Source organism: Dunckerocampus dactyliophorus, chromosome 3 (assembly GCF_027744805.1).
Source record: "Dunckerocampus dactyliophorus isolate RoL2022-P2 chromosome 3, RoL_Ddac_1.1, whole genome shotgun sequence".
Lineage (NCBI taxonomy): Eukaryota > Metazoa > Chordata > Actinopteri > Syngnathiformes > Syngnathidae > Dunckerocampus > Dunckerocampus dactyliophorus.
This window is the reverse complement of record NC_072821.1, coordinates 2,859,204-3,003,382: the sequence shown is the minus strand read 5'-3', so window position 1 is coordinate 3,003,382 and position 144,179 is coordinate 2,859,204. Positions and strand designations below refer to the sequence as shown.

Here is a 144,179-nt window from a genome sequence, read left to right as displayed (position 1 = left end):
GAGTGAAATGCGTGTGAGTCGCTTGATAATTTCTTGTGTCCAACATCCAAGGTTGATCATTAAGAGTGTTTAAACAAGAGCGAAATGTGAGAAAATGTTAATGCCTGTCTGAGAAAACGTATAAAGTGTATGGTGAGGGGTTCTACAGCCTTAAAACATACAGTATATCATCATTGTACAAATATTTAATTGCCTACTTTGCGGATTTCACTTACTGTGGGCTATAAACAAGGGAACGCTATATTGACATGATTCACTATGGGATCAATCAACTTGCTGGCAGTGTACACTACCAGTCAAAAGTTTGGACACACTTTCTCATTCAATAGCATGAGGAAGTGTGTCCAAACTTTTGACTGGTAGTGAACAAAGCAAAATACACAAATATCAGTCCGTTTTCCAATCACAACAGAGGTGTCATTTAGGTCCCCCGCCACCAGGCATGACCTGGACCCAAACCGGTGCCCCGGAGGAGACACGCTATTGATCGTCAGGGCAGAGAAAGCCAGCCGCCATTAAAGCCACGGCAGTGCAACTGTACATCGGCATCGATCGGCAGCCGCCCCCGTCGTATTATTAGCGGAGTAGGGCTCCATCCGGTATACTCTCTTATGTCTGTTAATGGATGGCAAGTGGTGGGGTGGGGGCCGGGGGGCCGTTCTTGCTTCCCACGCTGACCCCGACACACACTGACAGCCAGACGGGTTACATCTAACACAATTATGATTGATATTATTAGATTACGCTGTGCACGACAGGGATGCGGTGCTGAGGTGGGCACTCTCTGTGAATGTCAAGATGCATGTGCATGCAGAAGGATAAGCGTGCACGTGGGGGCTTTCGACCCTCACCTCATTTGGAGGCCACACCACTGATTCACTTCATTACATTCATTTTTGTGCCACCTTTTCCACACAAACACAATCCATTGTGACAGGAAACAATGGAGATGGATATCATCCTTGGCTGTCACCATAAGTAACATCTTAACATGCGGAAATGGAAAAGCAATGTTAACTTTAATGAGGAATGATGACGGCGTATCGAAAATGATCTTTTCAGTTTATGATCAATTTAAGACCAAAGAAGTGAACTGCAGTTGATAGCACAACATAAAAATGCTCTAGTTTGTTTGTTTTATTATGGTTTTTTGCAGTAAATTAATCCGCCTAGCGGTACTTGTTTGAAGCTACTGTTTATTTCACAGCATATTTTTTCAAGTATAACTACTGTGCAGTACAGTGGAAGCCTCCAGTGGTGTTCTTTTTGGATTTATTCATTTTACAGGCGGAAAAAAAAGGTGCAATTTTATGACAGTCAAGTCACAGTATTAGGTAAATATCCGCACATTTACTGAAATTAAATCGTAATATTTCCAGAAAAAAGTTTGAGTATAAAGTCATAAAAAAGAAAAAAAAAACAATGTCAAATATTCAGAGAATTAAGTTATTCATTTTATAAAAGTAAAGTTCAGTTACCTGCAAGAATAAAATGGCAATATTATTCTTAAAAGTCATAATTTTACGATAAAAAAGTCACATGATTACATAAATAGCTGCAGATTTACCAAAATTAAATGGTAATATTTCCAGAAAAAAGTTTGAGAATAAATTAGTAAAAAAACACTTTAAAATATTCAGAGAATAAAGTAATTAATTTTATAAAAGCAAAGTTCACTTACTTGTGAGGATAAAATTGCAATATTTGAAAAAGTCATCATTTTACAATAAAAAAGTCACAATATTATGGGAACTCCTGCAGATTTACCGAAATTAAATTGTTACATTTCCAGAAAAACCTTTATGAGAATAAAGTCCTAAGAAATGTAAAATATTCAGAGAATAAAAGTTAGTTCCCTGCTTCTTTTTACACTTAATAAAGGTTTTATGACGGTGACAGTTTGAGACTGGAACAGGACAACTTGTATTTCCATGACTTCCTCTGGGTAAAAACATCCTGCTATGGATTTTATTGGACTTTAGAGGTTCCACTTTATGCGACAGATAAAAATCTGGACTCTAGTCTTGAATTAGTGTATGTAAAAAGATGTTTTTGACAACAGAAACTGTGTTAATCTTACGTCTCGACTTCCTTGCGAACACCGGAAAGAAGGAACCGATGTGTGAATAAACACCTCACAGGTACGCTATTATTAGATGAAGTTTTTCTGCGCATTTGTAGTTACAGTTTGGCGTGCACACATGGAGGCGCCCATTGTGGCCTTTGGTGAGCCCATCAATGACCAGCATACGGCTCTTAATCCATTTCTTTATGTTATTATTATGTGGTGCCCTCTAATCTCATTAGCGTGGACAACTATAATGCGATTTAGGCATTGTTTATTATTCAATTACAGGACATATCTGCCCGGCTCGCATGCAACGCTTGCCCTCAAAGCGCTTCTTTTATGGCTCAGAACTTTCTGCTCCTCTGTGGAGATCATTGTGACGGCCAATTAGATTAGCGTGACGGGAGAAGCAGCTCCTTATGAGGCTTAAACTGTAACGACAGGGCCCGTTAAAATTCATTTTCCACTCTGCTGGGACTTACAGTTATTATCGTCGTGCGCCACGCATGCTTCTGTTCATTTTTCAAGGGTGGAGGGAGAGTGGGGGGGGGGTGAAAAACATAAATCTCTCAAATTGGTTCCTGTCTCATCTTGTTAAGATGACGGCGATTTATGGTCGGGCGCTAACTGCGGCCCGTTCTCGCCGGCGTCCGCTTTAGGGAAATTTTTCATTCTCCGATTGTCACAGCAATTGCAGCAAATTGGATTAAATCTGCATCTGTGCGCAGTTACTTTTTAATGTCCAATTCATTAGCAAAACTAACATTCTTATTACAGGTCTAATGTTAGTGTAGTAGCAAATATGCTAAATACTCTAATATGCACTTTCAATTACAGTCGGCCACCCACTCATGCACTAATGAACTAGTGTGTGTGGGCTGGAGCTCGGTAAATATTATGTCTGCGTTGCTGAGAGCAAATGACTGTTTGTGCAAGCAGACCTGGAGGCGACTTCTCGCTGCAATTTTAGTCCTGATTGCACGACGGTGTATTAGGGCCACGTTGGGAAAAAAAAATTATAATCTGAGATTTCAAGAATAAGTTGTACATTTATGAGAAAAAAGCCTTACATTTAGAAGAAAAAAAACGTTGTAAAGATCCGAGAGAAAAAAAAGTCGTAATATTACGAGAATAAAGTCGTAGATTTACGAGAAAAAAGTCGTCAATTTAGGAGAGTCAAGTCGTTGATTTAAGAGAAAACAAAGTCTTACATTAATGAGGAAAGAAAGAAAGTCACAAGTTTAGGAGAATAAAGTCGTACATTTGAGAAAAAACTCGTAAGGATAGGACAATAAAGTCCTAATATTACAAGCAAAAAGTTGTAATATTACGAGAATGCAGAAGTAAAATTGAGAAAAAAGTCGTATGTTTAGGAGAATAAAGTCGTAAATTTACGAGAAAAAAAGTCATAATACGACAAAAAAAGACGTACATTTATGTGAAAAAAAGCTGTAATATAACGAGAGTATAGTCGTAAATTTACGAGAAAAAACTTGTAATATTACGAGTAAAAAGTCGTACATTTAGGAGAATAAGGTCGTAAATTTAAGAGAAAAAAGGTTGTAATATTATGAGAATAAAGTCATAAATTTAGGAGAATAAAGTTGCACTGCTGCGTCTGACGGAAGGTAGAGCATAGCTTTCTTCTTGCTTCAGGCAAGCTTTTATTCATAACGATTAGATTAGCACGTCTAGCCCTTCTCACTTCCGCCTTCTTTACCGCCATTAACTCAAAAAAGGAACTGCCCTCCAAGCATAATTACCCCCCCCCCCAATCAAAGCTACTGTATTTTTCAGAAGACAACCCCTTCAGTAGCGGCCGTTTTAGACGATTTTGACTGATCTTTCAAGGCACACAGATTATTGTGTTCCATGGCTACAGTATATAAACATGGAACCTACCAAAACAAACATTAGACTCCCGTCTTTCGTCAGAAACAAAAAAGTTTGTTTCTACTTTTTTCCTTTCTTTAGTAATCAGCAGTAGAACATACTGTAGGTAAGTTTAAGGAATTAATCAGTTCCCGACTAAAAAACCTGCTTTTTGTGAGAAGATACATTTCCAGCATAACTTTCACTTTGACACAATTATTTTTTGCTTTTGTGACAGTTTTGTGACAAAAAAGTGAAGAGCTATGTGTTTGCACGCGTGTGTGCGTGTGCATGCGTTAAAATGTCCCTACAATGCATATGTAACCTTCTGCACGCGACACTCCTCCTAGTTGGATTTACATTCTTCTCTGCTGAATGGCATCACAAATGGATCAGTGGTACTGTGTAGTGATTGACGTGTAGACCACCCAATGACTTTAAGACTGGAAAGACAACCTTTGACTTGTACAGTCAAACGGTGCAGGAAGGCAGAAGTTACAGCTTTAAGAAATGATTTTAAAATCATACTCCAGACTCTTTTTTCCGTGCAAAAGAGGGTGTTGGTCACACTACGTAAAAATGATAGAAATGAACATTTTACGAGGTGGATGTCAGGTAAACGCGCCCTTGGGCCAATCTGGTAGCACCTGCAGTTCTACTGAGTGGCGTTAAAAGCACTTTAATGCAACTAAAAGAGCTTTAACAACATACCTGATGTAAAAACACACACACAAAGTGTGTCAGCACTAAAAAGCAGGGTGTGTGTTACTGTCATAATGGCCTCTCCTCGTCTGCCATATTTGATTTCATTTTTGTAGACATGTATGGGCAACATATGGCACATATTAGATTACTGCTATATTGTCTTTTGGCAGTATCGTCTTTCTCATTGGTGGACATATGCTCTCTCTTTCTGCTCTTATCGCACCAGCCCTTGGAGCTGAAGCTCACTAGCAGCAATTAGCATTCAGCGCCTAGTGTGAACAAGATGCTCTTTGTTGCAAATGCGACAACAGAACGACAACAAGGTGACTGGGAACGCGCTGGCAACTTGGCAAGCACAGTTGGAACCCGTGCAGTCTTTTGAAAAAGCTGCTTTTACAGCTTTAGCCTTAACACATACAGTACATTATTTATTAGTAGTATTTCGTTTATTTATTTATAATTCATTATTTTTTGTATGATTATTATTATGGTTATTATTCAGTCTCTGTCACGACACCATTGTTACCCCCACACCAGAAGTGAAAACAGTACGATCCAGTTGTCGTACACATCATTCGGCAGTCATTCCTAACAGTACAATTTTGTTTTTCCAAAGTTTTCCAAATATTTCAATTTTCTTCTCGTAAATTGCATTTTCTTTCAATATTATGACTTTTTTTTCCCATATTTTAGCTTTATCCTAGCAATATAATAACTATTTAGCGTACCAACCTAATTTTCCAAAAATTGCAACTTTGTTTAGTTTGTTTCTCCTAATATGTCAATTTTAAAAAATGTTTTTTATTTAAATTTTTAATGAATCATTTTCTTTATGTTTCTATTATTTTTTTAACAAAATATCGCAATTTTATTCTCAATTTTTAGAATGTCCCACAGGGCCATAAATGTTTGTTTGGCAAACATATTCCATCTATTTGTTGCTTGAGTCAAGACACCAACCGTGTCCCGGGTTGCATAATCAAGGGTCCAAGTCATTCTACGTCAAACAGGAAGTAGCAAGCAAACATGCGATCGGACAAACACAGCTCTCCATGATTTTCTCTTCAAGTTTGTTTGATGTTTTTATTTCTTGTTGTCGTTAGAGCTTCACAATGCAACTGTTAACTATGCCACAGACTAAAAAGAAAAAAAAAAATCACCATCCACGTCCTTCTACGTGAACCAGGAAGTGGCCTGCTAATATGCGGACAATCAAACACAAACGCAATATTCCACCATTTATTTGGTGAACAGAGGTTGTAGCTTTCAGCATTTGTAGACATACACAGTCTAGATATTTGGTCTAAGACCTGATACTGAGTGATGTCACTCTTGCTCTCCCACAGTCCAGTGAAGCAGTAAAAAGCAGCGGACTCGTGCTTTGCAGGAGGAGGAAAGCTGACATCATGTCATACGGACAAGCTTCCTGGCTTTTAACGATGTAAAAACCGCACCACAGCAGTTCTACTGTGCAGTTTTTGTGCATCTCATCGGGAGTGGGAAGTCCACGCTGAGGTGGGGAAAAATAGCGACGGAACTCTTCGGATGAACGCATCAGCGGAGCAATGCAAGTTGCCTTCTGCTTTGTGTCATAATATTTGCTAACTTTGATACTGTATCGTAACCGCCACATTTAATCATAAAGGTTAGCGCTTATTTACTCAACTGCAGAGAGTACAAGGCGTCTCTTAGGGGTAAGCTATACATGAGAAGGAAGAACTTCATTCAATCATTCATTCATTTTCTATGCCGCTTGTACTCATTAGGGTGGCGGGGGTAATGCTGGAGCCTATCCCAGCCAACACGGGGTACACTCTGGACTGGTCGCCAGCCAGAATGAAGAGCTTTATTTTTTTAATAATAAAATATTTTGGGCATTTTTCTTCACATAAATAAAACAAAATTGCAATATGTATTACAACATCTAAACAGCAGCATTTATCGGAGGCATGGTGTTCATCTGTCGAAGCGTATGACGCACACCGTGGCGTCCAGTGGAGCGACGGCCGCCAGGAAATCGGGGCAGCTGTGAAACCACATCTCTAGGAGCTAACTGACCCATTAAAAGCTATTTTTGTTTTTTAAGCTGAATTTTATTTAGCTGCACGTTTTGGAGCAATACTAAAGAAATTGTTCAGTACATTATTTTTAGTGCAAAATAAAGAGAATTATCAAAGCCATGCCCTCTGACTTAAAAGGCAGCAGCTATAGCATTACATCACCAGGAACTGACAGGTGAGGAGCACTCGTCTCTTTGGTTTCTCTCCTGCCTCGGGCTGACTATGCACCACAGCAGCGATGCACATCCTTTGCGCATTTGCAGAGAATGCGCCCCCTTTGGCCCCCCTCATGGATCGTGGGGCCCTACGCACAGAGCGTGTTCTGCATGTAGGAAAGGGCGGCCCTTGACAAAACAAAGATGTCTGGAAAGTTTGAAGAAGTTTTCTTAAAGCACTAAAACAAAAACTAGAAACCACCGTCTTCCATTCTTATTGTTGATATTAGCTATCTTGGCCATCTTGGGTGTAACATCAGTCAAAATTCACAGGGTTATTGTTTTAATACAGCAAAAGAAGCCCGGAGAGTTGGTTGAACCAAAAAATAGCTAGAACTGTGACGGATAGTAGTAGTTTTTTTGTTGCTTGAGTGCCGAATAGAAACAATATAGCCTTTTCACCTCATTGAGGCAACATCTTTTTCTGAAATTGAACTCGCTGCATCATGCGTCTTTAGTCTGATGTATTTTGCCTTCATTATTTCTTCTGTGTGCGGCGCCCGGAATGACTCATGTGATGACAGACACGTTGAATGTCTCTATCATCATCTAAATTGTATTATAAAACCTCTTCAATGCAGCTTGAAGGCGGCCATTGTGGCACGTAATTGAACATATCAGCTCTTGGAGAGCTAATAGCAACTACTTTTGTCATGTAACGATTGTACAATGACAAATTGATGATTGCGTTTGGCCTCGTCGACCAACCCCCTCCCCTCCCTCGGCTTATTATCAGTAAGTTGTAATATAAATATGCAAATCTACCGCTTGAACTTTACAATCCTGCACGGAAGCTATTCATCTCCTCAGGAGCGTTCATTTACAAGCAACGAGGCCCTCATGCATCACGCGGTGTCATTTTGAAAGCAAATATTAATCAATTTAGCGTTAGAGCGGCTTTTGAGATAGTAACTAAAGCCAGTTTACAGCTCAGTCAACTTGCATGAAGCCGTAACTTGGCAGTCCTACCAAGCACTTTAAATTACTCCCATAGACCTAAACTGCATCCATTACAGTTCGTACCGTAACTTTACAGTATATCATAAATGCTCCCAATAACACCTTTATTCTATGACCTATGAAGTCCAGATGTGTTTTTTTTTCGTTTTTTATCATTATTAGAGCCCTCGAGACATGACATAACACCCCGATAGTTACCTTTACACTCCTATTATATTTTGTTTACACTACATTCCTAATGCGCAGGCTACGGGATTACTGCAGGGACACAAGAGGTGGCCACAGCTTTTAGCACAACATGCGTCCAGTTTATTTATACTAAACCTAAGAAAGTGTTTCAAACGGAGTGGGGAAGAAGGACAAAGTAAGAAGCAAAAAACGTACCAATTCCACACGGAATGGGAGGAGAACTTTTTTCCACTCTATCATTTCGGACATGCCACGGCTGACTACATGCAGTGTGAAGGTAATGTGATGTCATGTCATGTCTCATCGATGTTTTGTGTCATCGCTAATGCCTCGTGACCACAATACTACACATGGCTTGTCTTTCTATATTTTTGACTAATTCATTTTTGAAAAAAACGCTAGAGTGGGGAGAGATGTAGCGAGGGACTGATACTTTTTCATAAATGACCGTGTGGTCAGCGAGCACTCGGTTTTACGAGTCCAGACAACGGAAAAGTCTTCTTTGTGGTGTCTTGGGGGTTTGAAACATGCGCTACTGGCACCGGCTGCACTTAAGTGTAACAGAGATGACCCAAATGTAAATTTAAGCAAGTCGTGGCTCGCAGTTGGTTGGAGCATTTCAGTCGCGAGGGTTGACTTCCTGCAACACGCAATCAACTTGGACAGTGTGCACTTAAAGGTAAAACTAAGAGCTGGTCCACACGGCAATGTTTTCAATGAGGTCCAATTGTTGAAAACCAAATACCAAATAGTGTTCCCTCGTTACATCGCAGTTCACCTTTTGCCTATTCTTTGTTACGCAGATGCAATTCTGCATATTTTTTTTTAACAGCGTATGAACGTGCAGTGTGTTCTGTGTCCTTGTGGTGTATTAGAGCCATCTGTTGGTGCTCTGTTGTATGTGTCTGTTATTGTATTTACTACTGCTACCAGTAGAGGGTGTCTATACTCATGTGAGAGTTAGATGTCTCCCCGGCTAAATATAGAGCCACAACAGTCCTCATTGGCTAAGCGAGAACCCACCCACTGTGTTCTGCGATCTCATTGGCTGTAGACCATTGTCAATTAATCTCCTTCGTGCAGCGCTGCCGTGTTTCCTGTTTGCTAGCGCTATGGCGCCATTATGGAATACTGTAATTGAATCTTCGGTTCATGGAGGACTAAAATACTACAACAGGAGCAATATGTTTTAACAAGGATACAAAAACTCTACAGCCAAAAGGCGCCGGGACGAGGCACGTCAGAGGAGCGAATACGGTGAGTCACTTAATTTCTTGTGTCCAAGAGATTGATCATTAAAATTCAAACCAAATTTGAACTTTGAGAGTGTTGAAACAAGAGAGAAATGTGAGAAAATGTTGAAGCCTGTATTGTGAGGGGTTTTACAGCCTTAAAACATATAGAATAATCGCAAACAAGTAAAGTTGTCTACTTCAAGGATTTCACTTATTGCGGAGATGAGTGCTTCTGATAGTGTTTAGGCCAGCAGAGAAGGCTTTGCTGGCCCTGACAGCACACCACTGCTTTTTGCATATGCTCTTTGCTGCGCTGCATTTGGTCCCATGACAAAAATACCTGTGTGAACGCTAAATGAAACGCACCAAACTGTGCACCAAGTATCTGTTTTAAATTGTTGGTCCACAGCCTTTTGAACGCAGCCTTAATAAGAAACACAACAGCATTGGATTTGATGCTTGAGCCTCTCAGCATTGTCACAATGCACTGCAAATATTGCAGTTCCCTGTAATACATTGCACAGGACTCATTGTCGGTGGTCAGCAAGCTTCTCTGATGGATGATGACAAATAATCTTGCTAGCGTGTTGCTTTACAGGCAGTGAGATGATGATAACAGCCACTAAACTTCTCATAATCCTACCAAAAAAACTGGCACAAGTCACGTCTGAGTCATGCAAACGTCTCTCTTTTTTCTTTCCAGCTTGCACGGCTAATGTTAACGTTCATACAAGTCAGAGCTCATCAAGCCCCCCACCCGCATCCGTGACTATTCAGTGGCGCAGGAAGCTGCGGCGGACATTCTCGCTCGGGTGTAATGGGCTGGAATAATACTTGCGATATCCTGCTATATTGCCGTCATAACATCATAACGCAGCACAAAAGAGCTTGCGATCTCACGTCCTGTTTTTCTACGCTGCTAGACTGATGTACTCAGCCACTGGGTGAGAGTGGCCACAGCTGGACATTAAAGCAACAGTCAGTAATAATTGTACCTCTAGTAGTAACTATAGTTACAGTTAGCGTATATCTTATTATGTATCCAGTCATTTCTAAATTCCAGACAGGCAACGACAATTTGATACCACAGAGGGACATATTTTTTATTGAAGAAAATGTAATTGACAGCTGGACAGGAACACAGCCAAACATTTTGTCAGCACTCAAAGAATTTGTCAGATATTAAAATGAGAGAAAATAAAGGGGTGAAGTTAGGGGCCGTGACTAAAGTGCAATGTACAGTATTTTTGCATTTATTTATTACATTTATCCTAAATAGAGTGCAATATTGTTTAAGTGGATAATATCTGATGTGTTCAGTATATAGCTAATTATAATATTTTTTTTCCTAATTGCACATTTTATTTATGTATTTTTTTTAAACGTATTTCTACTCGTATTGATATCTGTGTTTTTTTAAATATTTTTTTTAATTTCTGATTTTTTTTCTCTCCATTTTTATAACAAACATTCTGTATTTTTTGTGTTTTACAATGCCTCTGACTTATAATAATACAATTATTTATACAGACTTTATCCACTTTTAGCATTTTTTTTTTTTACTACTTCTCCACAAAAGCAAGTGGAGCATTTCATTTTTTTGTTGTTTGTTTGTCCCTGTTCCTGTTCCGCTACAGTACATAAATATAGGTTAAAAAAAAGTAACTTAGTTAAGCATGTTGGAAAAGTAATCTCCAATGGTAATAATAATTTGAGTGTAAAATAGGTCAAAAGCTTTGAGATAGTGCCGCCAAGAGACATGGCATTCTACTACTATAAGTGGCACAACCAGACCAACAATTCAGAAAAAACAAAAAGTAAAAATGCAACATACAGCCCTCATGGCAGCCTCCCCCGCCCCCTACCGCCCAATCTCCCCGAGGACCGCCTCCCCGCTCAGTGGCGTCAGACAGTGCAGACAAACGATGATAAAGTGATCCTCGCATGACTTTGACAGCCATGACAGGCACCAGCAGCAGCAATAACGCCAGTCAAAGGGGCCGTGTACTTCATCTGTGAGAACGCAGTCAAACTAAAGAGCCAACGCTCGCCCCCGCCACCTTCATTATTTCCAAGAGGGAGTTAATGAATAAAAGAATGCTCTTAGGTGGTCTCCGGCCCAAAAACACTGATTATTACAGATGGAAGACAAATTAAAAAGGAAATAAGTAAGGAGGGAGGCTGTTGACTTCCACACTGGGGGATCAGCATGGGGGCTTCAAATTGAATGTGACATTTTATTTAGCCATTAATCTTTATTTTATGTGCTGTTAAGTGTACGCTTATGAGACTGATAATGAGACAATCATTAGTGAATGGGCTATTGACTGTTTTAGCCCCCAAAATTAAATATAGATTTTTTTCTTTGAACATACAGTCAAACCTTGGTTTTGTACGCCACTTTTCGGCGAAGTCTTTTGCCGAAATGTTTTCATACAGTATTACAGTGTAACAAACTAGTCCGTTTGCCCTGTACTGTATATATCGTTTTGCAAAATTGAGTGTCCAAACAAAGCACCCTACATCTTGCTGACTCCCAGTCCATGCATTTTTTATTTAGCCTGACTGCTAAATAACTCCAGAAAGTTGCAAACCTAACCCTAACAGACACAAAATCCGGTACACATGACAGGAGGCACGAAAATCATCAAAGAACCTATGTTGTAAAATGCTTCATTACTCAGCCATTTCGGCTCCCAGGGGCCATTTTTGGGGGATTTGTGCTATTTCCAGGTGTCGTACTTCAAAACGCCCGAGCAAATGTATTCTGGTAGACGTGTTCATTGTGACAGGGTGCACAGAAACCCCAAAAATTAACCTATGCCGAAGGACACACAGGTATTTGCCCATTTTGGGGGGATTTGGGCCATTTCCAGGGGTGGTGCTCAAATACTCGCCACATTTTGAGAGTACATGTATCCCGGCGACACTCGATTTACATGAAATGTGGTGCACATTCACCATGACAGGATGCACGAAAGCCCAGAAGAGAACCTACACTGTAGGACACGCAGGTATTCGTCCATTTTGGGAGAATTTGGGCCCTTTCCAGGGGTGCTGCTCAAAAACTCACCATATTTTGTGAGTACATTCCTGAGAAGACACCCTATTTACAGCACATGAAATTTGGTACACTTTCATCACAACAGACAGGATGCACAAAAACCCCAAAGAGAACCTATGCCATAGGACACACAGGTATGTGGTCATTTTTTTTAGGAGCAGGTGCCATCTCTGGGGGATTTGGACCATTTCCAGCTCACCAAATGTACATGTATCCCGGCAAAGACACCCGACTTACATGAAATTTGGTACATGTTCATTATGACAGGATGCCTATGCTTTGGGGCACAGGTGTGTAAACGTCGGCCCGAGGGCCACATCAGGCACGCCAAATGTCTTAATCCAGCCCACCAAGCATTTCCAAATTAATTCTCTTTTTTTTCTAAACTTTAACACCAAAACTGTAGCTGGCAGCATGACTTGCAGTGCTACAGTGACACGCTCAGAAAATAGTCAGATGCAATTTGTAGCTCTTACAAAAACGCGATCCAAACAACACAACACGTGACACACAATGTAACCTACCTACTGTGCCATGTGGGCATACAAATAAACGTCTATGCACAACAAAACTACACCCATATATTCCCATCGCAAGGCATGCCGGGTGGCTTGTGGCACTCTCTCTCTCCCAACATGTGGCCGTGTTTGTTGCATTTTCGCTTGATTGCAAAACATGTTGAGGAGGTCATCGGGGAAGTAAACAAGGAGAGACGTTCACATACTCCTGAGATCCAATGTTTTATCACTCATAGTTCATATTGTTGTTGCCACAGCACTACCTAGCATGCCTTGCGGGCACCTGTATGCATCTACAAGTTGAAGTTAGATGCTATGTTTAGCACTTAGTTGTTGTTTATCACCCACGTAGTAGCAGTAGCTGATTTATGTGATGCGCTAACTGGCTGTGTTATGTTGTTGCACCGTGAGTTAGTATGTCATTCTGTTTGATGACCACCTGTATATTGACGGCCCCTGGGCCAAATTTTTTTAACCCATTGCTGTAGGATGACGCGAAGGTTGTTGGCCTTTTGGGGGGATTTTTGCCATTTACAATTTTTTGTTATATTTTTGTTTAAAAAAAATAAAATAAAAAATTCTAAAAACATTTCCTGGACAGTTTGACTATGGAATTGATGAATTTCTTTTTCCATTATTTTCCAAGAGAGAACAATTGTCGGTTTGGACAGATTGCGCTTGATTTTCAAGGCTCCACTGTAAATTGCAAACATTGTTTAGTCGTTTGTAGCCACAGATTTTGTTTTCCTGCACCTCAAGAGAGGAAATCTCAACAAGGGCGGTGGGAGAAGGCATCCATTTGTCACGTAATCACAGTCATATAGTGCAGCATCCCGCGTTTCTGAACATATTCCTCGCTTTGACTGCTTGCGGAACGCCAGCCCGCACCGTCATTTCCGAGGTGTCACTTGTGTTATTGACCCCTTGCACACCTGGCATCTCTTTGCAAATCAATACAGTCAAGAGGAAGCTGACAGGGGCAGGCGCAGCATATAATAATAAATGACAATCGGCCATCAGCGAGGCCCAGAGTGTCGCTGACAACTACTGTCGGCCGCAGTCGTTCTAGTGTGACACCCGGCTGTTTTCTTCAAAGTGGGATTCATTTGGCCGAGAGCGACTGTCTGGCACAGATGCTGATATTACAAGGCTGACTTGTAAGCACCTAGCCCCCCCCCTTCGCTGTGCTGACAGAGGTATTACAGTTGTATCTTTTTATTGTTGTTGTCCTTCAAAAAAAAAACGATATATTTTGAAAGCAATTTTCCTCTTAATGCAGCAAATTGTTCAGAGAAAATTGTATCTGCCACGGCTTGGAAATGATTGGCTGTGTCTTTTGTTTGCTGGAAAGACAAGAATGGAAAGGATTTCATACGCTGGATGGAATGGAGTTGTTTGGAGGACTGGGGGGGGGCGAGGGGGACAAGGCAGTGCATATTAAACGATGTGTTGTGAACAATGAGTGTGAAATTTCACACGTTCCGGATGATGAAAATGGCTGCCGTCGTGCCAGGTGGACGGGAAATAGAAATGTGATGCGTTTTTCTTGAAGTGCAAAGAGGTTGAGGGGTGGAGGAAGGAAGATGTTTTTGTTGTTATGTGTCTACGTACTGTATGTGGATCTATATTAGCCCTTCCTCATTTATAGAGGTTAATTAGTTTGTGTTAAATGAATTTCCGCGATATAGAATTCAATGTTAATCAGTGGAATATTTTCATAGTTAGAGCATAGAAAATCTGTTTGTGACTTTTTAAATACAGTTTGTAACATTATTAGAGCCCTGTAGACATGAAATAACACCCCTACAGTCACCTTTACACTCCTGTTATTCTTTGCTTATCCCACATTGCAACTCTTATGCTGCAGGGACTCGAGACGGTCGCTACTTAGCAAGCTAGCAAGCTAACCAGTTAGCCTGAAATGTATTCCTTCTAAACTTAAGAAGCCAAAAACTTACCACTTCTACTCGGAATGGGAGGAGAACTTTTTTCACTCTATCATGTCAGACATGCCGTGGCTGGTGTTAAGGTAATGTAACGTGAGGTAATGTCTCATCAATGTTTTGTGTCATTACTGCCGCCGAGTGATCAGAATACTACAGATCACTTGTATTTCAATACGTTTTGACTAACATAATGAATTTCTGAAAAAACGCAAAATAGCGAGGGAGCGATAATCCAACCGCGATTCTGCGATGGACGACTGTATACATACACCGTAATTTCCAGTGTATAAGCCGCTACTTATTTCTTAAACTTTGAACCCTGCGGCTTATACAGGGGTGCGGCTCATTTATGGCAAAGTTTTAATCTCGTGACATCTCCTTTACTTCAGAACTACTCCTAATCGTTTTAAATACTGTGCCGCTCGAGAGTCAGTGAGTAAACGGTAGCTCTTTTTTGGCAGGATCACGAGGTATCAGTGCACTTACGACAAGCTTGTCAACCCATTGCAAATCGCAGGAGATCATCACTCGATATAACAGTCTGACTCACGGTGTCGTCTTACAAAGAACGCTAAACTAATCACACAGCAACTTAACACTCAAAGGGTATACCTAAGTATACAGACAAGTACCAACACGAGTATAAAATGAAAAAAAATATATATTTTAAAGTATTCTCATGATGCATGGTGTCCAAGCAAAGCATTCATTGGTGCCTGCCGGGGCGCTGCAATGATGTCAGCCTCCCTCTGGTGGACAGAGGCAGCATTGCAGCGCCTCGGCAGCAATAAGCAATGAAATGCTTTGCTGAGACGAAATGCATTATGGGATGAAGTTTAAAACTAATCCAGCCACTTGGATGCCCTTTGGGCATGTAAGAAAAGCCAAATGGCTGGGCTATGGGACTTCTAGCGTTAAAATAGCTGCTGTTTTATTTAAAAACTTGCATTGGTACTTGTCTTGTATATTTCTTACCTAGCATTTGAGTGTTAAGTTACAGTGTTACAGTGTGATGATTTTAGACTTCTTTGTAAGATGACACTGTGAGTCAGACTTTTATATTATGTAATGACCTCCTGCAATTTCCAAAGGGTTGACAAGCTCGCCATGAGTTTTTTCATAGCTCATGATTGGCTCCTGTCAAACGAAGAGCTGCATGGTCCTCACTGACTTGTGCGCACCACAATATGCCATTTTATGATGTGGACATGTGCATCTTACAGTCCGGTGTGGCTTATCTACGCACAAATCAGTTCTTCTCTCAAAATGTAGCGGGTGCGGTTTGAAACACCGGTGCGTCTTGTATACCGGAAATTACGGTATGTTGATTATCTCAAGTTAATTAAGAAAAAAAGGTTTATGTTTTTTAAGTGCGCAGGAGTAGGGGGTACGTGGCTTCAGGTCAAATGTCTGAAGGGGTATACGACTGTAAAAAATTGGGGAACCACTGGTGTGTAACATACACCTGCTCATACCATAAACTCCACCACCACCATGGGCTACTCCAACCACAACACAGGTTCTTGCATGGCCATTTTGACCACAATCTATAGTGCGTGATTAGATTTAATTAAAAAAAAGACAGGCTTCACCACAAGTCTTAAAAAACAGCTTTGCCTACATACGTCAACCAGCTCCACATTTACATTCGTATTAGCCAATACAGTAGACAACACAAGAGTAAATAAGCCACTTAGGACATAAATAAGACTCATGCTCGTGTGTGTTGTTGTTAATGTGTTTCCTAGGGGACCTGAGAGAGAAGTGAATAGAAAGTGACGTTGGGGGTTCAGAGTTGAGTTTCAGCTTTGCGTGGGCAACGGCCACAAAAGTACCCTGTGTTTTTATAAGGAATTTTTATTAGGGGTTATTGTTCCTGTGGTGAGACAATTCAAACCTGCCATAAAAGCCTCAATCACATCTGGTACTTGTGTGTCTCACCCAGCATTAGCAGCAGTAACATTACGGACACCTGGTGACCAGTGTAGAATACTTCAGGTACATTCCATCTACATCTTTTGAATGCCTTATATGTGTATTTTAGTCCATTCAGTCATTCTTATGCTTGCAAATGCATTAAGGCAAAAGTACATGACATTTGCTGAAATATGCATGTTATTGGAATAATAATAGGCCGTATTCTACCACAAAACAGCATGATATATGAATTCATTCAATACCAAAAACATAGTTATACATTTCTATAAACCCGAATGCCCGATCCTAACAACATGTATACGTTTTTTACGGTTGTTTGGCGCCAGAGGCTAAAAAAGGTGCTGATGCAACTCCTCACCAACGGATTACGCTTGAGAGCAATTTTACGCCATAAAAACGGCCACTAGGTGGCAGAGGTGCATTTGATAAAAGCTCAGCAGAGGAAGGAGAAACACACATGACAGGAAGAGGAAGCCCTTGTATAAAGGAAGCTGTTACATTGCCTACGGCATGGGAAAAAAATGACGCATTGTAGGGAATTTTTAACGCATGCACACGCGCACACGCGTGCACACACAGAGTTCCGTTCCAGATGTGAAAATTGTAAAGAGTTCATGGTGTTATATTTGTAAATAAATTGTTATTTTGATGTAAAAAAAATTATAATCAATGTTTGTTTTGTTAACGTTGCTATAGTTGCTAAGATATTTGAGCTGTCAAAAAAGCTAAAAAATATTTGTGTCAAAGTGAGTGCTTGAAATGTATCTTTTCACAAAAAGCTGTTTTTCTCCCTTTTTTAGTTGGGAACTGATATTTCCCTGAAACTTACCTATGTTCTACTGCTGATTACTTAAGAACAAAAAAAGGTAGAAACAAACTGTTTTTTTCTGATGAAAGACGAGTGTCTAATCTTTCTTTTGGTAGGTTCCATGTTTATATAGCCATAGGACACAATATTCTGTGTGCCGGGAAAAATCAGTCAAAATCGTCTAAAATGGCCGGTACTGAAGGGGTTGAATTTTGAAAAATGGCTGGGACTGAATAAGTTTAACCACAAATTTCAAAGTGGTGAGGGACAACTGTTTCCTAAAAGCAAACGTAGTTTAGTTTCAAGAAAAACAAAATTTTATTATCTGGGACGCAAAACTGTATTTGCTCCAGTTTAGCTAACAGACAGCTACCACGATAGCGGCCTGCTAATTACAGCTGCTGCTAATTGGCCAGACATGTGCCTCACTAGTATGGACATAATGAATTATGAAAGTAAAGCTGTTTGCTCGCCCCCTCATCTGTTACTTGTTATTGTTTCCTCCAAACATGACATTGATTGAATTTACAACCGATCAATTGCAAACGATTGTGACATTCAGATATGACCTTAAAGCCGGGGGCCGCTCAACAACTATGATCAGGATTAAACTTTTCTTAATGAGGTGATCTCTCTTCACTCGGGGCGGGAGCAGTCAGTAAAAATTAGATCAATGATTGCGCTTTAACTTGATTACCTTAGCTCCTGCTAATTTGTGTAATTAATAACCAGCTCAAAGAGCGGTTTATTAATAACAATCTACGTCTCGATGGAGCGGCGCGCGGTGGGCCATCCGTCCTGCAGGTCGTGTCATAATCAATGGTGGCCAACACGCATGCTAATTAGCGCAGTTATTAATTGTTACAGTCGTACATGAATGCTACACGCTGTCAGCCCCTTTGTGCCGCCATGTAGAGCAATCAGCGCATTGAAAATGGCAAATCTAATTAGGCATTCAGCAAGCAGGCTGGGAATCCAAATGAGACGGTATCAGGGCCTGACAGCTGGCAGCCGAGGCGCCGTTCACACTGGGCGGGGGAACAAAACCGGCATTATCCCGGCGGGCCCGGCGACAACAGGAAAAGACATGTATCGCAAACTAATAAATACATTCACAGCGGCGGCCTGCCATATAGCACAATGGCCCAATGAAACGCCTGCTTCAGGCCTTTGTTGGGCCTACCAGGGCAGCTCATGCATTCAGACAGCAGGCAGTTCCCTCGCCGTCCAGTAGGAGGAGTCACTACTAACAAAATACAGTACTGTGCAGTAGGCATCAAGTTATGCAATTGCGTGGTTGTGGGTGTCCAATGAAAAGCACATATCTCCCAAAAATTTGCCTTTTTTCCCCAGCCAAAAAACTACGTTCGGACAACAACAAAAAATGAGGGATACAGTTTTGATCGCATTTTTTTTTTAGTGCATGCTATCAATTAAAATCAACGGTCTTTGCATATTTATTTATTCCATATATATTTTTAGTGAAATAGTTGTTGCTGTCCAATGAAAAGCACGAATTTTCTAAAGATTTTTTTATGCAAAAATAATAAAATAAAAATGGGGGGATATATTATTGATTGCATTGTTGTTTTATGACAGGCTAGCAATGATACATGCTGTTTGCATAATTTTTTTTCCACATATAAATTAATTAAATTATGTAATTTCTGGAAATCATAAAAATGTTGTGTATAAAACAAATTAAATACATGTTTTTCCTTGTACTTTTCTTATACAGTATTTCGTGCTATCAATGAATGACATTGTTAAGTTTGTTTTCTTAGGTGGACAATGCAAGTACAACTGCACACTCACAAATGCATAAACTAAAGCACATTTTTAATGAGGAGTTACCCATTGTTGTGTTTCTGCGTGTGTTTGGTACCTTTAGCGACTCCTGAGGTTGAAAATGCTGGAAACAGGTCTGGATATCCATATGTAAAGCAGTCGGCAGCTATGCGGTGAGCACCTGTAAATAATGCAGTGTCAAAGGTGGCAGTCAAAAGGGAATAAAGGGCAAACAGGTGGATGAACAAAAACCCAAACACACCCTCCTCCACCCAATGTCAACCTCATCACCATGTTAACACCACAGGTGCTGAGCCCCAGCGTGCTAGGGGGGAGACGGGAGCCCCGGGGGTCATACTTAGAGTCGTGATGGTCAATAAAAGCACTTTGCACCTTAAGTGAAAGATACAACTTTCAAATATTGTACACACATTGCGCGCCATGCAATTTCTGCACACCTGGCTGCGAGGAGCAACAACATCTGGCGACTGGTGCTTCCAAAAGGCAGTTAATTTGTCAGGCAAGTGGTCAGGGGCCTCCGCACGAGGAAGAACTTGTGTGTTAATGACGGTAAAGTTTGCTGCGGCGTCTGGTATCGGCGTGCGTTTCACTTCATAGTTTGAGTCATCTTTTGAAATGGGACATTGGAAAGTTGGGAATATAGCTCACTAGACACCCAACACAAGGGCCATATTTAAAGATACTTGTTATTGTTAAAAAAAAACCCAGACTGTTTATTATGATGTGGTGCAGCTCTACAACAATAACAAACAAATTCCCACACTGCCAATCAAAAGTGAGCATTCAGATATTAGTAACGACAGAATTGTTTTATTGTGCAGGTGTGCCTAATAAAGTGCCCTGTGAAAGTAGCATATAAGACGCCATGCCACCTCACGAGATGGTGTTTACTACGATCACACAGTCGTGTATTTCCCTGTAAAGCCTGTTTACGTTCATGGCGTAGATGTGAGAACGGCTGCAGTGAAACCTAGCAGGGGCGGGGGGCTGTTAAAGGAGGACATAACAGTCCTCTGTCAAGCGAATAAACACAAAAGAGCAGAGCAGACGTCTTAAAAGTAAGTCAGCAACCAATGAAAAGTGTTCAAGTAAATGGCTTCATGGGAGCTGGATGGAAAAGAAAACATGGACAACATGTGAAGTAGTGAAGTTGATAGTGGAACTTGTAAGGTGGAACAGAATCACCGCTAAATCCAAAAGGGCCAATTTTGTTCACATAAAAAGTTTGTATTTTATTTTTATCATCAGCGGTCGACTGTAGTTCTTGGATAACCAACAGTTGTGCCACAGGTCTCCATGTATTATTTTTAGGATTATTGTTTTACATGCATAAAACAGTTCAAAATGCTTATAAATGACCAATGAAAAGGATAAATTAACGTTTAAGGTTACGTTTACCTCCACCGAAGACAAGTTTGTTGACAAAGACACAATGTGGCAGCGAGATCAACACGGTGTTTTGTATTAGTTATTTCTTGAATTCAATCATGTTTTCCACCATATTTGAAATGCTGGTACTTGCAACTTTCTTTGACTCCATTTTAGGTTACAACAAAAGAAAAGCAGTGACCTGAGGTGAGAACCACATCGTGTCTTTGGCAACAAACACTGAATGTGAGTGTTACGTTCCAAGACACCCAGAAAGCTCCCAAATGGCTGTGTTAGATTCTCTAAAGCCTATACTTAATGCCTTTCACTCTTATAAAACATATTTTTAAATGTATAGGAACTTGTTTTTTTACACTGGTCTCATCCAGCTCTATTTAATTGCTAACAAACAAAAAACCCTCCATCTTCTTCCTCTGTGCTTGTGTTAAAATGCAGTGTACAGATGCTGTACATTTATTTTGCCACCTACTGGTAACATGTTTATTAGCACTTATCATTATAATGGTGGGGGGGGTGGTGAGTTTCAGGGGGTACAATGAACTTGGAAACTGTTAAAGTTGTTTTTCAGCACATTTTATTAATTAATCTAGTTTGATATTAAAGGTGATACTAAGGTGCCAGCAACTCATACAGTACACGAGCCTCTATATATATATTTGGATGCTCTCTGAACTGAGGTACACTGACATCTCACAGTTCAAACTCTTTATAAGTTTATTGCAACTTCTGGAATTTATTTTCCTGAAAAAAATTCTGACTTTTGGAGGTTCCCCAGTAGTCTTCTTGTGCGTTGTCAGGAGGGGGAGGGGTGGGGGTGTTAAGGTGTTTGATGGACAGTGTCTGTACAGACTGTTTATCATAAATAGAGCCTTAGCCCAGAGAGGTCCATCTGCTTTGATTTTATTTAGCAATTCCCCTCCAGGGGCCCGGTGCTGGAGCGAGAATAACAATACTCGGGCCCATCTGTTCGGGCAGAAGCAGCCCCGGCTAAATTACGGCACGCTACGAACGGCGGGCATATGCTGTGGCATAAAGCTACAAGAGGGCATTGTGTGCCAGCTGTTGTGTTGACAAATACTTATCTGGCACTTCTGAAGTCAGCTCGCTAAGCTGCTCGCCAGTCTTGAAAACGGGCCGAGGTGTGGATGGAACAGGCTTCCTGCGAGGGTGTGCGGTGTCGAGGGGGGAGAGTGGATGCATAATACATGCTAATTTAACAGAGGGGATCACTTTGTAAGAGATTGTCTGTGGGGATTTGGGTCACTGGATGTAGAATTAATCTGACTCAAGCCAAGCAAGTGATCACAACAGACTATTGTAAGAATGATGAAATGCGCTCCTATTGTTGATTAGCTGCATTACGCACACCGAAACAGACCTTTGAGGCCGCTTTTAAAAAAGCACCAAAGTGGTATATTGAATTATGGTTGATTGGCTTAAAACTCATCTTTTGTTGCCGGAAATCACCACTTGCTTTCCCTTGGGAATGACGAGCAATCCAACAGTGATGCAGGGACGGCTTGTTCACGTAACAACGCTGCCGCGCTTTTCCCCAACGGCTGAATGTGAGAACTGCAATTGAAAACAACGCTCGTGCTTAACATCTCTCATCCTGTAAGAATAACAATCATATTGTTCTTGTGTGTTTACAAGTCAGAGGATGATCCCTGCTGAACAGTCTATGACCCTGCTGATCCTATTAGCCATGATCTTGACAAACACACTTGTTTATGTACATGTTCCTTGTCATCACTCGTGTTCACTACTCTAAACAACCTTATTGAGTTGTTTGTTCTCAAGGCGCAATACTATAAATGAAAGGCGGATATACTTTAGATTAGTTGGTGTACAGCTTGAATAGCAGTAAACACAACTGCCTAAATAGCTGGCAACAAAAGTGAGTAACAACATAATTGCGTCTTGCCTAGTCAGGCATGGTTGTGGTTGAATCATGGCCTTGGCCTGCACGAGTACTCCTGGCACTGTGGGGAGCTGCGGTTCCATCCATCCATCCATCTTATCAGAACTCAGGTCGCGGAGGCCTAAGCAGGGAAGCCCAGACTTCCCTCTTCCCGGCCACTTCGTCCAGCTACTCCCGGCAGATCCCGAGGCGTTCCCAGGCCAGTTGAGAGATATAGTCTCTCCAACCTGTCCTGGGTCTTGCCCGAGGTCTCCTACTGGTCTCCTACTAGGCACCTCCAGGGAGGCATCCGGGAGGCATACTGACCAGATGCCTGAGCCACATCATCTGGCTCCTCTCATTGTGGAAGAGCAGCGGTTCTTCGAGTTTCTCTGGAAAGACGGTGCTTCCCACTTTATCTCTTAGGGAGAGCCCAGCCACCCTAATCATTTCATCCACTTGCACCCACGATCTTGTCCTTTTGGTCACTACGGAGAAGCTGCGGTTCGGTGAGAGGAAACATGAATCCCCACAAGTACTGTGACATTGTTAAGCAGAGCATGATCCCCTCCCTTTTTCTTCTTGAGTTGAATGCGGCACAACAGCATGCTGCAGATCATGCAGTCTTCCCACATCAATTTTTTCTCCAGCAAATTTTAATTGTCAGTGGTGACAAAAATAGTACAGCTGTCATGACACAATGAAAAAAAAAAATTTATGCCAATATATTGCAATCTACTAATATAATTTCTATTGTTACTCTTCTGCACTCGTGTGTATGCTGCCCTGCCTCCATCTACCGTGACAAAGATACTGTATCCCTCTATTAATGTTGTTGTTCTATGGAACAAATGCGCCAAGGTGCTGAAACCCATGCACAGAGTGAATCCGCTCCCTCGTTTGGAGGCGAGAGTCAAGGAAAACAGACACGCATGCACATGGCAATGTACGATGGCCAGCAAAAAGATCCAGTTCATTTTCTTTTGTGATTAATGAATTTATTTATTATCGTCCAAGGCCTGGTGCCTACAAAATCTTGTCACGTTTTAATCTTGCGAGATCCCGTGACACATCTAAAATATGGTGACCTTTTCTGCTCTTTTGCCGAGGTAATTGTCTTCACAAGCATGGCGGTAGCAACATCATGGTCTGGGGCCGCACGAGTGCTGCTGGCACTGGGGAGCTGCAGTTCAGGCAAACTAGAATACCAATGTACTACTGTAATGTGACAATGGGAAGCAGAGCATGACCCCCTCCTTTGGGAAACTAGGCCGGGTGGCAGTTTTCCAACATGATAAAAAGGAGCCCAAGCACACCTCCAGGACGATCACGTGCCTTGCTGAGGAAGCTGAACGTGGTGGAGTGTCAAGTATGTCCCCTCCACACCTGAACCCAAGTGAGCACCTGTGGGGGCATCCTCAAGCAGAAGGAAAGTGGGTGAGCACAAGGAGTGTTACATCCACCAGCTCCACCAGTGATGTCATCATGAAGGAGTGGAAGAGGATTCCAGTAACAACCTGTGCAGCTCTGGTGAATTTCATGGCCAAGAGGATTAATTAAGTCTTGCAAGGCCCAGCCAGAACCCAGACCCTAAAATCTTTTAAAAATAATGCGGGTGAAAAAGATGCTCTCCCAATTTGGCGCACTCCTGTTAGGATGAAACAGTCAAATAGTGCCAAGTGAAAGCTTCTAAGCTTCTACTTTTTTATCCTTATAATACAACACAACACAAACTCACCTTGTGTGTCACCGGTGTGTTCGTCACCTTCTGACCAAATAAAGCCACCTGAAAATCACAACTCAAAGCACTTCATTACTGCACAATCCACCGTTAATATCAAAACTGAGCATATTGTTAAACTAATACCTCAACTAGAGGAAGGGAAAAGCAAAATCTCACCTGACGCCGCATGACCTCAGATGCTACACGTCTGCCATGACGACAACACGCTTGTCGCTCTGTTGTGCCCTTCCAAAACGGCATTTTATTTCATTAAACATGTACAACAAACAAGACTTGACATCAAGTTCCACCTGTTACATTTGTGCACACTGGACATATTTTGACAGAGAAACATACAAAAAAAAAAAAAAACCTTGTCTGGTTCTGGAGACGTCTCCTGAAGGCGGGACATACGGTCGCAGTCTCCTCCTGTGCAGGAACAGTGCAAACAAACCACCCATGGAGCGAAAGGTTGACTCATCTAGAAAAGGTACTTTGCATACACACATTACATAAGACGCACTTGCATCTGCATTTCATCTCACTCCCAAGCATTTAAAACTGAGCTTCAAGGTTACCAGCCTTGTCTCCATCATCAAGTCAGTAGTTGCTATGAAGATTTGATGATTTTGCATCAACAGAGATTGACAGTAACCTGACAGTATCATCATCAACCCTGTATTTATTTCCTTAAAAAGGGACACACAAGTTTTCATGATTAGATTAAAATAAATAATAATATTCAATCACATCTGTTTGTTTTTTGTTAAATCTGCTGCATGTCACATCTTCAAGAAAGGCTGGCGAGTCGACGCCGACTCCCGAGGCTTCGTAAACATAAAATCTCACTTCCTTTTTTTTTTTTTTTTTTAAGTCCTCGAGACACAGACGAATACTGTATGTTATGAAGCTGAAACATCTCCGATAGCCCAGCTCCACGCTGAGCCAAATGCTGGCGCCAAGCAGCGGGCATTGCACAGAACTTGTCCCGTCGCTATCGCAAAAGAGCAAAATATATATTCTGTAACACAAAAAGAACATTTCCCGATTGGTAATTTCGCTGTGACTGTAGGGATGGGGTGTGTGCAGCTACATTGGTTACTGATGATCCAGACCGGGTCACACAGAGCAGAAGGAACACGAGTGTGACATGGAGAGCTACTGAGAGTCTTCCGCTATAATGAGGTGTTATGAAGAGCTCCCATCCTAGCAGGCTTCCTTTATCCTCCCACATGCGTGGCTTGTTCGACATTAGGAAAAAAAAAAATGCTTCTTGAACCCGCTCAGCTGAGAGACAAAGAGAAGCTACATGGGACTAGAACACAACACTTCAACGAAAAAGCACAGTGCAAATAAGCCCGCCACCCCTCCCTCCAACATCCATCGAGTGGAGAGGGTTTACTCAGGCAGGAAGCCTTTCTTATTCTAGTTTGTTTTGTTTTTTTTCAAATTGCTGGGAAGTCTCCTGCACCTGAGGAAGGGGTCACGTTGTGGACGTCAGGGCTTGAGGAAGAGGATGACGACAAAGAGGAGGTGGCGGCGTGTGGGGTGGGGGCGGCTACTTGTACAGGCTCATGGTGGGGCTCTGGTACATGCACATGTAGGCGTCGCACAGCAGCCTTCGGGCTTGGCCTTGGATGCTCTTGGGATCGAGAGTGTGCAGCTCCTCGGGCGTCATCTTCAAGTAGGCCTCCACCTCGGGACACGGAGACACCTGCGGAATGTTGAAGCCGTTCTGGCCTCCTGTACAACCACAAATATTAGGAAAAAACAACACCTCAGTTAAGACCCATTACTTGTTTTGTAGGGTGTAAAAGATGTATGACAGGCACCTCGTTTGCTGCTCTGACGTAAATACACTCATGATGGCGCTTGGGTATTAAACACCAACAATGCAGACAACACTTTGCTCTGCAAGTCTATGACCTTAATACATTGTGAACTAGATTAAAAATTCAACCCGTTATCATACAATATATGACATTTTATTATACTGTCATACAGCCATGTTTGTGTTTATTAGTTTGTGATCTTTTGAGTAATTTTCATTATCCATTTAAAAGGTGTTTTTATATATTTTTTTAAATGTAATAATTTAATTAAGCACTAAAGTTAATAAATAAATGATTATAAAGTAAACATACTTCATATATTGGAGGCCATAAATATATTAAAACAATTATGGAACATTTTATTACATTTTTAAGTATTTATCAATTCTGTAACTTAAAAAGGAAATTGTGTCACAACGTATTTTGAATTTAAAAAAACACATGAACATAAGAAAAGCAGTTTACCACTTATTTTGTCAAATAAAAAAATGGCACCTTATACTTCATAAAATCTTCCTATTATTATGAATTATTATTATTATTAATTAAATTATTATTCTTTAATCGGATTCTTTATATTTCATTTATCATCAGTATTTCAGAACAATTTAAAGTACTGTTTTTTTTGTTTATAGTATTATTTAGTTCTGTGTTAGTTCACCTTTATGGGTGTTTTGTTTTGGTTTGTTTTACCATTTATTTTTATACTTTGGACTATTCTACCAAAAAGTGCAGCATTTTTCACCAATAAAGCGTCTTATTATTAGCAGCTTCCCTTGATGCATTAAAACAAAAGTGTGCTTCCAAAAAAAAAAAAAAAAAAAAAACACAGGATGACTCTCACCGTCACGGTCAGCCATGCTGTCAAAGAAGAGCCAGGCGGAGTCGGCGTTGCCATACTTGACGAAGGCCACGTAGTGACTTGTTTCAATGCACAGCACGGCGAACAGCTCCATCGTCTGGCGGGGGAACGTGCCCTGGCGCCCCGCACCCTCCTGCAGCTCCTTGGGGACGCAGAGCTTGCCGTGCCGGTGGCTTTTTCTTCTCGGGTGGAGGTGGACCTGAACCAAGCACAAGTGCGTGAACAAACCGACGTCTTTTGATAGGTAATAGTGTAAATATATAAAAATGCAGGTATGTGTGAAGAAATGAAGAGAGCTGTAAGTCACTCCTACAATAGAGCGACTGCATTCCCACACTCTCACTTGTTTGGATTTGGCGCCACCTCCTGTAAAGAAGAGAGAGTGCATGTTTCTGTGTCGTTTACCTGCGTATTGCACTTTTCACAGAACTGTTTAATCTTGCCCGCGGTGATGTCGCCGTCCTCGTAGCAATCTCGGCACTCGTAGAGAGCCAGGCCTCCGCAGATTCGGCATTCCCTGGGAGCTAGGTGGTATATTTAAAAAAAAAAAAAAAAAAAAAAAAAAAAAAACATTTTTATTGTTGAAGATGCGTAGGCTTTGTTTCACTTGAGCTGCAGTGACAACTCTACAGAGTTTCAAGACAAAGAGCAACAAACAGCAAGACGGGCATTGATCGGCGAGAACGCATTGCACTAAAAAAAAAAAAAATAATAAAAAATAAAAAATCGTTCGGCGGCGACTCACTGTCTTCCAGAAGATCTGTGATGTCTAACTCCAGCGAGGGGAAAATCTTGTTGAACATTTTGAAGTCCTTGCCAAAGCGCGGCATCTGGATGATAAGGCAGGAGGGAGCCTAAGGGGTGGGGAGGAAAAAAACAGCTTATTATCTTCTTCCACAGAGCAACAATCAGCAACACAGGACGTGCAGGCTGGAGTGTGTGTGAAGGAAAAGGGGGTTGGCTGGCGCTATACGGGGGGGGTCACGATTACACACGGATGACCGATTTGTCTCATTCCTTGTTTGAAGCTGGTATATGATCACACCCGTGGCTTTACACCTGGGATGTGTCATGTGGGATTGTAAAGGACAGTCCTTGATATTTCAAGTTTACTTGTTGGAAAACATTGTAGTTGCTTACGATCACAAGGAATTAACACTAGAAATGCTACATCATAGACAACCACCATGTATGCTGCTGGACAGATTGGGGATTTTGTCATGCATTTCAAATTTACGGTAGATTAAGTGATAAATAAAATCACAGTTGACATACAATAGTGGCAAATGTTGTGGAATTTAGAAAAAGACTCAGGAAGTCACTGTCACTAGGGCTGCAAAAAAAAAAAATGGAAAGAAATCACTCTAATCGATTGAATTTCTAAATGACGATGTGTTTATTTTTCTGAATGTGCTGCATTGCAAACATGGTCATTTTACTCAAGGGCCCACACTAGACTTCCTCGTTGCTCTCCCCGTCCCCCCGCAAACCTCGTCGGCCATGGCGTGGTGGCCCCGATTGCTCTCTTACCCACAGACGGCCGATAACCCGCCAGGCTTGCTGGCTTTCATTTATCAACTCGCGGGAGGAGCGTTTGCAATAAGTGACTTTTTTTCCTACTTGTCTGTATCATGTTCATGAATAATGAATATCCTATGTTATTTTCTCTCGTTCCATTCATTTCTATCAAGAAAGCCCCCTGTCAAATACCCTCCCGGGACATCCCATGAGGAACGGCAGAAGGACCACTGGAAGTTTCTTTAAAGCAGAAAAAGACAATGAGGAGTCTAAGAATACTAATATAAACGAGCCTAAAACAAGTGATTTCCTTAAAACGTGAGAACATGACCCTAAACACAGTGTGCATGTGCAAAAAAGCTTGTCCCATGGAATCCCTGTCTGAATTCTAAGTAAGAATTTTTTTTTTTATAATTATGATTATTATTAATATTATTATTATTATGGGCCGCACAGTGGCCTATGGGTTAGCATGTTGGCCACAGTCAGGAGATCGTGAAGATCTGGGAGTCTCTGTGTGCGTGGGTTTTCTCCGGATATTTCGGCTTCCTCCCAGTCCAGCAATATGCGCGTTAGATTAATTGGCAACTCTAAATTGTCCATAGGTATGAATGTGAGTGTTTGTGTATATGTGCCCTGTGATTGGCTGGCAACCAGTCGAGGGTGTACCCTGCCTCTCACCCAAAGTCAGCTGGGAAAGGCTCCAGCATACCCCTGCAACCCAAGTGAGGATAAGCAGCATAGAAATTGGATGATTATTATTAATAATAAATTATTATTCAAACCATTATATTTTACTTTTATATTTTATATTCTTTATACTCATATTACTTTATTATTCATATTAGTTGTAATGGTATCATTTTTATTGCATTTGTATTGCATAATAGTCAAATGTATTAGAATAACAAGGTTTTTAATATTAATATAAATATTTTTATAATATTGCTATTAAGTAAACAAATTATAATGCTGTGAAAATATTACTTATTATTATTATTAGTAGTATTATTATTATTATTATTAGGTATATAATTATTGTACTATGTGATGTATTCCAACGTAACTTGTATGTGTGTTCAAATTAAATTAAATTATTACCATAGTTTCTTCCTACACTTGTATGGCCACTGACCATGGTACACTGAATTTCCAATGTCCATCTACTCAACAGGTTTTGTTGTATTATGTATCATTTCCTCATCAAAATGTCTCAAGATTTAAAAATGAGATACCATTTTTGTCTCGTGTTGTGATCTCAAGTACTGTTACATTACACACTGAATGTGAACATGTGCCAATTAAGCGCGAGCTGCGTACGCCCTCTTGTGGTCTGACTGCGGACACGCTTTATGATACGTACGATGAAGGTATTATTTACAATGTGAATGTTACACATAAAATGGTTTCTTATATTTTGCACATTACCACACACCGATGAAGCTAAAACACTCCAGTGTAGCCATGTATGAGGCAGCACCTAATCATTTACTTTATATGCATCCTAAATAATCCTACAAATAAAGTGTTTGCATTTCAATGTGACCATATTTAATTTGTTTTTCCCTACTGAAATCAAGACCTTTGCTAAGTGATTACTACAGGACAGTGACGTATTACTTGTGTGTGCATACGCTATCTACCCAAAGGTTACCTAGTACCTGTACCTAGAGGACAGTGGTGCATATTAGTGCACGGACACAAAAGCTGCACCAAGGTTACCTATCCAAGGCTGTTGGTGGTAAGTGATGTAATAATAAAACTGGTTGCGGTGCACTACTCTGGGGAATTCTTCCCACTCAACCAACCATGGTTACACAAGTCGGGAGGGTTACATAAGGTTTAACCAACTCGGCCAAAAACAAGAAGATTCACCTCAGCAAACTTTAGGTCGCTGTTGATGAAAGACCACTCCAGAAGCTGCTGGATGGTGGGAACACCGACCTTGTCTTTCTTGTCCATGAAGATCTGGTAAAAGTAACAGTCCTGCACCTTTTGTCCTGCTGACCTGCACAGTTAAAGCATTGTTATTACTTCTACACGTGGTATGAGCTGCTATTGCAGTAATGCTGTTTGGATCTACGACCACTAGATGGAGCCTTGCCTTAGCTTGAGTAAAGGGTCCACCCTCAGTATATGGTGGAAAAGGATGTTGAGGAACTCCTCCGGATCTGTAGGACACCATGTCATTTGGTGAGCAAGGCGACAGACAAAAATGTGTATTCTATTTGACAAAACACTACCTTTTTCTTCAGAGGTGAACCCAGATGCAGCTTCCACCTTCTCCAGGATCCTCCTCAGTTTCATCACTTTGGTGGCACACACATAGCCATGTCTGCATGAAAACAAAGTGTCAGGATAGTTTAACGTGCTAGAGTAGCATGCAATATGGAACAAATGGAAAACATCTGCAGTAATTTTGCAAGAATAGAGTAAAAATTTTAACAAAAAAAGCTGTAATCTAATATTAGATCAGAATAACATAATTTTAGCAGCATAAAGTTGAGATATTACAAGGAAGACTTTTTATTGAAATATTATGAAAAACAAAAAGTTATCATTTTTGGAAAAAGGTAGAATGTTAAGAGAATAAAGTCAACATATTATGGGAATAAAGTCATAATCACGAGATGAAAATTTACAAGAAGTTAAAATAGTTGGAAAATTAAATTTAAAAATTAGCCGAAATATAAAAAAAAACAGCTGTCATTTTTGAGAATGAAGTCATAACAGGAGGAAAAATTGTCATTTTAGAAGCACAGAGTTGAATTATTAAAGAAAAAATATTTTTTTAAGTCATAATATTACGAGAAATAAACCAAACAAAATAAAGTTGTTTTTATAAAATTAGGTTGGGGTAAAAAGTTGTAATATTGTGCAGAATAAAGTCAAAATAATATGGGAATAAAGTCATAATATTACGAGAAGAAAATTTATGAAGATTATTTAAGAAAGTTGAAATATTTGGAAAATATAAAATTTAAAAAAAATCAGCAAAAATGGGAAGAAAAGAGCAAAGAGTGAAGTTCATACTAATAATAGGCTTTTTCCACCTACGTCACAAAGCTGAGATGCAGGCTATTTTTCTAGAGCTTCTTTGCATATCTACATGTGTTCCTTTACAAAGTATCACTGGCCCTTGCATCCTTTCATTCTTCAGCATGCGGCCCTCGGCGGAAAACGTTTGGACACCCCTGCGTTATGTTCTGCATCACGTCCTAAAGTTGCACAGTTTGGAATGCAGCACGTTTCCCACGAGACTCACATGCGCAAGGGATTGACTATCTCAGTGCGTAACAGTTCTTGGGTCTCTCTGTAGTACTCTACGTCTGTCTTGGAGCGTGGCCTCAGCAGAACCGTGTCCAGAACGGAGCTGAAGGAAAAGAGACTGCAGGACAAAAAAAAAGTTATCAAAAGTTATCATTGTTGGTGATTACTAATATCATCCACACTTCACAGAGGACAAGCGTTGTAAAAACAGGCTTCTCTACACATCTTAAAATTCAACATGGAGCTGTGCCAACGATCCTTCGGCCAGCTACAGATGTGGGAGCTGTAAGTTTCATCATTTGGTTTGTAACCTAGAATGTTGATGCTGTAAAAATGTGAGTGTAATGTATAGCGCACACACTTAGATATGCTAGCGTTGCTAATATTTGTATCCTCCTTATGTTACATTGTTTTATATGACATATGGCACCTATTATGTTCAACAAGCTACAGTGTAAAAAGTGGTCAAGGTGCAAAATAACGGTTCTTGGAGACACACGTGCTGTGGACAAACACAGATTATTAGCATTAAAGCTAAAGATGCACAAACTGGCGTGTTCCCAGTAGGGCCTCCTATAAGAACCTTTAAAGCATCTAAATTCCTGCATCAAGGCCACATTTAACTCAATTGTTGGAGAATAGTATGATATGTGACCTTTAACAAAATCATCTGCTTGAAAAGCTAAAGCTTAGGTATTAATCATTATATTACTTCAGTCAAATATTAGAAACTTAGAACAATAGGCTTCCTGTGGTTCTATTCGATCCCATTGCTTTAAAAAAACCCTTTGGCGGTGTTGCCAGTCCTGCCCTGTAACAACAGCCAGCGGTCAAAGTCAAAGCAGTTTACTAACAAGGCTCTGCCTCAGGGCAGCAGTGTTCAATGAGGAAATGCCCCATCTCCAATCAATACCACTGAAATCCAAAGAATTCAATTAAGAGTTGCTGTAAAATACCAGAAGAGGGTTGAATCCAGGTAGCAGGAGTTGTAGTGGCCCTGGATGCCTTTCTTTTTCCCCACCATGACGTCCAAACCATCGCTTTCTGTGCGGGGTGGCGTGTTCTCGTGTACGATCTCGCTCAAGTAGCCCCCAAAAGCTGCATGAAGAGACACAAAGGCTTCAATCACTGTATGCGTTTTAGTATGAAAAAGTCCTGACAGGACTTGTCTTTGGACCACAGAGTAGTTGTAGGCTCAAGACCCTCAGTAGATGAAAATATGGACATTGGGATTCTGCATGGGGAGTCCAATTGAGTGGCACACTCACCAATGGAGTTGCAGCGTTCAATGGGGTTGGAGGAGTGGTGGAGTGAGGGGAAGCGGGAGTCGGGCCGGCAACACTTGAGCTTCACAAACAGGGCTTTTTTCGGCGGGCAGTTGAAGTAGCGCGTACCTTTGAAGGTGCCATCAGTGCAACCTTGGCATTCTTCATCCTGGACAAGTACTCCAAGTGTTTAGCCAAGTATCCACAATATATGCCATGTTACAGTTTCTGTATGGCAGGGGTGTCAACTCGTGCCATGGAGGGCCGAGACACTGCAGGTTTTCTTTCCAGCCAGTCACTAAAGCAGGTGATTTTAATGATCAACACCTTCGATTTGAGGGAAGGAGCTCATCAATTAAACCACCTGCTGAAGAAACTGGTTGGAGAGAAAACCTGCAGCATCTCGGCCCTCCAGGGCACAAGTTTGACACATGTGCTGTATGGTCTCACCAGCTCCAGCCCAGCCAAAGGCTCCAACAGGCCAGGAGGCAGACCCACCCAGCGGATGACGCCACACAAAGGGGGGTTCTCCTTCACCTCCACCAGAGAGCCCACCTCCAGACCCGGCTGCCCTCGAGGCGGCGTCGAAGGCCGCGGTGAGGGAGGGGCGGCGGGAGACGGGGGCTCGGCCTGCTCTCCCATCACCGACTGGACGGACAGGGAGAGCGGCCCCTGACTCATGTTGTCAATGGGCCCACTCTTGCGGTTCAGGCTGAAGGGCAGAGAGTGGAACTTGTTGTCGCTGGACAACGAGGCGGGCGGTGGGGCCCTCGAGGGCGGAGAGGACTGGTTGAAGTCAGGGGGGGTTTCAGTAAGTGACTTCGCTGGGTCCTCCCCAACTGAAGGACAGAAACAAGGAGCATAATGTACCAATGTGGACAAGCTTGCAATACAATAGACAAGAAATAGATGTAACAGACAGATGGGAAGCCTTGTTTTACTACCATTTACTGTCTGATGTGAAGCATTAACATCATCTTTAAAGCCATTTGAAGAATGACGGCAAAACCACACAATGGCAGCTGTTTTTTTATGTCAGGACATACTGTAAATACTCAAATAATAAGAAATTATAGCTGGATGTTGATTTATCTAAGTGGCAAACAGGACGGGGCATTAACAAATGTGAAAATTCATAATATGTACTGTATTACGTACTGTATATAACAACCTCATTTTAATCCGGAGTGCATGAGAAAGCACAAAGGAAAACCTAGTTTTCTTTGACTACATAGTTATTTTTGAACAAGTATATTGCACACCACAGCAGCAACAGAACCAATGTTGTAATAGCAGTAAGAAACAAACTGCTCAGCCAGCATTAATAGCACTGATTAATCGTAAAGAACAGTACGACAAGTGTGGCACACGCTAACGTTTTAAAGTGCATGCAGAGGTAGATAAAGTTGCTGGATGCTGACTACTCATGATACTTCAAATGCAGCTACAGTCGTCCCTCGCTACATTACGGTTCGAATATCGCACGCTCACTCTATCGCATTTTTTTCAAAAAATTATTTAATAAATCACCGCTGTTTCATGGTTGACAATGGCCTATTGTTAGTAAAAAAAAATTTGAAGTACAAGTTGTATGTAATATTCTGTCCACTAAGAGTCAGTAATGACACAAATCATTGACATGATTACTTAACACTGCATGTCGTCAGCCATGGCATGTCCGACATGATGAAGTGGAAAAAAGTTATCCTCCTATTTTGTGTGGAAGTGGTAAGTTTTTGGCTTCTTACTTTGCCTTTCTTCCCCACTCCAATCGAAAACCTTTTTTAAGTTTGCAATAAATAAACCGAAGGCCAACTAGTTAGCTCGCTAGCATGCTTTGCAGCCGTGGCCATCTCGTGTCCCTGCAGTGATCCCATAACCTGCGCATTAGCAATGTGGTGTAAACAAAGACGAATAGGAGTATAGGTGACTATAGGGGTGTTATTTCATGTCTACATAGCTCTAATAATGGTAAAAATCTTATTTAGAAATTCATAAACAGAATTTCTATGCTCTTAACTAGCTAATTCTAATCCCATTTATTACTATTAAATCCTAGTTTGCAAAAATTCACTCACCGCAGTCAGGTCGTGATAAATGAGGTACGACTGTACTAACATCTTCCAATGTTTGTAAAAATGACATTATAACAGCTGTTAACTATTGCCGGTGTTTTTAATTAGAGACTCCACGGTTACTTGCTGTTGTAGAACAAGCATTGGGAGCATTTACAGTATGCAGAACTCACCAAAAACAGTCATTTTGCTGATTTATTTGAATAGATTACGTACATGAAACCCCAGATTTATCCCGATTATCAGAAAGGAACACCACAAAGACGTCAAATTTAAATAAAAGAACATCGCTGTTCTCCATCATGTAACAGACGGTTCATACCAAGTCAATTAAGTCATTTTGATTCATAATCCAAGTCAGTGCCTTGAAAAAGTCACCACTTCATTTGTGAGTCACTGCTGACTGGTCTGCATCGTAACGTCAACAAGAATTGATGCAAAAGCTATTCTGAACTATCCGTGAACTCTTAAAATAAAACTGTTTCCACATTGGTGACAGAAATAATATATATTTTTTTAAGTTATTCACTTAAGTTATTCACTTCATGATATAATGACACACGGAGTGGAATGTCATAAATACAGTATATGGGGGCAAAAAACAACTATTTACATCCCAACAACAATGGAAATACTGAAACAAAAAGACTTTTATTAAGGCTAGCATGCAAATCACTTAAAGTCGCCCAAATGTGTTCATTTGCAGCATCAATAAAAGCCTTTAGTCAACACCGGTTACACCATGCAAATGGGATGTGACGCCACAAATGGTGATGAGGGACGAGGCTGCTGGGAAGGTCTCTACGTGGCAAGCTACTGTGACAAACCGAGCATCAAAGTTCATGACCCGTTAATATTGGGAAAGAAAAACACCAGCCCGAATAAATCATTCAGAATGAATTAAGAAATCTGACATATGAGATCATGTGCTCGTTGGAAACAGGAGCCTGCCAGCGAGATGGCGGACGGACGTCCCACGAGTGGCCGCATGTTACCTTCGTCAATGTACCATGTGCTTTTGGATTTGGACTGGACTGGGGGGTCAATAGAGCTGCCATTTAAAGTATAGTAAAACTCAGACTTGCTTCTACTGCTGCACTGATGAGCTAACCCTGGAAATAACACACAAGAGTACACGCATAATAAATTGAAAGGTGCGCGTGTCTTTGTGTGTGTGTGTGTGTGTGTGTGTGTGTGTGTGTTGCACAAGTGTACATTATTGTGCGTGTGCGTGTGTATTGTGACATTGTGTTTGCGACAACAAATGATTAGGAGAAAAAAAAACACATGATCATTAATCATCAAGAACACACAAAACAAGGAAGCGGCATCCTTATCATGTGTACATTAAATCAGTGGTTCTCAACTGGTTTGGCCTCGGCACTCAGTGAAAGGCAGCAACCCAAATTGCAAAATTGTTTTCAGCTCAAAACTTCTCAGATATCTTATATTTAAAAAGGGACTGTTTGCAACGCAACGTCATGGCACGCTCTTCCCCAGCAGATTATCTCCAGCTGTGTGTTGGCCGGACGGCATGTTAAATCCCCACTCGATGCCCTTTCCCTCCCGCTCAAGCTTGGCAAAGTCGCCCATGAACCATGCACGTACCCCACGGCGGCATAGCAAGCAAATAGTACAGACACGGACAAGTGCATAGGCTTGTGACCCACCGAGAATGTCTCCGCGGCCCACGTTTGGGTCCTGACCCACCAGTTGAGAATCAATGCATTAAATCATTGTAGATGCAGCAGCAACTTCTCATACAGTGGAACCTCTGAAATTGAATGGTTGTACGACTGGAAATTTACACCTAAGGAAATATTTCTACATATGCGACTTCATGTGAGACGTAAGAAGTCTAAGAGTGTGTTTTACTAAACTGCACATTTTGCTTTTTGTGCCTTTAATGCAACTTACTCCAAAAGATGGAACTTAGGTCATGGATGGCGTCGCACACAAGACAGCGTAGCTCACAAGAGTTCTGTTCCACGGGCATCCAAGGATTAAGTCTGCGCCTTTTGGTTTTTATGGCGTTTTTGCAACATTTATTCCAAAACATGGCTTTTATGCCATGGTCATGTCACACATGAGACTACAGTGTAAGAGTTCAGTTCTGCGAACATCATGCAATGAACTGCATGTTTTGCTTTTTCTTTGGGGGTTTTGTGACTTTCTTGCAACATTTGATGGATCTTAGTTCATGGATGACCTCGTGCAAGACCTGCAGGTGCATCACAACTGTGAGCAGGATAAGCAGTAAAAGGCGAACAGGCTAACACTTCAGATAGTTGTTGAATGTAATGTGTATCAATGTGTGAGGCTCTCCTGTGACCCAAATCCCTTTTGCACTGCACCTGTGTCTTACTGTTTTACTTAAACATTGACAGTGATTAACATCATCTCTTAGAGCAGGGGTGTCAAACTCGTGCCATGGAGACCCGAGACACTGCAGGTTTTCTTTCCAGCCAGTCACTAAAGCAGGTGATTTTAATGATCAACACCTTCAGTTTGAGAGAAGGAGCTCATCAATTAAATCACCTGCTGAAGAAACTGGTTGGAGAGAAAACCTGCAGCGTCTCGGCCCTCCAGGGCACGAGTTTGACACATGTGTCTTAGAGGTTCCACTGTATTTTGATTTAGTAGCTTAGGATGATTTAAAAAGGAGCTTTCCACTAATTTGATTGCTATAGCTTCATATTGCAACTTGTTCTGCTCAGGAATGTGGACTTTATGTTTGTGTATATTTGCAAAGTTACAACCAGAGGCCAGATGGCAAAAAAGCCCTTTCAAGGAAAACAAAATGGACCAAACCAAACGATGTGTGTGTCTTTGCAGTACCTTTGCTCTTTGGTTTGCTTTGGCCAGAGGATGACTTGTCGTTGCTGTTGCTTCTGGGAGCAAAACTGTGCTTTTGCAGCCTTTGGTCCTGCATGGAATATTCTGTGCAGCCCAAAACAAACACCATCAATTTTAGGGGCACCTATGACGTTTAGCTAACAAGTTGTACAGATGAATAGAGTTGAACCTCCATTTTTGCCACTAATTAGTTCGAAAAGGTCAGGTGAAATGCATGAAAACCGAGGTTTCTGTGTGATTCAGTAATGTATCATGAGATCAGGAGCTTGGTGAACCTGCTTACCGGTAACTTGCTTGTTGGACTCGCAGGCGCGTTATGTTCAATAAGTACATTTAGCCTATTCAGCCTCTCAGGTATGTTCTTTATGCTATTGTGTGTCTGAATAACTGTGCTATGTTAACAAACGGGACACCTGTTCAGCCTGTTGTTATGTGTGCTATTGTTAGTTGAATAATTTGCCCTTCCAGATTACATGTCTGTTTTTGGGAATTTTGCGAAATAATAAATGGACTTACAGTACGGAAAATACTGTAATCCATTCAAGACAAAAATATGAACGAAAAATTGATTTTATGCAGAAGAATTATAGTTGTTACATGCAGAAAACAATGTGGAATAAGTGTAAGTGTCAAGTGACATGGATGGACGGTTTCCTTACTGCCAGTGCAACTAAGCTGAATGATTTTACTTACAGGAGGTTCTTTGTCTTATTTTTAAGTGCAAGTTATGTACAAGGTGTTGTGTAATGTTCTTGTGTGGAGCAGAGAAAGAATTTAGAGAGGGATTTAAAAGTAGCTCTACACGGTGGCAACTGGCAAGGCTTACTTTTATGCAGCCTGTCTACTTATCGACTGAAGACAAGAGACGTAAACCATCAACGGTTATGTCAGCTTTCTAAATTTCCTTGCGAGGCGTCAGTACAGCACACAAACACATCAATATGCCAACGTGATGAACAAAGAGACCGAGTATTTCGCCTCGAAAAACAAGAGAGGCGTCAACACAAAAGGCTCCCTGTTCAACACAAACTCAGAAGAACCGCTCCAAGGACGGTAACAGACACGTTCAAGAAAGGCGGCAAAAAAGGGGTTGGCTCACCTGGCATTACGTCACAGATGGGGACAAGTCGAGTGTGCTCCAAACTGGCAAAGTTACACAGCAGCTTCCCATCAAACATTCCGTCCCACTCGCCGATAGGATTGTCCTGTAAGAGTCGGAGCCATTAGAACTGAGGAACCCTCGCAGGTGACTTTATCCAACACGCTTGAGCTCGATTCTCTGCACAGTGATAACCCAGTTGCTCATCTTCCCCAACGTGAACAGCCCCTCTGATTCAGATCCTCCTTAGAGCGCGCTAATCTCTCTGCAAGTACAAGCAGGCTATTCTTCCCCTCTAGTTGCAATCCAGGATGGCGCTCCAACGGTGTGAGGCCACCAATGCGAGGCTGGGCGCAGAGGGAGGCAGAGCAGTGGGCTCCAATTAACTGCCTGCTGGACCCTCGCCACTGAGCTGGGTCATACCACTCGGAGACTTCACCTCACTACCCGCGTGACCGCCTCTTCGCCTTTGTGTGGGCGGATGCGATGCACAGCGTGGGCCGTCACTCGCTCGCTGCTGCTGCCGCCGCCGCTAACAATCGGCAGTCAAATGCCTCCGTTACGTGCTCCAATCTCCCTGCGACCACAACACCACTCCCGACCTGACAACAGTAGTCATAGATACCAGCTGACATGCTTATCCTTGGCAACAAGAATATATTACACTTAACACTTAAATGAACGGCCATATAAACACACACACACACACACACACACACAAATGAGAGGCAATGACAGAAAAGTTGATATATTACAGCTCCAGCCAAAGAACTCATTCATAACCTCACAACTGACGTAGAAAAAAGAAAAAGCCAAAGAATTCAGGGAAAAAAACGGGAAAAATGAAATCCAAAAACTTCAACCTACTACTCTGACCTTTGACCCCTGCCTCCTGGAACATCTTGGGTAAATTGTGACAATTAACATCATACACACATGTATGTAGGTATGTACTGTATATGTATATATGCAATACAATAAACCTATTGACTTTATGTATTACTTTTCATCAACAGGCAGCCAGGGACATTCACTTATGCAACTGCAGAAAGTGCTTGGTATCTGCTTGGGGTTTACTAGAGGGAAGTAAGTGTAGAATACAGTGGTGTGAAAAAGTGTTTGCACCCTTCCTGATGGTGATCCCCAAGACCATTGGGAAAATACACTGTGGTCTGACGAGACAAAAGTTGAACTTTTTGGAAGGTGTGCCCCCCCCCCCTTACATCTGGCATAAAAGTAACGCCGCATTTCAAAAAAAGAACATCATACCAACAGTAAAACATAGTGGAGGTAGTGTGATGGTCTGGGGCTGTTTTGCTGCTTGAGGACCTGGAAGACTTGTTGTGATAAATGGAACCATGAATTCTGCTGTCTACCAAAAACTCCAAAAAGCAACTTGGGTCCTGCAGCAGGACAATGATCCAAAACACAACAGCAAGTCCGCCTCTGAATGGCTGAAGACTTTGGAGTGGCCTAGTCCAAGTCCTGACCTGAAGCCTATTGAGAGGCTGTGGCATGACCTTGAAAAGGCGCTTCATGCTGGAAAACCCTCCAAGGTGGCTGAATGACAACAATTCTGCATAGATGAGTGGGCCAAAATTCCTGCACAGCGCTGGAAGAGACTCATTGCAAGTTATCACAAATGCTTGATTGCAGTTGTTGCTGCCAAGGGTGGCCCAACCAGTTTTTAGGTTTAGGGGGCAATCACTTTTTCACACAGGGCCCCATAATAATAAATACTGAACAATTGTATGAAATCACCTGCCATAAAAAATTAGAAAAATATTTTGAAATCTTTCAAAAAAACTGTTTCAAACTAAACACTCCTTCCTCCACAAATAATCTTAAAAAAAGTGTGAGCCCTTTCAGACTTCCGCACACACCCACCAGCGACCTCATGGCCACGCTCTCCACACCTATGGAGACAGCCACATAAACCTGTTTCCTACAGTATGGCTTCCCCTGGCGTTCTGGACAGCAGGTAAATAACTAACATTTGAAATGTAAATCAAGAAATAGCTATTATTACATGTTTTTCTGCAAGTCGAGGGGTTTGTGAAATAGTACATTTTATAATTTATACATATGACAATAATAACTATATTATAGAATTACAAGTAACATTTTGTTTAAAAAGAACCTACAAAGTGGTGTGTTAACTAATACAGAAATATTTTAAAAAGAGTTATGTTAATAGCAGTTGCAGTATAAACCAGTCATTGGGTGTCAGTCAAATAAATTTGTTCAGCACTGTAAATAAATATAATGACAAAAATATTTGTATACATATTATATTACGGGATCTTCATCTGCTGCTTTACAGGTGCCATGTGTGCTGTGAGGTATGGCGGTATTGACATATGTTGCATTTTTGCAGAGGAAGAAATTTGAGGCGCGGCAGTTTTGTCCAAGTGAACCTGGTGATTAACTGCGGCACGCTGGTCAATGAGAGCAGAGGCCACTATTTGAAAAAATACACCAGTTAATTAGCATCTAGAAATTTAAAGAAAAAGAAGTTCTTACCATGTCAACACCCACGTAGTAGCCCAGGCTCTCGTTACCCGGCAGCAAGTCGCAAAAAATGATGGTGCCCCTCTCGGGTCCCTCTCTGGTCTGCACTAGGACCCTGGAGTTGATCTCCAGTGGAGGGTAGTCCTGGTCCTCTTCCACCAGATTGACGTGGTCCACCTCCAGCTCTCCAAGGTCATCGTCGTCGTCATCCTCCCACAGTTCTAGCTTGTCCAGTGCCACAAACACGCCGCACTCGTCCTCGCAGCGGAAAAGCTGGCGACCCTGGAAGGAGCCCTCCGTGAAGCCCTGGCCGCGACCCTCCTCCTGGGGAGAAGACAGTGGAGGGAAATGTCAAGACAAGTGGAGACCAGAGAGCTGAGATGAAGTGAATGGGTGTTAATCGGTCCTTTATTATAGTACTTTTCAATAAACTGAAATAAGTCTCAGAGGTCCCATGACAGTGCGTTGTCCAAAATGATGCTGAAATTAGTTTAAAAGTGCTTTTAGTGTGTTTGTTCACACAGTCGCTAACAGAGTGCGGGCCTCCAAGAAGCACCACTGTGCACTTTATCCATATTTTAAATATACTCAGTAACTCTGCACTTGTCCAACGTACTAGATGCCATGTCATGGGGTGAGACAGGAAGATGCAAATGTTAGAAACACTAGCATAGCTGTGTGAGCTACAGTACTAACATTACACTCACATTTTCACAGCATCATCGTGCTATCGTGTTATCGTGGTAGCTTATTTGCTGAAGAAAAACAAAAATTATGCCAGTCAGCTGCCACGTCTGCAGTTGACTGACGGCTAGTTGACGGAGCTCTACGTTTTATTTTAAGATGTGCAGCAAAGCCTTTTTCCCCCCCAAAGCTGTCCTTCATAAAGCGGTGGCCTTCTTCTTGAATTTGCGTAAATTGGCACTTCAAGCCGACTTACACGACGGGACACATTGGTCAGAATTTGGCAAGAAGCATAAAGCTGTCGCCCAAGAACATCGGCCGAGATGTTTATATTCGAGCTGCAGCCTGAAAGCTCAGCCCACTCAGAAGGGCTACGGCTGAGCGCTGTAGAATAAAAACAACATTGTGCTGAAATAAGCAAACCTTTGTGTGTTGCCTCTGTGGACATGGCACAGGGCAAATGGCATGTTTGACAGTTTGCTGCAGTCGTGTCATGGAAATGTTTTCACTCCTGCCAGTCAAAACACTACAGCTTTTTGTCTGCCATTTCTAAAAACATCAAAACCTGCAGCTGTTTTGTGATAGAAACTTAAAAATGAATTTTTGAAAGAATAATTTAAAGAGTACTATCACACTAACTTGTAAATTCTAGTTCTGTTTTGTCCATGTAGAACACTTATAATAAGTTTCAATAGAAAATAACGGCTGTGATAATAATGCTCAGTTTTAATGGGGACTGCTACAACCATGTTTATTATTGTGGCCGTAGTTTGCAGTCTTGTAGAACTGCATCGCAGCATACATCGTAGTAAAAGCAGCTGAATAAAAGAATACGCATTGCCAAGTGCACTTAGACTTGAATGCAAACCTAAACTCTCCAATTAACATCCCTATTCAGTTCACCGCAGAGTCTTCTATAGGGCTACCAAGGCAAATAACTGCCAGGGTGTCTAACTAGCATCAGGTCAAAAAACAGTAACATTAACAGCTATGGCTAGGCCTGTCACGATAACAAATTTTGCTGGTCGATAATTGTGCCACAAATTATCGTCAATCATTGATAATATCGACAGCGTCTTTTGAGACCATTTTTTTTCATTAATTATAGTCATGAGACATATAATTAACATTTGAAACACTAGATGGTAGTCAAGTATGGTGTAACTGTGGGAGCCACATTAGCTTGACATAGAAGTTTCCTGTATGCACGTCGTTGGCTGAGTTGCAAGCGGTCGACAGTAAGACTTTCGAGACCAACCCTGTTGTTCTTACTGTTTCACGGAAACATCACAATTGTATGGTATAAAATCTATGCCATATGCCGACCAAACGCCTCGGTAAGCCTTGGGACGAAGGCTCCGCTGCCCGAGGCACCTCCATCGGTAGTTTTTTTTTTCCCAGTTGAGAAAAAGCCGTGTCGGCCGTCGGTGTTCATGCGCTCACCCTGTTCATTCTGCTTATAAGCGAAATATAAAAACAAAAACAACTGCTTTGTTCGCCTTAGAATCCATCACTTCTGTCCCTTCATTCATGTTAGCGTACGCTTTCTCACAAGGCTAATTTGCTGCTAGCACTCTATATCCGCTCACTAGTAGCCCCGCTTCCACACAGAGGCTGAATGAGAGGACCGTTCACTCGCTCCGTTCATTCCAGTATAGAACCAACGCGCACAGACAGATGCAGAGTGAACGCCCTTGTCATCCAGCTTGGGTGGCACAGAGAAACAAGCAGATGAAACGCACACGCATACATGCACGTCAATTTATCGAGGGCTGCATAATTATAGACTTTTTTTTAGCGTTCGATTAATGGATTATCGTGACGGGCCTAGACTGTGGTTGTTCACGAGACGCAAGTAGCTGCATTTCAAGTATCATGAGTGGTCAGCATCTTTAGCTACCTGAGCATGTGCTTTTAATACGCCTTACAACTCCTACAACATCGGTTCTATTGCTGCTTTGTTGTGCAATATACCCGTTGATAAATGTTTGTTGTAACAACCTTTGATTGCACACTGGACTATCAGACGCAAAACATGGCATAACGGTAAATATGACAATTATGATCATTACATTTTGAAATGGGACAATATCAAAGCTTACCGATCAACCCTATACCATCATCCCAAACAAATATCTGGTACTCTCTGCAAGTGAGTAAATACCCCTGCCCGCTACCGCTACTGGATCTCATTTGCAACTGTGCACAGGAAAAACTCAAAAACTCACATTATTTCTCATAAATGATTTGAAACTGAGCAACACGCGTACCACAGCAACGCACGACGGGAAAAAACAGCAGTTCTCACCAGCAACTCCACTCCAAAGAGGATTCCAGAGAGGGCTCTGTCAGGGAGCAGCGAGCCCTTGAAGCGGACCACCCCTGGCAGCGGTTCATCTCCAGAGCGCAGCTGGACGCGCACCTTGGAGCCGCAGTCGATGTCACGCACACGCTCCAGCCGGGACTTGTTGCACAGCAGGGTGTACCGCTCCTCGCAGTTGGTGATGGGGAAGAGCAGCTCAGCCAGCTTCTCGTCTATTTCCAGGACGTCCCGCTCGTCCAGGCTCTGCACCACGTTGGTCTGGTCCAGAATGCGCAGGCTCTTCTTGCCCTTGCATGGCGGTAGCGTGCGGCCCAGGCTGTTGCGCTCCTGGCACGCCTGGCCGAGGCTGCCGCGCGGGATCCTCACGATCTTCTGGTGAGGCTTCTCAGCCGTGCAGTCCTTCACCACCATGTAGAAACGCCAGTCCTCCCTGAAGCCCCCGCTGGGCTTCTCCTGGCTCCACAGGACAGAGCTCATGCCTGCATGCTAGGCAGGAGGGGCAACATCACAGCAAGCTCGACTGGAGTCTGCCATGCAGAAAAAGAGCGCATTCAATTAGATTCAGCTTAAAAACAGGCATGGCATCTGTAAAGCGGACGTTCACTGTGCCGCTTGGTTGTTACTACCTTTACTATGACTGACACAACAGTGTGTTGCAGCAGACTCCCTACAACAATGCACATCACCTGCTGAATAAATATGGCATCTGTAAAGCTGACATTCAGAAAAATGAAAATAGATTCCATATGATTGTTCTCAAAATGGTTTGGAAGACTTATGGTTTGCGACTTATGGGGGTCAGAGTTTGGGGTTTGTTGACGTATTCATCAGAAAAATAATAGCACCTGCAACACAGTAGGAGTGCACGTTGTGACAAAATGTCACCCTTTTGTGTGCTCCGCTTAGTAGAAGTGTTAGCTTACACCAGTGCTTCGTGCAAGGCTGGGAGGACTTTAAATATTAGTGCCCACCTGCCAACATGTATGAATGTATCGTACAATTTGACTCTTGAATACGCTTGTTTGCTTCACTGCTCTCCATTTTGTTGCATTTTGCCGGTTTCAATTTCGAGTTGAGTCTGTACAGTAGAGATAAATAAACAGATATTATCAGTTTCTCAATAGTATTTAAATCAGGGGGGAGCGAAAGCATTTCTGTCCCCCAGTGAGGGCATGACAGAAGTTGAGAACCACTGGCTTACACAATTATGTACTCGTAAAAAAAAAAAATCAAGACGCCCCATGGGTTTAGGGTCATGTATATAATAACATATTATATGTGATATTATTACTATAGCGTAGCAAAGTACTCTCTGTTGGGGGGGGGGGCCTTTATTGCCTAAGGAAACTTCTCATTACTACTCTGCTAATTTGCATAATCTAAAAATAGACTGAGCAGGGTGCGACTCATGGGCTTCCCCTTATGACACTTCACATATGAAAGAGACATATCCGCCTTTCGTTTAGGCCAATCCCTTTGACAGATACTTTCATATAAAGAATAAAACAGTACGTAACTGAAGTAAACAGCAGCTTCACGGCCTCATTTACTGCACATTAACATGAAGTTGAGTGAGCTTCATTTCCACTTGACCTGGCTGCGAGCTAGCTAGGCTAGCTAGCTCGATGAGCTGATATGACTGCAATGTCGTGTCTTCGTTACGATGACAACCACAGTGCTCCTCCACCCTTAACTGCATCAGTGGGTTTAAACTAAACTGCATTGTGTCATAAAATCAAAGCTGTCCGTCAGGCCCCGTTGACAGGAGCACGTCACAAGCTAGCTGCTAGCTAACGTTAGCCTGCTAGCAAGCCCTCACCCATTGGTCATTTTCGCCTCATTGGTGAACGACGTATTGAACAGCTTACCTTTTATTCTGCGTTAGTTCAGATGTGATAGGTGACTTGCCCTTTTAAATATCCACCCAGGGTGAAAACAAGCTGGAACGCCGCCTTGGTCACCGCTGTGATGATCTGTCTTAGCGGTGAGCTAGCTAGACAGCTAGCTATCCAACCGGCTGGGTACGTATCAGGCTAAAATTAGCCAAACTGACAGCCACGGCAGAGGACCGCCACTTTCTATAAAATAACGACATTTAGAGAAAGACATATGTAGTCAACTCATACAGTGTTACGTTGCAGCTCTGAGAAAGCTACATTATTTACAGACAGCGACCTCACGTAACTTCATGTGACTACGTCATGAATTCCCCGGCCTGCCATTGGGTACTCGTTTTCTTTTCGGATGCTGATTGGCTGGCGTTGTTCCCACTAGTCAGTGGGGTTTTCCCATGAAAGGGTCAAACATGTAGTTAGGTTACACTGCAGCTTCCCAATAGGCTGTGTTGAAGGTTGGAATAAGGCTATATTTTAACCCAATTATATTTTAACCTAGAGTGATACTATGATTCTAATGGTATTATCCTTTCTAAATAGAATAGCATCTTTTACTCCTTTTTTCAGAATTCAATTTAGAGTACAATGTGTTGTGTTGTGGCTGCATTGTACCACTTGAATGCATTGATATTAATGGTATGGTAAAAGCGGTATTAATACCAATACATTGAATGACAACTTTGCAATAATGGTAATGTATGGTGCGTAACACAACCTCTGCAGTGAAAGGGTCTTTTTTGCGTTGATGATGATGTATGGTATGCAGGCCCATTATCATCTCATTGCAAAAGAAAGGCAATACACATGTGAGTGCAGTTTAAATAGCATTTGTTCACAAATTTTAAAAAAAAGTAAAGTTTATGTGAACCGTTTTAATAAAACTTTTTTAAAAATCAGAAGATCAGTCTTGATTCACGTTGTGCCATCTCTGCTACTTCCTCCACACTCAGATTGTTGTTTCTCAACCTGCAATAGGAAGCACGCGTATTAGCAAAACCCACCAAAGCACACATTTACTGTAGAGCTCCACTCACCATACTGACTTGACACGCGTGTTATGTTCCAGGGCTTGAACCAAACACTCCACTCCTTGTCTGGTGATGCAGTTTTCTGTCAACCTTGTACAGGGAACACAATAAGGGGAAGGAGAAGAAGGGGTGAAGCAACACTGCGAGCACTTGGGCGAGGAAGTGAGCAAAGGCTTACTTACCAGAGCTCCTCCAGCGACGTGTCACTCTTGATCATTTTAGCCAGGGCACACGCTCCAGCACTTCCCACGCCATTCTTCACCAAGCTACAGGACGAATGTGGAAAAAACGGAACTTCATCAACATTGAAAAAGGGTGACATTCTCCGCAACCTAATAGAGGTTCTTGACCACGCTGTTAAATAAATTTCACCTCTCCTTACGTGTTTGTTACTCTCCAATTATGAGAAGGAATACGACTTATACACCAGTAGAAGGTTAACAAAATGTATTGTAAATACGTCAGACAGAATAGAATCACATTACAGGATCCCGGGCTAAAAAATGTGTCTTCCTATGTCCTCCTGCGGCCTCCTGACCAGAAGAAGAGAGACTTTGGCGCCCCGCGCGCTGACGCTCCCAGGCGACTGACGCATGATCTTGTGCCAAAATACCTTATCTGGAACATTCCTTGTGAGTGCGTGTGTGTCACTAACAGCTGAGAGTCGTGTTTTTTCTGACGTCGTCTTCCTTCAGCAATTTTTCTGAACAAAACAGGACAGGCACATACAGAACATCCTAATTTGGTCCTACTTACTACGGGTACCTGGCTATGGGTATATCAGTTCAGTTAGCTGCTTATGTGAATGTACTTTATCTTATGTGTTTTCTATAATCTACTTGCAATAAATGTCCATCTACTCAGCTCACAAGTTAAAAAAAACAATATTACCCTACAGTTACCATATTTGGAATCTCAACTACTGCTGGAAACACGCAAAATTTGAACGCGATCCAATTTAAGTACGAGCTATGATGTTAGATTTGTGTTTATATTGCATCTAACCTGTGTAATACACTTGAATTCCGATTGGTCCACAATTACAACATTGGTTCTGTTGCTGCTGTGTTGTGCAATATGTTCATAAACGACCAGTTCGCATTAAGGGCTGGATATGTTACCTGAGCCATGTTAGAGTTTTGCTGCCCTCTAGGGCGCCGGCAATGGCCTCTGCACCTGCATCACCAATATGATTGCCCCAAAGCCTGAACAAAAATTAACATGTGAAACAGGGGTGTCCAAACTTTTTCCACCGAGGGCCACAAAGTGAAAGATGAAATGATGAAGTAGTAGTAGAAGTAATGCATATTTCAAGAAAAAAGTGCATCTCAGCTTTGTGCTACACTGTAGGTGAAAAGTAGGAATTATTATTAGTATTAGTATTCTTAGTATTAGTGTTAGTATTAGTAGGAACTTCGGGCTTTACTCTTTTTTTCCCACTTTTACTGCTGTTTTTTTTTAATTTTCCAAATATTTCAATTTTCTTCTTACATATTCTTCGCAAATTTTTGTCTCATAATATTTTGACTTTATTGCAATAGTAATATAACTTTTTCCCCAACCCAATTTTCCAAAATGTTTATTCTTGTTAGAATATAACTTTTTTCTCTTAACAGTTTGACTTTATTCTCGGAAAATTACAGATGTTTTTTTAATTTTTACACTTTTTAGAATGTGCCGCGGACCAATAAAAAAAAAAAAAAAACAGCTGGGCACTTTGGATGCGTCTGATGTAAAACAATGCATTTATAAATTGTAAAAAGCTATGCAGAAAAACCTCTATCTTACCCTAAAAACTTCAGTGAGTGGTTGGATTGCAGCCCCCTCGCCAGCTGTTTCGCTCCCTCCGACGTGATGTTATTGTTGCCAAGCCTGACACACAAAGTAGATTAAGAAGTTCATTGTTTGCATTACTGGGACCACAAACTGTAAACAACGGTGCTGACCTCAAAGAAAGGAAATTCTGCTTGGTCCTCAAAAGGTGAGAAAAGTGTTGCATACAAGCGTCGGTTAGCTTGTTGTTGAAGAGCCTGAAGAGAAACACACAGCGATGAATGAAACAATATAACAAATAATAAATATAATTGGGTATATGACAATACAGTGGAACCTCAAATATCGAACACACAAACATGGAAACAGACCACGGTTTTCGGGTAAAACATGCCTCATGTATTTATACAGGATTATATCTTTGCATGGTTTGGTTTTTCTTTACCTTTTTGCTCAAACACTGGCTTTTGAAGCTTCAACAAGGACAGCTTTGTAAAAACAGGCTTTGCTACACATCTTCAAATTCAACCTGGAGCTCTGCCAGCTATCCCTCAATCAGCTCCAGATGTGGGAGCAGATGTTTGATCATACTGTTTTTCTTCAGCGAATAGGCTAAGCCAGCATGATGCTGCCATTAAAATGTGAGTGTAATGTTAGCACTGTAGGCCACAGACGGTGGTGTAAAAAAGTGTTGCCCCCTTCCTGATTCCTGATGTTTGTCACACTTAAATGTTTCAGATCATCAAACAAATTTAAATAAAGCAGCAAAACAGCCCCAGACCATCACACTGCCACCGCCATATTTTACTGTTGGTATGATGCTCTTTTTCTGAAATGCTGCGTTACTTTTACGCCATATGTAATGGGACACACACCTTCCAAAAATTTCAATTTTTGTCTCCTCAACCCACGGAATATATTCCCAAAGGTCTTGGGGATCATCAAGATGTTTTCTATCAAAATTGAGACAAGCCTTAATGTTCTTTTGTTCAGCAGTGGTTTTGGTCTTGGAACTCTGCTATGCAGGCCGTTTTTTTTTCTTCCTTAAACATAAAAAGTTTCATTGGAAAACTGAATTTTATGTTCAGTTGTGTTATCATGAACTAATATTTAAATTTGTTTGATGATCTCAGGAAGGGGGCAAACACCACTGTAGCTATGGTAGTGTTGCTAGTGTTTGTGCCCTGCTGTCGTATGTGATATGTGGCATCTATTACGGTGGACAGGTGCAGAGTTACAGTTTCATTTTGGTCCATAAACACTGGACTCGCACTAGAACTAGCATCAGCACGCACAGCGGATGAATATGCGCGGCACGCTGCAAGGATGCAGTGTTTACTCGTCGTCTGTCCCTTATTGCAAGCTACACGGAGTGAATATTTGCACTTCATTATGTCTCCCAAGCGTAAGGCAGCCTCTTCTGGTGGAAATGCGCCGGGGAAAAGAAAAGTCGTCACCATAGAAGTGAAAATGAACATCACAGCAGTGAGAAAGGCTAAACACCCACCAGTATCGGCATTTTTGGTATGAAACATTATGACTATCATGACTATCACAACCATCATTAAGGATAAAGATGCTATGCTATCCTACAGCATATTAATCTGCTCGTATGAAAGGGACAGTAATAAATAAGCAGCACAGTGGTCTCACTTTTATTTGTTCTTCTGCCGCTTCCTCCTCCCAATACGCCACAGGGAAAAAAGCTAAGGAGCTGTTCTCCTTTTGGATCACTGCTTTAATCCTTGTTTAGAATCTTTGTATTGCTGTATTTTATATGTCCTTTCTGAGTCACGGCTTTTTGTTTTGATTTACATTCCAAAAATAGAATTTAACAACTAGGAAAAACAACAGCAAAAATGCAAAAATCTGCAGTAATTTTACAAGAATAAAGTCAAATGATTAACAGAAAAAAGTCGTATTCTAACAAGAAGACACGTCGCAGTTTTATGACAATAAACTTGAATTATGAGGAAAAAAATTTAAATGAGTAAATTTAGGAAAATTAATGAAAAAAAGGGGAAAAAAAAAAACAAAGACTGAAGTTCATACAAATACCCTTTTTCCCTGACAGTATATCACAATGCTGAGATGCAGTTTTTTCTTGAGATATACTGTGTATACTTTCTTATTATTTCAGATTTCCACGTGTCGTTTTACAAAATATCTAATAATTTAGGTAGAATTTAGGTGTAACATGCGGCTTACACCAAACTTGACTCACATCACAGTCCAGGAACGGAACTCAAGGACCACCTGCAGCGCTTCAGTAGCAAAGCACTACAGCGTGTTCCCAGTGGGGCTTACTAAAAGTACATTTAAAACTGTTCAAATCTCAGAATCAAGGCTAGATTTTGGACAAGACGCTTCCAATACACTCGTCGGACCTTTAAAATGGAGGAAAAATACCATAACAGCTAAGGGATACATTTCCGATCGTAAAGACGAGTTTTCGACCTTTGAGGTTCCACTGTAGTGTTTATCATATTTTCAAGGCTTACGCAATTTTCTCGAATCTGTCACACTGGAGTCCCTTTGCAATCAGTTTGCGAATGCCCTCATCTGTGATGTTATTATTTCTGAGGCTATTAAAGGGTGGAAATCATAGAAAAATCCATATTTAACCATGATGAGATGAGAGGACAATGGAAGAATGGAACGCTTACTAGAGAGAATTACAAATATGCAGGCAGGGAAGGAGCTGCTCCACACCCACGTCGCCTACAGAGTTGTTGTCCAGCTGGATGCCCACAGGATTCCTCAGATGCTGAAGCACGTAGGCCAGAGCCGTGCACTCTACGGGTCCGATGTTGCAGTAGGTCAACTTCAGGTGGTCCACCTCCAGCTTGCTCAAAACCTCTTTGGCCATCTTGCTCTCCTGCATTTCATAGATGCATTTAATGAGCCAGACAAAGCCCGGCATGGCGTGCATGCTCTTCTTCTCCCCCTCCACTGGCGGGGGGATGGACTTGAAGTGCCTCTGCATGCCTTTGGAAAGACATTTCACCACTTGTTGCACTTTTCTGTCCACCAGTGGTGTCTGGGAGCAGACGGACCACAGTCGTCTGTGTCTCTGAGAGAGGAGGCCGGACACGAAAGTGGCTGTGATTTGAAGATTTGGCGTCTCAGCCGAAGTCTGTTGTTGGCCTGTGGCCAGGCAGGATGTGAAGCAGGTGCTGCTGAAGCAAGTCTCCCTCATGTCGTGCAACTCAAAGAGCTTAGTGACGGTAGAGCGGTCAGTGTTGTTGGATAACACAATGTACAGCGCGGCGAAAAAACACTGCATCGTCACGTGACGGAACTCGTACTGATGACTCTGGTGGTTGGACATATCTTTGCTTTGGATGAGGAATCCTGTGCAGATATCCTTTTCCGTGACACCGCAGGTGTCCAGGTCTGTGCCGGAGAAGATGTAGCAGGATGCCCCAACACCCTGGAAGGCAAGCTGGCCCAGATGCAACACAGTAGTGAGATGCTCCTGAAGCCAACCTGACACCTTAGAGGTCTTAAGGGAGCTTTGGTGCTGCAGGAAGTGCTGCAAGATCATTAAGTAGACATCTGTTATCGTTTGGGGCGTTCCGTCTCCGCAGCCCAGCAGCTCCTTGTGGCACTGTGAGACGATCCAGCAGAGGACCGGACTGTGGCAAAGTCCGAGCAAAGCCGTGTTTGCCTGAATGGAAGCCAGAACCTTAGCAGCCACCTCTGCATCATGGTGTTGCTTCTTGACAAAACAGTCAATGCCGTTTGGGGAAAAGCCTTTGAGGAAGATTTCTTTGCAGAGATGTTTCTTCAGTATCGGACCTATAGCTTCCGGGCGACTTGTTACCACCTTTCGCACCCCCTTCATGAGGGAACCCTGAAGGAGGTTGAACAACAGGACGTGAACGGGCGCAGGCTGGGTAGGGCAGCAGAGCCTGTGCTCTTCAGAAAAGCTCTGCTTTAGCTCATCCAGACCGTCGAATGTGAAGATGACCACATGCGGGTGGTCCAAGATGAAGCGGAAGATCTCCTCCTGCTCCCGATCGGGCCAGCAGCAGTGCTGAAAGAGCAGGTCTTGAACAGATAGCTCCTTGAGCTCGAAATTCAGCTTTCGGCAGCTGAAAGGGAACAGGAGGAGGAACTCCGACAGGGCGGTGCCCCGAGCCCAAAGTAGGTGCATCCTTTGGAGTAAGGTGCTCTTCCCGCTGCCCGCGTCCCCGGATACCAGAACCGTGTCCGCCTCCTCGTTCACGGTGCCCGCCGTACCGACAATGTCCCCCAGACCCAAATCTCCCTGAACCTTGCAGTCGTGTGCCAGCTCCAGCTGGCCTTGGGTGTAGATGTCCTCCAGTGGCATGTGGCTGGTGCCCCCGTAAGTGCTGAGGAAACTGGACTGGGCCGACACGGAACTGCGGAGCTTCTTCTGGTATTTGAGGAACTCTGCCACACACATTCAACAATCAGTTAGAAATACTCACTTTTGACCAGCCAATGTGTAAGTCCTGCTTTACAGGTCTGGCCACATGAACAGAACAACTGAATAAGAAGTAGCAGGCTGCATAATACTAACATGAAGAAGAAGTTGGTGATTATGTGACTGAATGTATCACAGCATTTTATTTGATAGCATCTCATATCAGGGCTTTTTCCTACTGCTGCTTTTGTAGTGGCTCTCATTAGATTGTATCCTGTAGTACACAGTCACTGCACACGGATTCATTTATGAGCAACAATACTGCATACGTTTAAATTACTCTACCTGCGGGTGGGGTCAGTTTCTCCTCTGCCAGGTTACACCCGCCATATTGCTGCTTCTGGTCAACGTACTGAAGCACGACGTTGGCCGCCGACTCACCTTTGGAGCTGACATGATCGAGCAAACGTCTCGCCTGTGTAAGACATATATGACAGTAGATTATGTTACTAGAGTAACACACTTTACTAAACACAAACAAGATATTCATTTCTCATGTTTGCAAGCACATGGGTGTAAGAATTACATTCTTTAATAAGGAAATACACATTGGCATGGTCAGTTCATTTTCATTTATTGGGTGATGAATTTATTAATTTATGATCATCCCAGGCCTGCTGCCCACAAAATCTGCCATCCATCCATCTTCTACCGCTTATCCCAGGTCGGGTCACGGGGGGCAACAGCCTAAGCAGGGAGGCCCAGACTTCCCTCTCCCCGGCCACTTAGTCCAGCTCCTACCGGCGAATCCTGAGACGTTCTCAGGCCAGTTGAGAGACAGGGTCTCTCCAACGTGTCCTGGGTCTTCCCCGAGGCCTCCTACCGGTCAAACATGCCCTGAACACCTCCCCAGGGAGGCGTCTGGGAGGCATCCTGACCAGATGCCCAATCCACCTCATCTGGCTCCTCTCAATGTGGAGGAGCAGCGGTTCTACTCTGAGTTTCTCCCGAGTGACAGTGCTTCTCACCTTATCGCTAAAAGAGAGCCCAGACACCCTACGGAGAAAACTAATTTCGGCCACTTGTACCCGCAATCTTGTTCTTTCGGTCCCTACCCAAAGCTCATAACCATAAGTGAGGGTAGGAGTGTAGCTCGACCGGTAAATTGAGAGCTTTGCCGGCTGCTTTACACTCAGCTACGAATCAGCCCAGTGAGAGTTGAAGGTCACGGCTCAATGAAGCCAGCAGGACCACAGCATCTGCAAAAAGCAGAGACCCAATCCTGCGGCCACCAAACCGGAACCCATCAGTGCCCTGGCTACGCCTACAAATTCTGTCCATAAACGTAATGAACAGAATCGGTGACAAAGGGCAGCCCTGGCGGAGTCTAACCCACACTGGAAACGGGTCCGACTTATTGCCAGCAATGCGAACCAAACTCTGACACCGGTCATGCAAGGGACCGACTGCCTGGATCAGATCGTCCGGTACCCGATACACCCGTGGTACTCGCCATAGAATTCCTCGAGGAACACAATCAATGCCTTCTCCAAGTCCACAAAACACATGTAGACGGGTTGGGCAAACTCCCATGAGACCTCAAGGACCCTGCTGAGAGTGTAGAGTTGGCCCACAGTTCCACGACCAGGACAAAAAATCTTGTCACGTTTTAATCTCATAAGATCTTGTGGCACCCTTGGTTAGTATTAGTAAGTATTTTTGGCGGTTTGATTGAGTCTGTTTATTGCATATACAGTACTGTATATACCGTAATGTATATATTGGAAGACAGGTAGTACCTGCTGAGTGGGGGTGTGGATAGGCAGCCGTATTTCATCGCAGTCCCCCGACGTGAAGTGTCCTAATTGAAGCAGGGCTTCTAAAGCACCACCAACACAGCCTTGCAGCTTGCCAACCAGGCTTGGTCTTTGACTAAGAAGAGTCTCAGTGGATGTTCTTCCAGCTTCTTTGCGTTCTTCTACTTTTGAGATATCTCCGGGGAAGCACAGTCCTGCCCCTTGACCTTCAGGAAGGACCTGTTGGAGAGCAGCGACAAAAATCTCACAGGTCGCCAATCCCTTTGTGTAGACAATATCCAGCAGGTGTCTGGCATTGGTGTAAAGTGGTCTTCCCTGGACTTGGATGCACTGGTATTCCTCCCATGAGAGCTCCCCGTGGGCCAGGAGGACATCTAGAACCCTCTCCAGATGCTCGGCCGAGCCGCTGCTGCACACGGCGCGCAGTATCTCAGTCCTTTGTTTCATCACATACTCCTGGGCCATCATACGGGATGTCCAGCAGGAAGACGCAGCATGGTCCAGCAAAACAAGTCACAAAAGTCCTTTCTTCTCATGCTTGTCTTGACAATGGACAGACACCACCCAGCACTTCATTCCTCGCTCACGTCTGAGCTACTCTCCTTCCTCTTTCCAGACAAAAGTGAAACTGCCAGCATCCACCAAAGTTCTCCAGGAAATATGACTCAGCTTTGACCGCACCGAAGACAGCCTTGACCTGTTACACAAACACACAACGTTGTAAAACACACACACACACACTGCCAGGTGACGTCTAAATGTGAGCGTTTCAACGCGACAGTGCCAGCCTCTCACTGCAATGTCACTCTAACAACACTTCCTCTCTTTCTGGGCAACGACCCTCGCATTCAGGAAGTAGTTTGTATTGTGTTTCATTTTCCACATTGACAGCTGCTTCACTTTTTATATGAGCGCAGCAGGATGTGCTCTCATGCCTCCATCTGCGGTTTACATACGCTATCGAATGCGTTGTTTTACTGTTGTTTTTCATTTGTAAGATAACGTGTCAAACAATTGACATGGTTAACAAATTACAAATACGGTAAAAATCTGAAACACAATATAAGTTGCCCCCTTCTAGTTTGGCTACATGACCCCAAGATGCAGAGTGAGTGAGGCGTGAGTGCAAGTAATAGAGTCTTCTTAGAAGCACAGGCAGGTGCAAACAATCACTGCCACTAGAGTGAAGGCAAAAGGAAGGAACAAGAAGAGATGGTGCAAAACAAAGCAACTAAAGCACCGAGAAGAAAACAACTACATGGAAGCAGCAAAAGTACGACGGAGTGTTAGGGCCACATTGAGAAAAAAAAAAAGATTCTGAGAATAAAGTCGTTAATTTACGAGAATAAAGTCAGAAATTTACGAGAAAAAACTTGGAAAATTTTAGAAGAATAAATTAATACATTTACGGGACTAAAGTTGCAAATTTATGAGAAAAAAGTTGTAATGTTTCAAGAATAAGGTTGTAAATTTACGAGAAAAAGCTCATAATATTATGAGAATAAAGTCGGAAAATTTACTAGAAAAAATTGTCAAATTGTAAGAATAAAGTCGTGAATTTATGGGAAAAAGTCACAATATTTCAAGAATAAGGTCACAAATTTAGGAGAATAAAAAGTCATAAGATTACATGTCATCTTGTCATACATGTCAGACGTCCGGCGGCTAACTTCAGGAAGGAAGGAAACTTTCCTCTTGCTTCAGGCAAGCTTTAATTTATAACGTGCCAGCAAAACAGAGCAGCTGAGCACAAACAGATTAGCATGTCTCCCACTGATCTGTATAATTTATCTGGATAGCTCATTGGAGATGACTTGTGAAGGCAAACGGCCGCCATATTGCCACTCGCAAGAAACACTTCTCGGGCAAGCTTTTGCATTCATGGTGAACTTATTTTATTAATTCGGATTGGACACAAATTTCGACTTAAGATGCCTGCTTGTGCAGCTGTTAACTGCACAAATCGCCAGTTCAAAGGCTGTGGACAAACATTTCACCTGTAAGTATGATTGAAATGTAGATTTATGATTGATCATTTAAGGGTTTTGCACTGTCGATCTCTCAGATATTTTCGGTCGTGTAAAATTCCTCTGATTAAATGTATGTCCAGAATTGATACGTTTATATAGCTCTATAATAGCTAAGAGGAAATGTACGTACTTGATATATGTATTTCTTTAAGAGACGAAGGTTGCGTTACTTGAAGGAATGGGAGAATCTCAGTGCTTCCATGATGCTTACCAGGCGTTGTATACAGTGCAGTTAGCAAGCCAGTTTGCATACAATTGACCCGGCATGACCTTTCATTTGGATAAACAACCTTTTTTTTTTTTTTTGCTGCTGAATGAGTGACGTAAAGGATTCATTCATATGATATGTTCTGGAAAATAATATTACTGAACATGCATACCGGTATGTTTGAGACTGCAATCAACGTGTTGTCTTAGCCAAAGCATATGGTTTTGTTTCAGTGTTGTTGTTTTCTGTGTGTTTATGGTTATTATTCCTGTGTTTTTTGTTCAAATATATTTCTATATCAGAAAACAGGTTATTTCTATTTCATAACACAAACAAAAAAAATCAGCAAAATGTTAAATGATTTTAAAACTTGTCCAAAGTCACTTTCTTTTATGATTCATATTTTGTACAGACGAGAGCATAGTGAATTGTATGAAAGTAAGAATTAAAAGTAAAGGATCATGACCATGCATTTTAGTGGAAAAAAGGGATGGGATATGCAGTTCAAATGAAAATCTCTTTCTAGAGGAGTAAAACTATCATTGCTATAGGGGAGTGCTGAGCCAGGGTGCACAGTAGAATTTTGTCCCAAAGGCAATGAGAATTGGAAGGGGAAAAAGTGCATTTAATATAGCCAAAGATAGAGAATAACGTATCAAATCGTTTTTAAGGGACGAAGGTTGCGTTACTTGAAGGAATGGGAGAATCCCCCAGCTTTTGAATGTAAAATATAGATGTTCTGTTAGCCTCTTCATCTGCTTTGTACACTATGTACGCTGTGCCAATGTAGTCGCGATGTGAGTGGTAAGATGGCGTCTCTTTGTTTTCAGCGGCTTACACTCCGGCGTGCGACGTATGAGCTGTCCAGATACATAATACAGATCAGTGAACCCGCCCCCTCCACACGGCCGAGGCCAAGGTTCTCAATGTGGCCCTAATACTCAAAAGTGAACTCGTGCAAAAGTTAGTTTAGCATAACACGAAGGAAGACGTGAGGCGATGTCTCACCTGCAGAACACACAATGAAGCTGCAACGCCAAGCATTACCAACAAAAAGTGAAGTTGTTGGCAATGGTAAAAGTCAGGAAATGGACATACAAAATAAGAGCACAAAACAGGAAATACAAAAAACAACATAAAAGAGTCCGAGCTGCGTGACAATAAGTACCCTTAAAGTGAATAAATAATAGTAATAACTTATAAATACAACATACATCAAGCTATTGAAACAACCACACAGTTTGCACACAATCACTAAGTTACAATTACACTATGCAATCGCTACATACAAAAACTAAGTAAAATAACTACTGTATATACAAAAGCTATATAAAATATGCCCCCATATCCAAAATATGCAAACCTTTGTACAAAAATGATGGGTGCAGTATTATTACAGTAAATGGACATTGCTTTACACTGTATATTATATTGTATGAAAACAAAAGAAAATACATTAAAATTAATTTAAAGACAATGCTGTATTGTTTCCTGGTTTGAAGCACGCATACTATTATATATATATATATATATATATATATATATATATATATATATATATATATATATATATATATATATATATATATATATATATATATAATTTATCAATAAAATGTCAATTTCATATGTTGTGTGGGTTTCCAGCTGTCACTTTAGATGCAATTGTGTCATCCAGCCACTTGGTGGAAGTATTGCACAAGTAAAACAAGAATGCCTGAAGCATGACGCGCATAAAGTAAGCGCTGAAGTGACTTTTTGCTGTACTTTTTGACCACGTCTTCACTGTGCTTTTGGCATGAACACACATAAAAACAGGCACACAGTGAGCACTCAAACACTGGGGCTGAAAAACACTTTAAGAAAGTGACTTGCGTCTGTGCTTGTGTAGCAGATAGACGACTACACCAAGGGGAGTGAAATGTAGAGTACGAACGTGTCCGCCATGATTGTTTTGAAGGAACAAAGGAGTAAACAACGTTTGGAGTCCAGTCAGTTCTTCATGAATTTATTATTAAGGAATATTTATTTGCCGTTGCAGTACAGTGATAACACCACGTATAGATTTATACACTGGGTTTGTCTTACTTATCCATGCCAGTGCAACAAACATTCATTTGAAATGATATCCAAATACAAGATGGCCAGGATGCTGTTTGTAGTAATTTGTTGTCACCGCGTATTAGTTTTCATTCATATTTTTAAACATTTTCCCCGTAGGAAATAATGGAAATAAAGTTATCCCTCGTGGTTCAAATGTCGCTCCCTTACTCTATCGTTTTTTCCAAGAATTAATTAATAAATTACCCCTGTTTCGCTAACAAAAAATATTAAAATACAAATTATATGTAGTATTCTGGCCACTAGGCATCTGTGTGGAAGTGGTACGTTTTTATGGGCTTTTATAGGCTTCTTATTTTGTCTTCCTTCCCCACTCCGTTTGAAACCCTCTCTGAAGTTTAGAATAAATAAATTGAATGCTAACTAGTTAGCTCACTAGAACGCTATGCAGCCCTGGCCATCTCTTGTGTGTCCCTGCAGGGATCCCGTAGCCTGCGCATTAGCAGGGTGGTGTAAACAAAGAACAATAGTGTACAGGTGACTGCAGGGGTGTTATTTCATGTCTACAGGGCTCTAATAATGGTAAAAAAAAATATTTTGAAAGTCATAAACACCAACCGGGGTCGGTTCAAATAAATAAAAGTGAAAACTACAATGAAAATAAAGTACGTATAAGACCTTGTGCATGTGTGTCAATCATGGGAGTCCACAGCTCGGTGTCCACCACGAGACTCTGGCCCGCCGCCTTCAAGGTGACCTGGGCCTCCCCTTACCTTGAAGGTGTGCAGTCCTCAGACTCTTTCATGTGCATCCCCGTGCAGCAGCATCATCCAGCGTTAAAGTACACAGACACCTTGCATCTTGACATCCTACGCTCACTTTGTACCTCCAACAGCACGATGCCACTTCAAAGCAGGCCGCACAGCAGCTTTGATGTTTGCCCAAGGAGAGAAGAAGAACTTCTTTCTGCTGCAGACACTCATTTTCTTTCATTCACACCCATTCAGTCAGTCATACCGGATAATTACATTTCTCCTAAAGTCAACGGAAAACACAAAAAGACTAAAATTATATCTATTATTATTTTTATAACAAGGATAATACTGTATAATGATAATATGGATTCAATGGAGGTGTCACATAGCTATGTTATGTTGTATTATACAATACAACATCTGAAACACAACTTCTTAATGCACTTTAAAAAATAAATTCATAATGAATAAAAATAAAATAACATGAAATAATACAATTATTTTGAAAAACATAATAATATAATATCTGTTTCTTATGTATGTATTATACATTTCTTAAGTCAATGGAAGTGTCGCCTAATTATATTATGTTATGTTATATAATATTATAATGTTTTTTGTAGTCTATAAAATGTTATTATAAAGTGGAATATTGTTCAGTGTGGTGGGGAAAACAGTAAAATAATAAAAGTCATATATAACATGATAGTAATATAATATAATAATGCATTATTTATTTCAAACTCAGACTTCAGGAAGAAAAATTTAAATAAAAATATGAACGCATGTTTGTATTTTTGTATTTAGTATATGTTGTGAGAAATATGCAAAAACTATTTCTCAAGTCAGCAAAATGATTACTTATGACAATGTCTAATAAATTAGGATTTAAAATGACCAGAAAAGCATTTTTTTATTTTTTAAATAACTATAATAATTTTTTTATATTTATTTATTTTTTTAATAATGTATAATAGTAGCTGTGATGGTATATGATATAGCTGGTATATTTTATAATATTGCTATATCGTTGCATTCTTTCCTGATTAGTGCTATAATAATCATTACACATTTTATTTTTACTTCCTATTGTAGGTTTATTTCCTGTTACACACTTATAAGTAGACGTTGATGATTAAAGGGTGAACTAAATGTGTCTAATTAGGAGATGGGAAAAGACAAGAGGTGAAATGTCAACATTTCATGTAAATTTGGACTTTGGTGGCTGCACTTGGCCAGCTCGCTTCCTAATTGAACGGACCTGTCAACAATGAAAGTCTTTTATATTTTTGGCCTCTCTGCACACATAAAAGGCGGCTTGTGCCAATTAGCATGAATTCTGCCCCCATACACACACGAACACACACACACACACACACACTGGTGTGTTTGGTGTGATGCAAATGATGAAGTAAGCAGAAAGCAGCACATTGTGATCATTTGCATTATCAGTGGTACATCTGCTTTGAAGTGGAGGGATGGATAAGAAAAAGCCTGCACATGAAAAACGTGTAGAAAGGCCATAAATTGAGTGGAACAGATGAACGTTTTCATTGGATTCTCTCTCTCTCTCCTTGTTCACCTTGTGTCCTCCTCATCCTCACACTTTAGCATCTTGCCTTTTGCTCAATTTCAAACCCCCCGCTGAGCCAATTCAACACTTCAAAGCTGCCTCGCCTATCTGCTGCAAACAAAGAGCACACACACACACACACACACACACACACACACACACACACACACACACACACACACATAAAGATGCTCATTTCCACCTATTTAAGTCAGCATCATTGATGCTTTTTAACAAAATATTTCCAATCCAAAAGATCAACTTTGTACCACCCAAAAATGCAACAGTAAATAATAATGCTCACTTTTCTTTACCGTCCCAGTTTGGTGTCAGAAGTGGGATCCTGTGAATGATTTGTCTTAAGTAGACTGTGCCTCTGGAACAGCAAAAAAATGTCCCACGACCAGCCTTTTGTGTTTTTAAGCGTTTTTTAAAGTAAGTGGTTCATTTTGAGAGGTCTTCGACAGCTCGCTAACTAGCTAGCTAAGTAACAAACCGACACACCAGTTAACTTGCTAAAAATGTAACAGACTGACTGACTGGCTAACTAACTGACTGACTCGCTAGAAAACTAACAAACAAGGAACCTAACAAAGTAGCTAAATAGCTAGCACCTGACTGACTAGCGTACAGGGTTCACTTGTTTATCGCGGGGGATAGTGTTCCCAAAATAGCCCGCCATAACTGAAATCCGCCAACTTAATTATTTTTTTTACAATTGTTATATATGTTTTAAGGCTGTAAAACACTTTATACACTTTTCTCAGACAGGCATGAACATTTTCTCACATTTCTCTCGTTTAAACACTCTCAAAGTTCACATTTTGTTTGAATTTTGATGTTGAACCTACGAGGTTGGACGCAAGAAATTAAGTGAGTCACGCGTGTTTCACTCCTCTGACCGTGCCTCATCGTCCTAGCGCCGCTCCGCTGAAGCGTTTTTGTATCCTTGTTCAAACATATTGTTGCTGTTGTCCCATTTTCCTTGTCCTCCTTGAACCGATGATGCATTTATTTCGTAACTTCTACCTTCCTTCAGCATATCCAGAAGTCCAACGTTTTTTGCGTTGGTTGGATTTGGGTGCAGAACGTTTCGTCGACATTGTGGGTTTTGTCGAGGAGAAAACGTGTGAACATACAAAGTCTCTGCAAGCTGTTTGCTAGCGATCACACAGCAGGAAACAGGCAGTGTGGCACGAAGGAGATGGACTGACAGTGGTCTACAACCAATCAGGACGCAGAAGACAATGGGAGGGTTCTCCGTTAGCCAGTCAGCCAATCAAACTGTGCTTTGTTATGTCTATTTATCCATGGCTTGAGACCTTCAGTCTCCAAAAACAAGTTTCCCCAATAGCGTTTCCACGTCAACAGGTTGTGATTAACTCTGAATGCGTCCTGGCAACATTTGTATGACTATGCATCTATCCGGTCCTTCTGGGGAGGGCCCTTGCAGCAGACTCCCAAGGGTCTGTTCCAAGATTCGTCTCTTCTGCAGAATAAATATGATAAAAGACAAATTTGTCGTTGAGATGTTTATTTCTTCTCTCCAGCGGTGCTAAGGGGGATTTTCCAGCACAGTTTGGCTATCCCGTGGAGACGCTGGGGGGACACTACGGAACCCGTTTCGACCTCCACCTTGACCAAAATCGTCGGAGAAGAGAGGCCCAACGTGCCGGCGGATGGAGATGTGACTCCCCTGCGATCTACGAACAAAAACAATTTCCAACGCCTGGTGAGAGTTGAAATTTCTCTTTCAATCTTTGTTTCAATTTGTTATCTGGGGTTATTTGGGTTGTGGGCTTCTGGCACAGATTTTTATGATTCAACAATTGGCTTGCAAAGCCACACTGGTAAATTGTCATTTCCTGACTTGCTAGCTACAGACTGACTGATTATCTAGCTAGCTAACTAACAAAGTAACTAACCGACAAACTGACGGATGGACTAGCCAGACAAGTACTGTCTAACTGATTATTGCCTATATAGTTAGCTAAATCACAAACAACCCAGCTAACTAACAGGCTGAATTGTTAGCAAGCCAACAAATTCACAAAGTGACTAACTGACTCAATAGCTAGCCAACTAGCTAGAAAACTAGCTGACTCAGGAGCTACTTAACTTGGTAACAAAGTGCCGAACAAACAGATTGACTTTATAAGTGGCTGTGTAACCAACAAACAATTCAACTAGCTGACTGACTTGATAGGTGGCTAACAAAATAAAAACTGACTGAATTGTTAGCTAGTGTAACGGGTGCCAGCCAGTGCGGCTGTGCAACTGTACGTTGGTAAAAACCTCACTCGCTCGGCCTTGAGAGCGGAGCTTAACACTCGGACGACAGTCCGGGCTTTTGGCTGAGCGGTCAGCGACAATTAGACAGACTTGATTGTGTAACTTACAAACAATCCAACTAACTAGCTGACTGACTTGTTAGGTCGATAACAGAGTAACAGAGTAACTAAGTAAGACTCGTTAGTTACAAAGTAACTACCAAACAGTATAATTAATTTGCCCGTTAGCTGGCTGACTGCCCAAGCAGCAGGGATGAGCGAGTACACCGCTATCTGTATCCGTATCTCTTCACACATCTATATTATCGGTATCGTATCTGTACTCGGAATGGGCGGGACATAAACAGAAAGTGGGCGTGGTTAACTCGAAAACGGGCGTGGCTTAATCTGTACACTATTTTAAATCTGAAAATGGATTGACCAGAAGTTGCTCTATTAATTGTTTATTATTCAGCTGTATGTATGCTGTGTGTGTAGAAGTGATCTGTAAGACTTATTAGTGTTTAGTAGGGCTGTCAAAAATAGTGCGGTAACTGAGGTAACTAATTTATTTCATGAATTACATTAATTTTTTTTAACGTATTTAACACATATGCATCAAGGCAAGCCACTACTCTCTGTCATGACGACAGACAGCAGCACAGTGTAGATCCCCACAGAGTCTGTCGCTCCTTTATAACTTTATTCTGACCTGAACACATCAACAGCAGTGCAATTCAAACACCATATATGTATTTCCAACTCTAAACAAACTAGCTAACGAGCTAATCAACGTCTCTAGTCCGTTCGTCGTTGGAACTACAGACCGCGAGATGCATTCAAGGACACTCCGAACATCATATCTTTATAATCGCGTGTATGTGTGGTCTAAATCGGGTCACCAACACGGTGCCCGCGGGTACCAGGTGCCCCCTAAGGACCACATGAGTCGCTTGCCAGACTGTTCTAAAGTCAGATCAAATAGTACCACTTACCTGCGAGCTGCATTTTTTTTTTTTGCCATTCTTGTTTAAATCACACTTACATGTCAACTGGAAAGATAATATATTTAAAAAAAAACACTTTAAAAAGTTGTATAAAGACTGTTTTAGTAGTGCCCAATCTCGTTTGCTCCTTTAAGTTAACGTGTGATTAAATGTCACTCCCAATTACGACGCGAGATGGGTACATGAATGCACCATGGCAGCGGTGGCGCTTGGGACCTTGTCTTTGATGTTCAACTAGCAGTGTGCGTCTATAAACATGAGTAACCTGGTTATTTCTCATTCATTCAATGCTAGACACTGTTTGCACCGTGATATTCTATGCGTCGTGTGCCTTAAGCATCCAGCCTCCGAGCTGGTCACTAACTGATGAGCTAAGTTAGCCTCGTCTGCATTGCCACCAATGTATTATATAGTTAGCATGCTATTTCAATGTGTTTAGTGCACAGCTGATAGTGGATATGTCTAGGGAGGGGCGGTCGCTGTGTGTGACTGGCCAATCACAGAGCGTGAAGAGTGAATTCATAATGACGATTTTCGGTCATGACGATTACGGATAATGACGTAAAGTATGGCTCTTCTCTACCAAGTAGCTATTTAACTAACGTACAGTTAAATACCAAAGTCGTTAGCTAGCGGACAAACAAAGTAACTAACTTACTAACTGAGCTAGCAAAATATCTGAGTAACCAAAAAACAATCCAGCTAACTAACTTGTTATTAATGCTTTAGATGGAGCTTATCATACTGCTTATCATACTGTAGGTGATTTGTATGTTATCATCTAGCGGGGCTCAACTCTTCCTGTTTTCATCTTTGAAAAGAAAACATTACTGTTTATTGAAGTGCACTTAAATCGTCACGTTGAAGTCCTCAAAATGTGATTTTCACTTTAGCACACTAAATATTCACGTTTTAACATGCTAGCTTCACGCTTTAGCTGACCGCTAAAAAAAATTGTAAGCAACGTGAACCAGGAAATAAAACACATTTTTACCTACTCTGGAGTCCACAAAAATATTGCCATCCACATTAAAATAGGGAGTTTTTGCTGGACTCCGTATGTATGTACTATACACACATATATATACAGTATATATATATATAAACCTTATGTTTTGATGTCATTGTTGCATGTAGCATGTCTTAAAGTAGTTTCCCCTCGAAGGACGACAATTAAAGCGATCCTCTTCATCTTCTTCTTCCTTATTCTTTTAGATGTGAGCACATGAAAGCATTTGCCTGTGAGGAACACTTTTAGAACTGTCGGGCCTTTCATTGTTCTTTTCGCCGTTTTCACAGACTGGCAACACTGAACAGTACATCATGTTGAAAACCAATGAAGAACAGATATTGATAAATACAAACGAGCTGGCAAAGAAGCTAAACAACTGAGTGGTTAGCTACTGTAAGTAACAAGCCAACTCACTGACTGAACCAACTTATAAAGTACCTCACTAACCTACTTGTTGACAAGTAGCTAGCTAAGAAGCTAGCCTACTGACAGATGAGCAGGCTAAAACTGACTTTGTAAGATAGCCAACTAACTTGACTGACAATTAGCTATTTAAGTGGACAATCCGACTAACTGACTCATTAGCTACCTGACGAACAAACTGACTGACTCATAAAGTAGCTTAGTAGCTAGCCTACTGACTGATTAGCTGGCCTAGTAATTCCCAACAAATCTAACTGACTTTTTGTGAAAGCCAACTCATAAACTCACTTACTGACAAATACCTATGCATGTAACTAATAGCTAATAAACAATCCAACTACAGTAACTGACTGACTCATTAGTTACCTAACGAATGAAATGGCTGACTCACAAGCTAGCTAAATAATTATAGTAGACTAATGACCAATTAGCTGGCTAAGTAATTCCCAACCCACTGACTCTTTAAGCTAGCCAACTCATAAAGTAACTTACTGACAATTAGCTGTGCAAGCAACTAATTAAGAATCCAACAAACTGACGGACTCATTAGTTACCTAATGAACAAACTGACTACCTCATAACCTAGCTAGCTAAGTTACTAGCCTACTGACCGGTTAGCTAGTAATTAACCAATCAGACTTAATCTCATCAACTCATGAACTTACGGACAATTAGCTATGTAAGTAACAAATAACTACTAAACAATCCAACTGACTGAATCGTTATCTGCCTGACTCAAGCCAGCTAAGTAGCCAACAATCATAGGGACTTGCTCGTTTTTGAGCAAATTAACTGACCAATCGAAGAGCTAGCAAAGTAACTAACCAACAGTCCAACAGACTGACTCAGTAGCTAGGTAAACAAAGCAACTGGTAAAAGTAACTGAGTGAATTGCTAGCTAACTCACCACGCTAACTCACTGACTCATTAGCAAGCTAAGTTGCTAAGAAATAATCAAACAAACTAACTAGCAATCTGACTGACTGCCTGGCTAAGCAGCATAAGGTAGTCACAGTAGTGTTGCGTACGCCAATAAAGAACTTTAGAGTCATCACCATCGTTATTATTCAAAACAGGCTCATAGTTTAATAACAATAAATGGGCGTTCCCGCCTGCTTTCGGCACAGATCTGCTGTCCAATAAATAAAGCAATGAATGAGCTACATGGAAGCTACAGGAAGACAACATTAGCATGGAAAGAGCTAGTGCTAAGCGAGTGTTTGTCGTCATAAATAATCCTTCATTTCTTTGTACACCAGATCGACAGGACATTAAAAAAATTGTAAAATGGCTCAGAAATAAAAATGACAGATGACGACCAAAAGATTCCCCAACCCTCGACAGAACGGAAACTATTTTACTTTGCACAGACCGGATTCCGACACCCGGCTTGTATTCGTCAGTAACTGGATGCGACCAATCAGGCTGAACTATGACCTTTCCTACTACCACGCAGACTTGTTTGTGGTCAAGGGGGACAGGAAAGTAGTACTGGGGCACAGCTGTGGTAGACCCCCTTTCCAAACACCTGCCCCCCTCTGTCTGCGGGAGGCCCGCCGCCTCGCTGCTTTAGGGAGAAGAACGTGGTCATGTTCTTGTAAAAGGGACACTGACTGCGGTGTCAAGAGGTAATAAATAACACAAATATCCAGAAGAGGACAGCGTCTGGTGCCAGGTATTAGTGTCGCAGAACCCAAGATGGGTGCTAGTAAAAGTCTTAGTACCTTAGTACCTATAGGGGGATTACATAACTGGACCATAAACTGTGTTCTATATATCTTGGGACTAAACAAGTAGTTCCGTTACATGCCTGACTAAAAAAACAACGTAAAGACATTTTTAACAAGGCTGTAAATGACATTGGTGGCGCCCCCTATGGGTTAAGTTGTAAATGCATGTAATGTAGCATACATGTACTGTAATACACATACCCTCAAAGCTTTGCCATCTTCAGTCAAATGGTTAATGCCCCAAGGACAAGTAGTTGCCAAGTCCCACCCCAGTAGACATTTTGCTTGATGGCGTCCATATTTTTCTACTAATCTTGCTCAAATTTGACGCGCACGTGCCTGTCACTCCCATAAAAGCGTGTGCCAAATTTTGCGGTGATTGGGCTAAAGACACTGAAGTCACAATGGGTGTTTATGTCGAGAAGTTTCAGGCCCGTTTAACTTACGGGGGTCAAACCTTGGGGTTTAATCACAGCGCCACCCTTTGCTGTATTTGTCCGAAACATAAAAGCACAGGCAACGCAGAAGGGGCGCATGTTTGGACCAATTTTCACCCGTTTGTGTGCTGTGGTTCGGGAGCAGAAAAGTTATCTTCCAGTCTGTCGCGTGCCGAGTCAGACACACAGGGTGGGCTGCAGGCAAGACGAGTTATGAGACGACTTGGAGACAGACACCCACGAGGCGCGGTGTCCACGGTCAGACGCCACCGGAGGAATGGAGACAGCTGGGAGAGCAACGACCCAAACGTCTTGTTGGTTGAGACGCATGGTACTGAAGGGTGGGGGGGGGTGGGGGGGTCTCACAGGAAGGTGTCGTAGATTCAAGGTCTTGTTGGACTGAAATATCCAAATGGCAATTAGGGAACTGTTTTTATATATTAAGTTCCCAAGCAACAAGCTCAAAGTTCACTTCTGTAGTCAAAGGTTTTTCCACCAACTTGAAATTATACAGTAGTTCCAAACGTGATTTGGAGCAACGGCTGACACAAAATGGCAAAAAGTAGCAGGGGTGAAACGTCACGTCAATATTTCCCTACGTTTTTGGTTTTTCCCCAACAGTCCTAAAACATGGTCACTATTGATTTTTTTGGGGGGTTTTCCAAACACGACTGCAATCTACTTGTGGTTATGAGGTCGGGGGACTAGATGACATCGTTTGATTTGCATAATTGGTCGTGACGCATGCGGATGTCATTTTTATGTCGCTTCTTTTGGTGATTATGTGACAAAAGTAGAGCTGCAACAATAAATCCATGATTAATCGATTATCCAATCAATCCACAACTATTTTGGTATTCGATTAATCGTTTTCTGATTTGAAAATGTAAATATCCTCGGATTTCAGCCTCTCAAATGTGAGTATTTTTAAATGTCCTTAGTCCTCCACGAAAGCAGACCCATTATGACACTTCATTCACTTTGGAAAGCACTGGTCCACATTTGCTGCGGACCATGGCTCACTTTGATTTGGTCCGTCTCGGGCCTAACCGATTACTCGGTTAATCGAAACAACGAGCTTCAGATTAATCGAAAATAATCGTTAGTTACAGCCCTGGTTATAATCAAGACATACCCGCCTCTGAGTGGTTTTAGATTTTTGGGGGTGGGGGCTACAACAGGACCCGCTGCTCGTTGACAAGCAGCTAGCTCATTACCTACCTAAATAACTAAACTACTGACTGCTTAGCTGGCTAAGTAACTCCCAACTAATCTGACCGACTTATCAGCTAGCCACCTCATAAACTAACTTGCTGACAATTAGCTATGCAAGTAACTAATAAACAATCCAACTAAGTGACGGATTCATTAGCCACCTAACGAACAAAGTGACTGCCTCATAAGTTGGCTAAGTAACTAGCCTACTGACCAATTAGCTAGCTAAGTAATTAACCAATCACTGACTTTTTAAGCTGGCCAACTCATAGACAAACTTGCCAACAGTTAGCTATGTAAGTAACTAATGAGTACTAAACAATCCAACTGACTTGACTGAATCGTTATCTGCCTGACTCAAGCCAGCTAAGTAGCCAACAATCATAGGGACTTGCTCGTTTTTGAGCAAATTAACTGACCAATCGAAGAGCTAGCAAAGTAACTAACCAACAGTCCAACAGACTGACTCAGTAGCTAGGTAAACAAAGCAACTGGTAAAAGTAACTGAGTGAATTGCTAGCTAACTCACCACGCTAACTCACTGACTCATTAGCAAGCTAAGTTGCTAAGAAATAATCAAACAAACTAACTAGCAATCTGACTGACTGCCTGGCTAAGCAGCATAAGGTAGTCACAGTAGTGTTGCGTACGCCAATAAAGAACTTTAGAGTCATCACCATCGTTATTATTCAAAACAGGCTCATAGTTTAATAACAATAAATGGGCGTTCCCGCCTGCTTTCGGCACAGATCTGCTGTCCAATAAATAAAGCAATGAATGAGCTACATGGAAGCTACAGGAAGACAACATTAGCATGGAAAGAGCTAGTGCTAAGCGAGTGTTTGTCGTCATAAATAATCCTTCATTTCTTTCTAACTAACTCTAGCCAGCTAAGTAGCTAACCAACATATTGACTGGATCGTTTTCAAGCAAATGAACTGACCAAGAGCTAGCTAGTAACTAACCAACCGTCCAACAGACTGACTCGGTAGCTGGGTACCAAACAAAGCAACTGGCTAAGTAACTGAATTGCTAGCTAACTCACTGACTGGTTCATTAGCGAAGTAAGTAGCTAGCAAATAATCAAACTAACTTGTTGAGAAGAGCAAAAAACTTTTTTTTTTTTTTAAAAGACAACCTGGGGGGCCTGAATACTTGGTAAAAATAAGCGACAAAGTCACTAAAATGGCAACACTGAGCCTTCCTGGTACAACTTCTTCTTGTGTGCGTGTTACGAAGCAGCTTTACGATGCCATCTACCGTACGGAGGTCCCATTATAATGTGTCTATGAGCGAGGGCGCCAAATCTATTTGTGGGAATGTGGGAAACGCGGCTGAGACACTAACATCTAAAAAAAAAACAAGGCACCAAACCTTTGTGATTTTGCCTTTTGTCATTTTGTGTCAGAGCTCCGCTAGTCAAAATGTTTCTTCAACTTTTAGAATAAAAAAAAAAGTTAAAGGTCAAAGTCTTTCTCCACTTCATTTTGTTAGCTGCTGTGCGTCACACTTTAAAAAAGCACTGAGCGCTATTGGGGTCATTTTTTCCCCACGGGTCGGCGCTGTTGAGAGTTGGGGCTTTCGTCATTTGGTCGTCACAAAAACACCAACAGTATTCTGAGCGTGATTGTGACTGATTGGTTTGAAAGTGTAAGAAGAAGGGCGTTCGAGACTGAAGCAGACAGAGTGGAGGAGAGAGAGAGAGAGAAGCTATTAGAAAAAGAGGCTTTGCGCAGTCGTATAAAAGTCAAAGAGGGCTTTAGCGAGTCCATACAAAGATGTCACATTATCCATAAAGCTTATAAAATCCATAACAACGTATAGAACTTATGAACAGTCAAGAGTTAGTAAAAGTAAGCTTCACTACTGCAGATTGTGACCCAAAATGTAAAAAATCAAAAAAATGGTGTAACCTCTTGGTGCCGAGTCATTAAAACAACAGAGGTAGCAGCAGATTGGGGATTTCCTTCCAGCGCTAAAGGGACGCTCAGATTCTTCAACTTTGCCTTCTACTTTAAATACTCACGCAGCCACAAAGTGGTTCTTGACAGACACCAGTGTCATGACACACGCACACACACGCACACGCACACACACGCACACGCACACGCACACACCCTTCATATACTGTATCTTTACATCACAGTCCTTCAACGTCTTGGCTTAGTGGTCTGGAAAGGTTCTACTGTATCTTCTGCTTTGTTGCCACAAAGATCACCAGTCGGTGGGTTGGGGTCCCTCACTGGTCCCAGCCATGATCCTCAGTCCTGTGGTCCTGGAACTGTTCATAACACTGATTTATCATTGACGACACTGCTTCCTGTGTGGCCCCCCCTCACTGAAGAAGGATCCCAAAGGGGCGGCGGCCGTTCAGGACTGATAGAAATGGTGGTAGTGGTGGTGGTGTTCATGGTGGTGATGGTGCTCGTGCCGCTGCACCACCTGTGCCAGCCGCCCCTCGTAGAGCAGCACCCCTGGCAGATCCCTCACCTGCTCCTTCTCCACCACGGGCCCCGACGTCGCCAGGGTGCCCAGCGCCCGGTAGCTCTCCTTGGAGCGCTGCTTGTGCTTGCGGTAAGGAGCAGCTGACTGGTGAGGGGGCGTCTGGCTGGGGAGCGCCGGCGGAGGAGGGAGACCCCTGCTCCGCATCACCCTGCTGCCGATGTGGGTGGCGGCAGTGCGGGCGTGGGTCTTGGGAGAGCGCAGGGCGGCTTTCCCGGAGTCTTGGCCCCGCGTCCGGCCGGGGTGGTGGCTGTCGGGGGCGTCCATGACTGGCTGCTGCAAGCGGCGGTGGTGGTGGGGATGGGGGTGGGGGTGGCCGTTTTCTGGTTCATGGGAGCGAGAGCGGGTCTGGTTGGACGACCTGGTCTGGGGTTCTGCCTTGGGCTGTTCTGAGGCGGTCGCTGCGGCACACAAACACAACGGATGGAACGGATTGTGTAGCTTGGCCATTTCATGCTAACTGAAGGACCAGAGATGACGAATCTCTTGGCTTCATTCCCTGAAACTCCAAGCGGACTCACCGGCTCCGAAGCGCGACGTGTAGTTCTCGATGCCGGCCAGGTCCAAGTAGTGGTTGCGTCGCTCGAGGTTCTCGTCCACGCAGTTGCGCTGGCAGCCCGGCTGGGTGTGGTGGTCGCTGTGGTGGCGCCTGCGAGGGACGAGAGCGGCGCCTCTCATTAGCGAGGCCGGTGAGGTCTCTCGCAGTAAAACTCTCCTTGTGATCGGGGGGGGGGGGGTTGGTTGGTTTGTTGTCAATTTGCAACGAATGCACGAGTGCTCATTTTCAACTTACACAAAAATCTTCCTCTCCAGTTGGGATTTGAATGAAAGTCATAAAGAACTTCCTTAATTTTTCCACACTTTTACCTGATCAGTGCTCGACTTTTCTTGTCTGCACCCCTGGGGTCTTCTGTACACTTGTCACTTCTCTCCCTCGGGTGGGAAACATCTGGAAACAACAAGAGGCTATTATCAATGAGAGCAACACACACACAAACACAAACACGACAGCAGCGACGTCTCGGAAGAAAGCAACCTTTGTTTGGGGCTTTTACTTTGAAGATCTACAGAGGAGGAGAACGAAAAAAGCCAACAACAACGCTTCATCTATTCTATTTCCAGCCTCTTATAAGGCGAGGAATGAAAGGAAATAATAATAAAAAGAGACTTCAGAAATAGTTTAATAAGGACGTGAGATCTGACGCTGGCTGGAATTAGCATGAAGGCATGAAGCGCCCGTGTTTTTTTTTTTTCAAAAGATGTCGGAAATCTCTTCTCCGGGGGTATTTATAGCCCAGACAACAGGGCACAAAAAAACAACAACAAAAAAACAGGAATATGTGTTTTTTGGAGCAACTCCCCCTCCCACTCCCTTGCTACTTTTTGACTGAGTCGTTATAGGGGGGAAAGTTGGGTTCAGTAGAGACAGAAACATCCCTTAAAGCGTCCTTTCACGTGTTTGATGAGGACGTGACGGCCAGAACAAAAGCCCAGATGTTCCTTGGCGACGCCGTCTTTCCTGCGACGAGCACATCGCCGATCGGAGAAAATGACGACACAAAACAGTGGGGATGACACAATAACTCACCATTTCATACTGTCACCATATTTTGCCAATGACAGTATCATGATATTAAGTGGTAATCGATATACAGTACCCTCGCCATTTCGCGCTTTGAATTTCAGGGCTTCACTTTTATGTTTTTCAAAAATGTAAATAAAAATGATCTGTGGTTCAATACGGCCTGTTATCTGTCAAACAATATGCATATTTAAGGATATTTTATGTATTTCTGGCCTAAATTAGGCATTTTCAAGCATAAAAATGGTAAAGTAAAATACAAATATAAGGCATTCAGAAGATGCATTCAAATACATGTTTTTCATATGTAGTATTCTACACTGTCACTAGGTGTCAGTGATGCTACACTGATAAACAGTAGCTGCTGCAGGAAGTGCTTGTGTGACTCTCCCCATGCTAACGTGTGTGAGTCTTCATTATGGCTTATTTTCTCTTCTAACGTCTACTATGTTGGGTAATATGAATGTAAATGTAAATGGGGGTGTTATTTCATGTCTAGAGGGCTCTAATAATGTTAAATACCGTATTTAGAGGGTCTATGCTCGAACTAAATATTCCATTGGAAAATTACTGATCACAGTCGGACCGGAACCAATTCACCACGAGGAACGACTAATCCCTCGCCATAATTGAATACAGCTTATTAGTCAAAACATATGCATATTTAAGCAAATTGGTTGGTTTTTTTGGCTAAATAAAACATTTTCAAGCACGAAAATGTCTAAATGAGACACACAAGCGCCAGACTTGATCACCGGAACAACAGGCTTTTATTGCAGCTTGAATGATCTCACAACAGGCAATAATCCCCAAAGCCCCCGTCACACCAAGCACGAATCAGCACAAATCAAGCAGAACCAGGTGGAATGAAAAAGTTTCAAAATTTGCGGCACATTCGGGAGAGGGCTTGAATGCCGTTGGAATACTTATCAGGAACAGGAGCTGGCGCTTTGGGGGGGTTCCTGGATTTCACCAGTGGTACGTTTGGACGCTTCTTTCCTTGTGATGTAAATTGGCGACACGGAAGTGGTGAGTGACTCTTCAGCGGGCTCGTTGCCTTTCAGCACCTCTGCACCGTCCACGCCAGCGTGCTGGTGGAGTTAACTTGGCCACTTCTTTCCTTGACGGTGATGCCAATGTGAATAAGCAATACAGCGACGTTTCAGCGGCAGCTGGCCTTTTCCCCCGAATGCGATCAGAATGTGGTAAGAATATTTAGAATACAGTAATAATATTTAGAATACGGTAAGGATATTTAGAATACTGTAAGAATATTTAGAATACGGTAAGAATATTTAGAATACAGTAATAATATTTAGAATACTGTAAGGATATTTAGAATACTGTAAGGATATTTAGAATACAGTAATATTATTTAGAATACTGTAAGGATATTTAGAATACGGTAAGAATATTTAGAATACTGTAAGAATATTTAGAATGCAGTCAGATAGCAGTTAGAAGACCTTTCAAATGCCATATTTTTCCACTTCAAATGCACGTCGAAGGTTTTTAGCATGCTAAAAACATCTGGGCAGGAACGGGCCACAGGAACGGGCCCTGATATCGGGAATGCACTCAGAATGCAGTGAGAATTTTTAGAATGCACTTGGAGTATCCTGGAATAAACCAGGAATTTTCATTCTGACAGCATTCTGGCTCGTTCTGCCTCTAGCGTGACTACGGTATAACACGGGCTACGGTTGCCGCCGTAACCCACGCCAAGCCAAAACTGAACTCTGAAACCCTGATGTCAGTTGCTGTCCTCCCACCACTCAGCTCCCCTAGCACGGCAACACACGAGCTTGAGTTTTATTTATGTCTTAAAATGCTTCTTTTCTCCAATTATGTCTACTATATTGGGTAATAGTGTAGGGGGAGTGTAAAGGTGACTATAGGGGTGTTATTTCATGTCTAGAGGGCTCTAATAATGTAAAAAAAAAAAAACATATTTAAAGACAGTAGACAGGTTTTCTGTGGTCTAATTGTGAAAATATTCCATTTATAAATAAGGAGTCCTACTTTTATTCATCACGGTTGGTCTGCAACCAATTACCTGCGATAAATGAGGGATCATTGTACTCGGTTTTCCTTTCACAGAAGAAATATCAACGTTGCATACTGTATCGCCAGAGAAGAATGTGATATTGATATTTACCATAATTATATGTCCCACCCAGTATCGCAGTCTCTGGTACTACATTATGGATACATGAGTGTCAAATATCAACATTTTCTCTCTAATGGCACATACTGGTTTAGACACGGCTTTACTTGCTATGTATGCATTTCCAAAGGCAGCAGCAGGTCCTGGCAGGTACTACAAGCCAACAGTTGGATAAACAGTTGCCTCTTTAGTCTCATTCTGCTACATTGCTGTTGTTTCTTGACCACCCAAAACCGACTGTGGGGCAAACTATCGTGATAATATCATACTTGCATGCTAACTGTACCTGCGCCACCTTGCGTGCAAGTCCTCCACCGCTGGCTGGAGTCTGGAGCCACCGACAACTTGACCCGCAAGGTCTTACTGCTGCTCGGCGAATGGTTGACGGAGGCATCCACGACCTCGTAGATGGTGTGGAGAAGACTGGTGATGTCCTACAGGAAGGAGAGGAGAAGGCGTGAACGCTGGCCTTGTTGGGTAGTATAGCATTCAAGGTCGATAGCGTAGCATGGTCATAGGCTTGTAACGATAACAAATTTTGCTGGTCGATAATTGTGCTACAAATTATCGTCGATAATCGATGTTATCGACAACATTTTTTAGAGAACATTTTTTCATTATCGTCATGAGGTGTAATTGACATTTAAACCACTAGAGGGTACGCAAGTGTAGTGTACCTGAGTGAGCCACATTAGTAAAACACAGAAGTTGCCTGCTAGCAGAGTAACACCAGAGCTCACAATGAACTGGAAACAGGAAGTGCTCTCAGCTACGCTACAGTATGTTGATTAAAATATAAACCGTTTGAATGGTTGCATTTCTTTTGCAAGGTAGCGAGCGACACAGTCTGTGAGCGCGCACCATTTTGCACTGTTTTGTTTATATTTGCCGACCAAACGCCTCAGTCAGCGTTGACTGTCGGGTGCCCAAGCACCTCCATCAGTAGTTTTTTTCCCAGTTGAGAAAATTGTCCGTGTTGGTTGTCGGTGTTGATGCGCTCACCGTGTTCATTCTGTTTAAAACCGAAATATTCCCACACTGTGGCATTCACCTCAGTGCCTTCATTTATGTTAGCGTATGCCAGCTCACAAAGCTAACTGCTAACCCTCTGTATCCACTCACGAGTAGCCCCGCCTCCACAAAGAGGCTGGATGAGATGAGGGCTCACTCTCTCTGTTCATTCCACTATAGAACCAACACGCACAGACAGATGTAGAGTGAACGCTCATGTCATCCAGCCTGTGTGGCACACAGAGGACTTTAGAAGTAACGGTTTTTCATGACTTCAGGTAGGAAAAACCTCCTTCATCATGGACATGACGCCACTTCTGACTCTATCTGACTCTGACCCTAAAAAAAAAAGGCTTCGCTACACATTTTAAAATGCAGCTCGGAGCTCTAACTATCTGTCAGTCAGCTACAGACACGGGAGCTCCTCAGCAAATAGGCTATGCTAGCATGATGTAGCAGTTATAAGATGAGTGTAATGTTATCACTGTAGGTCACATAGCTACAGCATGCTAGCGTTGCTAACGTTTGTGTCCTCCTGCCCCACTTGTTAATGTTACCTTATTGTATGTAATGTATGTCATCTATTATGTTGTTACACAGTATGTATAAAAAGTGGATAAAGTACACAATAGCGATTGTCCCATATAGGTATGCTAGTGTTGCAGACAATGGAGTTTCAAAATAAAAGTGTGTGTCGCTGTGTAGAGTCGAGCGGGGGTTCACACTTCACTTGAAGGCATTGACACGCCACAGAAAAGGAGATAAGTGGAAAGTTTCAGTGCCATTTTTCCCCATTTCCTCCTCTCTCTCTCCTCTCTCTGTCTCGCTCGCTCGCTCTCTCTCTCTCTCTCGCGCGCGCGCACGCTCTTCTCTGGCATGAAAAGAAGCGAGAGAAGAAAGCGTCTGCCGTCTCACGAGTCGAGCAGCCACCGGCAACGCCGAGCAAACTGCACAGGCAAGCACACAGAGGACACAGCTCGGCTCTTTGTTTGCACACAGAACACAGCCTTCCTGGGTGTTCCTGTTGGATCTGTGCGGGCGCCAAGCACGGAAGGGAAAGCATCAACTATTCTGGAGTCTCTTCTTGAAAGGGACATTTGGTAAACTCACTTTATGCTTGTGGGTGTGCTGTAGCGCCACAGCTCACTCCTTTGTACGGCTAGACAAGCTCATCATAACGCTAATTAAAGTCTCTCGTTCATTTTACACGTTGATGTTAAAAGTGTTTAACTTCTTCTTACACTTGTATAACAGGAAAGTACACTTTCTGCCTCAAAAGTCAAACGCAACTTGGGAATTGGCAAAATGTCAGCCAGTATCCTCTGTATGACAGGAACGCTCTGCTGTTTTCAAGAATCTACTGCAAAAATAGTCATACAGATCTCTGGTATCATTGAGGGGGGGTATAGCGATTTATCACGTGTACAGGTCCACCATCCATCCGCAGCACGAGCCTGGAGTTTGTTTTTCCAGAGAGAAGATCGTAACGTTGTGCCATAACAGGCTAGCATGTGCTAGCATGACAAATATTTACATTTGCACTCAGTACCGTCATCAAATCTTACTTTTATGCAGTCCCACATAGTATCGGCATTTGGGACCACATATGAGGTGAAAGGAAAAAAGGGGGGAAATGCAGTATAGTAGTCTTTCTGTGCAGCGTGGGAGAAAGCTAGATGGTGCCTTCAAGGACCGTCAAACAACGTGGGACGGCTCAAGAACATAAACATAGAAAAACTGTGGGATTTGTAACTGTATATTATTTCTTTAAGAAAATAATGGCCCATATTTCCCAAAATTATATTGATTATATTTAAATTTGATGTAGTTATTTACAAATGTATTTTAATTTTTTTTAAATTGTTGCAACTGAAAGTTTCCTGCGGCCCGGTGGTTGGGGGCCCCGTCTTATATGACATCAGTGCGCTGCTCTTTTTAAAACAAAAAGACTAGCCCAAGATAATGTATCTGACAAAGAATACTGTGCTAGTTTTACGACTCTACTGCTAAAATACTAGTCCAAGATCTTTTACATGACAGGTGTGTGCTGCTGCTGTTAAGAATCTACTGCAAAAATACTAGTCAAAGATCCTCTATACAGTATGACAAGGAATGCTCTGCTGTTTCTATTAAGAATGGCCTGCAAAAATACGACTCAAAGGTCTTTTATGTGACAGAAGTACTTTGTTGTTTTTAGGAATTTACTGCAAAAAGCACGGGTCAAAGATCCTCTACTTTACGTGACAAGGGATGCTCTGCTGTTTTTAAGACTCAACTGCAAAAAGGCCAGCCATAGATCTTCTGTATGAAAAGAGCGCTGCTATTTCTAAGAATTGACAGCAAAAGCAGCAGTCAAAGATCTGCTACACAACAGGAAGCGCTATGCTGCTTTTTAACACCTACTGCAACCCGTTGTTGTTTTTGCAGTAGCCCCTCGAAAACAGCTTGTATGACGGTTAGGAAAGTACTTTTTTCTGGAAAGACACGACTCAACAGTGGAACAGATGTTTGGAGTTGGTGAAACAAATGTAGGCTTCACTCCACATCTTAAAATAAGCCCTAGCGTGTGCTTGCAGTAGACGGGATCATTGTAGTTCTTTGGCGTTTTATTCGATGACTTTAACGTGTGTGGAAGAACATGTTTTGGCAGATGTTTGTCTGATTTCCGTGTTCATTCATTCATTCATTCATTCATCAAAAGGAGGAGTGGAACCTCCTTCAGGTTAGAAGACAATAATTACCTCTCTGGTGACTTTGCCATTGTTGTCAAAGTCGTACAGGGTGAAGGTCCACTCCTGTCGGTTGTCCTCCTCCATGGACACGGCGCACTCCAACTCCTGAGACAGCACAGCCGTGTCAGAGTGTGAGTGAGTGAGTGTGTGTGTGTGTGTGTGTGTGTGTGTGTGTGTGTGTGTGTGGCCTAGTTTCCTCCAAAGTGGAAGTTAATAAACGGCCCGTTCGACGTGGAAACTCACTTCAAACTGGAGCTGCTTCTGCGGCCCTGCGGGGGATTGGCCGTCCCTCTCCTGCATCTTCTCCTCCACGCAGCAGCTGTCTGACTTCTCTGGGGGTAGAGCCACTACACACACACACACACACACACACACACACACACACACACACGAAATGAGTGAGCATGAGGATGAAAAGCGGTGGGTGCGGTCATAACCTGAGGACAGGTTGTCGCTTGGAAAGTCCTGCATTGGAGTAAGGCAGCAAAAAAAAAAAAAGTGATGCACGGGCTGGAAAAGCACAACCTCAGGGTGTGTCCCACTGTTGGGACTCTAAAATATGAATCAGATCTAATCCCTAAAAAGTTAAAAGCCACAGACTCTGTGGGCCAATAGGCTGCGGGTATCAATGGCTGCCCTCTTATTGGATAAAAGATAAGTAAGCGTTCTGTCGTGTCCCATTTGTTCTCTCTGTGGAGCATTCAGCAGGAGCTAATTCATTAACAAAAAAGATGAAGTAAAAAATATATATTTAGTGTTGTATATTTGACATTATTACTTTTATTACTTTTATGTTTATGTATTTTATTTTATTTTACTCAAATTGTGTAAATTTCTTTATATTATTGATGTATATTGCTGATATGTTTGTCCTTTTATATCATGTATTCTATCATATTTGTATATTATTAGTATTATTACTCATACTGTATATAGCTTCATTTATTACTTATATAATATTATTACATATTAATATATATTGTTCCCTTGTTTATCGCGGGGGATAGGGTCCCAAAATAGCCCACAATAAGTGAGATCCGCGAAGTAGCCAACTTCATTTCTTAAAATAATGATTATGCTTTCAGGCTGTAAAAGCCTGAACCAAACACTTTATACGCTTTTCTCAGACACACACGAACGTTTTCTCACATTTCTCTCTTTTGTTTCAACACCCTCCATGCCTCTTCCTCCTGGCCTCGCCCCACCGTGCTGTCGTGTTTTGGTATCCTTGTTACAACATATCGCTCCTGTCGCCGTATTTTCATTTTCCTCGTTCTCCTCAAACCGAAGATCCATTTATTCCGTAATGGCGCCCTACGGCCGCAACTTCAGCATGTCCACAAGTCAAACTTTTTGTGCGATGGTTAGCATCCTCCTCTGCCTTGTGGGTGCGACTGCAGGTGCCCTTGGCGGTGCAGAACGTTTCGTCGACATTGTGGGGCTAAAACGTGCAAACATGGAGCACTTCAGAGTCACACTGCTAGCGATCGAACATTTATGTCAATTTGGCAACGCATTCTGTGCTGCACAGTAAGGCATGGAGGAGACTGCCTGGCTGTGGTCTACAGTCCCGTAGCCAGTCAGGATGCAGACACAACGCATGGGTTCTCCCTTAGCCAATCAGGCATAATGCACGTTCATACGCTGTAAAAAAAAAAAAAAAAACTAAACCAAAAAACGAAACAGTGAGTCCGCGAAAGGTGAACCGCGATGTAGCGAGGGAACGCTGTATATATTAATCAGAATTTCAATCAATTTTATACAACTGTACTTGTTGTATTGCTCATTTTTTCGTCACTTTTTAGATGGTTATGTTTATTATATTACTTTACTCATTTTAGGCACTTTAGGATATTTGTCATGTTTCTCAGATTTGGCCAATTTTGGAATATTTATTTATTTATTTAATATTTTGTTATTTTTAAAACACGTATTTGTTATATTACTCATGCCTTATTTTTTGTAAAAAAAAATTTTTGATTGCTTTTACTTTTTTTTTTCATTTTAGTTGACATTTCCGGAAATAAAATCCTCTCAGCCTAACTGTGACAAGGCTGTCATTCAGACTTAATTGTCACAAAACACATCAAATAGAGTTAAGTAAGTCTACCAAAGTTAATTAGTGTCTTTACAAAATAAATAAATATATCAAAAGTCCATTGAAGTCCAAACGTTCCATTGTTTGAGAGGATATTTCGACTTTGGCAACCAAACGCCAGAACCAGATGTGTGAGGGATGCATTGCCGCTGATGTTGTGGCCAGCGTGTGGAAAGCGCTTTGGCTGTGAATATTTCAACAAGCCCACTCAGCACTTTTACTTTCCTTCTTTCAGCATCCGCCCCCTCCGATGGCAGGCTCACGGGCCACGCCCCCTTCTCTCTCTTATCCCGGTCTCCTCCTCCCATCCCACTTTGAAGTCCCATTCTCAAACCTTCTGGAAGAGGATCAGTCCGGTGGCGTAAAACAGAATCACTAATTAATTAAGCCGAGTCAAATCCCTAACACTGTTTGTTTGCGCGCCAGCCCAGCAGACACAACGGCCCACTTTCTTTCCTCGCCATCCAAAAGCCGATCAAAGCCGACCTGTCTCATCCCCGCATTAGGGGAGGGGGCCGCGAATGAAAGGCAACATCCCAGGGAGCTTTTTAGCAACTTTTTTTGGAGAGGAGAGCTTGACGTTTGATCATGTCTGAGGGGCAAATCTGTTTGGTGGCAGCCTCACTATGGTGGTGAGATAGCCAATGAAACGCCAGGGGTGGGTGGGGGTTCACAGTAATACGGCATCGCCCCATCCCTCGGAAAAGAGTCTGAGAGATGAAGCCACCGCGGGATTGGCTGCACATCAGATCGGAGGTGCAAGGCGAGGGCACCGGAGGATGACGCCCTTCACGCCAGCAGCTCAGCGACTGTATGACACATCGGCCTCCCGCCTCCAAGACGCCCAGACGCCCAAGGTTGAGGGCAGCCCTGATGTTTGGGATGAGTAGGATGACTCTGCCTTTTGCGGGTGAAAAAAAAAGTCACATTTTCTTCATCTGGAGCACGAGTGATCAAGGAAGTTTAATCCTGCGCTTTTTCTCTTTTCTAGCTTCTTAGCGGGCGAGTGTAATTGCTAGCCAGCCCGCATGTAAACAAGAAAGCATCCATCATCTCACAGAGCTCCAGCCCGTCTCAGCGAAGGGTTAAAAACTCACGCACATGCAGACTTCTCTTCCTCACCGCTCTCTTCTATCCTGCTCTATTACTGCAATTTCATTGACTTTGCAGATTATTTCTAGTCTCATTTTCAAAGTTCAGTAGAAGCTAATTAATAATTTTCAAAGTACAGCATATTTTGTGTTCATTTGTGTTGTCACTCACTACATTTTTAAATTTGTTTGATGATATGAAACATTTAAGCGACAGAGATGCAAAAAACAAAAAAACAACAAATAAAAGAAATCAGGAAGGTTTTCACACCAGCGTATGTGATCATCTTATGTCTTATTTGTGTCAGGTGGTGGTTGTCATCAATTACACGTGAGCAACTGTGTTCATTACGCTAAATGACACGACATGATCTTTATCACAAACACAAATGTATTGGGCCGCGAGCGAGTGTGCTGTGGATTTTGCCTGTTGGATTATTATGTGTCCTTGTATTCATTCCTATTATGAAATGGGTCGCTTAGCATCAGGAACTGTCCAAGATGGACTCATTGCATGTAATCATGCTGTGCCCCGGCCCACCTCTTCCAAATACACCAACCTTGAGTACAAATCAGAGCACTCGCACGAGCCAAACATACCAGGCTGAAGGTGTGGCGTGGGCCCAAGCACGGTACCACTGGCCTAGTGCGGGTACGCCACTAAATGCCTGAAAACAGCACAGGCAAGAAACTCTCCAAATCTTCCATCACCTTTCTCATATTCTGCGTGGGTGTCGCCAGCTCTCACCCAATCCCGACTTTGAAGAGGAATGGGAGGCTTCCAAATCCAGGATCATGTCACACCAGGGGGGAAACATGGGGGAAGATAGAATCTTTGCACGGGGGGGGGAGGGTAAATCCAAGCGGGATGGGGGTGAGAAGCAGGAGGGAAAGTAAAGGGGACCTGATCAGCACATTGCTGGGGCTTAGAGGAGGGGTGTGTACCAAAGGGGGGGTGGGGGTATTGTTGGGTTACAACCAGTTAAAAAAAAACAAACAAAAAAAACAAACAAGGAGCATGTCTGCTCAATATATGCTATTTGCTTTATCATAAACACTGGATGTGCTTCTTTAAAGGCCCTCTGTTACGGAAAAGTGACTTTTTAAAGACGGTCTGACAGTCATTTATGTCCCGAGAGCATCAAATGTGAGAAAAATACCACATTTTCGCTTTTGAACTTGCAGATTTTTTTTCAAGTAATAAAGTGCACGATAGCGCTCCGCCTGGAGACAGGCGTGGACAAACACAGTTCATTAGCGTTAAAGCTACAGACACACAGTCATTCTTTTAAACTGTCCAAATTCCAGCATCAAGGCTACATTTTGGACAACACACAGCAAACACGCTATTGTGGGACTCCGGAGACCAAAACTGGTGGAAAACACTACAATATGGCACGTTTATCACGGTATTTGTCAATGATGACATGAAGCAGCCCTTACCCTCCAAGCGGTAGTGCTCTTCACCAATCCCCTGAGCGCACGCTTCATTGATGGAGTCCTGCAAACAGAGAGAGGAGGGAAAAAAAGTCAGAGAGTCATATATCACGGAGTCTCTCATCTTCAGTCACATAAAAACAAACAGCGCAAATCCACAGCACAGCATTCCGACATGGCGTGGCATCCCAACATCTAACCATGGGCAGTCATACGTGGGTACACAAACAACGTTTTACATGGGGTATGGCAACATAATTGCAGGGCTGGAGTACACTACACCAGACAGGCAGTCAGGGAAAGATGCTAGCAGGGCTAACAGACGGGCTATTTCTGGTTTCACTTTAGTTTTACAAGAGAGACCCCCCCTTTCCAGGCAGCTCAAAATGCAAAGCATGTGATCGTGTGCACCGTGTAACACCGCGGCTCAGCTATCCAAGTGGCTGTCATTTGTCATTCAAAGGATGACACGCATGCATCCCCTGGCATGAATGCAGGCCACATATCCGTCAAGCAGTACGGCTCAAAACCCTGATCTGGGTTTCTATCACAGGGTGTCAGACAGTGGAGGCAACAAAGTCAGCAGAATATTTCCACCAAGGGGTACGGGGAACGTCTGTTATGCGTCCAGCAGTAGGTAGGCGTGTCGCAAGATCGCAAGAGATAAGATTTCTCGTTGAGAAATGGGCAGCAGGACCATAATAAATACATTCCATTAATCACACAATAAATGAAAACTAACTCAATCATTTTGCCGGCCTCGATATATTGCCATGTGCACGTGCATCTGTCTTCCGCGTCTCTCGCCTCCATCAGGCAGGAAGAGGGTTCACTCTGTGCATTGCTTTCTCCACCTTGGCGTGTTTGTTCAATACAACAACGGTGTGAACGGAGTGAGCCCTTTTGGGGGTCATACAGTCTCTTTGACCTGGTGGGTGGAGGCGGGGCCGCTAGCATGCGCACAGAAGTGCACGCTAGATTCCAATTTAAGGGAAAAGTTAAAGTTGTATCAAACCAGTGTACCATAGTAGGCCCCTAGTAGTCGGTAAATAAATGCCAATCAGGCCATCGCATCATCTTACCATACCACTGCCAACATGGAAGTAACAATTTCCAATTGACCAATCAACAGTCTGAAATGTGCCACATGTGTCTCCAGCCAGTACTGCAAACGTGTAGAAACAAGCTCAACCATCCGTCTCTCTCGACTATTGGGCCCATCAAAGAACATCCTCCACACCACCCATGTGTCTCCACGGGTGTGGGTGGGAGTCGAAGGTGCAACACGTTGAAGAGGTGATTTCTCAGTAATCCACAGAGGTAGAAGGTCACAAATGTGCGAGCCCACCCTCGATAGTGCTTGCTGTGCGGCCAGCGTGGGTGGTCCCAGGAGGAGAATATTGCAACCTGCTGGCCCCGACTGACTGGAATTCTCGTAAAAATGTCAAATCCATGAAAGTGAATTCCAGTCAATAAATGCAGAGGAGGAGGAGGTTGGCTTCATGGTCAATAGAAGAGGGAAAGACAGCTCCCGTGGCGGGAATTTGTTTGATTTGTGGAACAATTTTTGTAATAGCTTCAATTGTGACAAACACAAAGGAAAATAAGTCTGTAACAATGTCTTTGATTTCGGGGTAATTTGATGAGATGACAGTAGTTCCTTTAATTGGTGTGTTCTTGAAACAATTTGGAGCTCAGAGCTTTTTTGAAAGCCAACATTCTGAACGTCTTTGGCTACATTCACACTGAAGGCCAATTCTGATTCTTTTCATGTCAGTGTGAACAGCACGATTCCAATTGTTTCCAAAGTCCCCCCGGGCCTCTTTCGTATGTAGATATAAATAAATGCAGACATAAATCCCAGATTTAAAAAAACATTTTAAAGTTTCCATAATGCATTTTATTTGAGCAACGCATTCCACTGGAGGACAAGCAGCACAGAAAATGGATGGATGGCGCGACAATACTGCCTCAGTCCACCAGAGGGAGGCTGACGTCATTGCAGCACCCCAATGAATGCATTGTTCAGACGTATTGCATTATGGGAAAACATTGAGAGTATTGGTACATGCTTGTGTATTTGTCAGATATACCTTTTAAGTGTTAAGTTGCTGTCTGATGAGTTTAGTGTTCTTCGTAAGATGACATCACGAGTCAGACTACTATGTTGTTATACCGTTATATATAATGATCTCCTGCGATTTCCAGTGGGTTGACAAGCTCGTTGTAAGTGCACAGATAGCTCGTGATTGCCTCCTGCTAAAGAAAGAGCTATCGTTTCCTCGCTGACTCGCGAGCGGAACCGTATTTAAACAACAAGTAGTAGTTCTGAAGTAAAGGAGTCACAAGATTAGAATTTAGCCGCACCATTGTATTAGCTGCAGGATTCAAAGTTTAAGAAAAAAGTAGCGGGTTATACACCGGAATTTACGGTATAATCATGATCAACAAATAAAAGGCAAAATTACAAAATCCTTCAAATATCTTGAGATTTTTTCAATTTTAAAAAGTATTGGTATCCGCAATGCTGGTCCTATATTTGCTTGTGTAAGCAGTAAGAGTTTGAATATGCTGGAAAATAAGGATTTTTTTAGGTTTGCCTATGTGCCGTCAAAACAACTAGTTTGTAGGTATGGAATGGAACACAATGAAGCGATAACATGATGGTCCCACAATACTAACAATACTACTACCAAACAATTAGCATTTTACACTGGTTTTCTCAAATTCAGGCGTTCTAAACATGTGCGCCGCCATTTGTAGACAATTCAACCTGTTTGGAAAGGAGTGGGATAAAGCAGGTCTCATGTAATCCTACCACTTCCCCGAGTCTCAGTAATTGCTGACACTTTGTTCACCTTCTGTGTTTAACATGCACCAGGTTACCAATGTTTCAGTAAGGAAAAAAGGGATACACAATATGGATGCTATTTTTTGTAATTTTTTTGTGATAAATGGTGTAAAATTGCTGAGGGGTTAGCCAGGAACATGAGAAACAGCAGAAGAGGAATGCGCTAATTGCTTGTTGTCTGCGGTGATGGATGGAAGCCACGTTATTAGTGTGCTAGAGGGACTGCTGGATTTGTTCTGGTCAGTGTTAAAAATGGGAAAATATCCTCGGCTTTTGTTGCTTTTGCACACACACATTCGCGCACACACACACTTCCTCTTCTTCTCTTGCACAGTCCCCAAGCCCCTAAATGCTAATGGATAAAAGAGGAGGAAAACTCAACTTTTTGAATACTTGCCAGCTGATTTTTAAAGACAATCTATACGACAAGTAACGCTACATGGACAAAAGTATCAGGACAAGTGGTCATTCCGCTAAACAGAAGAAATGTTCAAAGTGCAGCCGTTGGCAGTCCGCAGCTCGTTTGTCTTACTGCCCCGTGGCATGCTCGAAAAATACATTTAATGTGTAGCTGCCGTGCGATAAAGCCGTGTGTCTACACGGTAAACAAACACGGTGGAGACCAGCATTTGGCTAGCAATAGCGCCACGGGGAAGCCAGAGCTTCAGGTGTTAAGTGTCCCCTTCCTGGTGAAATACGTTTAAACGTAAGACAAGTGCATAACACAAAAGCTAAGCAATTTTAGTTTTGCATTGTGTTCCCTTACTGTACCAAAAATGAGCCAAACCATGAAAGGTACGTACCGAACAGTGATTATGCCGTACACCGCTACACGCCCAGTACACGGACACAGAAAAGATGGTATTGATGGTATTGTTTTCACAGAACTTCATGCCGTATTGGTCCAGTTTTCTCAAAGTGACGGCCTCGTGTCACGTCCCAGAATTTCTGGGGGCTTTGGGGCAGAAGGCAACACCTCTCCAGTCCCAACTCAACAATTTTCCAGACGTGATGTTGAATGTTCTGGCAAAACTGTTGCATTACAACGCTCTGCTTTCAACAGCAGCCAGGTCCTTCAGAGCTTCTTGCGGATTGTGTGTTTTAAACGTGTTCAAGCTCCTTCACAGAAAGTGATTTATGGCAGACTGTAACATAGAAGCTTGTGTGCCGGCCCCATTACAGCATCCTCGCTACAGCACTCGCTGACTGTTTGGCTTGGCGCTGGGTTGTGTTTGGCAAACGTCATGAAGTGCTCACAATGTGCATTTAAAGCTGCCAAAGACACATGACCATGTTTAATCAAAGATTGCATATATTGTCAAATATTGCATATTTAGCATCTCATGGTACTTTTTATGATGCGCTTTCAGAGAGCAGTTGGAGAAATCTAAAGGGCAGCGAGCGTACCCTGGCGCACAGAAAGCGGCCGCTGGCATCCTACTGACTTTGGCACCGCACTCATGGACTTACTGGCATTTTCCCCCCCGTTTGAAAGCAAAAAGTTAAATTACACGTAATATGTACTTGAATGTGATTGTGGGAAAGTCCCACAAGGCCTCTCGGTCTGCCTCGGCGAGCCGCCACACAGGCTGACAATTTATGCGCCCGACGACAGCTCCCCGTGATCGAGCGCCAGGGCCCGGTCGAGGCAGGACCTCTGGAGCTGCGGCGGTGGCGGTAGTGGTGGTGGTGGTGGTGGTGGCTACTGGCGCGCCATCAAAACCCAGGGAAGATCTCATTAGGGCTGCGTCTGGAGGCCTCCTGCACCATCCCTTAACCGGCACGAGGAAACACCTTCAGGAATGTGCCTTTTGTTTGTGGAGGAAGAATGTCAGGATAGTGGTGGGGCATCGGCAAGTACACCACTTCCTCCTTTGTTCTCTCAAGTACCGCTGAGGTTGCAGACATTTGTGAAAAAGCAACAGGCAACAGTGACCCTTTTCATATGGACTATTAAAAGAGTTTATTCCAACTTTTTTCGGATTTTTTCGCATTTTGTACTGATACGGAATGGGGGATCAAAGTCATTCTCCAGCTTCGGATGAAGAATCAATGCTTAGAAAGACTCCGAACTCCGGCTTCATTAGGTAGCGTAAAAGGGGCTTCTGTGCACCTCTTATACTGCTGAACCGCTGCACACAAAAGGGCGAAACATTTGTCAAAACATGCACCCCATTTGAACTGTGTCGCCTGTGGCATTATTTTTCAGCAAAATACACCACACTGTGGTGCTGTTATTAAACCCCCGCGGGTTTGACCCCCATAGGTTGGACTGACTTTCTCTGAAATTTCTCCCCCAGCTCAAGTAGGCTCCGCTGAACACCCCGCCACTGTAACTTCAGGAGGTTTACCCAAGTCACCGCAAAATTTGGTACACACCTCTTGAGGACTGACAAGCACATGCCTGTAAAATGTAAGCAAGATTGTTTGCAAAACATGGCCGCCATCAAGCAAAATGTCTTTGCAGGGGCAGGACTTAGCCATTAATTGTCTATAAGTCATTGACCATCTGTCCAATCATTGTAAAACGTTGAAGGTACCTGTATTACATGCATGCTATCGTGTATTCCAAAGCATTTAGATTACAACCCACAGAGGGTGCCACAAAGGTCATTTACAGTCTTGTGAAAAAATGAGGACTCTACGTACATGACTCCCTAATGGAGAACCCAGCTGTATAGCATTGGAATTGCGAAAAGGTCTTGTCCAGATGTGGCCCCCAAAGTTAAAAACCAAGTAAAACAACAACACAAAAACTGCAAATTAACATCTTGGTGTAGTGTTACTTAAAACAAAAACACCTCCAGAGAGGAAATACCTCTCCCCTTCCGCCATCCCAGAGAGTAAGTCGAGATACACAGGAGGCTGTTTCAAAGGCCCCAGCAGCACAAACCGCTGGAACCCAAAACAGCGCCCATCCTCCGCCAATTGATGTCATGAAAACAAAAACAAGCCGACAACCTGCCGTCATTAGACACCCGAGAGTCCGGTTGGGTGCGTTCCCCACTCTGGAGTGCTCCTTAACACGCCGCCCTGATAGATGGTGCTGATATGAAGGAGGGAGAAGTCGAGCTTGGCCTTCAAAGGGGATCCGTTTGCACACATGAAATAAAGATCTCAGATAATCTCGTTGCAAAGCAAAGCTGACGCAAGCCGTGCACGGAGGGAAGGCAGGAATGAGGGAGGGGGGAATCTTTAGACTGATCGTTACGGCAAATGAATGTCTCCGTGTTGCTCTCCAATCCAAAAGATAAATCTGTTATTTTCGCTCATCACTCGTTGCAATGCGTCGTTTCTTGGCCGGCTTCCAGAACAGACAGAGCACCATACTTGGGTTCTCCTAAATGTCAAAGTTTATAAGAAGCAGCGATAGGCATGAAGGCAGTGCCAAGAGGAAGTCGTGTCGTGTTTAACAATGCGGTTTTATTTGATAAGAACCTCCAAAGGCTTCTGATGTCGAGCCATTCTGTTACGAGAACATGTGCACGTGTCCACACGCCTGAATTATTTGATTGCCACTGCAGATTTGTTTGTTGATATTGCGACAAAAACACAGGGCTTCCTCCCAAGCACCGCGTGTGTGCTGTACCACTGCTGTGGAAGGACCACCCAAAGTCTCAGAGGGTCTTCATCCGAAGACTGACATGCATATTCCTTTCCCAGGTTTCCAAAGTCCAAAATCAGCAGTTCTCCCACTTTTTCAAAAGTGGAACAGCATTGTTAATAGGCAGAATCAGAGCTAACTTCATCTGCCAGGGTCACTCCATTCACATGATCTGTTTTTGTTAAGGAATATGATGACAGTAGGTAAAAACAACTCTCCTATGATGGAAAACAGAGACACAGACGCATTGATGCTTACTTTGCTTGCCTGAGGAACCTCACTCCATTTACTTTCCGCCAGTCTGCTGGTTATTAAGGAACAAGATGACAGTAGATTAAAAAAAAAAAAAAAAGTCCCATGCTCCCAAAGCTGAGGGGATGCGGCTGTATTGACACTGACTTTGGCTTCCAGTGGAACCTCACTCCATTCACTTTTCTCCAGACTTCCGGTTGTTTGAGGAATATCATGATAGCAGTTCAAAACAAAACAAAAAAAACACACAGTCATGTGCTACAACAGTTGACAGAACACAGACTTCGTGACGCTAACTTTGCCTGTCAGCGGAACCTCACTCTATTTACTTTCATCCGGCCTGCTGGCTGTTAAGTAATATGACAGTAGCTAAAAAAAACAACAACTCTCCTATGCTACAAAAGTTGAGGGGACACAGACGCATTGACACTAGCTTTGCTTGCCTCGGGAACCTCACTCCATTCACTTTCCTCCAGTCGGCTGGTTGTTGTTGAGAGGAATTTGATGACAGCAGTTTAAAAAAAAACAGTCCTATGCTACAAAAGTTGACACAACACAGATGATTTGACGCTAACTTTGCCTGTCAGGGGAACTTAATTCTACTTACTTTCATCCAGCCTGTCGGCTGTTAAGAAATATGGCAGTAGCTAAAAAAAACAACTCTCCTATGCTGCAAAAGTTGAGTGGATATAGATGTATTGATGCTAACTTAGGCTGTGATGTTTTCAGACACGCTAACTTAGCCAGGCAAGGGAACCTCACTCCATTCAGTGCACCAGCGTGTGATATATTGTACTGTATTGCACTCGTTTTGCGTACTTCAAGCTCTAAATGACGATTGATTTGTCAAATTCTGTGCCCTCTGGGTAGAATCCAACAGTTCCCAACCAGAGATGCTTAGGGTGTGGGATTTTGGCTTGAAAAAACGCCGTTGTAGGCTTGATCCAACAGGAACAATATGCAAATATTGAGGCAAAGTAACATCCACTTTGAAGCCACATGCTCAGCAATCAAAACCCACAAAAAGCTTCTCTCTCCTGAGTCTCCACCACGCTAACCGCCTTGCCCTGTCACTTTGCCTTAAGAAAGACCACCACTCTCATACGCTGCACTGAATACATTAGCAAAGACCCCAGCGCCATTTGGCCATCTAAGACAGGCACCTTCTCTGCAGACTTTGCGGCCCCACGCCTGACATCACCTCCGTCACGGCACACCCGCGTTCTCTTCCTGCGCCCCAGGAAGCAAATTATAGCCACAAAGTCGACGTCCGTCGGCAGGCAATGTCGCAGGAAGCTGGGCTGTGATTAAAGTGCTGCTCGGTCAGCGACACCATGGGGGGTTTTTGGGGAGGCTGCACATGCCAGAAGGGTTACCATCGCAACACCGGTCATGGAGAGAGTCACCACACCACACACCAAGGATAGGCAAGCATGCTCAGTACATTCGTAATAACTCAAGTATTCTTTTCTCCTTATCGCAAAGTGGAATCTGACAGCCAAATCTGAACGCTGATCCGATTTATTTAGATTTAGAAACATTTATTTCATTGAGAATAATGGAAATAGAAATAATCCTGTCAAGGGTCACAATCAGAAAACCCTTCAACTGTACAGGCCGTGTTTTTGGTCCAGCTTTCACATTCATAACTGTCATAAAAGTGTAAAAAGAAGTTAACCACAGTTCACACTGTGAAGCAAAAACAACAAAACACTCACTGAATGGTGGAGGTGCAATGGGGCGCATCAGCGTCCCATCTCATATTTGCGCATTCATACTTGCCGGGCAAGCAAAAATGCTAGTCAAAGATCCTCTATATGACAGGAGAGCTCTGCTGTTTTTAAGAATCTGCTGCAAAAATTCCTATCAAAGACCCTCTGTATGACAGGACTCAAGCTATTTTTAAAGGACCTACTGCAAAAATGGCAGTCAAAGATCCTCTGTATGATGACAAAACGCTACTCAACAATCATTACTATGACAGGATCACTCTGCTGCTTTTAAGGACCTATTGCACAAATGCTTGTCATAGATCAGCACGCCAGCTGAATATCCCTGCTTTCGAGGCATATTTTATCCCCAGGATTTGGTTGAATGACGTTACATTACCAATAGTTCCACTTTGGGGGCATTCAACTTGTTTGTTTTTCCCAAAAGAGGCCACGTGTTCAGCGACTGTATACCACAGCAATGCAGCACAGCCACCAATCATTCTCCAGCAGGTCATGTGATTTGGCCCACATCAAAAGTCGCCTCCTGACAGGCTGCGTGGAATATTAGCAGAGATTTACGGCGCTCAATTCTGCAGCCTCAGAAACATGCTGATGTCGAGTAATCTCCCACCCTCTCTCTCTTTTTTTTTAATGTTTCATGTGTGAAGTTGGCCGACGCTTTAATGACCCATTTACTAAACTTTTACACCTGCGAAGATAAGCTTTTTTACAGTTCGGCCCGCCCGCGGGCTCTCAACCCCACCTGTTACTCAAGCCAACAGCCTTTATTAGCGCTTGAAAAACATACGAGCACTGCAATTAACATTTATCACAGTGTTTATCAAAGCATTATCGCAGCAGAAGGGAGGAGCTGGGGGGGATACAATATGTCAAGATCAAGAGTCTAACCGCATGATTGCCCCTGCAGCAATTTACAGGAACAGCAATGGCCTCTTTTTGCACATCCTGCTTCATGCACCACAAAGAGTCTGAATCACCTTTTATAGGCAAAACAAATGCAGACACTTTCTGCTTAGACGGCAAAGAAACTTGGGTATGTACCATTTTAGACCATTTTGACTGATCTTTCAAGGCGCACAGAATATTGTGTTCTACGGCTATATAAACATGGAAGCTACCAAAGGAAAGATTAGACTCTTGTCTTTCGTCAGAAAAAAAGGTGTTGCCTTTTTCCGTTCTTTAGTAGGAGTAGAATATAGGTGAGTTTCAGGAAAATATCAGTTGCCGAGTAGAAAAGGGAGAAAACAAACAGAAAACAGACAGAAATGTTTTGCTTTTGTGACCGCTGAAATATCTGAACAAGTGTACCACAACAACACAAAAATAGGTTGTTTTACATCAAAATAACAATTTATTTACAAATATAACACCATGAACTATTTTCACATTAGGTACTAAAGTGTGTGCGCGCGCGTGCGCGCATGCATTAAATTTCCCTACAATGCGTAACCTTCTGCACGTTACACTCCTCCATGCTCTTCCACTTCCTCCTTGCTGTCGATTGTGTTAATACATGCAAATGATCCACGCCGAGCTTAATGTGCTTCTTTATGGCTTAAAGCGACTTTAACAGTGTGCACTCACGTCACCACCTCTTTTTGCCCCTCGCGCAAAAAATTTTCTAAATACATCTTTGGGATCGGGCGTTCGGGTGCAGGAAACCGTATAAATAACTCTTTGGTGAATAAGGTAAATAACATTTTAAATAGAGTTTGTGTGTGTGTTTTCTTTTTAATATTATTTAAATCATCTGGATGGCATGACAATATTTTTTAATTCAATTTCTTATTACTTAAACTAAGTTTGGATGACAGGGAGATGATATTCATTTTAAAGTATTAATTTACATTACTTTGCATTGTTCCCCATTCATTTTTAATTTAATTGCTTTTCCAAATAGTTACAATTTTATTTCTCTGTTTTTATTAATTAACATCATCTTGGATGGCAGAAACTGAAGCGTTTGAAAAAAGTGAACTTAATACATAGTCCGAGAAAAAACTATTTTAATAATCGATTAGTCTCTGGCTCACGCTGGAAACAAAAGGCAGAACGAGGAGCTGAAGCTCAGAGCTACGCCGCTTCATTTAAATGCATGCTGTATGTCAGCCCTAACAGATTCAAGTTATCCTTGTTGTTCCGAAATATTGATTACAATCAATTTCAGCTGGAAAGAACAGACACAGATGTATTCACACGCTAACTTTTCCAGTCAGGGGAACCACAATCCATTCATTTTCCACCATGTTATTACGATATTCATATGGTTTCCACAGTTCTTAAAATCATTGAAGTCATTCATCACGGCAATCCCCAACAGGAGGTACAGGTGAATCTTTAAGACACCTTCTTCTGCTGCAGTCAATAAACTCCACTTGGGGACGCAGCATTCCGAAGGATAAGCTGTGGTTTGGAATACGGAGGAGTCAGACTGTCGCTTGGCCCTGATCTACAGGTGCCCTCCGCCTGCCAGAAGAGACAAATTACCCCTCTGAATATTCAAAGTAAAGCCGGCTTCCAAAGAAAGGCTGAAATGACACGTCTCATTTCCACAAGCTTGTTTGGATGCACTTGGATGTCTCGCTGTGTCCTCGAAGGAAGTGAGTCATCTCTGGAGAGGCGCAACGCTCTCACACGTGTCACTGGTTAATGGAAAGCAGGGCGGATTAGAAGAGCCCAGACGACTTGGTGGCAGCCAGCCTGCCTGCCTCCGGGTTTAAGTGCGGTGCACTAGACGGGTCTGGAGGGTCTTTACAATTAGTCAAAGTCGTGGCTGGCAGAGACCGACTTCAGACGCCAGCTTCGAGTGCGTGGGGGAGGAAGTCTACCTCCAGGGCCCCGACAAAGTGACAGGTACTTCAACCTTTCAGCGCCACAGACAAATGAAAGGAAACACTTTGACTTGACAATGTCAATGTCAAAACCACAAGTTACACCTTGAGGAGTCCCGCTTTGAACTCATTTGTTCATCAGAAGACTGCCGGCTCCTCTGGAAGACAAAGATCCTCATTTGTACCTCGCTCAAGGGAATAAGGTTTTAATCAGAGATAGGCATTTGACTACATTTCCTTGATCGACTATGGGAAAACCTAAGAATTGTTATCTTTGTGAATGACCTTTGTTTTGAACTCCCATTTTCATGCCAGTGTTCTATTGGGAAGTTATTAAAAAAACAAAAATCAAAAAGTGCAAAAACCGAGGCGATTATTCCCATCAGAAATAACGTAAATGCAATCAATCCATTGCAGACACCCTAAAATATTAACCAGAAATACATTTAACAGAGAATTGTTTTTACATGCAGAAAACAATCCTAAATAATTCATAATTAAAATGATAGCTGGATGGCCGCACGGGGGCCTCGTGGTTAGCATGCTAACCATCCGTGTTTGTTCATGATCGATAGTTTCCATGGCATGTGTTGGTAGCCAACTTCCACATGGTAGACTGATTGTTTTTGTTTTTGGCACACCTGACCAGTGTGAAGGAAAGTGGGAGGAGCCTGATGGCCAAGACGTTCATTAGGGCACGACACCACACTGCACGCATGGATCGCTGACTGCAATAGTACAGCCAACGCCGATCACAAAAGCATTGGCATATGCCGATCACGTGATACCGGCCGATACTGATCCGTGGCCGACCGATCGGAGCATCCCTAGCTATAATGTAATCAATGTTTTATCAAGGCCACAGTTTGACCCTGGAACTGATTATTTCTATTTCCTTCATGTTCTATGGGAAAAACTGGATCGCATTCGGCTTTAGATGTTCCGCTACTAATACATTTTCAATGTTACCAAAAAAATCAATGTCTCCCAAAAGGCGACTAGCAACACGGGAAGCAAACACTTCTTCAATCTTTGCGATGAAATTGTAAAATGATAACTTTCAACTATCTCAACTCACATTCCCTGCACCTTGTAACCATCTCAAGTGTTCATGTTCCCAAAATTAGCGGCCCCTCAGTGCCAAGGTGGCTATGTCTTCTTTTACAGCACATGCACATTCATCCACACAGGAGGCGTGTTCGGCGCAGACTTCCTGCCAGCCACAAGCCACCACCTCTATAAACATCCGTCACATCTGACCTTTTAACTGCGCGCACCTAAAAAATCTCTAATTACAAAGCGAGTAAACACAGCGTCAGAAATAGACGCTCCAACTACTGTACGCGAACACGCCAGAGCGAGAGGCACGTTTCTATTCATAGCAGCCTGGAATTAATGGCTTGTGTCACTGCCGGCCATAATGAACTTGGGAGCAGTGCACATGACGAAGATGCAACATGTAATTAAATCACACAAACACTAACATTTTCTTTAAATGAAGCCCAAAAGGGAGAAAAAAACACCCTCAAAGACAAACGGCCATGTTTGGGTTGGTTAAAAGGAACTCGCTGCGTTTGCTCTGCTCGTTCGTTTGGTCAAAGGGTGAAACTCACTTCCAGACACCTAACATATAAAAAAAAATGCATTTTATAGAGAATAATTACAGGTTTACACGCAAAAAAACAATGTAAAAGAAATATAAATGACGAATAGATGGAACTTTTACTGCTCATTTCCTGAATAATACACGTTGCATGCGTCATAATTATGTTTGCATTTATGTTTTAAAAGGATGACGTATGCTATTTAATTTCACTTTTTTGACTTAAAACCACAAAAAAAAATTCAGGTCCAGTAAAGAGCCTCTAGTCTTAGCTAAATTGGAATCATTTTATGTTGAAAGAATTGGTGGGTGGACCATGTTTTGCAGTCCAACGAAGACTTGAGACCCTTTTGCTTCAGCCCTCCACAGCCATTAATGATGCAACTTGAGGAAGAGGCTGAATAAGCGGAGGTGAGGTCAAAAGGTCTTTTTAAGGGAGCACAGGGTTCATCATCTTCATTTCCAGCGTCCACACTCGGGCACCTGTGGAGCATAAACACTCCAGGAGAGGAGAGGAGAGGACGGACAGCCTTCATTTCAGCCTGGCCGCTCCTCTGTTTATCTTCCCTTCCACGCAAAACATCCCAAAGCAGACAATCCAGGCCTGGCGCCACAGGAAGAGCTGAGGAACCGCCGCCACAATGCTCTCCCGGATCTGTTTACCTTAGCACGCTTCTTTGATTCTACCTCAGGTGGCCTTTTGGCCTCCGTAGAGCAACATCTCTCTCTCTCTCTCAAAAACATGGAGAAAAACACTGCAAGAGTCGCCCACGTTGGAATGAGACAAACTTGAACACGTTTGCATATGTTTGCATGCATCATCTCAAGAGAGACCATTTTATGTAGATGTTGATCAGCCACTTTGGAGAAATTATTCAGCATTTACACGACGGGCCGGAGCGCAATCCACAAGGGCGGGAGGGGATGGTGGGGGGAGACGCGGTAAACAAACAAGGGAGAATTATTCAGGGTTTAAACACTTAAACACCCACTTGAGCAGAGCCTTTTAAGTGGGTGATTAAAATGAGCACCGAGCGAGCGCGCACACACCAGAGGAGCTCGGCGGTGCCACTACGGGAGCCCCACTCACCTTTAATTTCCCCCCCAGAAGCCACGCACTCTTACGTGCAAAGCATGATGGCTGTTCTTTTGCATCTCTCACATTCTTGGGTGGCTCCAGTTAATTTGCACTGGTCCGCTGGAACTCACGATTATTTTCTTAGTCAATTAATCTGACACTTGTTGTTTCAATTAATCAAGAAATCGGTTAGGCCAGGAGTGTCCACACTTTTTCCACCGAGAGCCCGCATCAGAAAAATGAAAGGATGGGCCACTTTGATATTTTGTAAAGCTGAAGTTATACATATTGTATAAGATAAAATAGCTTTGTGATGTAGGTGAAGAGCGTATTATTAGCATGAACTTCAGTCTTTGCTCTTTTTTCCCCCCATTTTTGATGAGCGCTTTTGTTAAAACTTTCCAAATATTCTTCTGCTTTCTTAAATAATCTATGTACATTTTCTTCTTGTAAAGTCATGACTTTACAGTCGTCCTTGGTTCATAGCGGTTAACTGGTTCCAGACCCGACTACGATAAATGAATTAGGATTACATACTAACTCATTCATATTTATTTGTTATTATAAACCCGAACGCCCGATCCCAAAGACGCTCGTCTTTTTACGTTTGTTTTGCGCGAGTGGCAACTGCACACTAATGGATGTCACTTTGAGACCAGTGTTAAGCCATAAAAACGGCCACAAGGTGGCAGAAGTGCATTGATAAGAGCTCGGCATGTGAATTTGAATGGAAAAAAAACATGCATGACAGCAAGGAGGAAGTGGAAGAACGTGAAGGTTACGCATTGTAGGGAAATATTAGCGCATGCACACAGTTCATTTCCAAATGTGAAAATTGTAAATAGTTCATGGTGTTATAAATCAAACAAATTGTTATTTTGATGTAAAACAACCTTTTTTGTGTTTATGTTGTGGTATAGTTGTTTAGATATTTGAGCTGTCACAAAAGCAAAAAAAATATTTGTGTCAAAGTGAAAGTGATGCTTGAAATGCATCTTTTCACAAAAAGCTGGGTTTTTTTCCGTTTTCTAGTTGGGAACTGATATTTTCCTGAAACTTACCTATTTTCTACTGCTGATTACTAAAGAAGGAAAAAAGGTAGAAACAAACTTTTTTTTTTGTTTTTGATGAAAGACGGGAGTGTAATGTTTGTTTTGGTAGCTTCCATGTTTATATGGCCATAGAACACAATATTTTGTGTGCCTTGAAAGATCAGTCAATACTTATAAAATGGGCGGTACTGAAGGGGTTGCCTTTTGAAAAAAATGGCTGGAGTTAATTAATGGAATATTTTCATTGTTGTCAAGAGCATAGAAAACCTGCAAAATACGACCTTTAACATGATTAGAGCCCTGTAGACATAAATATAACACCAACTGGTATGCTGCAGGGACTTGAGATGACCGCTAGCTAACAACAACTGACAACTCCTTACTGAAATCGTTACAAAGGTTATAAAAAAAATGTTGAGTTCATTTTTGCCAGCTCATGATCACACTTGTCTTTCTGAGAGATGACACTCTTTTTTAAGCCAAAGAAACCAAAAACTTACCACTTCCACGCCGAATGGGAGGAGAACTTTTTTTCCCCCCACTCTGCCATGTCGGACATGCCATGAATTTCTCTTGAAGATGAATAAAGTATTTATCTATCTATCTATCGATGTGACTTCATGCAGTGTTAAGGTAATGTAATGTAAGGTAACTTCTCAATGTTTTGTGGCATTACTGCCGCCTAAGTACTCTCTTGTACTTCATCATGTTTTGCCTAATAATAGACCATAGTCTACCATGAAGCAGCCATCATTTATTAATTAATAAATTTGTGAAAAATTGCAATATCGTGAAGGAGCATTAATCGAACCGCGATATTGCGAGGAACGACTGTTCCCATAATATTTTGACTTTATTCCCACAATATTGTAACTTTTTCCCCAAACTAATTTTCAAAAAATGCCAACTTTATTTTGTTTTTCATAATATTCCGACTTTTTTAAAAGAAAAAATCTTTTTTTCTTTAATATTTCAACTTTAAGCTACTAAAATGACATAATTTTTCCACGTAATACTACATTATTCTTATAAAATTGCCACTCATTAGATTACTTTTTTTTCTTTTTGAATTTATTCTTGTAAAACTGATGGATTTTCTTTGTTTTCTTGTTAAATTTGATTTTTAGAATGTGCCGCGTGCGTCAAATGATACCTGGGCCGCACTTTGGACACCCCTGGGTCAGGCCCCAGACGGACCAAATCAATACGCAGCAAACACAAACTGCAACATATCCGAAGAAGCAAAAATGTTGATCACCGTTTTCCGAAGTCAACGCTGACTATCTTGTTTTGCGCATCAAAAATAGGTCTGCTTTCGTGGATGACTAAGGAAATTAAAAAATATCCACGTGACAGGCTGAAATCTGAGGATATTTACATTTTTAAATCAAAAAGCAATTTATCTCATATCAATATAGTTGTCAATTAATTGGATAATTGGTGTAGCTCTAGTTCCAGTACACTTGTAAAGCAATGTACATTACGTTGGTTTGAGTGTGGCCCCTGCATACTTTAAAAAGTGCTTTACTTTACAAAGTGACATGGCATGAGGCGTTTTTGCAGTTTTTACCGTGTCGTCTGCATGCTAAACTTTCCAAAAACCATCCCCACTGTGGCTCGATCACTGCCATGTGAAAAGACTCTTTCACGGTTTGCAGTTTTCTTCTCTGGGCTCGTGTGCAGGAGGTAAATGTGCAGCCTGCGAAATAATTATCCTCCAAAGAGAGTTGCAGTGGAACTTATCCCCAGTCTGCCTGGTCCTTCTTGTTTTGGGTTTTTTTTAGAAAAAAAAGGTCTTTCAGACGTGTTCCCCTCAGCCTCCGAGCGCAATAAAAGACAGGTTGTGTGCCCTCTTTCTTTGGGTGGGGGGGCATCTGCTGTTGTGTTTGTCAACTTGACAAAGCCAAGGGCCTTGGTCCGGATGCTGAAAGCACCTTTCAGATGCAGACTCCTCTTCCTCTCCTTCTTTTTGTCCGATTTCCACCTCCTCCACCGCCACCGGCTGGCCTCTTATGCATGCTCGTGTGACGTATGGCCCTCTCCCAGCAGGCTCGACCCTCCCTGTGATCCCACGGGACGACGGCCCGTTGTTGCTCTTTGAAGAAAATGTGGGGGGGGGAGTTTGGAGGCACATTCTAAAGGGAAGAAAAGCCTTCAGCCTTTAGGGCGGAGGGGTAGCACCTGGCCGGAGAGGGGCTGTGTGATTTTTAAAAGAAGCGTTCCCATGAGAGGATGGAGTGGAAGTCTTTAGGCTGCTCTTGCATGCGGGCGGGTCGCTTTAATGTTCAGTTTGGCGTCGCATGCAATTGTTTTTCTTTTACTAAGCCCCCTAAAATTGCTTATTTGCTGAGGGTTTCAAGACATTTATCAGGTACCACATTCACATTCACACTGTAATTGCGTATTATAACAGTAATCACTCGTTTGTCGCTGTTAATCGGTTCCAGACCCGACCATGACAAGTGAGTTTCAGCAAAGTAGGAATCCTTATTTGTAAGTAGAGTATCTTCGTAGTTACGGCATAAAAACCTGTTTATTAGAGCCCTGTGGAAATAACACCTCTGTGGTCACCTTTATCATCTTACTACTTTGGCATGCCACGATAAATGTTGCTGAACGATAATTGTCCCACAAATTATTGCCGATAAACAGTATTATTGTCAAAATTTCAGATCATTTTTTCATGAGTGTAATAATACGTATGTACCGTAATAATGTACATCGCATCAAAAGCAACTTTAATTTTATTTAACAGTGTAACTGGAATGTCAAGACCTTTTAAATAAAATAAATTAAACAAACAAACAAAAAAAAGACCCAAAGAAAATAAAATGAACACTTTTAGCAAAAATCACACTCACAAAAAAACCCACAATATTTCTGATTTTGAATTGGTGTAATTTTCGTTGTCTGGATTTGGACAAACAATGGAGAAATAACCCGTAAATATGCTGAAGTTGACATTGTGTGTCAATGCAGACGCCAGTTCACTTGCAAATACACTTCCTTGCTGCTACGCTCTCCATTCTTGCATATATGGTGAAGACGCTCGCGTCTTCTTCCGCTGTGGAACACACACGTACACAAGATGCCTCGCGGAAGAACAAGTGTTTTCATCACATGCACAAGAATGGAGAGGCGACAGGGCGCAGGGATACAGCGGGAGACAAATATAACGCAGAGCGATTTGTGAGGTCTGATTTTTGGGATGGAAATAAATGTATTACTCTTTTGAACGCATATTGTTTTGAGAAGTAAGTAAGTAAGTCACCGGTGATGTCATGTCAAAAAATCCTAACTATCCCTTTAAATAAGCTCCGCTTCGTCCTACTCCTTTTCAGACACGTTGAATTGCGATGCATCTGAATGTAACTTTGTTGAGCATGTTCAAAATGAACAAAACCATAAGCACTCGTACGCTCTAACAGTTATCACATTTGTCCTTCTTTTGAAGTAAAACCATGTATGCCGTGTATTGTTTTGATTCATTTTGCACATGCATGTGTGTCTGGTTCAGAGTCAGATATCATCCGGATGCATGCCAGGAGATCAAAGTCTTCTGCAGGGAATGTGCGCGGAATCTTTAGAGGATTAGCAGCTGGGATTGTGCTTTCATTTTTTTTGTTTTCTCCCAATAGGCGCCTTTTGGAATTTTTGGATAGCATCCTATCAAGGTGTCTCTCATCACCCCTTTCATGGTTTACATACTAAATCACCACGCAAAAACATTTCCCAATATTCCCAATGGCATTGCCAGATTCCTTAGATGTTGCATGTTTCCATTCATTAGAAAGATGCTTCAGCCTGAGATTGAATGGCTTGTAATTGACGGATACTCAGTGTTTATTTGCCATTTCGGGGCTACACTGGCGTTAAACTACAGTAGCTCACAAAAGTGAGTACAGCCCTCAATTTTCTGCAGTACTTTTACTACAGTACAGTATATCTTCTCAAGGGTCAATAATACAGAAAGTAAACGTGGCTATACTTGAGAGTAGTCAGCGTGCAGCTTGTAACGCAGGACAGATTCACTATCCACTGAAAATGAGTCAACTCACACCCATTACTGTCTAGAGTCAAACATGGTGGTGGTAGCGTCATGATGGCCTGGGAGGGCATGAGTGCTGCCAGTGATGGCGGAGCTGCGGTTCATTGAGGAGAAACATAAACTCCAACATGTACTGTGTCATTGTGAAGCAGAGCATTCCCCTTTTTCTTCCTGACATATCACCATGCAGCATATCATGCACTGTCTTCCTGACCAAAGTCACATCAAACCCACTTTTGACAACTTAATTGTCAATAGCAACAAAACTAGCAACCCTTTTCCGGTCTTTTGGTGGGATAACTGTGTCTTGGCTACAGTCAAGCATGGTGGTGGTAGCGTGATGGTCCGGGGCTGCGTGAGTTCTGCCCATACTAGGGAAGCTGTGGTTCATTGAAGGGAAACATGAATTCCAACATCTACTGTGACATTCTGAAGCGGGGCACGATCCCCTCCCTTCACTTTGGGAGGAGGGGGCCTCCAGTGTCACGATGAACACTTGCCCACCAAGGCCCCCACCCTTTCAAACGCCGTCTCGTTTCATCCAACCAACACAAGGCCACCGAGTAAACGCACCAAACAGATGGGAGTCTGTGAGGGCAGAAGGGGGAACCAGTCGGGGGGGGAAGGGCGATTTTCAAGAGAAGGGGGGGGAACTAGGTTTTTTTTGTAATCAATGAAAGGATGCAATAAAAGTAAAGTAGGATATCACATCAGAGAAGTTTGAAAGAGGATACTGGAGTCGTCATGGGACATTCAATATCTACATGAAACATTTGATATTTAAGGGAGGGGCGGACAGCAGGATGCACACGGGGTATCACATGACCTCAATGTCATATGTCAGGACCCACCTGCCAACAGCGCTCATAGTGACCTCACTGAGCCTTCAAGCTTACGCTCGCATTAGTGCCTACCGTGCAAAACCATTAAAAATGTCCACTAGCTTGCAAAAGATCAGATTTGATCCCCCCCCCCGATCCTAGACACTGGATTCATGTGTGTAGTGCAAGCATGAGAGAGACTTTGTTGTTATGGATGTTGGCATTTGTGTGGTTTACATGCTTGTCATCTATGCCCAACGGCTACACGATCTCAAAAATGCAGTGTCATAAAACGTACTTTCCTGTTTTTAATTAAAAAAAAAAAAAGACTGCATCTCAGCTTTGTGTTTTTAGTGACAAAGCATATTTTAGTGGCAACTTTTTCTCCTTACATTACATATAACTATAAATATAACTATAAATATAAATATGTGTGTGATTAATGATTCAACTTTATGCTATTTTTTCTGGACTTTACTGTATGCTGCATGCCGTTATGTCTCATTAAATTTATTGGTCTTTTTTTCCATTTTTGCTGTTGTTTTCTTCTGTGGGCCAACAAAAAAAAAAAACAGCAGCAAGCCATACATGGTCGCCTGGCTGCACTTTGGACACCCCTGGTCTACATCTTCTTGTGCTTGTGTCGCTTGCCACTGTTACAACATTGGTTCTGTTGTGCAATATACTTGTTAACAAGGCAAAGAGAGCTATGTTTTCCCTTCTGCTTTCTCATGCACTCCAAATCATTATTAACTCATTCAATACCAAAGTTTTATTTGTACGTTTTTATAAACCCGGACGCCCGATCCCAAAGATGTATTTATACATCTATTAAATTTTTTTTGCGCAAAAGGCAAAAAGAGGTGATGACACAAGTGCACACTGGTAGATGTCCTGTTGAGAGCAGCTTTAAGCCATAAAAACGGCCACAAGGTGGCAGAAGTGCATTTGATAAGCGTTTGGCATGGATCATTTGCATATAAAAACACACTCGACAGCAAGGAGGAAGTGGAAGTGCATGGAGGAGTGCAGCGTTCAGGTAACGCATTGTCTGGAAATTTTAACGCATGCACACTCGCACAGTTTAGTTCCAAATGTGAAAATTGTAAATAGTTTGTGGTGTTATATTTGTAAATAAATTGTTATTTTGATGTAAAACAACACCTTTTTTGTGTTGTTTATGTTGGTATAGTTGTTTAGATACCTGAGCTGTCACAAAAGCAAAACATTTGTGTCAAAGTGATCGTCATTCTTAAAATGTATCTTCACAAAAAGCTGTTTTTCCTCCCTTTTCCTCCCTCCTTTGTTGGGAACTGATATTTCCCTGAAACGTACCTATGTTTCAAATGTCAAAATAGTCTAAAATGGCCGCTACTGAAGGGGTCGTCTTTTGAAAAATGGCTGGGATTGAATGAGTTAAAGTTAAAAAATTCACTCGTCATTTATCGGTTTTCATATTTGGGAAATAGCCGCCTCTCTCCAATTATGCCCTACTTCTAATTTGCTGTTTAGGTAAATAAACGCCCAGCTGTTATTACACTGTTAACCGCATGTTAAAATCATAATTCCTGTGGCGATACGGGGTTTTCATCAGGGCCGACACATTAAGTCTTTTTTGCTAACAGTGCTTTGAACTGCCTTACACATTCAGAACCAAACTAGGGATATAACTCTACGTTGTCAACAGTCACGATAAGACAACCTTGTCAAATACTTCAGAAGACTTTAGACTGGTGCTGGATTAGTAGAAAGTTTGTCTTGTCGCCAGCCCCCCCCATAAAGACCCCTATCACAAAGCACCCAGCATGTGAACTTGTATCTCGCCCGCACGACGTGAACTTTACACACCTACCTCTGCATGAGCGCACGTCTTAGTGTGTCATAAAAAACAACAAAGAATGTTTTGAATTCTTCCCTAAAGAGGAATGCCACACATCACATCGGTCTTGCGGGCTGCGTACAACAGATAGACACATTTCTACTCTCCAAGAGTGGGCGGAGGAAGCCATTCTCTCTTTCCCTTCACCACGGCCGCCGATTCCTGCATCGTTTACAGGACGGCTCCGTTAACCAAAGAGGCTTAAAGCTCCTCTGAAGCAATTCCAAAAGGATTTCCCCCTCCACTTGACAACAACAACAGCGGTTGTGTTTACGGCAAGGCTAAAAAAAATAAAATAAAATAAACAAGAGCATGACCAACATTCCTCCACCGGCTTTGCTTTTACGATCCTCACATGTCACCAGACTGTCACCCTACAATGCTTTCAAGTCAAGCTTGATCTATTGTTGCCTAAAAAAACAACAAACAGAAAACTGAACTGCGCTGAAAACCAATATTTGATCCCCTCGAGAGGCCAACGGACTGTTAGAATGAAAACAAACCGAGACAGTCTGATGAGGTCAAACAGAACTGTTGCATCAAAAAGTCTGATATTTTGAGGCGATGAGAGTGTGTTACGATGGCCGTTTGCTTGTTTACGAGCAGAATTATGCAAAACACCACTTAAGATACTTCAGTGAAACTTTGTGTAGGAGTGAGGCACGGGCAAAAGAAGAATACGTTACATTTCGGATTGAATCTGGGAATCTGGACAGTGTTACGGGTAACTGTCCAGTTAAATCTTACAAAAATGGAGTATCTTCATTTTTTTTTGTTACATCAAAAAAATAATAACAAAAAGACTTGGCTGACAAAAATAAAAAAATCTTGAAACAATACATGCTGTCACCGGACACCACGTCTTGGAGCTGTCCAATTCAATCTGGTGAAAATCAAGTATCTCCCATTTTTATTTCTAGTTATTTTATATGAAAACAACAAAACGACTTTTCTTTGTGTTTGCAATGAAACAAAAAGTTACAAAATGTGTATGAGGCATGCTGTTCATTCGAGGGTGCATTACAGTAAGTTAGGTCCGATGAAAATCAAGTATCTCCAGTGTTTGATTTTTTTGTTTTTATGCAAAAAAAGACTTGTCGTTTCTGATTTAAATGTAAAAACATCGACAAACAAACAATCTATATTTTCCATTACACAGCGCGCCATTTATAGCTGTCCAGTTAAATCTGGTGAAAACCAAGTATCTCCAATTTTTGGTTTTCCTCCGAGAAACGAAATCATTTTTCTCATTTACGATTGTGGTTATTACGGTGTGTTTCCGATTAAACAAAAATAGTCGCAAATTTTGGACGATACACACTTTGAGAGTGCGTTACCAGAAATGAAATTGGACGAACGTCAAGTATCTCCGATGTTTAATTTTTGTCGCGTTTCTCTGAAACGCAACAAAAACGTTTCCAAAATTTGTACGATGCATACATTACAAAAAAATGAAATTTGACAAAAATCAAGTATCTCCAAATGTTTGCGTTTTTCTGGTTTACATCCAAAAAAACGCCAAAAATAAGGTTAATAAGTACTTAATATGCAGAAATAAGTACTATATATTCAGATGAGTGCACAGTACAAAATAAGTACTATGTGTATATGCTGATGTGAACAGCACCAGGCAGTATAGCGGCAGGTAACAATGTCAAACTAGAACTTGTACACTTCTAACAAGTTGTACCAACTGTAGAAATAACCATGAGCAGCGTATACATGAGGAAATATTCATATGCTTACTGCGGCCAATTTTGGCTGTAATATAAAAAAATGAAAGTGGCATGAGAGGTGCAAAACAATGTGAACCGTTATGAGCCGCAACAGTAAAAATCACTGCAAACATAAATCACGAAATGTTGGAAAAGTACTGCACCGTTAGAAGGCCTGCAGTGGATCTCCTTAGATTGTGCAGGTGTACCTAATGAAGTGGCCAGTGCTGCACTTCACCAATGCACGACTTTTCGGGGGGGACAAAGTGACGCCTTGCTGCTCACATTGTGACAAAAAGCGTTCAAGCACAAGCAAGGAGGTTGCACAAGAGACAAGAGGGGGGGAACTCACTCGGGTGCCCAAAGCGCACTTGGTCTTCAGGTGACAGTCCTGCTTCACGAGCCAGTCGTCCAGTCCCTTCCGAGCCAAACAGGCATTGACTACAAAGCTGTCGCCTAAAACAAAAGACAGATTTTATTTTATTGTTTTATTTTTTTATTTTTTATTGTTTGATAATATTTTTTGAATGGAGGAGGGGCGGGTGTCCATGCGCATGTTGTCTACAAGCACCCCTCTTTCCCTCTTGTGAGCCCCTTCAAAGTGACCCAAATGATTCCCTTAAAAAGTGCTCTTACCTTCCGGGCTCTCCCTCGCTTTGCAAATAGTGGCTTTAAAATAAAAAAGTGGAAAGACAAGAAAGAGGACACAATGAACAACTACTACACCGGCAGGACCAACACTAATAAAAACAAACAAAAAGCTCACCATGTTTCGAGTGCAGTTTACCCATCTCTTGGCATCGGCGCACACCATCAGATGAATAATAGTCCAAAGGCGATGAACCGTAAATGGCGACAAAAGGAGAAGCGAAGCAAACGGGCGTAGATATATCCGTAAAGAGTCCGCGGAAAGGAGTGATAAAAGCGGGTAGGAGCGAGCACGTCCGCACCGCTGGAGAACCAACGAGCCTCTGCTGTGATGCTAGCAGCTCGCGTACAAGAGGGGGTACACGACTTCCGGCTACCTTATTTCATAATAAAAGTACTTCCGAAAAAGATAGCTGTCTACTGTAGTTCATGGGGTTCCAAACTCTTTCTACTGAGGGCTGTATACTGACAAAATGAATTTAAACTGTATTTTTCATTTTGTCAAAAGCCTCAAAACATAGATATGCTAATATGTTATATTTACACTGTATATTTAAAGACAAAACGTCCCAAATGTTAACCATATGTGGATTTTATTTGACAATGAACTCCAATCTTTTAGTTTTTAACTGAAAAACAACAGAAAACGACTTGCCTTGATGCTAACTATGCATACTTTTCATTTGACAGCGGGTTCAAATAAATTTGTGAAGATGTGTTGCTGTCGATGAAATCCGGTGAAAATCAAGTATCTCCAGTTTTTAACCAAAAACGACAGAAAATGACTTGTTTTGATGCAAACGATACGCACTTTCCATCGGGCAGAACATTGAAGGTTTCCACCGAAAAACAACAGAAAATGACTAACTATGAGAGGTGTCACAAGATCTGGAAAGATTAAAACGTGACAGGATTTCTCGGTCTCGTGGAACCAAGTGAACCAAGTCAGTGAACCAATAAATCACACAATAAATGAAAACAAACTTGACCATTTTTCCTGCCTCCATATATTGCCGTGTGCACGCATGTCTGTTTTCAATACATACTTTCCATTGGACGGTGTGTTAAGAGTTGTGGCTGTCACTTCAATCCAATAAAACTCAAGCATCTCCATTTTTTATTTATTTTTTAACCAAAAAACATAAAATGACTTGCCTTGATGCTAAATATACGTGCTTTTCCTTCGACAGCTTGTTCAAATAAGATTGTTAAGGTTTGTTGCTGTCAACTCAGGTGAAAATCAAGTACTGTTCCTCTGATTTTTAGGTTTTGGAAGGGGTTTTTTTGTGTTTTTTGGTGATGAAAATCAAGTACCTGCAGCTGTTGAGTTTTTAACCGAAAAACAACAGAAAATGACCGTCTTGATGCAAACTACGCATGCTTTTCGTTGGACGTGAATAAGATAAATGAAGTCAAGTGAAGATTTGTCGCTGCCAGTTAAACCTGACGAAAATCAAGTATCTCCAATTATTATTATTTTTTACCGAAAAACATAAAATGACTTGCCTCGATGCTAACTATACGTGCTTTTCCTCCCACAGCTTAACAAATAAGTTTGTTAAGGTTTGCTGCTGTCAACTCAGGTGAAAATCAAGTACTGTTCCTCTGATTTTTAGGTTTTGGAAGGGTTTTTTTGTGTTTTTTGGTGATGAAAATCAAGTATCTCCAGCTGTTGAGTTTTTAGCCGAAAAACAACAGAAAATGATCGTCTTGATGCAAACTATGCATGTTTTTCGTCGGACGTGAATAAGATAAATGAAGTCAAGTGAAGATTTGCCGCTGCCAGCCGAATCTGATGAGAATCAAGTATCTCCCATTTTAGTTTTTAACCAAAAAAAACAACAGAAAAGGACTAGCCTTGATGCAAGCTGTGCGTACTCGCCACCTAGCGTCGTTATGTAACGGCGATGGTGGGAACATGTGACTCAGTGAGGAACTGCTTCTATGCCGCTTGTCCTCGCTAGGACGCTCTACGAGCTCCACACAGGGGTGCCCCAACAGAGGTTGGAACCCAGACTTTCCGGATCTCCTGGCCGTGTGTCCGACATGCTAACCAGTAGGCTGCTGTGCAGCACAGTCTTGAGTGCTTTTATTTAGAGTACTTGTAATTACTGGTGTGGGAGCACCAGCCACCTTCTCATGGCTCTCGTCCTCTTCAACAAGTGAAAAAACCCCTGCTGGTGTCCCCCTGTAGGTGCCCCGCTCTGGGACAACGAGCAAGTTGGCGACACCCCCTTCCTCCTTGATTGATGACCATTTAATCCCACACAAAACAGCCCCGGCTTCATTTAAATGAGCGGATCATCCTTCGTTTTAGTCTGCAGTCTAATAACGCATATTAGCGTTAAAACAGCAAAGGCCGGGTGTCCCGGGGGACGCGGCCCTCATGGTCAGCGCACATCTGGTCTTTGACATGAAAAGCTTGTAGAAATCTACAGCGTTTTTGGAGAAGATGAAAGGAGGCGCGGGAGCCCTTTGAAGTCTTCAAAAATATATAATAAAAGACAGACGCCACAGCGGCGGGGAAGAAGCTTGACGTGACCGACAGAAGCTGGCGACGACATCTTGTGACAAAAGTACCAAATTGTCCTCAAATATTTCACTCCTTCCCGACAGTCCCCGCAGCTCAAATCCAAACTGTTTGTGTTGATGTTCCTTTGAAAAAAGCTAAACAAAAACGGCCCATTTCTGTCATACTGCTCTGTAAAGCAAGTTGGGTTTTTTTTGCATTTAGCGAAAAGAGAAAGAGTGAGCATGTAATTTTATCTTGATACATTATTTACCTTTACACTGTGTTTGCTGTCAAGTGCGATGGATTACACACTCAATCATAAATGGAACATTAACGGAGGGGTTAAAAATAAGACATCTAATCAGCAAAAACAACAACCCTAAAGCTAATTTTGCTTCAACGTAGTCATAGCCTGGTCGTGCTAAACTAAGCTAGCCAAGGTAACGAACTACTTTAGCTATCCTTGTGTTTTCAGGGATATCTGAGGTTAGCACATCATCTCCACAAGCAGCTACGTCGGACTGAACAAGCTAGCATATAGGTACGTTGTAAAATTTCATCTTAAAGACAAAAATTGGCTATCTAAAAATTTGAAGTGTTGACTTCTTGATTTGACGTTAAACATCTCTCCAGCTGGTCGCATGATAGCTGGTCGCATGATAGCTTGGCCGTGCTAAGCTAAGCTAGCCAAGGCCAACATGCACTAAATGGTCGTAAAACGAGCTAATGTTGTGTTTAAGTGTTATAAAATTGCTAACAATACGTCTCTACACTTGGTAGCGTCGCTTGGTCATGCTAAGATAATTTAGTTACATGTGCAAACATTACAAATTGACACTTGAATTAGCTAATCGTCTGTTTATGTATAGGAAGTTGGCTAAACCTCATCTCTACAGCTGGTAGCATGATAGCTTGATTGTACTAAACTAAGCTTGCTAGCCAAGGTAACATAATCCACTTGAAAAATGTAAATATTCAAACTAAATCAAGCTAGGCTTGTGTTTAAGTGTCAGAAGTTGGCGTAAACATAGTCTCTACAGATGGTAGCATCAGAGCCTGGTCGTGCTTAGCTAAGCTAGCTAGCCAAGGTAACGTAATTGTCAACTTAAAAACCTTAAATATTGAAACTAAATCAAGCTAACCTTGTGTTTAAGTGCCGTAAAAACACATACTACAGCTGGTAGCATGATAGCCTGGTCATGCTAAGCTAAGCTAGCCAAGCTAACATGTCAATATGTTATAATTCCCGACTTTAAAAACTACACTTTGAAACTACGTTTAAGTGTTAGAAGTGAATAAATATACCGTCTCTTTTCAAAAAAGGTAGCCAATCAAGCGAAGCCAGGTAGCATTTACAAACAGCACAGTTGTCCACTTTTTGAATCAAGTTTTCAAACATGAGCGTGCTAGCCTTATGTTTTTAGTGATATCGGATATACAGTTGTAGGACACGCTAAACAAGCTAGCCTTGCTAACATTTATTTATTTTTTTTTAAATGTGCATTTTTCTTGACTGAACATTGTATCGTCAATGCAAAGGTGGAAATTGTGCCAACCAATCAAGGGGCATCCGCGTGGTGAGTTCCAACCAACACGAGCGAACCGTACCGTGCGACTGCAAGCGACACCCAAACTAAAGGGTACCGGGGACCAATGGAAACAGCTCCATGCCAAGAGGTCCACATGTTTGCCTCCTACTCCCCACTTACGCTAACATTGTTTTCCACATCCTGACTCTATCACGGCCCTTTGAAGCTTCGGTCCACCACAGACATCCAGATGACGTTGTTATTCCGGCAACAGGCCCGGAATTTTCTGGGAAAAAGAAGAAGCCTTGTCCCTGTGACTCGCTTCCTGTCCTTTGAAGAGGACCCGCCGAGGGACGGCTCTGCGGCCCGCATCCCCGCCACCTTTGAAGCGCTGCAAGCACCTGACAACTGTTGCTCCTCCCATTGTGATCGATCCCCAGGAAGACACGTCACAATGTGTCCATTAGTGAGACATTAGTGAAGAAGTCCAATCTGTCGCGCACCTGCCTGATTGATGTTGGAATTTATTGACTTCCGACCACGGCGACCATAAAAGTCAGCATGCTGCCCGCCTTTATGGAAGCAGGAGTGGGTGTGGGGGGGGGATAATGGTTTGTAACAATGTTAGAGACCTGATTCCTGGGGGAGCCCACCAGAGGGACTCTTAAGGCCAAAGGGGGCCGGGGGGCAGGGATGTGAAGAGCAGCTGCCAGGCGCTTAAAAAGCTCCGACATGTCGCTTTCATCCCCGGGAACAAAAGATGCCGTAAAGGCCACGAGACAATCGCGCTGAAGTACAGTGTCGGTTCCTGCCCTGGCGCTGACTCGGGTCCATTGTGGGGGGCCCAGTGTGGTGGTGTGTCAGGCTGAGGGTCCCCATCCCCCCCAACCCCGGGAGGGAAAGGCAAGCCTGGCATGCGTGTGCCACTGAGTCAAAGACCGTGTCCAAGCAGGTTTTGCTTTTTCCTTGGCTTTTTTGCAACTCTTCTTCTCCTCTCGCTTCCAAAAGAAGCCTCAACAAAAGGCGTTGAAAGGTACACTTGAGAAGAGGATATGTCTGTAAGGCCTTTATTGTGAAAAGGTGACTTTTTAACGACGCGCTAAGGGTAATACTTGAGAGAAGACACGCTTTTGAAGTTCCAGCTTTGCGTGACGGCGTGAAGGAAGAAGCTCCTTCCGCATGGACACGATACCGCCTCTGAACCACCACTTGCAAATGAGTGACGGAGTAAGTTGCTGTTGATGTACGACACTCCTGATGGGGCTGTCACACACCTTCATGCCAAAAATGTGTGTGATATGTGGCATCTACAGTACACGGGACACGCTGGTCTAGTGGTTAGCATGTCGGCCACACGGTCACAGGGAAGACCTGGGTTCCAATCTCCGTTGGGCATCTCTGTGTGGAGTTTGCATGTTCTCCTCGTGCGTGGGTGGGTGTTCTCCGGGTACTCCGGTTTCCTCCCACATTCCACTGCATGTTAAGCTAATTGGCGACTCTAAATGGTCCATAGGCATGAATGTGAGTGAATGGTTGTTGGTCAGTATGTGCCCTGCCATTGGCTGGCCACCAGTCCAGGTGTACCCCGCCTGCCGCGAGGATAAGCGGCATTGGAAATGGATGGAAGTGCAGAGTTGCAGTGTAATTATGTCAAAAGTGGAAGTAGTACACAACAGTACACAACAGTGCTTCTTGGACACACACACACTCTCAGTGGACAAAGCTACGCACACACAAAATGTTCTCGAAATTGTGCGATTGTGTTCGACCTTTGAGGTTCCACCGTATTTCTAAGTACGCCATTCGTTAAGAGAGAGCGGCATTTGCAGTTCAAAGAGTTACAGTAAGCCCTTAAAGCTTGTTCTGGCCTTAATTTGTTTTGTCACATTAGCGGGAGAAACCATTAAGCTCCACCAAAAAGAACAGTGGAAGGTGGTGAGATTTTAATTTATGCATCCAAACATCACAAGTATACAAAACCTTATGTCTGGGATTAGCTGCTGAATCAAATGATTAATATGGTGGCGTGAAATGAGCTTAATCCTTACATCTCGCAGCAAAACAACTCTCACAGCGGCGGCGCCTGGAGCCCAACCAGGCCCAAATGGTGCCAACATGTAAAGCGAAACATAAACCGGGCGCTTGATAATTGTTCCAAATGTATCTGCAAATGCGGACTGACAGAATCAATACTTTCTGCCACCTCGCCTCGCTTTACTATCCGCCCTCAGCGCTGGCTGCGGGCTTTTTGAAGCGGCGGGGGTGGAAGGCCCATCCAGAACGAGGACACAATTAGTGTATTCAGCCCAAAACAGTGGGGTTCCCGCTTTGAAGTGGGGATCAAATGAAGGAGCTGTGTGTTTTTGTCCAAAATGACAGGCTGGCCAGGTTTACTAATGGCTAGCTAATAGAAAGAGAGCTTTATGATGCTCATTAATTACACAGGCTGTCATGTGTTGGGATAGAAGGGATCAGTGGGTGGAAAAGGGGGTTAAAAAGAGGGATGGGTGCAGTGAGGGCAAGGAGGAGATCTCCAAAGGGGTCGCCATAAAACCTGACTCTTTGGAAAGCAAGGGAAGAAAGAAAGGGAGATGAACTAATCGCTTCCTGAGATAAGAGCAGCCACCAGGACAGCAGCTTCAAAGACCACAAGAGGAGGGGGGGAGGGGGGGCCAATGCTCAAAAATCGATGACTGATATGATACCGAGTAAAACACGCCTTGGGATGGCTTGGGTTTTTATTCTGTTACATCACGCTGACACTGGATGACAATATGGTGGCTCAACAGGTCAAAAATGTGTCGTTCTGGTACAACTCTCAATTAGAAAAGTACCAAACGTACCCTTCAAAATCAGCTTGGAATCAGCTTCATTTTCACTCCACTCCTATGGTTGAGTGTTTTTATGTACGCATTTAACGATGGTTTCATTCTCGAAAAGTGTATTCCTTACTTAATTCAAATTAAAGGGGCCCTATTATGCTTTTCCTCTTTTCTGGCCTACCAATGTTGCTACAATATTGTATTCCCGTTTTAAATGATGCCAACGAGGTTTGCTCATTTGGAAGTGACACATGAAAACAGTTTTGGACGGCAAACGCTGCAGGACTGCCCTCCCCCTGCTCTGCTTCGCTCTGCTCTGCTCTGTTCACCGTGTTAGCCCGTATGGTTGCCAGGAAATGTTTGTTCAGGTGTGCCTAAACAAATCCTGGAAATCCTCGGGAGCGCTTGGGAGTGTGACCGATCACAGCGGAGTGGGCGTGGCGGGAGGCGTACCTGGAGGTGGAGTAAATGACACAGACCGTTTGGGCGGGAGGCAAGAAACACCGCAGGAAGAGGTGCACTCTGGAAGATCTAGAAAGCTTTCTGTGCGGGTTATCATGTGTAGTTGCTCTATGGGAGTCCACAACTCACTACAAAGGCCCGAAAATGAGTATCATAGCCCCCCTTTAAATAATAGATATACAAGACATTTTAAGCCTGGAAGAAGTAGTACTGTAGTGGTAGTGTAGTGGTTCACTGACTGAATTCTGAATTTGAAGGTTTTCACCTCAGGGGCGTTCCACTTTAGAGTTACATAATACTGACCCTGAATGAGAAGGACGGTGGTCTCACCACGTAGTTTTTGCGTTTTCTAACAAAAGTAGTCATTACCCACTAAAAAGCTGTTGGTATTCGCCGACATCACGCCAATCCAGTGATTTAAGTTTTTATGTATACAGTGATCCCTCGCTTATTGCGGTTAATTGGTTCCAGACCTGACCGTGATAAGTGAATTTCCGCAAAGTAGGATTCCTTATTTGTAAATGCAATATTTTCATTGTGAGAGCATCGAAAACCTGTTTATGACCTTCTAAATACGTTTTTTAACATTATCAGAGCCCTCTACACATGAAATAACACCCCTATAGTCACCTTTACACACACATTACCCAATATAGTAGACATAAGAAGAGTAAATAAGTCATTTTAGACATAAATAAGACTCGTGCTCCACTGTGTTGCTTTGGGGAGCAGAGTGAGTGGCAGACAGGAAGTGACGTCCAAGGTGATTTTCATGGGACCCAGAATTCCCAGCGGCCACCGCTAACATAGCAAGCTAGTGAGGTAACTATTTAGCCTCTCCAATGTACTTATTGTAAACTTTCAAACGGAGTGAGGAAGAAGGACAGAGAAGCCAAAAACTTACCACTTCCACACGGAATGACAGGAGAATGTTTTTTTTCCACTCAATCCCAGCCATGGCATGTCGGCTCTGCTCTGCTGGCTCAATAGCAAGTCTCCATGCAGTGTGAAAGGTAATGTAATCCAACGTCATGTCTCACAACATTACTGATGCCTAGTGACCAAAATACGTATACATACATATTTAGGCAAAAAATATGTAACATTTGCTTCAATATGCATATTTTATGACTAATAATAGGCCGCATTCAACCCCGAAACAGCATCATTTATTAATTAATATATTTTGGAAAACCGTGACAGAGTGAAGCTGCAAAATTTGAACCGCAAAGTGGAAAAGTACGACTGTACTTCGATTTTTCCTGCTCTAAAATTGTATTCCTTAATTATACAAACTATCTAAAGAAATACAAGCCATTTTAAGCCTGAAAGTCTGACATACCTGACTGCATTCTGAGTGGTTTGACCTCAGGGGTGTTTGACTTTAGAGTTTCCACCATCATGCTATTCTGTTGTTACATAATACTGACCGTGGATGAGATGTACGGGTGCGTAACAGGTACCAATTCTTATTTTTTTTTAAAAGTGCAAAACAGGTAAACGGGGTCGTCGTGAACAGCGCCTGTGAATCCCCCACATAGGCAGGCAGCGGGCACCAGTGGGGCCACACGTCCAGACGAGGTTTATTTAGCTAAGCCCTGAGTCTCCCACACATAGAAAACTCTAACTGCCATGGAATTCATTACTCTGGGCCGTTAACGGGCCACTGGTGTGTTTGGAATACTTTCGGCAGCCTTTGATATTGTGTTCTCGGCTCGGGTTCAGTCGCAGAGGCCACGGTCGGACTGCAGCAGGCAGTCTGATATATCATCTGTACGTTCACGAGGTGTTACGGAAAATCCAATTATTAGTGAAATTGGACATTCGGGCTACATGTAAACACTTCAGCCTGGCTGCAATGATAGCATAACAAATTCCCCATTCTGCTTTACAAATAAATAGGAGAATTTTTCCCAAAGGAAATAACGTAAATAGAAATAATCTATCTGGCGTAACACAAAGATTTGCAGTAGATTTCCTTCCATCGAACAGTCTTCTCTCATTGCAATCATTGCAGTAGTCTTCTGTTTTATACTAACCTCCATATGGCCCACGTCACGCAGGCGTCAAACACGTCACGTTAGTATCAGTTACAGTTATGACATCAGTTACATCATCACCATCACTCGTATCAAGTTGTGAAAGACGTGTATTAATAGCATCATTACTGTCATGAGCATCATTCTACGCTTGGATGACTAGTGGCAGTCACGTGGGTCACAAACGTAAGAGTATATTTTCAAGTAATTCAATTTTGAAGCAACTTGACCTCCTGGTTCTTGAACATAAGGAGGTCACAGCAGTCCTTTCCAGTCGTTACTGGACGACCCGGGGAAAACTTGACTTGAACATCTCCCGCATCTGCGTTGACACTGATGACTCAGGCCAGTTGGTACTGTCCACTCGGCGTTATATTTGTCTCCTGGGCACTGTCGCCTGTGCATTCTTGTGTATGTGACAAAGACACTCCAGCGTTTTGTGAGGTTTGATTTTTCTGAGAAGGCATTTTTGTGGTGCAAATGTATTAAAGGCATATTTATATATATAGGCATATTTTGAAGGCATATTGTTTTGAGAAGCCAAACTGTTTACTTTATTGTCCCCAGCAACTAAGCGGAACTACGTTCTTCATCACAAAAATCTGACCAGAACTGGACTGAGGAGACCAAGTGGGGGTTAAGTTGCTGTTCATGGACTACAATGCTGATGGGGATGTCATACAACTTCATGTCAAAAAATCACAACTATCCCTTTCAGGCTGTAAACCTCTCACCATATGCTTTACATACGTTTGTCAGACAGGCATGAACATTCTCTCACATTTCTCCCTTGTTTAAACACGCTACAAAAAGTTCAAACCTTTGTTTGAATTTGAATGATCAACCTACAAGGTTGGACGCAAGAAATTATGAAGTAACTCACGCGTATTTCACACTTCTGACCATGCTCCTTCGTCCTGGCGCCGTTCCGCTGTGGGGAAGAAGGACATAAAGCAAAAACATAAAACATAAAACATAAAACATATTGCTCCTGTCTTCCAACTTTTTGTGCGATGGTTAGCATCCTCTTCCGCGTTTTGGGTGCGACCGCAGGTGCCTTTGGCAGCGCAGACCGATTCGTCGACATTGTGGGTGGATAAGACTTGCAAACATACAGCACTTCAGAGTCACACTGCTAACGAGTGCATGTCAATTTGGCAAGCCGAACGCATTCTGTACTGCACAGGAAGGCAAGAAGGAGACTGATTGACAATGGTCTGCAGTCCCTTAGCCAATTAGGACACAGACACAACGCGTGGGTTCTCCCTTAGCCAATCAGGACGCAGAACACAAAGCACAAAGAAATTCCGTGAAACAGCGAGTCCGTGAAAGGTGAACCGCGATGTAGTGAGGGAACACTGTATATAGTAATCCCTCATTAATATTGTTGTAGTTACAGCGTAGAAAACCTGCTTACAACCTTCTAAATACAGGTTTTAACATTGTTAGAGCCCTCTAGATATGAAATAACACCCCTATAGTCACTTTTACACTCATATTACCCAATGTAGTTATATAAGAGAATATAATAAGAATAATTTGAGAAAATAAGCCATTTTATACATAAATAAGACTCGTGCTCGTGTGTTGTTGTAAATGTGTTCCAGTGCGAGGAGAGCTGAGTGGTGAGTGGACAGGAAGTGATGTTAGCCATTCAGAGTTGAGTTTTATCTTGGCGTGGAGTAGAGGTTATTGTGTTAGGGATTATTGTGCCTGTTGTGAGAATAATCAAACCTACAATAAAAGCCTGTTGTTGCAGCCATGAAGTCTGGTGCTTGTGTGTATCACCCAACAGTAACATTAGATTCAAGATTCAAGACTCAAGAGTTTTATTGTCATATGCATAGTAAAACAGGCAGTTATGCTATGCAATGAAATTCTTATTCTGTTCATTCTCCCAAGAAAAGAAAGAAAACACAAGAAAAAGAATAAGAACATAAGAAACATAAATACCAATAAATTAAGCAACAACAACAGAAGAGACAATACAAATAAATAATACAAATAAATAAATAAAGTGCTATGAGCGTGTGTGAGTGCTTCGTTGAGAAGCCTGATGGCCTGTGGGTAAAAGCTGTTTGCCAGCCTTGTGGTCCTGGACTTCAAACTCCTGTAGCGTCTGCCTGACGGTAGGAGTGTGAATAATGAGTGTTGTGGATGTGTGCTGTCCTTGATGAGGTTGTGTGTTCTGCGTAGGACTCTAGTTTTATAAATGTCTTGCAGTACTGACACCTAGTGACCAGTGTAGAATACGACATATCATCACAACGTCTTTGAACACGTCTTCTGAATGCCTTATATTTTTATTTTGATCAAGCTTCATTTAAGCAGAAAATACATCTAATTTGCTGAAATGCACATTAGTTTTGACTAATTATGGGCCGTATTCAACCACGAAACAGCATGATATATTAATTCATATATTTTTGAAAGACTGTGATCGAGTGAAGCCGCAAAGTTTGAAGCACAAAGTGGCGATCACTGTACATCGTGAAGACGTGTGTGTGAATGGCATCGCAAACTAGAAGCACTCGAGTGGAGCAGCGTTCTGACGTTGTTCCTTCTAAGCCTCGACTTCCAAAGCGTTCCATTTAACAGCAAAAGAGCTCCGCGGTGCTGTCAGCAAAAACAGGCACGCCTCAAGCAACATTGTAAAGCAACTTACTTAAAATAATTCCGCCACAACAAGACAACATTTGTGCGTTGGCAGAATAGTGCCTTTAGCCGCTTGGCAACAAGAAGAAACAGTTGAAAATAAAAGCAATAAAGGCAGCACTTTCTTCCCTGCCTCTTTGTGTTACCACGCTGTGTTACAATGAGCAAATAAATAATATAGCACATTTTTTCCTTTTATGGCACTATTTCTGGCACAAGTGGAGTGCCAGCCACGAAGAATAAGACATTAATAACAGAACAAAGATGTTTGGCAGCGTCACTTTTCTTCTTTCAGCTGGGTTCTTTTTTTCAAAGCAGCCACGGTGACTTTTACACTGTTGTAGGTACACTAGGGGACAGCACAATATGTGCATCTACTGTTCATATGCCGAATGCTGGAATGCTCACTGCAGTCCATCCCGTAGGCGGTACTCTGCAAAAGATGATGTTTAAATAATACTGTCATGACCAAATACAAGAATTAGTCAGCAGACGACGTCCCGGTTTATGTATGGGATGATGGCAAAAATGAATTATTGTGTGGTCATTGCGCCATCCATCATCATTAAGCTGCGACTCCAGTCAGTTTGCCATGAGCCTCTTTCACACGGAAGAGCTAAATAATCCCACAAAATAGCCACATCAAAGTGGTAACATAAGATCAGGCAGTTAACTTCCTTTGTCTGTGGCACAGAACCCACAAAACCGCATCCTGCAATCAGATCATTGTCTCTGGTGTTAAAGTCCTGAAGCCAGAAATCGCCATCAATAAAAAAGCCGGCATTTGAGGGTAGTTGGGTAAAATGGCCAGGTCAACTTTGTCCCACCGTGTTCATAAAAAACAGCAACCTGGTGAAAAAGGGGCAAATGTAAATGAAATTGCTGTACCCTGAAGGTCTGAGTGGGACAAACATGACTCGCTAGAAGGTTTGTTTGATAAATCCATGTGAAAAAATAGCCGTGGGACTGAAAATCGAGGTCACCAAATATAAACAAAAGTTCAAAGGAATATTTTTCTACATTGGTGTCATTCCCACTAAGATGCGTCTATGTCCAACACTGTGTCCTCCACTGGAGGAAACTGCTGCTTCCTGCACGAGCTGATTAAACTCCCACCAGTCTCCACTCTCCATAAGTCACACTGCAGATGTCCTCCACCTAAGCTTTCGCCGCACACCTGATAAAAGGGTGACGTCCTTTGGGAAGACGATGTCCTCCAGGTCCACACAATGGTGAGCAAGGTCGCTCCTCAAACGCATCACGTCATCAAAGACGTTCAAAATTGCCTGGTAACCAACAGGAAAGTCCTTGCCTCCTGATTGGGGACAATGTCCAATGTGTTATATTGTCTCACTTGTCAACAAAGGCAAAGATGTAGGTATGTTTACTTCTACGACGAAGTACGACGGCCACATTGAAAAAAATAAAAGTCTTACATTTACGAGAATTACAGTCGTAAATTTACGAGAATTAAATATTACGTTTCATCGTGTGATACGTGTCCGAGGGAAAATAGAGCATAGCTCTTCAGGAAGTAAGTAAACTTTCTTCTTGCTTCAGGCAGGCTTTTATTTATAACAGGACAGCAAAACAGAGCAGTTGAGCACAAACAGATTAGCATGGGTTAGCATCATCTCACTTCCGCCTTTCTTACGTCCTCTACACATAAGTCCTCCCTTTTCTTAGCTGTCTTTGGCAATGCCTGTAACATGAACTTACCGCTTTGATTATCATAAATGTACAATTCTTTTCTCATAAATTTATGACTTTATTCTCGAAATCTCTGATTATTTTAATACTCCGTTGTAACAGGCATTGCCCGAGACAGCTCTGAAAACGGGGGACCTATGTGACCTTTGGCCTTGGCCTTGGTCAAAGGGACTATTACAACGTTAATTCTCGTAAATTTACGAGAAACAAAGTCGAATATTTCAGAGAAAAAAACTCGTAATATTTCCTTTGACCAAGGCCAAGGCCAAAGGTCACATAAGTCCTCCGTTTTCTTAGCTGTCTCAGGCAATGCCTGTTACGACAGAGTGTTAAAATAATCTGAGAAATTTACGAGCAAAACCTCGTAATATTACTAAAATGTTGTAACTTTATGAGAAAAAGCTTGTGAATTTACTCGAATAAAAGCCGTAACTTTATGTTACAGGCAATGCCTGAAGCAGCTATGAAAAGGGGGACTTATGTGGAGGGGGCGGGGGTAAAGATGGCCATGCTAATCTGTTTGTGCTCAACTGCTTTGTTTTGCTGTCCTGTTAAAAATAAAAGCTTGCCTGAAGCAAGAGGAAAGTTTCCTTCCATCCTCAAGAGCTGTGATCCATTTTCCCTCTGACACGTATGACGCTTAATATTACCACTTTATTCTCCTAAATTTACGACTTTTATTCTCGTAAATTTACAACTTTTTTCTCAGAATTGTACAACTTTTATTCTCAAAATCTCAGAATAGTTTTTTTCAATGTGGCCCTCGTGCTCCGTCGTCCGCTTCAATGTAAAGTTAGCTATTTAAAGATACAGCAACAAAATGATTTTTGCTGGCCTGTTGCTAGGTAGGATTCATGAGGTACAATCATTTTTTCTGTAACCTTAATAAAAAAAAACAGTCAAGCTGACTATGCTGTTTCTTTGTAGAGCAGAGAAAGGACACGGAGAGTCGGCAGGAACAAAGTCAGAGACAAAGGCAAGGGGCTACTGACAACAAATAAAAACCAACAACTGCATTTTGGAGTCTTCAAATGCAAACATTTGTAAACATATTTAGTGTTACTGTTTCTATGGAAATGCTGAAAATGGACAGAGGCAGGGTGCAGGAGTGCCTCACAACCAAAACAACAATGGAAGAACATGGCTATTAGAATTTATACTGCTAACTAGTGGCCTGGCATGCATATTACACCATTTTGTGTTGTTTTTGTAGGTTTCTATCACAGGGAATAACCATTCGCATAATCGGGTATCACGTCTGATGAGCGTGTTGGTGTTTGTGGTGGCTGTGAGTGGGCCCTCGGCGGAGGGGGGTTTGGGGGGGCCGGCAGCCACCCAGTGATGAGTTACGTGAGATGCTTTCCAAACAGCGGGTGTAATGACCCCTGAAGCCGGGTCACCGCATGATTCCCCTCCGCCACGTCCTGCACCGACTCCGCCCACTCCTGCTGGGGGCAGCAGTTGGGCTTTTCACAATAAGACAATTCATAAAGAAGTCGCCTTCACAGAGACAAGGGAGGGTGGACGTGACGGGGGAGCCATGAGGGTGGGGGATGGGGTGGGCTCAGTGCGGAGGGTCTATGGTGGACAGTGATGTCATCCTTTTCATGTCAGCAAGCCTTCTATTATCACGGAACAATACTACAGCGAGCACACTTGGACACAGTGCACAATGTGTATAGATTTACTACCACTGAAAATGAGTCAAAACACGGCCATTTTTGTCTGAATGGCAACACAAGTGAGCACACCTCACAAAGAGCACCACTGTTATCCAGCACTGCCTTAATCCTCTTGGCCATGGAATTCACAGGTTGGGACTGGAATCCTCCTCCGCTCCTCCGTGACGACATCACTGGTGGAGCTTCCTTCCTTCTGCTTGAAGATGCCCCACAGGCGCTCAACTGGAGACATACTTGTCCACGCAAGCAGCACTCGTGCAGCCCCACCACGCCACCACCAGCCTGCTTGACAGTCAGCACGATACAACTGTCTTGCCAAAACACCAGAAAGACTCGCTAGTTATGTCGTTATTGACGATTTACGTTGGCAACACCTAGGAAGAACGTGTGTGTGATCAGGAAGACAATGCATGATATGCCGCATGCTGTTATGCCTCATTCCACCCAAGAAGAAAAAGGGAGGGTCTCATGTGCCGAGTTTCCTTCCCGTAGTGTTGTCCCTTGAGAAGATATACTACAGTAAAAAGGGGTGTACTCACTTTTGTCAGAGATCCTATACCTAACTAATCTCACAGGAGGAAAAAAGCTCATTTCCGACCTCGTTGGGCGGAACCACGTCATGGAATGCTGTTCAACTGTACACAACAATGGCAGCACGAAAAAACTATGAAATGATATTAACAATAATAATGGATTAGATTTGATATCGGGCCGCACGGTGGCCACACAGTCACAGTCAGGAAGACCTGAGTTCGAATCTCCGTTGGGCATTTCTGTGTGGAGTTTGCATGTTCTCCCCGTGCGTGTGTGGGTTTTCTCCGGGTACTCCGGTTTCCTCCCACATTCATGCATGTTAGGTTCATTGGCAACTCTAAATTGTCCATAGGTATGAATGTGAGTGTGAATGGTTCTTTGTCTATATGTGCCCTGCCATTGGCTGGCCACCAGTCCAGAGTGTACCCCGCCTCTCGCCTGAAGTCAGCTGGGATAGGCTCCAGCATACCCCGCGACCCTAATGAGGAGAAGCCACATAGAAAATGGATGGATGGATGGATTTGATATCGCTTTTCAAGGTAGCCAAAGCGCTTCAAGCTGAAGTGAACCCATTATTCACTCCTCAGTGGTGGTAATCTACATCTGTACCCCTCAGCTGACCGAAATGTGGCGGCCAATTTGTGGCTACGACCACCAACAAACATTCACTGGCATTCATGCGCCAGCGTGGACAGCACTGGAGGCAAGGGGGGTGAAGTGTCTTGCCCAAGGACACAATGACAGTGACTGGGTGGAGGGAGTGAGGATCGGACAACCAACCTTCCAGTTTCTGCACAACCTGCTCTACCTGCGGAGCCGCTGCCGCCCTATAGGTAAGCCAAATCTACAGTACATGTATTTACTGGTGTGCATGAAGCCATCTGTTAAAATGTGCGCTAAGAACTGATCCCAGCTGCCAGTGATTTAGGTTCCGGTTTGCTGGACTACAAACAGAGTCAACAGTACTTTATTGCGGTCATCAACCATGTTTCTTGTTTACGTTTGACTGGAACGCTTTGAGGTCGGACCTCCAACTAGGATATTTCCGACTTTCCGTGCTGCCTCGAATGCAGCGTAACCGTTGTTAAATTGCTGCGTTTTGTCAGGTGACATCACATCCCGTCGTGCGACTCATCTGGAGAAACATCTGGTGAGCGTACGTACGGATGCGGTGAACGCTAGCTTGGCGCAACGGCTCCCCTCAATTCATGGGAGTTACACTGTCATACACGGCCACACTCAGACACTTGGAATACACGTATACTCGTTCTATTGAGTGCACTTCCAGTGTGTCCACCTGCAAACGCCTCATGGACACTCTGTTCTCACCACGTGCAAAGCCTGCCTTGCTGTCTCCTGAAACCCCCCACCACGCGTTTCCCCCCACCGGGTTGACATCACCATGGAGGCACGCAGGGGCCCTCATCATCTGCTCCCAATTACACAGCTCAGCCGACCGCTTTGCTGAATGGACCGCTGGGAAACTGCGAGGAACAAGCGGAGCACTGGAGGACACAGAAGGGTGACAACACTTGACCTCTTGACACCCGTCTTCAGCTGATGTGGCAAAGTGTGTACTGTACCGACCACGCTGCCACATTAATGCTGTCTCCTGTAGGCGCCAGGTGCGTGCTACAAAAGCAAATAGCCGCCGGGGTCTCTAATTAGCGCCGGCATTAACAGCCGTGGCTGTAGTCTGATTTGAAATAACACGAGTGGTCAGCGTCCAGCGGCTTTATCTACCTCTGCGTGCACTTTAAAATGTTGCTACTCAAGCTGTTGGGATGAAACTCATGCGTGTTACACTTGTCATACGGTCGTCCCTTGCCACTCTGCACTTTGAATTTTGAGGCATCACTCTGTCATGGTTTTTCCAAAATATATGAATTAATATATCATGCTGTTATGACCCAACACTAAAGAGAGGCTGTGGTGTTTACTTATTTGAAATCGTAGACCATGCACCCGACAAATATAAGGTATTAACTGAATAGCGACAGAACAGTACACCGAGGTATTCAAATGAGGCTATTTGAACAGCAGTGAGTTCTTGTGTTTGCCGTGCTTGCATTGAATGTTTCTTTACAATTTGACATCGCCAACTACTGCCAGCAGGTTTGTGTGAACAGGGAGTTGTTATAGCCTAAATGTACCTTTGCTAGCTAGCTGTCATGTTCACCACCTGTCGTCTAATCTGACGTATACTTTTCTACGCGCTATATATGCTAATCTAACGTTCAGTGAGCAAGGCTGCTGACACTCCGTCATGTCCAATGTTAATACGTTAAGAGCCCTCCCCACATTGCCAGCCACTACTACCCTGACCCAGTATGCCGCCTGCATGCATGTGGACCATGGCTTGAAAAGCAACGGAACCCGATGCCAAAATAAACATCAATTAAAGCTGTCAAAAAAAAAAAAAAACAGCTGCAGCTTTGAAAAGGAGCAGCAGGCTTCAAACGCCGGGCGTCCTTTTAAAAGAGGGCTGCCTTACATCCACCAAAGGCCAGGCTGGAATTAGCAAGGACCAGGATACGATGACACAAATTACCCCACACACTAATGGAGTGCGGACAGACGACTTACGTAATTCCTACGAAAGTGCTTCGCTTGATCCAAATCTTGGCTAAGTAGAAAGCAGGCAAAAGTACTTTTTGTCACGTCAGGAAGAATATTTGTGTGTGAAGGACAAAAAGTGTACTTGAAGAGCACTGATTTGTCAACAGGAGTGATTTCATCTGTTATGATGCCTCTGCTCTCACTGACACAAACCTCCTATGGACAAACTGACAACATTCATTTCAGCCTCGCTACCCCGGATGACATTTTACTTCTTGTTCTTAGCACGCCTGTCATGTAGAGGATCTTTGACTGGCTTTTTAGCAGTAGCTCCGGAAAAACAGCAGAGTGCTCCTGTCAAATAAACCATCTATGACTAGCGTTTTTGCATTATGTTCTTAGAAACAGCAAGGACTCCTGTCACATAGAGGATCTTTGACTAGATTCTTTTCAGTCAGGACGTAAAAACAGAGGAGCGTTCCTGTCATATAGAGGATCTTTGACTAGCGTTTTTGCAGTAGGTTCTCAAAAACTGCTGAACATCCCTGTCATATAGAGGATCTTTCACTTGTTTTTCAAGTCGGGCCATTAAAACAGCATAGCGCCTGTCATGTAGAGCATCTTTGACTGGCTGTTTTTGCAGTAGGTCCATAAAAACAGCAGAGTGCTCCTCTCATATAGAGGATCTTTCACTTGTTTTTCCCGGTCCAGCCATAAAAACATAGCATAGCGCCTGTCACATAGAGGATCTTTGGCAAGCGTTTTTGCAGTGAGCGCTCCTGTCATATAGAGGATCTTTCACTCATGCTTTTCCAGTAGGTCTTTCAAAACAGCGAGTGCTCCTGTCAAATAGATGATCTACGACTAGCGTTTTTGCAATATGTTCTGATAAACAGCAAGGACTCTTGTCACACAGAGGATCTTTGACGAGAGTCTTTTCAGTCGGGCTGTAAAAACAGAGGAGCGCTCCTGTCGTGTAGAGGATCTTTGACTAGCGTTTTTGCAGTAGGTCCTCAAAAACTGCTGAGCATTCCTGTCATATAGAGGATCTTTCACTTGTGTTTTTGCCGTAGGTCCTTAAAAACAGCAGAGCACTCCTATCTCAAAGAGGATCCTCCATCACCTTCTTCTTGCAGTGGTCCTTAAAAACATCCAAGTGCTCTATCATCGAAAATATTTGCTAAGCGTTTTTTGCGAAGAGCCGAGCACTCCTGTCATATAGAGGATCTTGTGGTTTTGTAGCGTTGGAATGGAGGAAAAAATGTAACGGATGCCAGCCGGTGCTGCTCAAGTGTTGGTAAACCTCACTCCCTCGGCCTTAAGAGCTGCACCGAGCGCTGGGTTGACGGGCTTTTGGCCCATCGGTCAGCGCTCTCGTCTCCCATTCCGGCGCGGGCAGTGTGAAACAGGCCGGTCACACAAATTTGTTGGGGCAAATCAAGGCCGAAACAGGTCAGCGGAGCATGCTGCTAGCAGGGTTGTTAGCATTAGCATTACAAATCCGCAGACGTCTGCAACTTCTTGATTCATTTTGACAGTCGACAGTTGAAACGCGTGCCGCCGACACCTGCTGGTCTTAAACAGGAGAGCAACAAGCCAGGCCTATTAACTGGTGCGTCGTATGATGATTTGTTTTCGTGTCACAGAAACATGTTGGACGCAGTGCAGCAGCGAACAGATCGGCTCGCCGCGTGAGAGCCAGATACGAAATAAAAAAGCTTGGCTCCGCTTTGATGTGATGACTTTGCGGTGGAATCTTCTTTGTGAGATGTTAATCTGCCCTCGACATCGCAGATTACCCCCGCCCTCCACCACCACCTCAGACGGTCAAGGTAATTTTGACCCACTTAGGCCGTCTTTGATCCCAAACCCCTTTTAACAGATCCTCCGCACAAGAAACTGATTTTGTCAACCCTCCCCCCCACCAACCCCGCCCCTCTTCTGACCGCCGCCTCTTTGCAAAGCTGCCGAGCCGACGCTAAAGCTGCCTAAGAGCTGCCAGAGTCGCTGACAGCCAGCGAGAGTTGAAAGTGCCTTTAATGCTGACGATCAGTGCCAGCGACTTGCCGCTAATGGCGCCCACTTTTTTTTTTCCGCTGTGAAGATGGGTGGGAGCTCTGTCACTTTGCTCCGACATCGTACAAGTTCTTTATTCCTTTACAAGCAAATGATTGAGTTTGCAAATGAGCCTGTTTGCTCTTGTGGTTTTCCCGCCGAGTGACTCACGACGATTCGCAGTGAGCCGACACCGGCGGCGGTGACGTCTCGTCACAGAAAGACGTGATTAAAGAACGGGGTAACGAGATGGAAAACACAAGAGTGCGGATAGGTGCTTTGACTGACTCCTTAGAAGTGATCGCAAAAGCCTCTTTGCTTGGGATCTGTTCCCCCGTCTGCGCTAATCATGCAAAACTTCTCCTCAGGTTCAAACTCTAATTAACCAAGAGAGAAGTTGAAGACAAAAGTTTGCATTCAGAAGTCTCATCCTGTCACGCACCCAGAAGACCAAAGATACGTTCTTTGGGGATGCTCTTGAAGGACTTCCACCAATAAAACGGAAGATACCAACGAGGGAAGAGCGATCAGTGACATTAACAATACAAAGCATGTTTTCCCACAATGAATATTCATTTCGGGAAGCCATTTATACTCCAACAGTCCTTCTAACAAGTTCACTTGTAAGGGAAAAAACGCAACAAAAAGCACCAAGTGACATTCCTTGTGTTTTTATCCGAAAACAACAAAAATGCAAATGTGCTAACTTGACCAGCCTGTGGAACCTCACTCCATCCACTCTCACCCAGCGCCTTCTGTACATAAAAACCATATTCTGTGGTTCAAAATGAGCTTTTTTTACCGTTACTTTCACTTTCTCTTTCCATGGCTGGACTAGTAGCACTAGGGTTTATTTTTCAAAGCTTATATGAAAGTAACTGCATCCTACTGAAACACGACACATTTAAAAAAAATTTTTTTTTTAATGCAAAATACAAAACAAGACGCAAATGTGCTAACTTGGCCATCCCGTGGAACCTGGCTCCGTCCACCCTGAAGCAGTTGCACTCCTGTCATATGTCCAAGTGGATCGGTCAATAAGGGTAAATGAATTGGGAGATTTGCAAATTGTCTCCTAAGCGAGGCTCTTAGCTCGCACTGGCCAACAATAAAAAGAAAGAAATAATAAAAAAGTCTGCACATTTTTCCTCTGGGTCACATTTGCACATTTGTAGCTAATGAAAAACAATTTGCAGTACGCTTTGGAAGGAAGCCCTAACGATAATTAATTGATTCCTCGCGCTCTCTCAGTGGCAATTACGGCTCTTCTTCTTTGGGAGAAATGAAAGCCGGTGCCAACATGCGCCGCATTAATAGCATAACCTTCATTGGGACTCCAAGCGGAATATGTGATGCCGCGCCGCAGGAGAGCGCTAATTTGCCACAAAAAAAAAGAAAGTAAAAATGTGTTGACATGTTATTAATGAAGTCCTTGGCCTTGTTATTCCCATTTTGGTGAGAGTGAGAAAACACGAGACAAAAGACTTTACCCTACTTCCCTTCAATGTTGGGAGCGGGATTGCAGCGTGAATACGTGTCCATTCAACATCAACAGAAAGAAGAAGAAGGGGAAAAAAAACAGTTTTATGCTAATGTCAAGCTTAATTGGCATTGGAAAAAATTGCTCTGGCATACTGAGGAGCTACAAGATTAGCCAGAAGAGAAAGAACAAGATAAAGTCTTCAAAAGGCCCATTTCAGAGGAATTATAGCTTCCTTTGAACATCATCCAACTTTTAAATACATTAAAAGCCTGTTGGCATACATGTAAATGAAGCGCTCCGCAGAATTCACGGTGAATCAGACCGAGGGTGTGAGGATAAAGTGTCGGGGAAACATGTCCCAAAGAGAGACGGGGGCTGAGGGTGCGGGGGAGAAATCTCCCAAAAGCCGGACCGCTCGGCTCCCTTTCTTCTTTGTGTCCTCGCTGCCTCGGGCCAAGTGGCTTAACTGGGATGAAAAGAACAACAGCTTGGAGCTGGCTTGGCAGCACAACCCCGGGACCGTCCGGAGTGCCAGAGATGGAGCTTTGTGTGCAGCCGCCATGACAAAAAAGCCTGTTGAGCACCAGCGCAGGTCCAGGACGGGCCCGAATGCAGGAATGTCTTTGCCTGGCCTGCCTGGATCCCATGTGAGGCCAACACAAAGAGTGTGCAGGTGCATCGCAAGCAGAAACGGCTAATAATACAAGTGGACAAGCATGGAAAAACACAAAGGTGACACCTTAATACTAACTTGGAAGACTGTCACAGACTTCCATGTGAAGCAATGGTCCAAAATCTATAGAGAATACCTCCCCCAAGGGTGAATTGTTGTTCAATATTATTGCATTGTTCACCAATCTTAAATAAGTCTCAACAGGTCCCACAATAGTGTGTTGGAGGTGTGTTGTCCAAAATGTAGCCTTGATGCTGGACTGTAAGACAGTTGAAAAGTGCTATTAGTAAGCCCTACTGTGTGTCTGTGGCTTTAATGCTAATTAGCATGTCCACCGAATGAGTCTCCCAGTAAGCACGAGAGTACAATCGTCCCATTCGGCTTCACGGCTTCACTCTATCACAGTTTTTCAAAAATATATCAATTGACTCATTCAATCCCAGCCATTTTTCAAAAGATGATTCTGACTGATCTTTCAAGGCACACAGATTATTGTGTTCTACGGCTGTAGAAACACGGAACCTACCAAAAGAAAGAGTAGACGCCCGTCTTTCATCAGAAAATAAAAGTTTGTTTCCACCTTTTTTCGTTCATTAGTAATCAGCAGTAGAACATAGGTATGTTTCAGGAAAAAACTCAGTCTCTGACTAAAAAAGGGAGAAAACCAGCTTTTTGTGAAACAATACATTACCAGCATTACTTTCATCCAGCCATCCAACCATTTTCTATGCCGCTTCTCCTCATTAGGGTCGCGGGGGTATGCTGGAGCCTATCCCAGCTGACTTCAGGCGACAGCCAGTCAGCCAGCCAATGGCAAACAACCATTCGCACTCACATTCATACTGATGGACAATTTAGAGTCACCAATTAGCCTAACATGCATGTTTTTGGAATGTGGGAGGAAACCGGAGTACCCTGTACCCTACACTGTGTGGCCAACGTGTTCACCACTACACCACCGTGCGGCCCGCATAACCTTCATTTTGACTTTTGTGACAGCTCAAATATCTAAACAACTATACCACGACATAAATAACACAAACGGGGTTGTTTTACAGCAAAAGAACAATGTATTTACAAATATAACACCATGAACTATTTACAATTTTCACATTTAAATTTTCCCTACAATGCACGCGACACTCTTCCAAGTTCTTCCACTTCCTCCTTGCTGTCTGTTTTTTCCATTCAAATTCACATGCCGAGCTCTTATCAAACGCACTCCTGCCACCTTGTGGCCGTTTTTATGGCTTAAAACTGCTCTAAAAGTGACATCCATAAGTGTGCAATTGCGTCATCACCTGGTTTTGCCTCTCACGCAAAAAAACGCAAAAGACGTATAAATGTTTTTGGTATTGAAAGAGTCAATAAGTCATCGCAGTTTCATAGTTGACTACGGCCGATTATTGGTCAAAAAGTATGCATGTTTAAGCACAAATCTATGTATTCATGGCATAATTGAAGCATTTTCAAGCATAAAATTGACTACATAAACTAAAATCCAAATATAAGGCATTCAGAAAAACATGTTGTGGTATGTACTACGCTACACCGGTCACTAGGTGTCAGTAATGTTACATGATGATACAATAGCCACCACAGGAAGTACGAGAAGTACAAACAGAAACAAGGAACTCTCTTATTTTCTATTATGATGTCTACTATATTGGGTAATATGAGAGTAAAAGTGACTATAGGGGTGTTATTTCATGTCAAGAGGGCTCCAATAATGTTAAAACCTGTATTTAGAAGGTCGTAAACAGGTTTTCCATGCTGTAACTACAAAAATATTCCATTTATAAATAAGGAATCCTACTTTGCGGGAATTCACTTATCGCAGTAGCGTCTGGAACCAATTAACCACAATAAACGAGGGATGAGTGTACACCGTCCAACATAATAAATGCCACATATCGCATACAACGACCTAACATTAAGGACTGGGACAGGTGGACACAAATGTTGGAAACACTAGTGTAGCTATGTGCGCTACAGTGCTAACATTACACTCACTTTTTAACAGCAACATCATGCTAGCTTAGCCTATTCACTCAAGAAAAACTAGATGGTCAAACTTACAGCTCTCACGTTTGCAGCTGACTGACGAATAGTGATTTCCATTTTAAGGTGTGTAGCGAAGCACACCCACATTACACCCACATTGCAAAAGACATGAGACAAAGTCGAGTTCAATACCAACTAACATTTTGCTAGTTTGTAAATAAACACAATGGCGACCTCTGACATCAAATACCCCCGAGGTTGTACAATTTGGAATTCAGCCAAATCTCTTCGGAAATAAATGCCTCTAAAACCTGTCACAACTCCAAATCATGATTTATCATTATTTAATCAAACGTGACCAACAGTCACATGAGCTAGCATGTGAACATTACAGTGACATGTTAACAGCAACAGCATGCTAAGTTAGCCTGTTCGCTGAAGAAAAACAAAAAGATCAAACTTACAGCTCCCATGTTTGTAGTTGACTGACAAATAGTTGTCTTTATTTTACGATGTGTAGCGAAGCCTGCTTTACGTCATTGTATGCATTACTGTTAGTAACACACAAAATGTGTGTTTAAACCAACCTCGCAAGTTCAGTACTCTTCAGTACATTTTGGCTTCCACATTACTTCCTTCTCCCCAACTACTTCGTCCAGATCCTCTGAGCTCCGAGGCGTTCTCAGGCCAGTCTAGAGACAGTTTCTCCAACGTGTCCCGGGTCTTCCCCGAGGCCTCCTACCAGTCGAACACCTCCCCAGGGAGGCGTCCAGGAGGCATCCTGACCAGATGTCCGAGCCACCTCATGTGGCTCCTCTCAATGTGGAGGAGCAGCGGTTCTACTCGGAGTTCCTCCCAGATGACAGTGCTTCTGACCTTATCTCTAAGTGCACCAGCCACGCTACAGAGAAAACTCATTTTGGTCGCTTGTACCCGCGGGACCACCACCCCAGTCTGCGAATCCAGAGAAACCGCCCCCGATGTCCACGCGACGCTCCAGAGATAGGAGAACCCACCGTGGAGTCCCCAGGCACCGTTTCTGTTTGTTAGCCGCATCTTTTTAGCTGTTTTTAATATCTTTAGAACGCGCAGTAAAAAAGAGACGTATGTATGTGTTCCTGTCTCATCAGGATTGTGGATGATGGGCAAAATGTTTTTTTTTAAAGTGCGGTTTTCCTTTAGCAGCAACATCATGCTAGGTTAGCCTCTTCGCTGAATGAAACGATACATAATAACAGGTCAGCGGCGGTGTCGTTTCCATGAGGAAGGAGGTTCTTCTTGATGACTCACGAAAAGACACAACTTCAAAAGCAAGCGTTTGAGAGCCTCTTTTGTCCAAAGTGGAGCAAACAAGAGCGGGAGACGATAGATTTAGACAATTCCTCGGAGGTGTTTAGATTGCGTGGCGGGCCGCGTCAAATCCTGTCGCGGGACTCTGGCCCACGGGCTGCAGGTTGCACACCCCTCTTAGAAGGTGTTGTCGAATGCCAATGGAAGAACTTTGAGGTTTTTCACCAAGCTCCTTTTTTTAAGACTTTTTCAGTCTGCTCTCCTTTGATCTGCGAGGGAACGTCCTGCGTCCTACACGCCTGTGAACTTGTGCAGCTTAGCACCCACCTTCGTCCTTTTTTTCCCCCCCCGTCTTCTTCTTCTTCTTCTCCCTCTAACCTTTTGATCTAAATCTTCTTAAGTTTAAATGAAGAACTTCATCCTCTTGAGGATCCACCTCTTTCATGTCGCTGCTCATCTGGAGATGTAAATCCTCTTGAGAGGCGTCGTGACTTGACCAGCGCGCGCAGCTTAGAGCCTGGACGTTCACTTTCATTGTTGTTCTGCCGCTTGTCACGGCTTCACTTGTGGGCCCGCGATCAAAAGTCCATTTCTGACATTGTTGCTGGATGTTTGTATTTGATCTCAAGTTACTGTGAAGGAGATGTGACTCCATGCACTTTGGACCTTTTAAGTGTAAATTCACACCTATTTGAAATATTCTACACACTCCAGTGGTCCCCAAGTCATATTGATGAACTTTTACCTGCTGGCTGGATGGTAGGACTCGTTACAATTCTCCTTAATGCTCCTCTATTATGTAAATTGCCTTTTTAATGATGTTCTAGCAGCAATATATGTCGCTAGAGCCTGTGTGTGAGCGCCAAATGTGGAAAAAAAGATCTATCATCACCCTCACTTGTTTGCTTCGCTTTTGAGAGAAGAGGCACGCAAAGGCTCGCTTTTGAAGTTGCGACTTTTCATGACGTCCTGAAGGAAAAACCTCCGTCCTCATGGACATGATATCGCCGCTGACCAATGCCTTGCTAGATGAGCAAAAAAGAGAAAAAGAGGCAGGCTTCACTGCATGTCTTAAAGTTGCTGCACACTTGGGAGCTATTTGACGTTATGATGATGATTTTAGAGGCATATATTTCCAAAAATGTTGGCTCAGTTTAAATTGCATGTCATCGGAGGCATTTGGCTTTGGTAGTCCCTCATTTAACACAGGTAATTGGGGCCAAACCTGATAAGTGAATTTCCATAAAATAGGATTCCTGTGCCTCAGACTTGCTCCCCAACCCGATGGTGCAATCCACCCTTTTCCGACTGATAACTGCGGCCTCGGATTTGGAGGTGCTGACTCTCATCCCAGAAGCTTCACACTCAGCTGCAAACCGCCTCAGTGAACGCTGAAGGTCACAGCCTCACGAGGCCATCAGGACCACATTGTCTGCAAATAGCACAGAAGAGATCCCAAGGTCCCCAAAATGGACCCTCTCAACGCCTTGGCTGAGCCTAGGAATTCTGTCCATGAAAATTATGAACAGAATCTGTGACAAAGGGCAGCCTTGGCGGAGGCCAACGTTCACTGGAAACAGGCTCGACTTCCTGCTGGCAACGCAAACCAGGCTCCTGCTCCGGTCGTACAAGGACCGAATGGCACGTAGCAGCGCGCCACCAATCCCGTATTCCCGGAGCACCCCCCCAGGACACCACGAGTGACACGCTCGAATGCCTTTTCCAAGTCCACAAGCACATGTAGACCGGTTGGGCAAACTTCCATGTACCCTCCAGTGCCCTTGCAAGGGTGTAGAGCTGGTCCAGTGTTCCGAGGCAAAAACCACATTGCACCTCCTGTAACCGAGGTTCGACTAACGGTCGTACCCTTCTCTCCAGCACCCTGGAATGAAGCTGGTAAACATAGAACATTGAAGTATTCAAGCCGGCAGGCGGCATTTTGGTTTGGAATATTTGAGTTACGTCACATCCTGTACTTTACACACATGTTCTGTACGTGTGAACGCGGCCTCAAAACATCTTGTGCAAAGTTGGGAATGCGGTCCAGTTTGACGACGGCTCCGGAGAGAGAGAGAGCATCACACGCATTCCAAAGCGTTTGGATCAGCCTGACAAGAGTCAAAGTGCGTTTGAAACAAATCTCTCTGATAAGTTTCCACGAGAAGAGGAGCTTGCAGCATCTGAGTTCAAGTTCCACCCCGCCTCCTCTGATGTGCTGCTCAAAGTAATTCCGTGTGAAAGACTCTCCGAATTAACTTCAGAGACTCCTCGGAGTAAACAATAATAGGAAACAATATTTGATCAGAGGAACATCAGAGAGCTTGCAGGCTTTGTGCTGCTGGAGGATGCAGACTTCAAATGCAGATGGCTTTAATTGACAGGCCGCTTCATCTTCAAACTACTGTTGACGATCTCTCTCCTCAGCAGCATCATAATGACATAAATAAAACATATGAAAGCAGCGAAGAAAGGCCGTTATCAGAGCCTACACGGCTCGCTGTGATCCAGTCGCTCTCCATTCCACGCCGTTTGATGGAGATGCCGTGAGACGCCGCCGCAATCTTCTCTCCGGATGCCTGCAGCTCTCCACTGCCAATTAGCTGGCCAATCGCTTTTTCACTCAGCCGGCTTTTGTAGTCGGGAGGGACCGCCGCTCAGACACACTCGGGGGACTTTGCAACCGCCAGAGAGACCGAGCCTTGGTTTTGAGAAACCAGCAGTGAAGACCTCAAAAGGGAAAATATGTCCATGGAGAAGCATGTTGGGAGTCCATTAGTGGTCCAAAAAATATCGGTCCGCAAGGCAAATTGCGGCATGTTTTTTTTTTTTGTCCACAGATGTGGCTGTAGGCAACCTCCTGATGTAATTGTGTGACCCACAGCTGTTTTTTTTACTGGCCCACAGCATTTTTTTTTAAATTTTGTAGCGTTGTTCTAGATGCCCTTACATGCTAAACAGATCTGCTCTTCCATGGAAAAGTGTAAGATACTCCTCTGATGTTACATTGGTTTTATTTGACTTTATTGATGCTTATTGTTATGCAAATTGGGAGAGCTGGAGAGGATAGAGAAGAAGAGAAAAGAAGGGGCTCACCACACGGAAACGTTTTCAGGTCAAAACAGCAAAGTATTTTATCGTTTCAGCCTTTCATCCACACGGAAACGGCATTCTACAGTAGGTGACCTGAAATGGTATTTTTTGAAAACGGCTTCCAGAGTGGGAAAACGCCGATGATGTCACCGACCCGTCACGTGACCAGAAGTGAGCGCTGTCAACACACCAACATAATATCACAATATTCCGACTAGCATGACTCACCCCAGTGGACATTCTCCTGATATTTTGCTGTCTTATGCTCCCCAATGACTCACAGAAGTAATTCCACTTCTCGCAAGTCTACACGATGCTTGGAAAGCGGAAAGCAGCCGACTTACGCTCATGCGTTCTTTCTTCTTCTATGGTTTGGTGTGTCACGTGGTTTCGTCTGCGTGTCTGTTCACAGCGCCACACGCAGGTGTGCCTCGTGTGTTACATCGTATTCACTCAGTGATCCGTTCCTATTTAGTAATTCGGCACAGCTCGGACACAAATTTTTTTTCAACCCGCCAAAAAAAAAAACAAAAAAAAAACAATCTTCCCGTGCTCACGGGGCCAAAGACAGAGGGAGGAGTGCAGGCACAAGAGGGGCGACTGTGTGGCCCACTGCTGTTGTATTTACTGTCCCTCACCATTTTTTGGAAATTTTATTTTCACGTTAATTGCCAAATGCTAAGTGGCGCTAAGTTATAAAGCTTTTCTAAATAAAATATTACCAGGAAAATAAAGAGGGAGTAGTATTTTACGGTCTGGGGTCAGGAAGCATATTTGGTAACTTTTGCATACCATAAATGCTCCAATCAGCAGCCATGTCGCCGACAGTTGCCGGGTGCATGGTCTGCAAAAGCAAGTAATCTCCAGGGTCTCTACATAGCCTGTTTTGGCATTGACCACTGTGGCTGTAGGCAACCCCCAATGAGTTTTTTTTGTAACAACGCCACAAGATGGCTAAAGTAAAAAAAACAAGCTGTTATATAGTTTTCAACGTTAGGAAATCACAGCCTTTCTCCAATGATGACCTGCTCCCATTCAACGCCCCTTGCCGATAAGACTAGCTAACGAATAAGGTGTGCTATGTTAGACATTGTTGCATCATCAATCACTGTGCCGCACTCACGACATCCTGAGCGCTGGTGTTTTCTCTCCTCATTCGCACGTAGTCGCCACGCTCGCCGCCTCCATATTGAACACATCTGCTGCGAGCAAAGCACTTGCCAGGAAGACACAGACAAAGACAGACGACATGCAGTAAATCACGTGGAACATTCTTAGCGTTGTTTGGAGGCAGCAAAGAAAGACGACGACAACAAACTCCAAGCTCCGGCTCATCGTCTGGGTTTACGTGATGGAAGAGGTCAGAGTTGAAATCAGCACATGTTCGTCTGCGGCGCTCGAGCAGTCGTTCGTGCAGCTCGTGCAAGCGATAGCATGTGTGTTTAGTTCATGTGCTTGGCTCGGTTTGGGGCTGTAATTGCCTAATAAGAATTGAATTGGCAAAAAAGTAGCACCATCTGGTGGAGATACATAAAAATAAAAAAATTAAAAGCCAAATAATATAATATAAAGCGTTGCTTTTGTTAATGGTAAGACAAGTGTGGGTTCCAAAATGGCATTTTCTAATGGGACGTTTTTGGTCACGAGGAAGAAACATTCTTTGTGCAGCGTTGCTATTTTAGGCTAATTGAGCCATTTGGAGTTCAGGGTCGTTTTTAGCGTTTTTAGGTACTTTGGTGTTTACTTCTATAGCTCACCTGTTTATCTTGCCCTGATTGGTTCCCTTTTTCTCAGTACAACCTCACATGTGTGCTGTACAGTTCATTTTTTTCATTTTGACATTGTGAATTAAAATCCAATGTTTCTTTGCAAGTGTAAAAATGTCTGAGAATGCATACACTGTATAAGATGGATCATTCAAAAACTCATGTACACACTTAGCATACAACAAAGATAAATGCAGTAAAATAGTCCTGACAGTAATTATTTCCCTTCAAAGCCAGGTGGGGCCTCAGGCAGGTACTATTTACCAACAAAGTATCCAACAAATAATGTGTCCCATTCCAAAAAAACAATTTTTTGTCCACTTCAAGAAAGCTGAATACATCATCCTTGATCATCCAGAGTGAAAAGTCATGTCCTTTCAAAGGGGCGCTTGATGGCAGTGTTGGCTTACCCTCCCCATTCTCCCTCTGCAACCAAACGGCGGTTCATTCCATTGCATCCCACTTTCTTCCACTTATACACTTATTATTATTCACTGCTTACATCACAGAACTCTTACGCTGCAGGGACTCAAGGCAACAGCCAGCTAGTGAGCTAACACGTTAGCAACCTGGCGAGCTAACCAGTTAGCCTCGAATTTATTTTGTCTAAACTCAAGAAGCCAAAAACGTACCACTTCCACACGGAATGGAAGGAGAATTTTTTTTCAGTCTATCATGTCGGACATGCTGACTTCATGACTTCATGACATGCAGTGTTAAGGCAATGTAACGTAAGGTAATGTCTCAATGTTAGGTGTCATTACTGTCGTCTAGTGACCGGAATGCTACATATCACTTGTATTTCAACGTGTTTTCATTAATAATAGAGCATAGTCTACCACAAAACAGCAATCATTTATTAATTGATGAATGTCTATTAATTCATGTCTGAAAAAACTTAAAGCAAGGGATACTGAGTGGGACGATTGTAGTTAGTGATGTGCGATACCAATGATTTCCTTTCCAATCTGATAATGAGTCAAATTCATGCTGGCAATACCGATCCAAAACCGATATTTTGCGCAAATACAAGTAACGTGTCTGATATATTTAGTAAGTAAATTTGTGTATTTGAAATCATAGCATAAAAAATACAAGATACCGGAGTCATTCATTTATTCATTTTAAACTCTGAAGTATGTTGAGGCAGCGGCATTGTAGCCAAGCAAATAAACAAGAACAGACAAAACTGAGGACAAAATTATATAAAGTATGTGAAAATTTTGTTTTTCATAATAAAAAATGTAGGAAAACAAACAAACAAAACCGTTCAAATAAATCAATAATTATTCAGCGCTACTTTAAGAATGGAAACTCATTCATAATTCAACAGACTGACGGAGATTGACGGACTGCGCATTTAGACAAGATCTCAATAACTGAGTTACTTTCAACTTTTCAACTATCAAAGTATCCATATTTTGATTTGAGAATGGATTTTAGAGCCAAAACATCTGCTATCGGACGTATCAATATTTCAGCATCGAACCGCACAACGATGGTAAGCAGACACGCCATCAGCACAGTCAGAGCCACTTTGAGCCAGTCTCTCACACGCCAGCTTAACTTTCACTTTCCAGACACACAAGCTTAAATTTCTAGAGGAGCGCGGCAACTGCGATACATAGACTCTGTGTACCTTCATTCTGGGCTCTTTCTCGTTGACGCTAGCGTCCAAAACTGTCAAATATATTGCTCTTATTTTTTCATACACTTTGAACACCTTTTAAATTGTGTGATCACTGATTACGTCTCAGAGAGTTAAGGGGCAGAGATGAATGAATATCGTCTGTCACATTCAAACTATATTCTTTAAATGCAGTGAAAATAAAAAACGGAATGGCACAAAATGCCCCGATAGGATGTTTTAAGGGTTAAGCCGGCCAGCATGGCCGTAGACCACTGACATTTCTGCATCGCCTGCAGGCCATACAGGACAATGACTGCACATTCCCTTTAACCAGCATCAAACACAGACATGAAAACAGCCACATGCCTCTTAGAAGTGTAACCCCTCCCCGACACACAAATGTAATATACGACTGCCTCATTCTTTCAACAATTTAGCTCTGTCGCCCCCCCAACACACCACCACCACCGCATATCTGCACTGTCTGGAGAAGAATGGTAGACATGAGAAACGAGCTTGTGCACTAAAGCTTGCGTAACAGAAGGGAATAAGGGATGAAAGTATGAGAGTGATTTAAATATGAAACACAGAGACAGAGCAATGGGAATCGCTACCACCCAAATGAGGCTTTGGGCGCAGTGGGAGAAGACATATTAGCCCGCTTGCCGGAATGTCTTTCAAAAAAAAAAAAAAAAAAAAGGACACCAGAGGAGCTAATAGCATCACTTATGTTGCATTCTCACAGCAGGGGTCATCTGACACCCGTTGAGGCGGCGTCGGGGGGCTGTCCTTGCGGGTAGGGCGAAGGCTTGGGTGTACTGCAGACTTAACATAAGTTGCATGTTCATGCGCTCGTGCGTGAGCAAGTATACCTTCGGCTTTGATTTTGTGGAATATTTTGAGTCTTTCTGTGTGTTTTTATGGTGGAAGGCAACGGTTAGCCTGACTAAGTGGTGGGAGGAGCAACTGAGTTAATTACCTGCCATGTTTACGTTGGGTTGTGTTGTGGTGTGTCTGTTCTGTATTTATTTATTCTTATCCTATTTTCCTATTTTCTTTCATCTCTCCTGCCTTGCCTTGGTTGTTTTATTTCGTGATGACGTGATGAAGTTTATTATGACATTCTTGAGGAGCTGCTGGATGTGATTGCGTGGATTATTTTGAGTCATTCTGGGTTTTTCTTCTTTATTGTGCAAGGTTTTGGTAATAGCGGGCAAGAGGAGCAATTGCATCGATTATTTGGCACGCTTTCACCGTGCGTCCATGCGCTCGTGCATGAGCAGGTACACGCTGGGCTTTGGTTCTGTGGATTATGTCTAGTCATTCCGTTTATGTCTATTCTGAAGGCGGCTGTTATCATTCATAAGTGGTGGGAGTGCGTGTGCTGTGCTCATGTGTGAGCGAGTGTGCCCTCAGCTTTGACTGAGTGTGTTATTCACTTGTTTATTTCTGGGTGGTAGTTAGTAGTAGCTACTAACCGTCAGGCGGAGCGATTGCGTTAACAGGTTGCACGCCACAGGTCTGAGTTTGGTATGTGTTCGTGTGTTCGTTTGTAAGCAAGTATACCTTGGTTTGGTTTTTTTTTGTGGATCATTTTGAGTCTTTGTTTATTTCCACAGCCCAAGGTGGCAGTCATAAGCAAAAACTGTCAGGGAGAGCAATCGCATGGATGATACGCAACGTTTACATTGTGTGAGCACCAGTACACCATGGGTTTTGATTTGTGTTTTATTGACAGTCTTTCTGCTGCATGACATTAGGCATGACGGCGGTTATAATTAACTCAATCAATACCAAAGACGTTGTTATACGATTTTATAATCCCAAACGCCCGATCCCAGGAATGTATTTATACGTCTTTTACAGGAGAGGCAAAAATAGGTGCTGACACAACTCACCACTAGTGCATTTCACTTCAGAGCAATTTTAAGTCATAAAAACAGGCAACAAGGTGGCAGAAGTGCATTTGATAAGAGCTCGGCAGAGATGAATCGCACATGGCAGGAAGGAAGACGTGAGAGAGCGTGGAGGAGTGAAGCGTGCAGAAGGTTGCACACTGGAGGGAAAAAACACACACACACACACACACAAGATCGCGGGTACAAGCGGCCGAAAAGGCTGGGCTCTCCCTTAGAGATAAGGTGAGAAGCACTGTCATCCGGGAGAAACTCAGAGTAGAACCGCTGCTCCTCCACATTGAGAGGAACCAGATGAGGTGGCTTGGGCATCTGGTCAGGATGCCTTCTGGACGCCTCCCTGGGGAGGTGTTCACGACACCTCCGACTGGTAGAAGGCCTTGGGGAAGACCCATGACAAGTTGGAGAGACCATGTCTCTCAACTGGCCTGGGAACACCTCGGGATCCGCCGGGAGGAGCTGGACGAAGTGGCCGGGGAGAGGGAAGTCTGGGCTTCCCTGCTTAGGCTGCTGCCTTCGCGACCCCACCTCGGATAAGCGGTAGAAGATGGATGGATGGATGGACACACGCGCACACGCACACGTGCACACACATAGTTCGGCTCCAAATGTGGAAATTGTAAATAGTTCAAAGTGTTATATTTGTAAATAAATTGTTATTTTGATGTAAAAAAAAACTATTTTGTGTTGTGCTATAGTTGTTTAAACATTT

At 42.8% G+C, this 144,179-nt stretch overlaps 3 protein-coding genes across 12 annotated transcripts; all 3 read right to left on the bottom strand.

The window, feature by feature from the left end:
- Nucleotides 1-24,634: 24,634 nt before the first annotated feature.
- On the bottom strand, nucleotides 24,635-46,879 carry cylda (cylindromatosis (turban tumor syndrome), a). 4 transcript variants are annotated; one of them, XM_054771470.1, is made up of 17 exons: nucleotides 46,563-46,879; nucleotides 44,680-45,221; nucleotides 41,700-42,011; nucleotides 39,177-39,282; nucleotides 38,060-38,161; nucleotides 36,217-36,333; nucleotides 33,597-33,985; nucleotides 33,150-33,315; nucleotides 32,838-32,979; nucleotides 31,877-31,999; nucleotides 30,855-30,946; nucleotides 30,716-30,782; nucleotides 30,487-30,619; nucleotides 27,839-27,947; nucleotides 27,499-27,617; nucleotides 27,076-27,292; nucleotides 24,635-26,142 (listed from the first exon to the last, which is right to left on the bottom strand). In XM_054771470.1, the coding sequence occupies exons 2-17, from the start codon at nucleotides 45,169-45,171 to the stop codon at nucleotides 25,958-25,960; spliced, it is 2,871 nt and encodes a 956-aa protein (XP_054627445.1). In that variant the 5' UTR covers nucleotides 45,172-45,221; nucleotides 46,563-46,879; the 3' UTR covers nucleotides 24,635-25,957. The 4 variants fall into 4 exon arrangements, with proteins under 4 accessions (XP_054627445.1, XP_054627446.1, XP_054627448.1 ...); XM_054771471.1 differs by lacking the exon at nucleotides 36,217-36,333; XM_054771472.1 differs by lacking the exon at nucleotides 24,635-26,142 and having other exon boundaries at nucleotides 27,152-27,292; nucleotides 27,407-27,617.
- Nucleotides 46,880-47,456: 577 nt separating this feature from the next.
- nod2 (nucleotide-binding oligomerization domain containing 2) lies at nucleotides 47,457-58,881 on the bottom strand. 7 transcript variants are annotated; one of them, XM_054771903.1, is made up of 11 exons: nucleotides 58,847-58,881; nucleotides 55,583-56,297; nucleotides 54,129-54,258; nucleotides 52,057-53,809; nucleotides 51,892-51,975; nucleotides 49,564-49,647; nucleotides 49,406-49,489; nucleotides 48,739-48,822; nucleotides 47,800-47,883; nucleotides 47,624-47,707; nucleotides 47,457-47,555 (listed from the first exon to the last, which is right to left on the bottom strand). In XM_054771903.1, the coding sequence occupies exons 2-11, from the start codon at nucleotides 56,066-56,068 to the stop codon at nucleotides 47,483-47,485; spliced, it is 2,946 nt and encodes a 981-aa protein (XP_054627878.1). In that variant the 5' UTR covers nucleotides 56,069-56,297; nucleotides 58,847-58,881; the 3' UTR covers nucleotides 47,457-47,482. The 7 variants fall into 7 exon arrangements, 3 of the variants coding, with proteins under 3 accessions (XP_054627878.1, XP_054627877.1, XP_054627879.1); XM_054771902.1 differs by lacking the exon at nucleotides 58,847-58,881 and having other exon boundaries at nucleotides 55,583-56,392; XM_054771904.1 differs by lacking the exons at nucleotides 48,739-48,822; nucleotides 58,847-58,881 and having other exon boundaries at nucleotides 55,583-56,392.
- A 2,768-nt stretch (nucleotides 58,882-61,649) lies between these two features.
- On the bottom strand, nucleotides 61,650-109,363 carry nkd1 (NKD inhibitor of WNT signaling pathway 1). Its single transcript, XM_054771208.1, has 10 exons — nucleotides 109,175-109,363; nucleotides 109,045-109,077; nucleotides 108,761-108,864; nucleotides 84,948-85,005; nucleotides 80,559-80,662; nucleotides 80,325-80,420; nucleotides 76,859-77,006; nucleotides 73,691-73,772; nucleotides 73,345-73,472; nucleotides 61,650-73,224 (listed from the first exon to the last, which is right to left on the bottom strand). Exons 1-10 carry the CDS (start codon nucleotides 109,197-109,199, stop codon nucleotides 72,692-72,694), a joined length of 1,311 nt encoding a protein of 436 aa, XP_054627183.1. The 5' UTR covers nucleotides 109,200-109,363; the 3' UTR covers nucleotides 61,650-72,691.
- Nucleotides 109,364-144,179: the final 34,816 nt, after the last annotated feature.

Bases quoted from the DNA above. Each gene is read 5' to 3' on its own strand.
- cylda (XM_054771470.1), bottom strand. From the start codon at position 45,171: ATGAGCTCTGTCCTGTGGAGCCAGGAGAAGCCCAGCGGGGGCTTCAGG. The intron at 32,000-32,837 runs GTATTTTACAGC...TTTGTCCTGCAG, and splicing joins CTGGATTCAACCCTCTTCTG to TCTCTTTTCCTTCAGCTCCG. The intron at 26,143-27,075 runs GTGAGAGTCATC...GTGGTTGTACAG, and splicing joins CAGCATGGCTGACCGTGACG to GAGGCCAGAACGGCTTCAAC.
- nod2 (XM_054771903.1), bottom strand. From the start codon at position 56,068: ATGATGGCCCAGGAGTATGTGATGAAACAAAGGACTGAGATACTGCGC. The intron at 54,259-55,582 runs GTACTACCTGTC...TGTCTTACACAG, and splicing joins TCCACACCCCCACTCAGCAG to GCGAGACGTTTGCTCGATCA. The intron at 48,823-49,405 runs GTAAGATAGAGG...ATTTTTGTTCAG, and splicing joins CACTCACTGAAGTTTTTAGG to GCTTTGGGGCAATCATATTG.
- nkd1 (XM_054771208.1), bottom strand. From the start codon at position 109,199: ATGGGTAAACTGCACTCGAAACATG. The intron at 108,865-109,044 runs GTAAGAGCACTT...CTTTTGTTTTAG, and splicing joins AGCGAGGGAGAGCCCGGAAG to GCGACAGCTTTGTAGTCAAT. The intron at 77,007-80,324 runs GTAATTATTGTC...TCCTTCCTGTAG, and splicing joins ATGGCAAAGTCACCAGAGAG to GACATCACCAGTCTTCTCCA.